Source organism: Scyliorhinus canicula, chromosome 4 (genome assembly GCF_902713615.1).
Source record: "Scyliorhinus canicula chromosome 4, sScyCan1.1, whole genome shotgun sequence".
Taxonomy (NCBI): Eukaryota; Metazoa; Chordata; class Chondrichthyes; order Carcharhiniformes; family Scyliorhinidae; genus Scyliorhinus; species Scyliorhinus canicula.
In genome coordinates, this window is record NC_052149.1 from 3,488,453 (window position 1) to 3,632,631 (window position 144,179).

Consider the following 144,179-nt stretch of genomic DNA (forward strand, 5'->3'; position numbering starts at 1 on the left):
CGGAGCCACAATTGGAACACGTCAGGTTGCTGACGTCAGGACGTTCCGTGCGCCACCGCGCATGCGCAGTGCGGTCGAACGATGTGCGCACTTGCGTGGGCTGGTCGTCGGTCGCACCATATCCTCGGTCGTGGCGCGCAGGCGCTGGGGCCCGGGAAAAGCGCGTGAAATGGCCACTCTCGTCCAGACTCAGGCCCTGCACTTGTTTGATGGCCTGCACCCGTTCTGCACCATGGGGGTTTTGCCGCGCCGTCTCTGCCGCCCTGATATGGGAGTACCGGTTGTTAGCGTGCTCGTGGAGGACGCAGGTCTCGATGGCGATGGTAAGGGTGAGCTGCTTAACTTTCAGGAGCTGCTGGCGAAGGGGATCGAAGTGGACCCCGAAAACAATCTGATCATGGAATCAGTTGTCGAGCCATAGTTACATGACTGCGCGAGGATGCGGAGATGGGTTAAGAAGGACTGAAAAGGTTCATCCTTACCCTGAAGCCTCTGCTGTAAAACGTACCGTTCAAAGCTCTCATTCACCTCAATGTCACAGTGGCTGTCGAACTTCAGCAGGACTGTTTTAAACTTCGTCTTGTCTTCGCCTTCAGCGAATGTGAGGGAGTTGTAGATGTGGATGGCGTGGTCCCCGGCTGTAGAAAGGAAGAGTGCGATCTTCCTGGCATCCGATGCGGCCTCGAGGTCGGTGGCTTCAATATTGGACGGCGTTTGATGCAGTGTAGAGAGAGACAGGCTTCCAACACTTGATGAAATGCAACACGATTTTATTGATCAACTAACTATAATACATACTTTAACTGTGGGTTGACACTATGCTGACTTGACTGGAGACCTGAGGCTAACCTGACCAGACTATCTTACTGCCACATGGTGTATGTTCTAGTTGCTGCTCACAGGCTCTGACTGTCTCAGAGGCTGGATCCCGAGAGAGCGGGAAACCTGGTGCCCTCTGGCTTTATAGTGGCCGTGTCCTGTCTGGTGATTGGCTGCTCTGTTCTGTGCGCTCACTGGTCATCCTGTGTGTCAATCACTGCCTGTCTGCGCTCCATCATATACCTGGATGTATGTTATGACAAAGTCTAGATTTTCTTTTATTTAGTTAATTAACTTAAAAGTTGCTGTTTGGTTGAGAAGAAGGTGAATTTTCAATCAACTTTAAACAAAGGTTCTACTTGTAGCTATTTTCAGCTGGAACTTAGTAATTGTTAATTGGATTAGGCCAGTTTTCAGAGGCTAGAGTCACAGTATAAATGTGAGCCAGCTACAGTGCAAACTTTGTTTGCACTGAGTGCTGAATTTGGGTGCATTTGAGTGCCATAGTGAGCATTTGGTGACTGAGGGAGTTAGGTGAGGGGGGGGGAGTAAGGTGCTCCTATCATTTCATTTCCTACATTTCCTCAAAGACAGTGAAGGGAGTTTACAGAGAGTACAGCTGACTGGGAGCAGAGTCAGAGGGCGGAGTTCCAGTTGGTCCACAGTGCAACTATATTGTGTAAGGTAAGAGGGGATGGAGGCTAGAGCAGTTGCATGCTCCTCCTGTAGGATGTGGGTAGTGAGGGATACCACTGGTGTCCCCGCTGACTACACCTGCGGGAAGTGCACCCAACTCCAGCTCCTCAGAGACCATGTTAGGGAACTGGAGCTGGAGCTGGATGAACTTTGGATCACCTGGGAGGCAGAGGGGGTAATAGAGAAGAGTTACAGGGAGGTAGCCACACACAAGGTACAGGATAAGAGTAGCTAGGTTACAGTCAGGGGAAAGAAAATGAACGGGCAGACAGTGCAGGGATCCCTCGTGGCCGTTCCCCTTCAAAACAAGTATACCGTTTTGGATGCTGTTGGGGGGGATGACCGACCGGGGGAAGGCCCTAGTGGCCAGGTCTCTTGCACTGAGTCTGACTCTGTGGCTCAGAAGGGAAGGGGGGAGAATAGAAAAGCAATAGTGATAGGAGACTCAATGGTTATGGGAATAGATAGGAGATTCTGTGTTTGTGACCAAGACTCCCGGAAGGTATGTTGCCTCCCGGGTGCCAGGGCCAGGGATGTCTCGGATCGAGTCCAAAGGATTCTGAAAGGGGAGGGGAGCAACCAGAAGTCGTTGTTTTTGAAAACTCACCACTATTCTTAGAATTCCACCTATACCAAAAAAGGGACCACATTCTAAATGGTGAACAGGGATTCTCACTCCCTGACTCCGATGCAGGCTTCGGTGGGTGCTATTCAGGTCAAACTATATTTTCAAGTTATCCCCCGGCATAACCCACACCTTCACCGAAGATTTTATCTACTTACCCCTTAGTAGCATCGATGTCCTGGGTCCTGTATTGCTAAGTAAGTAAAGTAGACTTTAGGAAAAAAACACTTTTTCAGGTTCAGTTAAGTTATTTTATTATTATATTTTTTCTTTTGAAAGCTGCAAACACTTTCTTTACAGAAAAGTAAAAAGATCTTGCTTCTGGATCCTGCTGGTTGGTTGTAGGGACCTTCAGTCCCACCTTGACAATCAATCTTCTTTAAATTCTGGTCTTTTTGAGATGTGTTCGCTGGTTAGCTCTGTTGCTGTGTCTTGTCGATCCCATGTACTGAGCTATAAGAGCTGGCTCTGCTAGCTATCTCTCAGCTGACTCTGACTCCTGTTTAAATTCTAGTCTTCCTTAGCTGTATAGCTGTTTAAACTTGGCTGCTTGTCATGTCTTTCCCATGACCGAGCTGTATATGCTTCTCTTCTCTCTCTGAGTTCTCCTCCCCTCCTGTTGCTGGTCTGCTTCTGCTCCCTGGGTTTATATTCTCTTTCTACCAATTATTAAGTTTTTAGAGCCTTATTGTAAATTAACTTGTTTCACTTTGATTGTTAAAAAAGTATCTTTGATGTAAACATTCTAATACAACTAATTATTCAATTTGGGCATAACCTCACCTCTCAGATCTGATTACATTGTACTTTGTGATGTTCAAAGTTCCTTTGTGATATTCAAAGATGCTTTGGTTTCAATAAGTGTTACTTTTAATTTCTGACATTTGAATAATTTAATTTTCCAATTGACCCCAGTTCATAACTTTGCCTTTGATTTTGACTTTAAATTATGTCTCTCATAGACTGGTTGTCTCCAATTTTCTTTTAATTGACTTGATGTTAGTCGAATTTCACACTTAGAATTGGCACCAAATTCGACTGATCCATCCTTTCCAGCTGTTTACTAAGAGAGTTTATTTCAATGAAGGTGTGAAACTTTGCTTTTAGCTGTATGCTAAAATTTAACTTGGTTATGACTTGAAAGACCTGCCTGTTTTAAACATTCGTCACTTAATTCAATTGAAACTCTCATCCATGCTTTTCCAGATGCTTCCTGAGATAGTTACATTCCATGAAGGTGTGAGCCATTGTTTTAGCTTACCACATGAAACCTGTGTGTCTGCTAAGCCTGCTTGTGAGCAAGAATCTGCATTTTATAATCTTGCTCTTTGCAGCTGCTATTAACCTTTTGTGGGATCTTTCCCTGTATCCTCTCAGACCAGATATTGCCAGACTTCCATGTTTCAAATGACACATTTTTCTGTATTTTCAAGAACACGGGCAGCAGGGTAGCATGGTGGTTAGCATAAATGCTTCACAGCTCCAGGGTCCCAGGTTCGATTCCCGGCTGGGTCACTGTCTGTGTGGAGTCTGCACGTTCTCCCCGTGTGTGCGTGGGTTTCCTCCGGGTGCTCCGGTTTCCTCCCACAGTCCAAAAGATGTGTGGGTTAGGTGGATTGGCCATGCTAAATTGCCCGTAGTGTCCTAAAAAGTAAGGTTAAGGAGGGGTTGTTGGGTTATGGGTATAGGGTGGATAGCTGGGTTTGAGTAGGGTGATCATTGCTCTGCACAACATCGAGGGCCGAAGGGCCTGTTCTGTACTGTTCTATGTTCTATGTTCTAACACGTGGTGCACATTAGCACCAATGACATAGCTAAGAAAAGGGACGAGGATCTAAAAAGTGATCTTAGGGAGTGAGGTTGGAAGCTAAAGAGAAGGACGAGCAGAGTACTGATCTCAGGATTGCTTCCAGTGCCACATGCAAGTGAGGCAAGGAACAGCGAGCAAGTGCAGCTGAACACGTGGCTACAGGGCTGGTGCAGGAGGGAAGGCTTCAGATATGTGGATCATTAGGATATCTTCTGGGGAAGGTGGGATCTGTACATGAAGGACGGATTGCACCTAAACTGGAGGGGCACCAATATCCTGGGTGGGAGGTTTGCTACAGCTCTTTGGGATGTTTAAAACTAGTTTGGCAGGGGGATGGGAACCAGAGCTATGGATCAGAGGATAGGGTAGCTGTTGAACAGGCAGAAATAGTATGCAGTTTCTAGGGCAAAGTTGCACTCAGTGGAATGGGTTAAAGTGTGTCTGTTTCAATGCAAGGAGTGTCAGGAATAAGGGAGATGAACTTAGAGCATGGATCAGGACTTGGAACTACGATGTTGTGGCCATTACAGAGACATGGATTTCACAGGGGCAGGAATGGTTGTTAGATGTTCCGGGGTTTAGATGATTTAAGAAGAATAGGGAGGGAGGTAAAGGAGGAGGGGGAGTGGCACTGTTAATTAGGGAGTGCATCACAGCTGCAGAAAAGGAGGTAGCTGAGGAGGGTTTGTCTCCTGAGTCAGTATGGGTGGAAGTCAGAAACAAGAAAGGAGCAGTCACTTTATTGGGAGTTTTCTATAGACTCCCCAATAGCAGCAGAGAGATAGAGGAACAGATTGGTCAGATCTTGGAAAGGTGCAGAAGTAACAGAGTTGTTGTCATGGGTGACTTCAACTTCCCTAATATTGACTGGAACCTCCTTAGTGCAAATGGTTTGGATGGAGCCGATTTTGTCAGGTGTTTACAGGAAGGATTCCTGACTCAATATGTAGATAGGCCGACTAGGGGGGAGGCCATATTGGACTTGGTGCTCGGCAACGAACCAGGCCAGGTGTCAGATGTCTCGGTGGGAGAGCAGTTCAGTGACAGTGACCACAACTCCTTGACCTTTACCATCGTCATGGAGAGGGATGGGAACAGACAGTATGGGAAGGTATTTAATTGGGGGAGGGAAAATCATACTGCTATTAGACAGGAGCTGAGGAGCATAAAGTGGGAACAGTGTTTCTTGGGGAAATGCACAACAGTAATGTGGGGATTGTTTAAGGAGCACTTGCTGCGAGTGCTGGATAGTTTTGTCCCACTGAGACGAGGAAGGAATGGTAAGGTGAAGGAGCCTTGGATGACAAGAGAAGTGGAGCTTCTAGTCAAGAGGAAGATGGAAGCTTACGGAAGGTTGAGGAAGCAAGGATCTGATATGTGTTATGGGAGCGGCGTTTTCAAAACCCCAAAATGTACCATGGAGTTCAACCAACCTCTCCCTTTAATGTATTGTTGCTTTAGAAGCACACGGCTTGTTCCCCAGGTGTGGTATTACAATTATGGACACGTAGGTTTTTAAACACAAAACAATGTTTATTCCATGAATTCAACTTAATCTTTTTAAATAAACATTGGATTCCTTAACACCCCTTACTTCAAAGATAACCCCGAAAATAATACAACAATTTTTAATAGTCTTTCCTGGCAGAGATCACAGCAGATCCAGCTCACTGCAAACACAGACACACCCAAGCTCTTTTCCTCAAAACTGAAACTAAACACTGCAAAATGGCTGAGCTAAAAACCCAGCTCCACCCACACTCTGACATCACTTCAGTAATATGAGCTGCTCCATTTCTTAAAGGTACATTGCTTAAACATCCATTTCTTAAAGGTACTCTCACATGACACATGGCTCTAGAGGGTTACAAGGTAGCCAGGAAGGAACTCAAAAATGGACTGAGGAGAGCTAGAAGGGGGCATGAAAAAGCCCTGGCAGGAAGGATTTGGGAAAACCCCAAGGCTTTCTACACTTATGTGAGAAATAAGAGGATGATCAGAATGAGAGTAGGGCCGATCAAGGATAGTGGAGGGAACTTGTGCCGAGACTCTGGGGAGATGGGGGAGGCCCAAAATGAATACTTTGCTTCAGTATTCGCTAGAGAGAGAGACCTTGTTGCTCATGAGAACAGCGTGAACCAGGTTAATAGACTTGAACAGGTTGATATTAAGAAGGAGGATGTGCTGGAGATTTTGAAAAGCATCAGGATAGATAAGTCCCCTGGGCCTGACGGGATATACCCAAGGTTACTACGGGAAGCGAGGGAGGAGATTGCTGCGCCATTGGCGATTATCTTTGCGTCCTCACTCTACACTGGAGTAGTACCAGATGATTGGAGGGAGGCGAATGTTGTTCCCCTGTTCAAGAAAGGGAATAGGGAAATCCCTGGGAATTACAGACCTGTCAGTCTTACGTCTGTGGTGAGCAAAATATTGGAAAGGATTCTGAGAGATAGGATTTATGTTTATTTAGAAAAACATAGTTTGATTAAAGATAGTCAGCATGGCTTTGTGAGAGGCAGGTCATGCCTCACAAGCCTCATTGAATTCTTTGAGGATATGACAAGGCACATTGATGAAGGTCGGGCAGTGGATGTGGTATATATGGATTTCAGTAAGGCATTTGATAAGGTTCCCCATGGTAGGCTCATTCAGAAAGTTAGGGGCATGGGATACAGGGAAATTTGGCTGTCTGGATACAGAATTGGCTGGCTGAAAGAAGACAGCGAGTGGTAGTGGATGGAAAGTATTCCGCCTGGAGGTCGGTGACCAGTGGTGTCCCGCAAGGATCTGTTCTGGGACCTCTGCTCTTTGTGGTTTTCATAAATGACTTGGATGAGGAAGTGGAAGGGTGGGTTAGTAGGTTTGCCGATGACATGAATGTTGGGGTAGTTGTAGATAATTTTGAGGGTTGTTGCAGGTTACAACAGGACATTGACAGGATGCAGAGCTGGGCTGAGAAGTGGGAGATGGAGTTCAACCTTGATAAATGTGAAGTGATTCATTTTGGAAGGTCGAATTTGAATGCTGAATACAGGGTTAAAGGCAGGATTCTTGAAAGTGTGGAGGAACAGAGGGATCTTGGGGTCCATGTACATAGATCCCTCAAAGTTGCCACCCAGGTTGATAGGGTTGTTAAGAAGGCGTATGGTATGTGGCTTTCATTAACAGGGGGGTTGAGTTTAAGAGCCGTGAGGTTTTGCTGCAGCTTTATAAAACTCTAGTTAGACCACACTTGGAATATTGTGTCCAATTCTGGTCGCCTCATTATAGGAAGGATGTGGATGCATTGGAGGGGGTACAGAGGAGATTTACCAGGATGCTGCCTGGACTGGAGGGCATGTCTTATGAAGAAAGGTTGAGGGAGTTAGGGCTTTTCTCACTGGAGCGAAGAAGGCAGAGAGGTGACTTGATAGAGGTGTACAAGGTGATGAGAGGCATGGATAGAGTGGATAGCCAGAGACTTTTCCCCAGGGCGGAAATGGCTGTCACAAGGGGACATAATTTTAAGGTGATTAGAGGAAGGTATAGGGGAGATGTCAGAGGGAGGTTCTTTACACAGAGAGTGGTGGGTGTGTGGAATGCACTGCCAGCAGAGGTGGTGGAGTCAGAGTCTTTAGGGACATTTAAGCGAATCTTAGACAAGCACATGGACAGCAGTAAATTGTAGGGGTGTAGGTTAGGTTGATCTTAGATTAGGATAAATGTTCGGCACAACATTGTGGGCCGAAGGGCCTGTTCTGTGCTGTACTGTTCTATGTTCACAATGAGGATACCCTCCATCCTGTTGTGTGGCATTACCACCGTGCTAAATGGGATGATGTGGGCCATCAGCAGCAGAGGAATTGTTTCAACCACAATCTGCAACCTCATGGCCCGGCATATCCCCCACTCTACCATTACCACCCAGCCAGGGGATCAACCCTGGTTCAATGAAGAGTGCAGGAGAGCACGTCAGGAGCAACATCAGGCAGACCGAAAAATGAGGTGTCGACCTTGTAAAGTTACGACACAGGAGTACTTGTGTGCCAAACTGCATTAGCAGCAAGTAATAGACAGAGCAAAGCAATTCCACAACCAATTGATCAGATCTAAGTCATGAATAGTGGTGAACATTTAAACAACTCACTGGAGGAGGAGGCTCCACAAATATCCCCATCCTCAGTGAAATGAAATTAATGAAATGAAAATCGCTTATTGTCACAAGTAGGCTTCAAATGAAGTTACTGTGAAAAGCCCCTAGTCGCCACATTCCAGCACCTGTTCGGGGAGGCTGGTACGGGAATTGAACCATGCTGCTGGCCTGCCTTGGTCTGCTTTCAAAGCCAGCGCTTTAGCCCAGTGTGCTAAACAGTGATGGAGGAGCCCAGGTCATCTGTGCAAAAGACACGGCTGAAGCATTCACAACAATCTTCAGCCAGAAGTGCCGAGTGGATGATCCATCTCGGTCTCCTCCGGAGGTCCCCAGCATCACAGCTGCCAGTCTTCAATTCAATGCACCCTGCGTGATATCAAGAAATGGCTGAAGGCACTGGATACGGCAAAGGCTCTGGGCCCTGACAATAGCTCTGAAGCCTTGTGCTCCAGAATTTACTACACCTCTAACCAAGCTGTTTCAGTACAGCTGCAACACTGGCATCTACCCAGCAATGTGGTATATTGCCCAGGTGTGTCCTGTACACAAAAAGGGCAAATCCAGCACGGCCAATTACCACCCCATCAGTCTATCCTCAATCATCAGTAAAGTGATGGAAGGGTGTCATCATCAAAAACAGTTAGAAGTCTTACAACACCAGGTTAAAGTCCAACAGGTTTGTTTCAAACACGAGCTTTCGGAGCGCTGCTCCTTCTTCAGGTGACTGGAGCGGTATCTGAAGAAGGAGCAGCGCTCCGAAAGCTCGTGTTTGAAACAAACCTGTTGGACTTTAACCTGGTGTTGTAAGACTTCTTACTGTGCTCACCCCAGACCAACGCCGGCATCTCCACATCATCATCAAACTCTCCGCTGGTTGGATTCATACCCGGCACAAAGGGAGATGGTTGTGGTGGTTGGAGGTCAATCATCTCAGCTCCAGGGCATCACTGCAGGAGTTCCTCAGGGTAGTGTCCTCGGCCCAACCATCTTCAGCTGCTTCATCGATGACCTGCCTTACATCAAGAGGTCAGAAGTGGGGATATTTGTGGATGACTACACAATGTTCAGCACCATTCATGACTCCTCAGATAATGAAGCAGTCCATGTCCAAATGCAGCAAGACCTGGACAATATCCAGGCTCGGGGCTGACAAGTGGCGAGTAACATTCACGCCACAGAGGTGCCAGGCAATGACCATCTCCAATAAGAGAGAATCAAACCATCACCCCTTGACATTCAATGGATCACTGAATCCCCCACAGTCAACAATTTGGGAATTACCATTGATCAGAAACTGAACTGGACCAGCCATATTAATACTGTGGCTAGCAGAGCAGATCAGAGTAACACACCTCCTTGGATTGGATTGGATTTGTTTATTGTCACGTGTACCGAGGTACAGTGAAAAGTATTTTTCTGCGAGCAGCTCAACAGATCATCAAGTACATGGGAAGAAAAGGGAATTTTAAAAATACATAATAGGGCAACACAAGGTATACAATGTAACTATATAAGCACTAGCAGCGGATGAAGCATACAGGGTGTAGTGTTAATGAGTCAATAAATAGGAGTCTGATGTAGGAGTCCTTGTTTTTGAGATGCTCTAGAGATGAGTGTAGGGCCAGGGAATGGCGTCTGATGTAGACCGGTTGCGACGGTATGCGAATGAATGAAAAATTAAATGAAAATCGCTTATTGTCACAAGTAGGCTTCAAATGAAGTTACTGTGACAAGCCCCTAGTCGCCACATTCCGGCGCCTGTTCGGGGAGGCTGGTACGGGAATTGAACCGTGTTGCTGGCCTGCCTTGCCCTGCTTTCAAGCCAGTGATTTAGCCCTGTGCTAAACATGCCCTTTTGCAGTGGATTGCAGAATTGCAGTGGATCAAGGCATTCTGAGAGTGGGTGACCTATAATGCAGGCAAGCATTCCGAGGAGTTTCACAGGAGTGTTGTATCGAACAAAGATGGACACAATTGGATACATGTACATTATTGTTGTCCAAGGTGCACACAGCACTTTCCGTGGAATATATACTTCACTGCAGTCCTGGTCAATAAATTGTTAATCATATTTGGTGAATTGAGAATCCAGATGTGGTTCATTGTACTTGTAATAAGTGCATAACAAATAAATATTAGGCACATTTGGTCACCTGATCTGAGCATTCATAGCGTGTCTGTGTGTGTGTGTCCCTATGTGTGTCTGTGCCTGTGTGTGTGTGTGTGTGTGTATGTATGTATGTGTGCCGGTTTGTGAATGTCTGTGTGTGTGTGTGTGTGTGTGTGTTTATATATTTGTCTGTGTGTGTGTGTGTGTATGTGTGTCTGTATGCCTGTGTCTGTGTGTGTGTGTGTCTGTGAGTGTCTGTCTGTGAGTGTCTGTGTGTGTGTGTCTGTCTGTGTGTGTGGATGTGTGTGTGTCTGTCTGTATATGTGTGTCTATGTTGTTATAAATTGTTAATCATATTTGGTGAATTGAGAATCCAGATGTGGTTCATTGTACTTGTAATAAGTGCATAACAAATAAATATTAGGCACATTTGGTCACCTGATCTGAGCATTCATCTGTCTGTCTGTGTGTGTGTTTGTGTGTCTGTGTGTGTCTGTGTGTGTGTGTGTCTGTGTGTGTGTCTGTGTCCATCTGTGTGTGTGTGTGTGTGTCTGTCTGTCTGTGTGTGTGTGGATGTCTGTGTGTGTGTGTCTGTGTGTGTGTGGATGTGTGTGTGTGAGTTTGTCTGTGTGTGTGTGTCTGCGTGTGTGTGTTTGTCTGAGTGTGTGTGTCTGTCTGTGTGTCTGTCTGTCTGTGTGTGTGTGTGGATGTGTGTGTGGATGTGTGTGTGTCTGTGTGGATGTGTCTGTGTGTGTCTGTGTGGGTATGTCTGTGTGTGTCTGTGTGTGTGTGTGTCTGTGTGGATGTGTCTGTGTGTGTCTGTGTGGATGTGTGTCTGTGTGGGTGTGCCTGCGTGGGTATGTGTGTGTCTGTCTGTGTGTGTGTGACTGTCTGTGTGTGCCTGTGTGGGTGTGTGTGTGTGTCTGTCTGTGTGTGTGGCTGTGTGTGTGTGTGTGTCTGTCTGTGTGTGTGTCTGTGTGTCTGTGTGTGTGTGTGTCTGTGTGTGTGTGTCTGTCTGTGTGTGTGTGTATGTCTGTCTGTGTCTGTGTGTGTGTGACTGTCTGTGTGTGCCTGTGTGGGTGTGTGTGTATGTGTGTCTGTGTCTGTCTGTGTGTGTGTGTGTCTGTCTGTGTGTGTGGCTGTGTGTGTGTGTGTGTGTGTCTGTCTGTGTGTGTGTCTGTGTGTGTGTGTGTCTGTGTGTGTGTGTCTGTCTGTGTGTGTGTGTGTGTCTGTGTGTGTGTGTTTATGTGTGTGTGTTTGTCTGTGTGTGTGTCTGTCTGTGTATGTGTGTGTCTGTGTGTGTATCTGTGTGTGTGCGCTTTATTGCTCAGTGAGATGAAAATCAGAAAGTGAAGTATTTTATTAATCACTGTGAATGTTTTACATCACTGGTTCCTGCTGCTGGCAATCTGCCAGTTTTCTATTCCACATAAGCACTGGCCAAGTTGTCGGGACAGAGGAGCTGTTACAGTTCCAGCGATCAGAGTAACCATTTCTGAGCTTCAGAATAATTACAGCCCAGCCTAACAACAGCTACCTGCAGAACCTACCACCGGGCGATGGGCAGCTCAAATTCTGTCTTTTAGTCTGTCAATAAACAGCGGCAGTTTAATCTGTACTCCAGAGTTACACTCGACCTCTGGAGCCGCAGGATTTTCACCCGATTCTCAGGCATGTTCATTGCAATTTACTCCCAACTTCCCCAGAAAATAAAACTCAAACTTGCTCAGAACAGCACAGCCGAGTTTTGGGAAGTGTCAGGCTCCGATTCGACAGTTTAACTACAGCGCAAACTACAGCGGATCGTTTTCTTCTGGATCTTACAGCAATGCGAACAATTGGAAGAATACTTATCAAAAATTCAACACCAACTAAATGTCTTTACAATAAGAGGGTCAGTACTGAGGGAGTGCTGCACTGTCAGAGGGTCAGTACTGAGGGAGTGCCGCACTGTCAGAGGGTCAGTACTGAGGGAGTGCTGCACTGTCAGAGGGTCAGTACTGAGGGAATGCTGCACTGTCAGAGGGTCAATACTGAGGGAGTGCTGCACTGTCAGAGGGTCAGTGCTGAGGGAGTGCTGCACTGTCAGAGGGTCAGTACTGAGGGAGTGCCGCACTGTCAGAGGGTCAGTACTGAGGGAGCGCTGCACTGTCAGAGGGTCAGTACTGAGGGAGTGCTGCACTGTCAGAGGGTCAGTACTGAGGGAGTGCTGCACTGTCAGAGGGTCAGTACTGAGGGAGCGCTGCACTGTCAGAGGGTCAGTGCTGAGGGAGTGCTGCACTGTCAGAGGGTCAGTACTGAGGGAGTGCCGCACTGTCAGAGGGTCAGTGCTGAGGGAGTGCTGCACTGTCAGAGAGTCAGTACTGAGGGAGTGCCGCACTGTCAGAGGGTCAGTACTGAGGGAGTGCCGCACTGTCAGAGGGTCAGTACTGAGGGAGTGCTGCACTGTCAGAGGGTCAGTACTGAGGGGGTGTCGCACTGTCAGAGGGTCAGTACTGAGGGAGTGCTGCACTGTCAGAGGGTCAGTACTGAGGGAGTGCCGCACTGTCAGAGGGTCAGTATTGAGGGAGTGTTGCACGTTTGGAGGTAAGTAAATTAAATGACAAAATCCAATGAAATGACAAATTCAGTGGCTGCCCATTAGAGGGTCTGCAGCTCAGCAGTGCCATCACTCATAGTGGCCATCGCTGGGACTGCACCTTGAGGCTGAGGGAGGATTGGTGGATGTTCACCCTTCAGGGCAGGTAAGTGGGATCAGGGGATATCTGGGCCAGGCAGCCAGATCAAACCTGGCAAGCAGGTGGGGAGGGGGTCTTTGAGCGCAGGTGTGCCCTTGCCCCAGGGTCATCCATTGTTGCCAAAGAGTGAGTACAAGCCCATTGGGAGGCCCTGGGAATTATTTGGTGGCCTCGCTACATGGTGAAGGGCCTCTCAACCACAGGTAAAGTACTAGCAGAGGCAGGAAGAGGCCCTTCATGGACCACACAAGCAGCTCATTGGGCCCAGGGCTGGCAACTGTCCCTGTACATCATCCCGTGGCCTGTCACCAGCCCTTCCACCTCCCAGTCTGCCCTCCTTAAAGAACATAGAACATAGAACAGTACAGCACAGAACAGGCCCTTCGGCCCTCAATGTTGTGCCGAGCCATGATCACCCTACTCAAACCCACGTATCCACCCTATACCTATATGGGCTGGTAAGATTCAGCCCAAAGTCCTTGACATACTTTGAAGAAAGGGAAGAGAGTCGCTTACGTTATCACAGATTGAATTAAATCTCTCAGCCCCGTTTGTACCAAAGGGCGATCAACAGGGTTAAAATAAAAAAATAGCTCACAGGCAAGTTTTCCCTTTTGCTTCAAATCGATTCCCTAAATGTCATCGCAATTGACACACAAAAAAATAATTTGTCAAGACGCAGTAGGTAGGAAAAGCCTTGATGATTGTTTTAAATGCCTCCCAATTGCCTGAACAGGAATACTTGGCTGATTGTGAAGTGGCAGACATTGTACAAAATGATGAAGCAATTTCTGGAGAGGCCTCTGATTTCTCCCAGCTATCAGCTGCTGTGCGGTATGGCGCTGCATGTAATCAAAAGTCTGTTGCAGCATGTGCGAGGCGGTGTAGTGTTTCATCGACAGACTGGATTCGGTACTGAAAGCTCAGGCTTGCAGTGAGGGGGGGGGGGGGGGGGGGGGGGGTGGTGGAGGGGTGGCGGGGGGCATGCTGGGTGGATGCAGTGAATGTTGGGGGGGGGGCGCAGGGGGCCTAGGATCTGCCTTTAACTCTTGCACAAAGGAGAGAGAGAGAGAAGTTCCTTGAAGGCACAAAGATTTACTGTCACACTGCATCAAAGGGGCTGGTTTAGCACACTGGGCTAAATCGCTGGCTTTTAAAGCAGACCAAGGCAGGCCAGCAGCACGGTTCAATTCCCGTACCAGCCTCCCCGAACAGGCGCCGGAATCTGGCGACTAGGGGCTTTTCACAGTAACTTCATTGAAGCCTACTCGTGACAATAAGCGATTTTCATTTCATTTCATTTCATCATCCAGCTCACTGAGTGTCTTAAAATGGGAGGTTGTTCTTCCAAAGATTGAACACCTTTGGACACATGACCCGGGGGTTGACCAGTTAGGGGTGCCGTCAGACATCTCAAAGTAGGGCTTATCTAATCAAGAAGGATAATAATAATAATAATCGCTTATTGTCACGAAGTAGGCTTCAATGAAGTTACTGTGAAAAGCCCCTAGTCGCCACATTCCGGCGCCTGTTCGGGGAGGCTGGTACGGGAATTGAACCCACGCTGCTGGTCTTGTTCTGCATTACAAGCCAGCTGTTTAGCTCACTGTGCTGATCTTGATATTTACAGACTTCTAGACATGATGTTTTGTTGCCAGTTCAATCTGGGGTGGTACAGAATAACAGCCATTCAGCCCCTCGAGTCTGCTCTGCTGTCCAACAAGGTCACGTCTGATCTTCTACCACAACCCCACTTTCCCACCCATCCCTGTGCCCCTCGATTCCCTTATTTACCAAAATCTATCAGTCGCAGTCTTGAATATACTCAATGACTGTGAACCCACTGGTCAACGAATAGGGAAATGCCAAGATTACCAACCCTCTCCCTCCCCAGAGCGAAGGGATCTCTCCTTGTCTCAGTCCGAAATGACCAATCCCTTACCTGAGACTGAGCTGGTTCTAACTCTAAACCCTACTGCCAGGGGAGTCAGCCGGCTTGTCATCAAACCTAAATGATTCCTTAAGTTGGTCATGTAGTCAGAGCAGAAAGCTGCGTGGAGCACTTAAAATGATCCTGGTTTTTGTTATAGCCTGTTTGTCACATCAAAACTCCTCAAAGAATCTCACACAACGAATTAGGTTTGAGGATTCTGTTTGTCTGTCATTCCCTCTTTAGATCTGTATGAATTCTTTACGTAATTTATGGTCTGGGTCCTGAGACTCTGAGCGGTTTGAACCTTCCTTCGTTAGATTAATGGGTAATTGACTATTTAACATGACTTTTGATCAGCCGGCCCACATGTCAAGTAACTGTGGTTCCTAAAGCACCACTGTCAGAGCTGTGACACTCACATCCATACCAACCAGGCCAAAAAAACAAACTCCTTCAAATCTGAAATATAAACAGAATTAAAAATGAGGAATCCTCGACAGGCCTGTCAACTTCTGGGGAAAAGACAGATTAATGGTCCTGCCCACAGTTCTCTGACTTGCTTATTAATCTTTGTCTGATCATCGCTTCTGTGAAGTGCGTTGAGCATTTGCAATCTCAACGCGTAAGTGCAAGTTCTTATTGTACCTGTGCACTTGTCCAGTTGGTTAGCAGCTACGGAGCCCGCAGGCTGTAGGTGGGTGATGTGAACAGCCATTTCCATGATCATTCTGTTTCAGTCTGTTTACTCACCGCCTGCCAGTACCAGTATTTTAAGCTTGTTTGGGGAGCACAACAAGAGAAGGAGGCCATTCTGTCCACTCAAGCCTGTTCTGTCATTCAGTCAAATCATGGCGGATTTACACGCCTTTGTTCCCTATATTTCGAAACCAAACAAAATTCCAGCATAGTTTCTCCGTATCTACACTATCAAATTAATTTTACATTTTAAACACCTCAATCAGATCACCGCTTAAAAGCTTCGGAAGGAATGTAAACCAAGTTGATGCAACCTGTCGCTGTACGGAACCCTCTAGACCCCAGTATTAGTCTGTCATTTATTTTTTTACTTGAATTTAATGAGTGGCTTTACTAAGACCAGAAGACCATAAGACATAGGAGCAGAATTAGGCCACTCGGCCCATCCAGTCTGCTCCACCATTCAATCATGGCTGATATTTTCCTCATCCCCATTCTCCTGCCTTCTCCCCATCACCCCTGATCCCCTTATTAATCAAGAACCTATCTATCTCTGTCTTAAAGACACTCAGTGATTTGGCCTCCACAGCCTTCTGCGGCAAAGAGTTCCACAGATTCACCACCCTCTGGCTGAAGAAATTCCTCCTCATCTCTGTTTTAAATGATCATCCCCTTAGTCTGGGATTGTGTCCTCTGCTTCTAGTTTTTCCTACTAGTGGAAACATCCTCTCCACGTCCACTCTATCCAGGCCTTGCAGTATCCTGTCAGTTTCAATAAGAGCCCCCCTCATCCTTCTAAACTCCAACGAGTACAGACCCAGAGTCCTAAACCGTTCCTCATACGACAAGCTCTTCATTCCAGGGATCATTCTTGTGATCCTCCTCTGGACCCTTTCCAAGGCCAGCACATCCTTCCTTAGATACGGGGCCCAAAACTGCTCATAATGCTCCAAATGGGGTCTGACCAGAGTCTTATACAGCCTCAAAAGTACATCTCTGGTCTTGTATTCTAGCCCTCTTGACATGAATGCTAACATTGCATTTGCTTTCTTAACTCCCGACTGAACTTGCACATTAACCTTAAGAGAATCATGAACAAGGACCCCCAAGTCCCTTTGTGCTTCTGCTTTCCGAAGCATTTCCCCATTTAGAAAATAGTCTTTGCCTCCATTCCTCCTTCCAAAGTGCATAACCTCACACTTTTCCACATTGCATTCCATCTGCCACTTCATTGCCCTCTCCTAGCCTGTCCAAATCCTTCTGCAGCCCACCCACTTTCTCAATACTACCTGTCCCTCTACAGATCTTTGTGGTAGAGCCCCAAGGTGATTCACAGTTTCATGCAGAACGAATGACCAATTTATACTGCACCTTCCACACAGTGAAACTTCACAAGGCACTTTACTGGAGTGTTATCAAACAGTATCAGGTGATCAAAGAGCTAGGTTTTGGGGAGAATCTTAAAGGAGAGATTTAGGAAGGATTTCCCGAGCTGAAGGCCCAGGAAGCTGAAGTCACAGCTGCCGATGGTGGGACAAAGGAACCTGTGGGCGGGGGGATGGCGGGTGGGGGGAGGGTCAGAACCAGAGGAGCTGAGATCTCCAACGCAGTTGGGAAGTGTTGTACAGTCGGGTGAGAAATTAAACGGAGGCTCCATCCGCCCTCTCAGCTGGACATTAGCGATCAAGTCACTTGTGGTCGGCTATATTAGGGGTATTGCGGTACCTAGGTGGGATGTACCTTATACTGTAGTATGAGTGGTAGAACCTGCCTGCTGGTTCCGCCCAGCAGGCGGAGCATAAGAGTCTGTGTTTCACCCACAGCAGCCATTCTGTACCGGAGCTGCTGGGGTAACTACTTGTTCATTAAAGACTTCAATTGGACTACAATCTTGCTTCAGTAGTGATTGATCGTGCATCAATTTAATGAACAAAATTGAAGAATGGCTGCTCTCCACATTAAGCCAGAGTGTCTACAAATCAACCCCCACGTGGCAAATGCAGCAGCACCGAAATGTCAGCTCCCTTCTCTCTCCACAGACGCTGTCAGACCTGCTGATATTGTCCTGTATTTTCTGTTACTGTTACAGATTCCAGCATCTACGGTAACTTGCTTTTATATTCACAATCCCACGGCACTATTTCAAAGAGCAGGGCAGCTCGCCCTTCTACTGAGCCCAGCATTACTAAAAGAGCAGACCGTGTGGTCATTATCACATTGCTGTCTGTGGGATCTTGCTGTGCGCACGTTAGCTGCTGTGATTACGATACCGCGACGTACTGTGAAACACCTTGGCCGGTATTCTCCCCTACTCCGCACCTTTAGGGGCTAGGCCCACGCCGGAGGGGTTGGCACCCCGCCGACCGCCGCAAACGGCCTTTCCACCCGCCAGCCGGCGCGAATGGCTGGCCAAAAGGCCTTCGCCGGCTGGCGTGAGGCCGCGCATGCGCCGGAGCATCAGCGGCCGCTAACGTCATCCCGGCGCATCCGTAGGGGGGTCTCTTCCGCCTCCGCCATGGTGGAGGAAGAAAAAGAGTGTGACGGCGGCGGAAGAAAAAGAGTGCACCCATGGCACTGGCCCGCCCGCTGATCGGTGAGCCCCGATCGCGGGCCAGACCACCGTGGGGGCACCCCCGGGGTCAGATCCCCCCCCCCCCCCAGGACCCCGGGGGCCGCTCCCGCCGTCTGCTCCCGTCGGCACCAGAGGTGCCGTACGGGCGAATGGGCAGCACGGTAGCATGGTGGTTAGCATAAATGCTTCACAGCTCCAGGGTCCCAGGTTCGATTCCGGCTTGGGTCACTGTCAGTGCGGAGTCTGCACGTTCTCTCCCCGTGTCTGCGTGGGTTTCCTCTGGGTGCTCCGGTTTCCTCCCACAGTCCAAAGATGTGCAGGTTAGGTGGATTGGCCATGATAAATTGCCCTTAGTGTCCTAAAAGTAAGGTGAAGGGGGGGGGGTTGTTGGGTTATGGGTATAGGGTGGATACGTGGGTTTGAGTAGGGTGATCATTGCTCGGCACAACATCGAGGGCTGAAGGGCCTGTTCTATGCTGTACTGTTCTATTCTATTCTAAACCATGTCAGCGGGAGAGGCCTTACAGCGGCGGGACTTCGGCCAATCGCGGGTCAGAGAATCGCCGCCGGGGACCCGCCAACTGACGCGGTGTGTTTCCCGCCCCCTCCGATTCCCGGGTGGCGGAGAATTCCGGCCACGGCGGGGGCGGGATTTACGAAGGCCCCGGGCGATTCCTCGACCCTGCGGGGGGGCGGAGAATTCCGCGTGAACGTACGGCAGTCGTGGGATGTGCTGCATGAAGCCGAGTTCATTCTTTTTTCAGATACAACTTCAAGCTGAAATGCAGAGTAGAATAGATATTGGTTTTCCAATGATTTCTGCAGCTTTAACCTCAAGCATGGCAAACGCTTTGACAAATCTGATACAACTGGTGAGGTTCTGCATTTCACTCAGCTGCGATGGTTCTGATTATGGGTCTGCATATTACATTACATTTCCTCAATATATCGTGAATGCCGGAAAAACAGAATTAAGGTGATTTGCCCCTCTGAATGACTCCTCCTGACACACAATGGATGTCGAGTTTCACCCTGTTTCCTTTCACCAGAGCCAGACTTGACATGGATCATGTTTAACAATTCAACCGTTTTGTCTTTGTGCGAATCACCCAGGCTCTCTGTGCCTGGCACCCGGTCCGCACAGAGCGGAGACCACTCTGTCCTCCGCCTGCTGGATCTTATTACTGAAGTACTGGAGTTGCAGAGTAAATAAGTCTTATTACATTATACAGACCCTCGGTGGGAGCACACTCGGGCCAAGGTGGGGAATCGTGGGTCTTGGTGAGGCCTCTTCCCGCAACCCCCTTCCCCCCCCCCCCCTCCTCACCGACAGCTTCCCTTGAGCACCTTTGCAAGGCATTTTGCGTCCTATAGAATAGAAATTCGACTCATTGAGTCTACCCGTGAGTTTTTTCACACACAAATCCGTTCAGTCCTGTCACATCCCCCGCCCATTCCTTCCTTATCATTTCTTTCTCCAGTATCTCTCTAATTTCCTTTTGAACACTACGTTGAACCTGTATCCACCGCAATATCAGGGAGGGAGTGCGTGCCAAATCCTAACCGCTCTGTTTCCCCGTGTGGCCTCTGATTCTTTTCCAAACCAACGTAAATGAAGTTAAATCTGGGACGTCCGATTATCGATCCTTCAGCCATTTTGGAAACAATTTCCGTTTATCCGATCAAAACACTTAATAATTGTATTCACGTCGATCGAATCCCCTTCGGCTGCTTGGCCTGAGGGAGAACGACCCCATCTTCTCTGTAATCCCTCATGACTGGAACCATGCTGGTGAATCGCTCCTGAACTCTCCTGAACTCTCTACAACGCCTCCACATCCTGCCATTGGGAACCATAGTCAATGTGGGGTTGAACATTTTAATCTAGGTTCGGCAAAACCTCTTGTCATTTGTACTCTATACATAAAGCCCATTGAAAGCTCAGGTTTCAGTATGATACACTTTATAGGGCAGCACGGTAGCATGGTGGTTAGCATAAATGCTTCACAGCTCCAGGGTCCCAGGTTCGATTCCCGGCTGGGTCACTGTCTGTGCGGAGTCTGCACGTCCTCCCCGTGTGTGCGTGGGTTTCCTCCGGGTGCTCCGGTTTCCTCCCACAGTCCAAAGATGTGCGGGTTAGGTGGATTGGCCATGCTAAATTGCCCGTAGTGTCCTAAAAAGTAAGGTTAAGGGGGGGGGGGTTGTTGGGTTACGGGTATAGGGTGGATATGTGGATTTGAGTAGGGTGATCATTGCTCGGCACAACATTGAGGGCCGAAGGGCCTGTTCTGTGCTGTACTGTTCTATGTTCTATAACCACGGCCTTGTCAGCAATAACACATAATTTGGTCATTCGCATCATGCAACCAGTCATCTTTAAACCTGGTGGGCTGAATTCTGCGCCGGCGGGATCTGCCATTTTGCCGGCAGCCCGGGGGGGGTTTCCGACGGCGTGGGGCTGCTCCACAATGGGAAACCCCATTGACCAGCCGGCGGAACGGACCATCCCGCCAGTGTGCTGAACCAGAAATCTGACGTGGCTAGGACAGAGAAACCCACCTGCCGCTTCTTTAAACCTGGCCCCATGCAATGTGCAGACAGCAGTACCAAAAACAGTTGAAGCTCACAAGCACCGCAAACAACAATCCTGTGTACAAATGAGAATATCTTGAACTCATAGTGACATGTTCTTTGGTGCATGACTCCTGGTTTTACATCCAAGCTTAAAAACAGTGAAAAAACTAGAACCAACCAAATTAATTAGCTGCAATAATCTCTACCTATACAATTGGGTTTTGCTAACAGAAAATTTACACCTTGCACTGAATGATGAATATTTTCTCATTTTAAATTCAAACTAACCACACTGACAAATTCGCAACATAAAATAAATAAAAATAACCTTTATTGTCACAAGTCGACTGACATTAACACTGCAGTGAAGTTACTGTGAAAAGCTGCTAGTCGCCACACTCCGGCGCCTGTTCAGATACACAGAGGGAGAATTCAGAATTCTCAGCTGCTACGGGAATTGAACCTGCGCTGCTGGCCTCGCTCTGCATCCCAAACCAGCTGTCTAGCCCACTGAGCTAAACCAAACATGCAAAGTGCAGCAGACATGAAATGAAAAATGAAAATCGCTTATTGTCATGAATAGGCTTCAATGAAGTTACTGTGAAAAGCCCCTAGTCACCACATTCCGGCGCCTGTCCGGGGAGGCTGGTACGGGAATCGAACCGTGCTGCTGGCCAGCGATTTAGCCCAGTGAGCTAAACCAGCCCCACGGCGGATCAGACACATGGGCGGCATGGTAGCACAGTGGTTAGCACTGTTGCTTCACAGCTCCAGGGTCCCAGGTTCAATTCCCGGTTTGGGTCACTGCCTGCGCGGAGTCTGCATGTTCTCCCCGTGTCTGCGTAGGTGAATTGGACATTCTGAATTCTCCCTCTGTGTACCCGAACAGGTGCCGGAATGTGGCGACTAGGGGATTTTCACAGTAACTTCATTGCAGTGTTAATGTAAGCCTACTTGTGACACTAATACAGATTAGGTTAGATTACTGGAGATCTGGAACCCAAGCAGAAAACGGTGGAAATACTCAGCAGGCTGGGCAGCATCTGTGGAAGAGAGAAAGAATGAGTCAATGCTTCAGCTCCCCCATCTCACTCCTCTGACCCTGGTTCCGGTCTGCACGGATCCTTGCACACAGGCTGCGAATTTCCGGCACTCCCCGTTTCCACTGAAATAAAAATAACTCTGTTTGCCAGCTCTTCAAAAACAATCAGATTGTGGAGAGCCTCCCATTCTCCTTCAGTCAGAAACCCAACAGCAGCTGCACCAGATCAGGTTTGGCATAACATTAAACACAAATATCAAAAATAAAAGTCAACCTCTGAAGTAAACATAAACAACTTGCTGAGCGGAAAAAAATACATGTGCCAATGTCGAAGGAGTAAATCGGTCATTATTCTCCCCACTTCTCCTGTCCCTTGACCATACCTGGAGAAGTGTATGCCATTTTACTCACTTTACCTACATAAGGACATAGTTACATATAGAGAGACTCGCATCCAAAGTATTGTCTGGCATCTTTGACTTTGTCCATTTATATATTTCTGGAACATACCTCTTCATTCACCTGAGGAAGGAGCAGTGCTCCGAAAGCTAGTGTTTGAAACAAACCTGTTGGACTTTAACCTGGTGTTGTCAGACTTCTAACTGTGCTCACCCCAGTCCAACGCCGGCATCTCCACATCACTGTTAAAGGGAGTGTGACAAAGGTTCACCGTGAATGATTCCTGTATGATGACAGTATCGAATGAGGAGAGATCAAATAGATTCGGCCTGTATCAGATTTCCAGAATGATAGATCTCACTGTGACATGAAATTCTTAAGGGGCTTGACAGAGATGTCGATAGCCCCGAGTGGGAAATCTAAAACACGGGGCCACAGGTTCAGAATAAAGAGTAGACTGAGGTGAGCAGAAATGTCTTCACTCCAAGGATCTTTGTGATTCTCAATCCAGAGTGCAGTGGTCGCTCAATCGTTGAGTATGCTCAAGGCGGAGGTCGATAGATTGTTGTGTACCAAGGTGGCCAAGTGTTAAGGAGGGGATGGGGGGGGGGGGGGGTGGGGGGCAGACAGAGTAAAGATGGAAGCTTAGTTCCTGTATTAATCCTGTGAAGCTGAATGATACCTCGAGAAGCAGTGCCTCATCTTTCAATTCAGGGGCTGGTTTAGCACAGTGGGCTAAACAGCTGGCTTGTAATACGGAACAATGCCAGCAGTGCGGGTTCAATTCCCGTACCAGCCTCCCCGAACAGGCGCCGGAATGTGGCGACTAGGGGCTTTTCACAGTAACTTCATTGAAGCCTACTCGTGACAATAAGCGATTATTATTATTATTGATTAGGTGTTATACAGCCTTCTGGAAATGAGATTGATTTCAAAAACACTTTTCTCAATTCTTGGACAATGGGAACTCATCATGATTCTGCTGATGCTGACTCCAATTCCTCAACAACCATCATTTCCTTTATTTGTCCCACAGCGGAATGGTGTGACAGTGGTTAGCACTGCTGCCTCACAGCGACAGGGCCCCGGGTTAGCACTGCTGCCTCACAGCGACAGGGCCCCGGGTTAGCACTGCTGCCTCACAGCGGCAGGGCCCCGGGTTAGCACTGCTGCCTCACAGCGGCAGGGCCCCGGGTTAGCACTGCTGCGTCACAGCTCCAGGGCCCCGGGTTAGCACTGCTGCCTCACAGAGGCAGTGCCCCGGGTTAGCACTACTGCCTCACAGCGGCAGTGCCCCGGGTTAGCACTGCTGCCTCACAGCGACAGGGCCCCGGGTTAGCACTACTGCCTCACAGCGACAGGGCCCCGGGTTAGCACTACTGCCTCACAGCGGCAGGGCCCCGGGTTAGCACTGCTGCCTCACAGCGGCAGGGCCCCGGGTTAGCACTACTGCCTCACAGCGACAGGGCCCCGGGTTAGCACTACTGCCTCACAGAGGCAGGGCCCCAGGTTAGCACTACTGCCTCACAGCGGCAGGGCCCCAGGTTAGCACTACTGCCTCACAGAGGCAGGGCCCCGGGTTAGCACTGCTGCGTCACAGCTCCAGGGCCCTGGGTTAGCACTGCTGCCTCACAGCACCAGGGACCCGGGTTAGCACTGCTGCCTCACAGAGGCAGGGCCCCGGGTTAGCACTGCTGCCTCACAGCTCCAGGGCCCCGGGTTAGCACTACTGCCTCACAGAGGCAGTGCCCCGGGTTAGCACTACTGCCTCACAACGGCAGGGCCCCGGGTTAGCACTGCTGCGTCACAGCGACAGGGCCCCGGGTTAGCACTGCTGTCTCACAGCGGCAGGGGCCCATGGTCGGTTCCGGCCTTAGGTGACTGTCTGTGTAGAGTCTGTACTTCCTCCCTGTGTCTGTGTGGGTTTCCTCCGGGTGCTCCCACAGTCCAGGGATGTGCAGGTTAGGTGGATTGGCTGTGATATATTGCCGCTTGGTGTCCAAAGGCGTGCTGGTGAAGTGGGGTGACAGGGATAGAGCATGGGGAGGGGATTGTGCCTAGGTGGGATGCTCATTTGGAGGGTTGGTGTAGGCATGATGGGCCGAATGGCCTCCTTCTGCACTGTAGGGATTCTATGACCACATTCCCTTTTGGCATTGAAAGGCTCTTGCCTTCCATCCTGCTACCGACCTCCACACAATGTTCTCTTCTCCTTCCCATTTCCCCAACTCTATATTTCAAACCTGTTGCATCTGTGATGATATGAACAAGGCAGGTTTGTACAAAATGCTATACATGACCTCTGACCACTAGGGGGCAGAGTAAACACATCACATGACCCTGTGGTTTCGGAGTTGGGAGTAGGTCGTGCTGGAGGATAGATGTATTTTGCAGCAGCGTTAAAATAGTTAATTATTGCTAGTAGTTTATTAATCCTAGTTATCCTATCACGCAGTTGATCTACAATAAATGTATTATTTAAAAATGTTTCACTTTTCATCATTCACTTTGGCCAGTCTACAGAACATGACAGCATCTTCATTTAATTTCCAGTTTTGGTACAAGGTCATTGACCTGAAACGTTAACGCTGTTTCTCGCTCCACAGATGCTGCCTGGCCGACTGAGTATTTCTGGCATTTTCTGTTTTATTTAATTTCAGATTTCCAGTGCGCGCACTGTTTTTGCTTCAGACATTTGTGTACACCCTCTGATCAGTAATCTGATAAGGTCTATTGAATGCCAAAGGCTGGAACGAGACACACGGTTATATACGCACGACATTCCCTTTGTGTTAGAGATGTGTCTGTGTGTTAGCAACCAAAGCCTGGAGGGAAAGATATCCATCATGTCGGTGCAAGCCAGGACTGTGAAACTGTTCACCAACATCACCTCCCACCAGCCCTGGACAATGCCAACATGTTCCTCCGAGCTCACACAGTGTGTACTTTTATCATTAACCCCTCAACAGCAGATGTAATTTGAGTGGATGAAATTGTTCCTCAATTTAATTTTAAACTTAGGTTTTTAAAAAAATTAATTAATGGGCTGTGATTGTCGCTGGTCAGGTCAGCATTTATAGCCCATCCCTAATTGCTCTTCAGAAGGTGGTGGTGAGCTGCCTTCTTGAACCACTGCAGTCCCTGAGGTGTAGATACTCCCACTGTGCTGTTAGGGAGGGAGTTCCAGGATTTTGCCCCAGTGATGGTGAAGGAACGGCCAATATAATCCCAAGTCAGGATGGCCAGTGACTTGGAGGGGAACCTCCAGGTGGTGGGGTTCCCAGGTATCTGCTGCCCTTGTCCCTCTAGGTGGTAGCGGTCATGGGTTTGGAAGGTGCTGTCTAAGAAACCTTGGTGAGTTACTGCAGTGCATCTTGTAGATGGGACACACGGCTGCCACTGTTCCTCGGTGTGTGGAGGGTTTGAATGTTTAAGGTGGTAGATGGGGCGTTAATCAAGCGGGGCCGCTTAGTCCTGGATGGTGTCGAGCTTGAGTGTTGTTGAAGCTGCACTCATCCAGGCAAGTGGGGAATATTCCATCATACTCCTGACTTGAGCATCATTGATGATATACAGGCTTTCCAGAAGCAAAATTTTTAAAAATTCATTTATGGGATGTGGGCATCGCTAATTTCTCCCCAACTGAGTGGTGTGTGAGGCCATTTCACCACATTACTCTGGGCCTGGAGTCACGTGTAGGCTGGACCAGGTAAGGACGGCATATCTCCTTCCCTGAAGGACATTCGCGAGCAAGGTGGGTTTTTTCGGATAATCAACAATCTTTGGACCTTTTAATTCCAGATTTCTTCTGGTTGGATTCAAACCTGAATCCCCCAAAGCATTGCCCCAGGTCGTGAATTACCAGTCCAGTGACAATCCTACCACCTGTCCAAAGGTATTCACTATTGAATTCCCAACCACTGATGTGCTCTTGTAGCCTTAGTTTTAGTTCTTTAGCTCTTTAGGTGAAACTGTCTCTTGGCATCTACCACGTCAAGTCTGCTAAGAATATTAAACATTTTAATGGGATTGTATCTAATTCTGCTAAATCCCAGAGAGTATGGACCCATTCTACTCAATCCCACCTCGTAGGCCAACCCTTTCTTCCCCGAAATCTGTCTGTTATATCACCTTTGGTGGTAATATGTCGTTGTTCTTTGCCTTTTGATCCAGAATGGTCTATTGAGTTGATGGCAAAGGGACCACCAATCTTTAGATTGAATTGAAACTATTTTATTGGATAATGATTAATTAAATGGCGTTCGCACACTCTACAGGGCTATAACTATTAATAAAGTAAGACTGAGGCTGTAACCTATAATTAAGTATTAACTAATGATGTCCTTGTGCTACTTCTTTACAATCCAAACTAGCCCTTGAGCTGTGATCAATCTCGCTCCTCTGCTAACACTACCCAAGATTCCCGAGCTCTAATATTTATACGGGGAACTGGTGGTGCCCTCTAGTGTTTGAGTTACACTGAGATGTAATAATTAACCCTTCACTGGCATACCTATATACTTATCATTACACACTCTGCCTAACCTTACTGCACCTATATCAAGCAAGTATGTCATTTTTCAGATAAGGAGAACAAAATTGCATACAGTCTTAACGGACTTCTATATAAATGGAATGTGTCAAACCCCTACAATAAAATCTCCATATCACACATGGGGCACTGTGCACTGTTCTGATCTCCATATCACACATGGGGCACTGTGCACTGTTCTGATCTCCATATCACACATGGGGCACTGTGCACTGTTCTGATCTCCATATCACACATGGGGCACTGTGCACTGTGCTGATCTCCATATCACACATGGGGCACTGTGCACTGTTCTGATCTCCATATCACACATGGGGCACTGTGCACTGTTCTGATCTCCATATCACACATGGGGCACTGTGCACTGTGCTGATCCCCATATCACACATGGGGCACTGTGCACTGTTCTGATCTCCATATCACACATGGGGCACTGTGCACTGTGCTGATCTCCATATCACACATGGGGCACTGTGCACTGTGCTGATCTCCATATCACACATGGGGCACTGTGCACTGTGCTGATCTCCATATCACACATGGGGCACTGTGCTGATCTCCATATCACACATGGAGCACTGTGCACTGTGCTGATCTCCATATCACACATGGGGCACTGTGCTGATCTCCATATCACACATGGGGCACTGTGCACTGTGCTGATCTCCATATCACACATGGGGCACTGTGCACTGTGCTGTTCTCCATATCACACATGGGGCACTGTGCACTGTTCTGATCTCCATATCACACATGGAGCACTATGAACTGCTGATCTCCATATCACACATGGGGCACTGTGACTGTGCTGATCCCCATATCACACATGGAGCACTGTGCACTGTTCTGATCCCCATATCGCACATGGGGCACTGTGCACTGTGCTGATCCCCATATCACACATGGGGCACTGTGCACTGTGCTGTTCTCCATATCACACATGGGGCACTGTGCACAGTTCTGATCTCCATATCACACATGGGGCACTGTGCACTGTTCTGATCTCCATATCACACATGGAGCACTGTGCACTGTGCTGATCTCCATATCACACATGGGGCACTGTGCACTGTGCTGATCTCCATATCACACATGGGGCACTGTGCACTGTGCTGATCTCCATATCACACATGGGGCACTGTGCACTGTGCTGATCTCCATATCACACATGGGGCACTGTGCACTGTGCTGATCTCCATATCACACATGGGGCACTGTGCACTGTGCTGATCTCCATATCACACATGGGGCACTGTGCACTGTTCTGATCCCCATATCACACATGGGCAATGTGCACTGTTCTGATCCCCATATCACACATGGGGCAATGTGCACTGTTCTGATCCCCATATCACACATGGGCAATGTGCACTGTTCTGATCCCCATATCACACATGGGGCAATGTGCACTGTTCTGATCCCCATATCACACATGGGCAATGTGCACTGTTCTGATCCACATATCACACATGGGCAATGTGCACTGTGCTGATCCCCATATCATACATAGGGCACTGTGAACTGTTCTGATGTCCATGTTATAAAATTGATATAGAAGCACATTAGCAGGTTAATAAAGTTTAATTTACAAGGATTGTACTAGATCTGAGAGTTTAGATCCATCAAGAAAGATGAAACAGGCTGGTGCTCTTTCTTCTCGGTAACAGAAAGTTGTCAGATGACCTCATTGGCGTGGCTGAGATTTAAACAACTTTGAGAAGGTAGCAATGCTTCGATTTGTGAGCAACACCGGGATAAGTGGGCGATAAATTCACGATGATCACTAATAAATGCATTAAGGATTTCTGTACAATGCTCTTTACCCAGCGAGTATTGACGTTCCGTGGACGTTTCCGGCAGAAAAACCGTCGCCAAACCTCGCCGTTGGGAACTCGGCCCCGCCTAGGCGGAGAATCACAGAGGCCCCTGGAGAATACCGGGTCTGGCCCGTTAATGATATGATCAGGAACGCATTGACACCTCTGTCGTGGCGTCAAATTGGCGTCGGCTAACGGAGAATCCCAACCAGGAGATTGAATGAAGTGGAGTTTGAGGAAGGTTTGTGGAGCAGAAAGGCCAGCGGGGGCGGGGGGGGGGGGGGGGGGGGGGGGGGGGGGGGGGATGACTGGCTTGTTCCTGGAGATGCCGGTTCTGTGTAAATTCCTGCAACAGACTTTGTTGAACTAAATCCCTCAGCAATCTCCTTGCACAGGGGTAAATAACTGTGATTAATCTGGAAGTTGATGCAGTAATATTAACCAGCTGTGGACCAAACAACTCAAATTCACCAAGGTTTAGACTTGCCTCCAGGCAATGACCAGCAACAAGATACCCAGCAGAAATATTACACTGGCAAGTAATATAATTGGCTTGTTTGCCCCTTAACCTCCCTCCTTGGGGAATGTCTCCTTCTTTTCTGTGACTATCCATATTGGACGCTTTGGGTGGGAGAGGTTAGAGTTTATTGGGGGTCGGAGGTTATGCATTAGGCTGATTAAAAGTCTCCTCCAATTTAGTTTGATTTGCGAACATGTTATTTTTCCTGGGATTGGGACAGCTGGGTTGAGTATGGGAGGAGTGGGGTAGGGCAATGCAGGGGAACCTCGACAATGACAGGATGTCTGAAATAGCCTGGAGTTAACGTCTTTCCAGAATATACAGAGGCTGCCGCACTGGTGGAATAAAACTTGCAAAAGGAAGTGGGAACATCTCAAAGGACACACTACTGAGACTGCATAATGGTGAACATAATGGTAAACACACACTACTGGACCTGCATGATGGTAAACATAATGGTCAACACACATTACTGAGCCTATTCAATGGTGAATACAACCATGAACACACACTACCTGGCCGATACAATGGTCAACACACACTACTAGGCCTGCACATTGGTGAATATAATAGTGGCTACACACTACTGGGCCTGCACAATGGTAAGCACAAGGCGAACACACACTGCTGAACCTACACAATAGTGAACATAATACAAAGAACAAAGAAAAGTACAGGACAGGAACAGGCCCTTCGGCCCTCCAAGCCCTCCATGGTCGCCCTTTAACCGACCATGTTGTCCGTCTAAACTAAAATCTTCTATACTTCCGGGGTCCGTATCCCTCTATTCCCATCCTATTCATGTATTTGTCAAGATGCCCCTTAAACATCACTATCGTCCCTGCTTCCACCACCTCCTCCGGCAGCGAGTCCCAGGCACCCACTACCCTCTGTGTAAAAAACTTGCCTCATACATCTCTAAACCTTGCCCCTCGCACCTTAAACCTGTGCCCCCTAGTAATTGATCCCTCTACCCTGGGAAAAAGTCTCTGACTATCCACTCTGTCCATGCCCCTCATAATTTTGTAGACCTCTATCAGGTCGCCCCACAACCCCCGTCGTTCCAGTGAGAACAAACCGAGTTTATTCAACCCCTCCTCATAGCTAATGCCCTCCATACCAGGAAACATCCTGGTAAATCTCTTCTGCACCCTCTCTAAAGCCTCCACATCCTTCTGGTAGTGTGGCGACCAGAATTGAACACTAAAGTCCAAGTGTGGCCTAACTAAGGTTCTATACAGCTGCAACTTGCCAATTCTTATACTCAATGCCCCGGCCAATGAAGGCAAGCATGCCGTATGCCTTCTTGACCACCTTCTCCACCTGTGTTGCCCCTTTCAGTGACCTGTGGACCTGTACACCTAGATCTCACTGACTTTCAGTACTCTTGAGGGTTCTACCATTCACTGTATATTCCCTACCTGCATTAGACCTTCCAAAATGCATTACCTCACATTTGTCCGGATTAATCTCCATCTGCCATCTCTCCGCCCAAGTCTCCAAACGATCTAAATCCTGCAGTATCCTCTGACAGTCCTCTTCACTATCTGTAATTCCACCAACCTTTGTGTCGTTTGCAAACTTACTAATCAGACTGATGGAACCATCAATTCACCAGACACGTGTTTCCAATATGAATATAGGCTTTAATCGACTTACTACAGAGCCAGCCTGTTACCCGTTGATGAACTCTCAGTGAACTGCAGGCTGACTCTGGACAAGGGTATTTATACAGCAGCACTAGGGGGAGGAGTCATGGGCGGAGCCAAGGGTGGAGCCCTGTACAAGCTCCTGAGCATTCCCAGAGCTGCTCCCCCTAGTGGTCGGATAATGCTACTGCACTTACAAAGATATAGTGTGAATTACCATGTTACATTCACCACACAGACCAGTTAAATTTTCCTCCAAATCATTTATATATACTACGAACAGCAAAGATCCCAGCACTGATCCCTGCGGAACACCACTAGTCACAGCCCTCCAATTAGAAAAGCACCCTTCCATTGCTAATCTCTGCCTTCTATGACCTAGCCAGTTCTGTATCCATCTTGCCAGCTCACCCCTGATCCCATGTGACTTCACCTTTTGTACCAGTCTGCCATGAGGGACCTTGTCAAAGGCCTTACTGAAGTCCATATAGCCAACATCCACTGCCCTACCTGCATCAATCATCTTTGTGACCTCTTTGAAAAACTCTATCAAGTTAGTGAGACACGACCTCCCCTTCACAAAGCCATGCTGTCTCTCACTAATACGTTCATTTGCTTCCAAAAGGGAGTAGGTCCTGTCTCGAAGAATTCTCTCCAGTAATTTCCCTACCACTGACGTAAGGCTCACCGGCCTGTAGTTCCCTGGATTATCCTTGCTACCCTTCTTAAACAAAGGAACAGCATTGGCTATTCTCCAGTCCTCCAGGCCATCACCTGAAGACAGTGAGGATTCAAAGATTTCCGTCAAGGCCTCAGCAATTTCCTCTCTAGCCTCCTTCAGTATTCTGGGGTAGATCCCATTTGGCCCTGGGGACTTATCTACCTTAATATTTTTCAAGACGCCCAACACCTCGTCTTTTTGGATCTCAATGTGACCCAGGCTATCTACATACCCTTCTCCAGACTCAACATCCACCAATTCCTTCTCTTTTGTGACTACTGATGCAAAGTATTCATTTAGTACCTCGCCCATTTCCTCTGGCTCCACACATAGATTCCCTCCTCTATCCTCTATCCTTCAGTGGGCCAACTCTTTTCCTGGCTACCCTCTTGCTTTTATGTACATGAAGAAAGCCTTGGGATTTTCCTTAACCCTAAAGGGGGAGGGCAAACAGGCAGAGGCCGTTGTACATATTGGTACTAACGACATAGGCAGGAAGGGGCATGAGGTCCTGCAGCAGGAGTTCAGGGAGATAGGCAGAAAGTTAAAAGACAGGACCTCTCGGGTTGCAATCTCAGGATTACTCCCTGTGCCATGGGCCAGTGAGGCTAGAAATAGGGAGATAGAGCAGCTAAACACGTGGCTAAACAGCTGGTGTAGGAGGGAGGGTTTCCGTTATCTGGACCACTGGGAGCTCTTCTGGGGCAGGTGTGACCTGTATAAGGACGGGTTGCATCTAAACTGGAGAGGCATAAATATCCTGGCCGCGAGGTTTGCTAGTGTCACACGGGAGGGTTTAAACTAGTATGGCAGGGGGGTGGGTACCGGAGCAATAGGTCAGAAGGTACCAGGGAGGCAACATACCATCCTGGAGTCTCTTTCACGTCCACAGAAGCACCTATCTGTGACCCTGACTATAGTGTCCCCTATGACTATTGCTCTTCTGCGCTTTGACCCTCCCTGCTGAACATCAGAGCCAGCCGAGTTGCCACTGCTCTGGCTGCTGCTGTTTTCCCCGATAAGCTATTCCCCCGACAGTATCCAAAGGGTTCGAGAGGGGGAACAACCACAGGGGATTCCTGCACTGACTGCCTGCCCCTTTCTTGTGGTCATCCATTTCTCTGCCTGCACCTTGGGTGTGACCACATTTATATAGCTGCTATCTATGACGCTTTCCGCCACCTGCGATGCTCCTGAGTGCATCCAACTGCTGCTCCAACCGAACCACATGGTCTGTGAGGAGCTCCAGTTGGGGGCTTTCTGCAGATGAAGCCATCCGGGACACTGGAAGCCTCCCAGACCTGCCACGTCTCACAGTCAGAGCATTGCACCCCTCTAATTGACACTGCGTTGATTACGTAGTAAATTAAATTTTAAAAAATGTTTTTTAAAAAGTTACTGTTAACTGTATGTTTCCTGGCACTAGATTTCTACTATAAATGTGAAAGCTGAATACAGTACTCTCCGATCTCTGGCTTAGATACCCCTCTAAATTATAATTAAGTAATTATGTTTAATTAGTTTAACAATTTTTAATGGTGAACACACACTGCAGAACCTACTCCATGTGAACATAATGGTGTACACACATTACTGAGTCAACACAATCGTGAACATCATGCTGAGAAAACTACTTTACTGAGCCTACAGAACAGTGAACACTATCATGAACACACACTGCTGAGCCTACATAATGGTGACATACCGATGAGCATACACTATTGTGCCTGCACAATGGTAAATGTAATGGTGAACACACAATACCAGGCCTACACATTGGTGAACATAAGAGTAAACACACACTACTAGGCCTACGCAATGGTGAGCACAAGGTGAAAGCACACTGCTGAGTCTGCACAATGGTGAACATGCACTACTGAGCCTGCACAATGGTGAACACAATGGTGACTACACACTACTGGACCTGCACAATGGCGAACACAATGGTGAACACATACTACCAGGCCTACACAATGGTGAACACACACTGTCGAGACTGCCAAAGGGGAACACAATGGCAAACACACGCTACTGAGTTTACACAATGGTGAACACACACTGCTGATATGACACAATGGTGAACACAATGATGAGCATGCACTACTGGGCCTACACATTGGTGAACATAATGGTGAACGCACATGACTGAATTTTCACAATTGTGAACAGAACCATCAACAATTATTGGGGCAATGATCAGTCTTGGCACAGGGGCCCCACCACTGGCCACAGAGACTCTGCCTTGACGAGCAATAGATCTTTAGAATGGTGCAGGCTAATTGTATAGGTCTTGGGAAAATACCCGGAGGTCGTCTAGGAAGGCCGAGGGAAGATAAAGGAAATGACGGCTAAACTTTACGTTGACCAGGATGCCCAACCCAAATATTTCAGTTCCCACCCAGTCCCATACGCCCTGCTGTCAAAGGTGGACGGTGAGCTGAGCTGGCGAGAGAACTTGGGGGTTATTCGCATACCTCCAGCTAGAATTGGACATGCCGTCCACAAAATATGTGACAATAAATACCCACAGGGGATTGCATGAGCACACAATAATAATAATCTTTATTGTCACAACTAGGCTTACATTAACACCACAATGAAGTTACTGTGAAAAGCCCCTAGTCGCCACACTCCGGCGCCTGTTCGGGTACACGGAGGGAGAATTCAGAATGTTCAAATTACAGAACAAGCACGTCTTTCGGGACTTGTGGGGGGAAACCGGAGCACCCGGAGGAAACCCACGCAGACACGGGGAGAACGTGCTGATGCCGCACAGACAGTGACAATCAAACCCGAAACCCTGGTGCTGTGAAGCAACAGTGCTAACCACTGTGTTACCGTGCTGCACCCAATCCTCCCATTTGGTGTATTGTCCACATGCGTCATTTCCAGCGGGTTATGTAAAGCATTCTTCAAGGGCTCCCTGGGTTGCTGTCTTCATGAATGATGTGTTGATTACAGGAATCTCCGAGGAGGAACATCTTGACAACCTTGAAGAACTCCTCCGCCGATTCTCGGAAGTAGGTGGCCGCCTGAATCACAACAAGTGCGTCTTCCACGCAAGAGAAGTTATAAAACTGGGGTACGGGGTTGGCAAAGACGGGCTGCAGCCGGTAGAAGAGAAAGTCCAAGCCATCAAACAGGCCCCAGTGCCAGAGACCATGACGGGGCTAAGGTCATTGCTAGGGCTCATCAGCTATTATGGAAAATGTATTCCAAACCTGACCTTCATTGTCAAAACTCCCCCTGCTCCCTCCAGTAGCGGACGGCGTTGTGTTGGCATTAGTGTTTATGTTCATGTTGGCTGTCACAACCTCATATATCCGTGTATGGATTCAAAAGGACCCAAATTGGCAGAATTATGCCACGACGTCCTACATGGGGGATCTGATTAGATTTGATTTGTTGTCACATGTACCGAGGTACAGTGAAAAGTATTGTTCTGCGTACAGTCCAAGCAGATCGATCCATACATGAAAACATAGGACATACGTAAGCACACAATATAAATACATAGGCACAGGCAGCGGGTGAAGCATACAGAGTGTAGTACTACACAGGAGACGATGTGTGAAGAGATCAGGGGCGGCATTCTCCCCTACCCGGCGTGACGGGGAGTGGGGCCCACCACTCAGGGGTCGCGCCTCCCCAAAGGTGGGGAATTCTCCCCACCTTTGGGGGCCAGCCCCGCGCCAGAGCGGTTGGAACCAGAAGACCGGCGCAAAAAACCGGCGCCCCCGGCAGCGGGGCTGGCCGAAAGGCTTTCGCCGGTCCACGCATGCGCGATGTGGGGTTCTCTTCCGCTTCCGCCATGGCGGAGGCCGTGGCGGACGCAGAGGAAAATAGTGCAGCCAGAGCACTGGCCCGGAGTCTGAGTCGGGGGCCCCGATCGCAGGCCAAGCCACCGTGGGGGCACCCCCCGGGGTCCGATCGCCCCCCGCCCCCCCAGGACCCCGGGGGCCCGCTCGCGCCGCTGATCCCGCCGTTCCAGAGGTGGTTTAAACCTCGGCGGCGGGAGAGGCCTCCCAGCGGCGGGACTTCGGCCCATCGCGGGCCGGAGAATCGCCGCAGGGGCCTCTCCGTTCGGAGTGGCGAGATTCCGCCGCCGCCACTTCCCGGGTGGCGGAGAATCTCTGCCACGGCGGGGGCAGGATTTTAGGCGCCCCCAGGCGATTCTCCGACCCTGCTGGGGGTCGGAGAATTTCGCCCCAGTTCAGTCCATAAGAGGGTCGTTTCAGAGTCCGGTAACAGTGGGGAAGCTGTTTTTGAGTCTGTTCGTGCGTGTTCTCAGACTTCTGTATCTCCTGCCCGATGGAGGAAGTTGGAAGAGTGAGTAAGCCGGGTGGGAGGGGTCTTTGATTATGCTGCCCGCTTTCCCCAGGCAGTGGGAGGTGTAGATGGAATCAATGGATGGGAGGCAGGTTCGTGTGATGGACTGGGCTGTGTTCACGACTCTCAAGTTTCTTGCGATCTTGGGCCGAGCAGTTGCCATACCAGGCTGTGATGCAGCCCGATAGGATGCTTTCTATGGTGCATCTGTAAAAGTTGGTAAGGGTTAATGTGGACATGCCGAATTTCCTTAGTTTCCTGAGGAAGTATAGGCGCTGTTGTGCTTTCTTGGTGGTAGCATCGACGTGGGTGGACCAGGACAGATTTTTGGAGATGTGCACACCTAGGAATTTGAAGCTGCTCACCATCTCCACCTCGGCCCCGTTGATGCTGACAGCGGTGTGTACAGTACTTTGCTTCCTGAAGTCAATGACCAGATCTTTAGTTTTGCTGATGTTGAGGGAGAGATTGTTGTCGTTACACCACTCCATCTCCCTCCTGTACGCTGAGGGAAACTCAGGGGAAACTTGCAGAAGAATTGCGAGCGTTTGCAACCAAGATACAAGAGCTGGGTGTAGAGGGCGGCTTTCTCCTATAGAGGGCGGCTTTCTCCTATGGAAGGCGGCTTTCTCATATGGAGGGCTCACTTGGTTGTCCTGAGGCGAAGCCAAAAAGCCATCTTGCAGATCTTGCACAGTGGACATCTGGGGTATCTCCAGGAGCTAGGTATGGTGGCCAGAGCTCAATGACGATATTGAGAGGTTGGTGCAGCACTGTGCGGCGGACCAAGAACATCAAAAGTGCCTTCCATCAGCTTCGCTCCATAGAATGCTTGCAATGCTTAAGGAGGCCATTCAGTCCACGGGTCTGCACTGACCCTCTGAAAGAGCATCCTACCTAAGCCCTTAGCTGCCACACTCCGGTGCCTGTTCGAGGGAGAATTCAGAATGTGTGATTCACCGGGAATCGAACCTGGGACCCTGGCGCTGTGAAGCAACAGTGCTAACCACTGTGCTACCAGCCAAACCTTCTTCTCAATTTGGGCATAGTTCCTCTTCGTCGCAGCCAGTGATCTGGAGATCAATGCAATTGGCCGCTCTCTCACTTCCTACAATTACACATGATGACCAACGATTTGGTGGGATCACAGTGCGTCAGCAGGCCGGATGAAGTTAGATTTGTCTTCCCTTGAGTAAAGGTCTCTTCCTGTCACGCTCTCCAGTCCGTGGGTTTTTTCCCCAGCAGGATGTGCCGTGGGATGACCAAGGCAGCAAGTCCAGAGATGAATTTTCCGTAATAATTCATGGGCCCTAGAAACGAGCGCAGCTCGGTCATGTTCTCCGGCGTCGGAACCTGTTGAATTCCTTACACTTTCTCTTCAACCGAGCGTAGTCCATCCCAGTCTACGCGGTAGTTTAAGTAAATGACCTCCCTGGCGGCAGAAACGGACGTCTCTCTTTTCAACAGGTCCCATCTGTAAAAGGGCGGACTCCCTCGTCCAAGTTGCTCAAGTCTTCTCGCTCCGCCGTATCCACGAACAATACATCATCCAAATAAACCGCCACATGTGGTAGGCCCCTTAGAATGTTTTCCAAGACGCACTGGAAAATGGTGCAGGCTGCCGATACACCAAAGGGCAATCTAGTGTCCTCATAAAGGCCCCTGTGGGTATGTATGGTCACTGTCTGGACTCAGGGTCTAACTCCAGCTGAAGATGGACATGGCTCATGTCGAGCTTCAGCCAATTTCATAGTCTTCGATATGTGACATCAGATACCTGTCCAATCGGAAGGCTCTATTTACTGTTAATTTATAGTCACAGCAAAGTCAGACAGTTTTGTTCGGTTTAAGGACGGGGACTACTGGTCCTGCCCCATCGGCGAATTTTACCGGCCGAATGATCCGAGACCCTCTAGTCAGCTGAGCTCTGCCTCGATCTTTTCCAGGTACACACTGAGGGCCAGGCGGGCCCGGAAATATTGAGGCTGTGCCTCGGGTCAACATGAATATTTTTTGCCACGGGTCCCTTGATTTTTCCCCAGCCTGGTTTGGAAAACTTTGGGGTTTTTCCCCAACATCTCGTAGAGGCCTCCAGCACCCATCTGAAAAATCCGTAGCCAATCTAAGCGAAGGCGATGTAGCCAATTGCGACCTAACAGACCAGGGCCTTGAACTTTCTCCACAATCAACGGAGGTCTGACAGATTGCTGCAGGTCAATCACCGGGGTCATCGTGGTCCCAGCTATGGCAAGTGGCCCCTCCGTGTAGGCTGCCATCTTGCCTCCGTGTCATGTAAACTCAACTGTTGTGCTCCTGACTGAATTTTTTCAAACGTTTGTTTCCCTATGACCCAGACCACAGCTCCGGTGTCCAATTCCATTGCGAGAGGGTGACCGTTTACCTGAGCGGTGATCAGAATGGGGGGAACTTTGAGAGCCGCAATGCAGTTCAGCTGCATGCAATCATCACCGGGCTGTTCCAGGTGGAGAGTCCAGGTGGAGAGTACAGGTGGAGAGTCCAGGCCCTGGCTGATGCCTACCCAGGATGGGATGGTGGATTTCTCAGCCCCCCTGTGGCTTTCACTCCCTGCGATTTCTCAAGCTGCACGTCCCACATGGCCTGGGGACTCCCTCTATGGATTTGGGAGATGTATCCTGCTGGTCAATTTGGTTCCAGATCTGTGGCCCTGGCCTCAGCAGTCTTCACCCCGATCCGGGAATTCCTATTCTGGAAAATGGATGAATGCCAGCGGGGGTACGTGCCAGACCGTTCACATTCCTCCCTCGGAGTTCCTGCACTCCCTTTCTGCACCCTCCCTTGAAAAGTTAATTTTGACGGTTTTCTTAAAGTCTAACAGTGGCTCGGGCAGTAACTTGCGTTGGGTCGAGGCAGCAAGGTGGGACAATGGTTAGCACTGCTGCCTCACGGCACTGAGGTCCCAGGTTCGATCCCGGCTCTGGGTCACTGTAATGCCGTGTGCAGTTTGCACATTCTCCCCGTGTCTGCGTGGGTTTCGCCCCCAAAACCCACTGATGTGCAGGGTAGGTGGATTGGCCACACTAAATTGCCCCTTAATTGGAAAAATTAATTGGGTACTCTAAAATTTGAAAAGAAAACCTTCCGTTGGGTCGGCAAATGTCCGCCGCAAACCAAATGTTCCTGCAGCATCTTGGGAAGGCAAGGCCATAATCACAAAATCCAGCTGGTCTTCTCAAACACATTAAGAACTTGGTAACAGACTCCCCTGGGGTCCTCTCAACCGCGTTAAACCAATAATATTGTGCGATGACGAGTTCTTCAAAGGTCTTAGAGTCAAGGGCTGCGGGTTACGTGGGGCTTGTTATTAGGCTGAAGATGGAGGCTCCACAGGCAGTCGGCATTACTGTCCGTCGCTCATTGCCACTCATAGCGTTCGCCCTGAAAAGGCAGCGTCTACGCTCTGCGTATTGCATCCAATCCTCCACGCCGGCATCAAACACATCAAGTCTCCCAAAGAACGGCATTTTGAAATCAGCGCAAACCTTATTCTGCTGGTGCGAAAGGGGAATGATGATGTTCTTCCAACAGTTAGAGCGCCCACGACTGCTCCACATTTACCCTCATCGCCAATTTTGTGGCCACAGAGGAGTCCAAACAAGAGGCATAGAAAGATTTATTTTATTGCAAAGTAAACTATATGCGCAGCAACCTCCAGTTCCCAGCCGTGAGTGTTCCTGCTCGATTCCCGTCTGGGCTGGCTTGCCCCACCCCTTAACGGGAAAGCTGCGATTCTACGAGGCAGATGTTGATGTTCTTATGAATCCCCCCCCCCCCGCCCCACCCCCACCTCGCTAAGGACACTGAGGGGTGACCTGATCGGGGTGGATAAGGAGCAGCTGTTCCCCTGAGTTGAAGGGTCAGTTACACGGGGACACAAGCTCAAGGTACCTGGATGGGCACCTGGCGCATCTTAACCTTCAAGGCGATGGTCCAAGTGCTGGCAAGTGGGTCTTGGTGGGCAGATCAGGTGCCTTTCATGGGGCAGTGCAGACTCGATGGGCTGAAGGGCCTTTCCTGCATTTCTCTGTGATTCTGAGGTGCGATGCCCACAGCTGAATACAGCTGCAGCAGACGTGGTCGAGCCAGAGCAGTAGCGTAGCCGTACCCTCTCGTCTGTTACTCCAGCCTTTGCTTTCCTTATCTTGTGTCTGTGAAACTTTGGCCTGAGTGTTCACGCCCTCAAAATCCTGCACTTAGGATCAAAATTGTCGGAAGTGGTTGGATAAAAGGTGCTAATTGACAGGCTATGTTAGCCGGGATGGGAGATAGAAATTAAAGGCAGTTCAATAGCTTCATGCCTAATCGGTTGGGAAAATATTTTGTACCGGTGGTTGTGAGCGGACAAAGGCAGTGGGTGGACTGGATCTTTGAACTAAACCCACACGACGCTTTGAAGTTTCAAGCAACCTTTTTTTTAAAGCAACGTATTCAACATCTTGAAAAATAACCGGATTCTGTCCTCCAACCACAGGAAATATCCCTTCTGCCTTTGTGCCAACCACTGCTGTCAGCTCTTGGCCAATGGGTAGTGACCTTATCTCTGAGTCAGCAGGTTCAGAGAACTCTGACAGTGCAGAAGGAGGCCATTTGGCCCATCGTGACTGCACCAACCCTCCGAAAGAGCACCCTATCTTGGTCCACTCCCCTGCCCTATACCTGTAACTCCACCGAACCTGCACATCTTTGGACTGTGGGAGGAAAACAGAGCACCCGGAGGAAACCCACACAGACACGGGGAGAACGTGCAGACTCCGCACAGACAGTGACCCAAGCCGAGAATCGAACCTGGGACCCTGGAGCTGCGAAGCAACTGTGCTAACCACGCTGCCATCATGCCGCCCTCATAACTGCCCTCTGAAATGGCCCAGCAAGCCATTCGATTCGAGAGTATTTAGGAATGGACAACAGATACTGGACTTGCCATTGACGCTCACATCTGTCAGCTCTATCAAAGTCCCTCATGATTTTGAGCACCTCGATCATATCTGCTCTGTATCCACCTATGGTCATTGTCCCTTTAATGGCAAGACGGCAGATTAAGAGTTACCTGGTCTGAGGAACCAATTGGGACTCAGACTGGGTAATCACCCCAAAGGGTAGAGGCTTCTTGGGCAAAGGATATGTAGGTAGCCAACTGCAACATGAGGCTGCTGTACAATTCTTTTTAATAAACACCTTTTTATGTTCATTAATGCAGTCTGTGAAAGTGCATCTTTGCATCTGATGATGAGGATAAATTATCCTGACACTTCCTCTGGCCTGACACCTGTGAGCATCCTGTTTTCATGGAAGCACAGGGAAAACAAAACACTTACCAGAACACCTCTCTTTGGGCAAAGAGACCCATTTGAGAAACTGGGACATTGCCTGGCTACGAGGAACAGACGCAGAGGAAACCTGAACTGGCAGGCGGAGACAAATGTTTAGAAAGAAACACATGGAGAAAAAAACCAAGGGAAGATATCCCTGTGAAGCAAGAGCTGTGGCTGTAAGTTATAAAAAAATAGAATTTAAGTTTTAAAAAAGCCAATAGAGCTGCAAAGCTTTTAATATAGAGCACACAGAAAGAAGTGTTTGAAGTTAAAAAAAAATAGGCATAGTCAACTGCTCAAGCAGAAACGTTCCCTGCCTTTTATCCAAATTCCATCCATTTTTTAAAGGTTAAGAATTGCTGCGGTTAGAAAGGTTTAAAAACTGAAACAAAAGCTGATATTAGGAAGCGGTTCTGTAACTTTAAGAGTAAACAAAAAAGAAACAGCTTGGAACACTGTATCTGCAAAGGGAAGCCAATGGTGTCCGAACAATTACAGCCTGTGTGGGGGAAAAAAGATTACTTTACAGTATTAAAGCAGCCATTCCACAAAAGAGGAATAACATTTAAAATGGCAATGCACGTACAGCGGCAACCACAAGAAGTAACAGACAGCTCTGGTCAGGAAAACCCCAGGTCGAGGGCAACTCTAAAATAAGGTCCAGCACTCCCTCAGCACTGACCCTCTGACAGTGCAGCATTCCCTCAGCACTGACCTTCTGACAGTGCGGCACTCCCTCAGCACTGACCCTCTGACAGTGCAGCATTCCCTCAGCACTGACCCTCTGACAGTGCGGCACTCCCTCAGTACTGACCCTCTGACAGTGCAGCACTCCCTCAGTACTGACCCTCAGTACTGACCCTCTGACAGTGCGGCGCTCCCTCAGTACTGACCCTCTGACAGTGCGACACTCCCTCAGTACTGACCCTCTGACAGTGCGGCACTCCCTCAGTACTGACCCTCTGACAGTGCGGCACTCCCTCAGTACTGACCCTCTGACAGTGCGGCACTCCCTCAGTACTGACCCTCTGACAGTGCCGCACTGTCAGAGGGTCAGTACTGAGGGAGTGCTGCACTGTCAGAGGGTCAGTACTGAGGGAGTGCCGCACTGTCAGAGGGTCAGTACTGAGGGAGTGCCGCACTGTCAGAGGGTCAGTACTGAGGGAGTGCTGCAGTCAGAGGGTCAGTACTGAGGGACTGCTGCACTGCCAGAGGGTCAGTACTGAGGGAGTGCTGCACTGTCAGAGGGTCAGTACTGAGGGAGCGCTGCACTGTCAGAGGGTCCAAATGGTACTTTAATTTGAGGTCCCATTAACTCTCTTAGCTGTAAGTAAACAATACTTTCGCAATATTTCAAAGAAACATTTTCCCTATCTGGGGAGGGGGGTCAAGTATTCTTCATACTTGGAGCATTAAAAGCAGAAATTTGTCATTATCGCATTGCTGTCTGCGGGATCTTGCTATCCACAATTTGGCTTCTACATTACAATAGTGACTAATCTTCAACACTTACTTCATTTGTTGCAAAGTGATTTTGGACATCCTGAGGTTGTGAAAGGTGCTGCAGAAATGTGAGTCCGTTCTTCTTCTTTCTGAATGAAAAAACACGACATCAAAAAACAGACACAACCATCAGAAACCAGAACATATTCCCTGACCAAGAAATGATTTTAAATGTTACATCCTAATCCTCCGTTTATGGGTTTCCTTGAACAGCTCCTGTCGGGGAAGAACAGCTTTGATTGCAGGAGACATATTGAACAGGCTGCTCAGCTCAGCCACAAACTCACTGACATTCTGGCAAGAGTTCCATCAAAAGGACTAATGATTGTGCACTTGACAATCACTGAATGCCTTTTCCCCTGCGGTAGTCACGGTTCCTCATGGTCATTACGGGGAAGGTGGCTGTCAAAGTTGTACGGCCTAATGGTCTGGGATACATTCCGGCATTCGAGAATTCTCGATTTGAAATGCATTTACCTCCCCATGTGGCCAAGTCTCTTTACACTGGAGCCTTTACATTGGGCCTAAGAGCCATATTCACATGATTATCAGTATGGATAGGGTAAAAGGCCACTTACCATTTCACTCATCTACTGTCGCTGCCTCGCTGAGTGACACGGTGAATGTAAGAAGGTTCCAGGCCGTAGAGGTTTCAATTTGGCTCTATTTCCATTCAGTGTAAATGAATTGCATGAAAGAGAGATCTTGCACTTTTATCATTTTGTTTGCAGCACCTCGGGAGGTCCCAACGGGTTGAATGATCAATGGTGTACGTCTTTTGAAGTGTTGCAATTTGGAGTATTGCGTACAGTTCTGGTCGCCTCATTATAGGAAGGATGTGGAAGCTTTGGAACAGGTGCAGAGGAGATTTACCAGGATGTTGCCTGGTATGGTGGGAAAATCTTATGAGGAAAGGCTGATGGACTTGAGGTTGTTTTCGTTAGAGAGAAGAAGGTTAAGAGGTGACTTAATAGAGGCATACAAAATGATCAGGGGGTTAGATAGGGTGGCCAGCGAGAGCCTTCTCCCGCGGATGGAGGTGGCTAGCACGAGGGGACATAGCTTTAAATTGAGGGGTAATAGATATAGGACAGAGGTCAGAGGTGGGTTTTTTACACAAAGAGTGGTGAGGCCGTGGAATGCCCTACCTGCAACAGTAGTGAACTCGCCAACATTGAGGGCATTTAAAAGTTTATTGGATAAGCATATGGATGATAAGGGCATAGTGTAGGTTAGATGGCCTTTATTTTTTGACTTCACATGTCGGTGCAACATCGTGGGCCGAAGGGCCTGTACTGCGCTGTATCGTTCTATGTTCTATGGTGTTTCTGGATATGTGCGTTCCCTCCCCTGATCTCCCGACGGGTGGAAAACTCCGGGATTGGGCCACTCGAGTTTTTCCCGAACCCTGCTGCCAATGGAAGAGTTCAACTGGAGGATATACACCTGAGGAAGGTTGTGTTTGAGGGACGGTGCAGACGGGAGCCTTCACCGGGAATAAGGCTACATACCGGGACACCAACAGCAATAATATAAATCATCAATATTTTCAAGCAGTGCTGACTCAGGAATTATATCTGCCACTGAGGAGAACTCGTCTGTTTTTCTTTGAAATGGGGCACTGTCGGAGGTGCCATCTTCTGAACGGGCTGGATGCAAGACACCTCACAGTCACTCACAGAGCAGGAGATTTCGATCCAGTGTCCTGGTTAACATTTGTACTTTGAACAGCGTACCTCAAGCAGATTATCTGGTCTTATCACATCGGCAGTGGGTGCTTGCTGTGCACAAATTGGCTGCCATGTTTATTACATTATGCAAGAACACAAGAGATGGAAGCAGGTGTTAGACCAGACGGCCTGTGAAACATTATTAAATATTCAACATGCTCATGGCCCATCTTGGGCTCCAAATGCACTTTCCCATGTCTGCTTCATCTTGGGTTCAGGCTGTACATGCTGTTGCTTCAGGGTCTGCCTATTACCTAACGAATTCTACAATAAACCAAGATTCATCAAAAGTTTATTTAAAGATCTGTATAAATCTCCAATATTCTGTACCAGGTTGTATTTCTGCTTCTCACCAGATCTCAGTTTCTTAGACATGTAACATTGCATCATAGTTACACCATTAGCTACATAAAAATGGGCAGCACGGTAGCACAGTGGTTAGCACAGTTGCTTCACAGCGCCAGGGTCCCGGGTTCGATTCCTGGCTTGTGTCACTGTCTGTGCAGAGTCTGCACGTTCTCCCCGTGTCTGCATAGGTTTCCTCCGGGTGCTCCATTTTCCTCCCGCATGTCTCAAAAGACGTGCTGTTAGGTGAATTGGACATGCTGAATTTTCCCTCTGTGTACCCAAACAGGCGTAGGAATGTGGCGACTAGGAGATTTTCACAGTAACTTTATTGCAGTGTGAATGTAAACCTACTTGTGACACTAATAAAGATTATTATTTTTATGTGATCCTGATGTTAACCCTTTACTTTACATCTCCCAAGTCTTTACCCCAACTATATACACCCGCCTACATCTCCTCCCAAAGTCTGTGCGGTGCCGTGACCAATCTCCCTTGCCTTGTCCTGGTTTTGGTTCAAGGTTGAGGATGAACTGCAGTCTCTTGTCGTTCAAGAGGAACGTCTTCCACCCGGGTGGTTGTAGAGTTTCTATTTGGTTTTGGTTTCTTGTCTCCATCCGAATCTGAATATTATATCCAAGGTCCCATTTGTTCCCTCCCCATGATATCGAGTCTCTTTGGTTGCTGCTGATATTTCCCTGATGTGGAGATGCCGGCGTTGGACTGGGGTGAGCACAGTAAGAAGTCTTACAACACCAGGTTAAAGTTCAACAGGTTTGATTCAAACACTAGCTTTCGGAGCTCTGCTCCTTCCTCATGTGAATGGAGAGGTATGATCCAGAAACATTTATATAGACAAAGTCAGAGATGCCAGACAATGCTTAGAATGTGAGCATTTGCGGGTAATCAATTCATTACAGATCCAGAGATGAGGGTAACCCCAGGTTAAAGAGGTGTGAATTGTCTCAAGCCAGGACAGTTGGTAGGATTTTGCAAGCCCAGGCCAGATGGTGAGGGGTGGATGTAATGCGACATGAATCCCAGGTCCTGGTTGAGGTCACACTCATGTGTGCGGAACGTGGCTATAAGTTTCTGCTCGGTAATTCTGCGTTGTCGCGCGTCCTGAAGGCCGCCTTGGAGAACGCTTACCCGGAGATCAGAGGCTGAATGCCCTTGACTGCTGAAGTGTTCCCCGACTGGAAGGGAACATTCCTGCCTGGTGATTGTCGCACGATGCCCGTTCATTCGTTGTCGCAGTGTCTGCATGGTCTCCCCAATTTACCACGCTTCGGGACATCCTTTCCTGCAGCGTAAGAGGTAGACTACATTGGTTGAGTCGCACGAGTATGTGCCGCGTACCTGGTGGGTGGTGTTTCCACGTGTAATGGTGGTATTCGAGTTGATGATCTGGCATGTCTTGCAGAGATTGCCCTGGCAGGGTTGTGTGGTGTCGTGGTCGCTGTTCTGAAGGCTGGGTAATTTGCTGCAAATTGTTTGAGGTTGCGCGGTTGTTTGAAGGCCAGTAGTGGGGGTGTGGGGATGACCTTGGCAAGATGTTCATCTTCATTGATGATGTGTTGAAGGCTGCGAAGAAGATGTCGTAGTTTCTCCGCCCCAGGAAAGTACTGGACGACGAAGGGTACTCTGTCAGTGGTGTCCTGTGTTTGTCTTCTGAGAAGGTCGGTGGGGTTTTTTGCTGTGGTGCGTTGGAACACGTTGACACGATCGATGAGTCGAGCGCCATATCCCGTTCGTACGAGGGCATCTTTCAACACCTGTAGGTGTCTGTTACGCTCCTCCTCGTCTGAGCAGATCCTGTGTATACGGAGGGCTTGTCCATAGGGGATGGCTTCTTTAATGTGTTTTGTGTGAAAGCTGGAGAAGTGGAGATATTTCCCTGTTCTATCTAAATTCTACAAGCTCTCTGAAGGAGGGTCATAAAGACTTGTTTTTCTCTCTCTATCAGTACACCAGGGACCAAAGATCCTGCAAATTTTATCCAGATTATTGGTTAATTCACTTGTGTTGGGACTCTGGTGTCTAGAACAAAGAACAAAGAAAAGTACAGCACAGGAACAGGCCCTTCGGCCTTCCAAGCCTGCGCCGACCATGCTGCCCATCTTAACTAAAATCGTCTACACTTCCAGGGTCCGTATCCCTCTATTCCCATCCTATTCATGTATTTGTCAAGATGCCCCTTAAATGTCACTATCGTCCCTGCTTCCACCACCTCCTCCGGCAGCGAGTTCCAGGCACCCACTACCTTCTGTGTAAAAAACCTGACTCGTACATCTCCTCTAAACCTTATGTTATGGGCTAGGGTTTAGAGAACCCTAAAATGTATCATGGAGTTCACCTGACCCACAACTTTTACTAGATTGTGGTACGGGGAGCACACGGCCCACTCTACAGGTGTGGTACAGCAGAAATCGAAAAGTATTTTTTAAAGTAAAACAACGTTTATTCTATAAACTCAAGTTAACCTTTTAAAAACATACAGTGAACATCTTAGCAACCATTAATTCAAATACAACCCCCAAAGAATACAACACTAAGTAATCCTTAATAAATTCCCAAACAACATCCAGAAGACAAAAGACCCTTTTAACACATAGATCAGGTTTAAATTCTCTAATGAGAGCAGTTATCCCTTTGAAATCACCCAAATGAACACTCTTTAGCTTGCAGAGAGATCCATTCACATCTGCTGGCTTTCACTGCAGTTCTTCTCTCTGAAAACTAAACTAAAACCTCACTCTATAGCAGCCTGCTCAAAAACGAAAGTAAAGCAGACAGACAGCCCAGCTCCACCCACTCTCTGACACCACCGCCATAATAAACACCCATGTCTTAAAGGTACACTGTATGGGGTGTGGGTATGAGGTATGGGGTCTATGTTCATAGATCTTTGAAAATTGCCACTCAAGTGGATAGAGCTGTGAAGAAGGCCTATGGTGTGCTAGCGTTCATTAGCAGAGGGATTGAATTTAAGAGCCGTGAGGTGATTATGCAGCTGTACAAAACCTTGGTAAGGCCACATTTGGAGTACTGTGTGTAGTTCTGGTCACCTCATTTTAGGAAGGATGTGGAAGCTTTGGAAAAGGTGCAAAAGAGATTTACCAGGATGTTGCCTGGAATGGAAAGTAGGTCTTACGAGGAAAGGTTGAGGGTGCTAGGCCTTTTCTCATTAGAATGGAGAAGGATGAGGGGCGACTTGATATAGGTTTATAAGATGATCAGGGGAATAGATAGAGCAGACAGTCAGAGACTTTTTCCCCGGGTGGAACAAACCATTACAAGGGGCCATAAATTTAAGGTGAATGGTGGAAGATATAGGGGGAATGTCAGAGGTAGGTTCTTTACCGAGAGAGTAGTGGGGGCATGGAATGCACTGCCTGTGGAAGTAGTTGAGTCAGAAACATTAGGGACCTTCAAGCGGCTATTGGATAGGTACATGGATTACGGTAGAATGATGGGGTGTAGATTAATTTTTTCTTAATCTAAGACAAAAGTTCGGCACAGCATCATAGGCCAAAGGGCCTGTTCTGTGCTGTATTTTTCTATGTTCTATGTACACCCACTACAGTTATTCTATAAAAACACCCATTTCTTAAAGGTACTCTCACATGACACTTGCACCTCGAACCTTAAACCTATGCACCCCAGTAATTGACCCCTCTACCCTGGGAAAATGCCTCTGACTATCCACTCTGTCTATGCCCCTCATAATTTTGTAGAACTGTATCAGGTCGCCCCTCAACCTCTGTCATTCCAGTGAGAACAAACTGAGTTTATTCAATCTCTCCTCGTAGCTAATGCCCTCCATACCAGGCAACATCCTGGTAAATCTCCTCTGCACCCTCTCTAAAGCCTCCACATCCTTCTGGTAGTGTGGTGACCAGAATTGAACACTATACTCCAAGTGTGGCCTAACTAAGGTTCTATACAGCTGCAACATGACTTGCCAATTCTTATACTCAATGCCCCGGCCAATGAAGGCAAGCATGCCGTATGCCTTCTTTACACTTTTTTCCACTTTATTTACACTTGTCCCACTGACTGCACTTAAAACAATTCATTGGTTGTGACTTCCTGATGTTGTGAAAGGTGCTACAGAAATGCAAATATTCTCTTTTCTTTCTTCGTAAATTCAAATAATTTCAAATAAATTAACATTCCCCAAAAATGGTCGAGTGGTGGCTTTGAATTGCTCACTTCAGCTATCTTCTGAAGAGAAAAGAGTTATTCCAAATCAGACCAAACTAAGGATAATATATCAATGGACTCAATCCGGGACTGCCACAGTCGGGGGAGGGCCGCTCGGCGGGCAAGGGCGGGGCTTCATTCGGGGCTGGGGGCAATGTGTGCGGGCAGTCTGGGGCACGCAGGCAGCCGATGCAGGACACTATTTTGCCGGTCCAGGTCCACGGGCTGAGTCCGCCATGGAGCACAGCGCAGCCGCTGCAGGCCGCCACTGCGCGCATACATGGCCTCTGACCCGGAAGTGCTGGGGGCCGTATCGACAGCTGGAGCTACGTGTCCTTTGCCGGCTCCCTGCTAGCTCCCAGCACAACGGGGAATCGGAGGCCTTTTGATGCCAGTTTTCCTGGCGTAACAGTTTTCCCAACGGCGTGGGCACTTACTCCCAGAAACCAGGGAATCCAGCCCATGGTTTTGAATCACAGGTACCCTGCCTTCTCATACTGAGAGACCCATACCTTCCATATAATCATTCCCTTCCATCCTACGCAATCATAGAATCATAGATTGTTATTATCTTATTATTGGAAAAAAATCATGAAATTTACAATGCAGAAGGAGGCCATTCGGCCCATCGATTCTACACCAGCCCTTGGAATGAGCACCCTGCTGAAGCCCACACCCTATCCCCATAAACCAGTAACCCCACTTATCTTACAATGTTTTAAAGCAGGGGTGGGCAAACTTTTCCGTGCAAGGGCCGCATTCAGAAATTCACAATTCACAAAGGGCCGCATAGTATATTAAGTAAAATAATTACTTCACCCGGTTATGATTCTGGGCGCCTCATATAGAACATAGAACAGTACAGCACAGAACAGGCCCTTTGGCCCTCGACGTTGTGCCAAGCAATGATCACCCTACTCAAGTCAACGTATCCACCCTATGCCAGTAAGTAATCCAACAGCCCCCCCACCCATTAACCTTTAAAAAAAAAATTAAAAAAAAAAAAAAATTTTTTTTTAGAAAATTTTTTTTTTTTTTTTTTTTTAATGACTTGGTGGGCCGCAGAAATACCTTTGGCGGGCCGCATGCGGCCCGCGGGCCGTAGTTTGCCCACCCCTGTTTTAAAGAAATAAGAGCCAGCCTAATCTTATAGATGAAATGAAATGAAAATCGCTTATTCATAGAATTTACAGTTCAGAAGAAGGCCATTCAGCCCATCGAGTCTGCACCGGCTCTTGGAAAGAGCACCCTACCCAAGATCAACAACTCCACCCTATCCCCATAACCCAGTAACCCCACCCAACACTAAGGGCAATTTTGGACACTAAGGGCAATTTTTCATTGGCCAATCCACCTAACCCGCACATCTTTGGACTGTAGGAGGAAACCGGAGCACCCGGAGGAAACCCACGCAGACACAGGGAGAACGTGCAGACTCCGCACAGACAGTGACCCAAGCCGGAATCGAACCTGGGACCCTGGAGCAGTGAAGCGATTGTGCTATCAACATATATATATGTTGGTAAGAACGTTGCAGGTTTCCGATCCATGGCATGAAGACATTCCCCGCTTCCTACCTCCTCCCCCCCCCCTACCCTATTCTTTTTCTGAGGTTCCAGTCTAAGTCCCATCTGGCCCCATGGCCCCATGGTTAGAGGAGGGGTCAAACTGCAGCCCCAGGACAGCTCCATTAGATCGAGGACTCAGAATCCGACAGGAGATAGCAGCAGCAAGGTGGCCTCCTGCACATCCTCATTATTTCCAATCAGCTTTTGTCAAAGGACCTTATGAACTCTACAATTCGCATTTACTAAAATCTCTTCTCCCCAATATCCAAACTCGTACCGAAACCCATGACCATTCCCATCACTTTTCTATCCTCACCAACCAATACTGGCTCCCAATTAGGTAATGCCTCAATTAAAAAATCCCCATCCTTGTGTTCAAATCCCTCATGGCCTTGACCCCTCTCTATCGATATAACCTTCAGACCCCAACCCTCCAAGAAGTCTATACTCCGCCAATTCTGCTATCATGTACAGCCCCAATTTTAATGACTTCACCACTAGGATCTGTGTCTTCAGTTCCCTGGACCCTGAGCTCTGGAATTCCCTGTCTAAATTTCGCTGTGTGACTTTTCTTCTGCACACCCCAAGCTCTCCTGCTCCAGCGGAAGATAGATATTGGGTGGGATTCTTCATCGGCCGACGCCAGAATTGGGAAACGAGATTGGGCGGAGAATCGGTTCCGACTCCGAAATCATGGCGGGTGCCGATCTCACGCCAAATCGCAATTCTCCGTCGTCTCGACAGCAGCGTCAATGCGCTCCACACAGCACTTACAGTAAATACCCTTGGCATATCATTAGGCAGCTCCACCTGGTATTCTCCGGGGCCTCCGCGATTCTCCGCCTCCACCGGGCGAATTCCCAACGGCGAGGTTCACTTGTGCTTTTAAAAATAGTGAAACTGGTGCCGTGGCTGATGAGGGAGAGAGAGGGGGTCGGACACGGAGAGGCGCGACTGTGGGCTGCCGGTACGGACACTGGCCGGGATGACTGGGGGGGGGGGGGGGGGGGGGGGGGGGCCTGCCAGGGCCAAGAGGGTTGGGGGGGAAACGGGGGAACGGGGCGTATGGCTGGGGTGCCCCCCCCCCCCACAACACTGGGTCGGTGCCCCGGCACGGACCACCACAACCAGCTTTCTATCCATCTCAACACCATCCCCCGAATCCTATGCGCTTTAATTTTACACGCTAATCTCTTATGTGGGACTTTGTCAAAAGTCTTCTGACAGCCCAAATAAACCACATCCATTGGCTTCCCCTCAACAACTCTATTAGTTACATCCTGACAGAAATTCAGAAGATTTGTCAAGCGTGATTTATCCTTTAGAAATCCACGCCGACTCTATCTGAACCCGCCTATTTCTCAAGTGCTCTGTTGTAACATCTTTGATAATAGATTCCAGAACTTTCACCACTCCCAATGTCAGGCTGAATGGTCTATAATTCCCTGTTTCCTCTCTACCTCCCTATTTAACCATGGAGTTACATTAGTCCAATCTGTAGGAACTGTTCTAGAGTCTGTAGAATCCTGGTGGAAGGTGATCACCAATGCATCCACTATTTCTGGAGCCAATTCCTTTAGTACTCTGGGAATAGAGTATCAGGCCCTGGAGATTTATCCTCCAGATTTACCGATTGGTGTGTCCCAGCTCTACCCACACAGATTCCACATTGTCAGAGCTAAAGGGTGGGGTACTCCATCCCGCCAGTCCCGTTTTCCGGTGCGGCACGCCACTACCGCAAGCGGGATCCTCCCTTCCGGCAGCCGGCCAATGGGGTTTCCCATTGTGGCTATCCCATGGACATGGATGCGCTGCCGGCGAAGTGGAGAATCCCGCCGAGGGGGAATCGCGCAGAATATCTTTCCTCACTATTGCATCAATTTCCTCTTTAACCAGCAACGCAACTCCACTGTCTGTTCCTTTTAGTCTGTCCTTCTAAATACTGAATATCCTGGATGTTCAGTTCCAATACTTGGTCACCCTGCAGCCATGTCTCTGTACTCCCAAATATATCATATCCATTTACATCTATTTGTGTGATTAATTCATCTGAATGCTCCACGCGTTAAGACACAAAGTCTTTAAGCTTGTCTTTAGCACACGAGGCTAAATCACTGGCTTTTGAAGCAGACCAAGGCAGGCCAGCAGCACGGTTCAATTCCCGAACAGGCGCGGAATGTGGCGACTAGGGGCTTTTCACAGTAGCTTCATTTGAAGCCTACTCGTGACAATAAGCGATTTTCATTTCATTTCATTTCATTTTTTTTTTATAAATGTTTTTTATTGAGTTTTCATATTTTATATATGACAAATTACAAATTATTAGAGAGAAAAAAAGAAAACACAAAAATTTAACATGAATATTTACAGGTAAGCATCTTCATAACAACAATTGTGGCCGCCCCCTTTAGCCAGCATACATATTTTACATTCCCCAATATGGCCGAGGCACATGTTTATAGGCATTTATTTATAGTTTGGTTTTGGGCCTTGGCTTGCCATCAAACCCCCATAACGAGCCCGTAACCCCCCCCCCCCCCCCCCCCCCCCCCCGGCTACCTTCCCCCGGTTCCCGTCCATTTTCCCCTGGTTCTTGGCCACCCGACAATTCTTCCTCTTGTACGTTGGCCACAAACAGGTCCCGGAACAGTTGCATGAATGGCTCCCACGTTCTGTGGAAGCCGTCGTCTGACCCTCGGATGGCGAATTTGATTTTCTCCATTTGGAGAGATTCCGAGAGGTCGGACAGCCAGTCTGCAGCTCTGGGCGGTGCTGCTGACCGCCAGCCAAACAGGATTCTACGGCGGGCGATCAGGGAGGCAAAGGCAAGGGCGTCCGCCCTCCTCCCCAGGAATAGATCTGGCTGGTCTGAAACCCCGAAGACCGCCACTATCGGGCATGGCTCCACCCTCACCCCCACCACTTTGGACATAGCCTCGAAGAAGGCTGTCCAGTACTCCACAAGTCTGGGGCAAGACCAGAACATGTGGGCGTGGTTGGCCGGGCCTCTTTGGCACAGCTCACATCTGTCCTCCACCTCCGGGAAGAACCTACTCATACGGTTTCTCGTTAAGTGGGCTCTATGTACCACTTTTAGTTGCGTCAGGCTGAGCCTTGCGCACGTGGAGGTGGAGTTGACCCTATGCAGTGCTTCGCTCCAGAGTCCCCACCCTATCTCCATCCCCAGGTCGTCCTCCCATTTCCTTCTTGTTGCGTCCAGTACGGTGTCGGCCCTTTCTACCAGTCGGTCATACATGTCACTACAGTTCCCTTTCTCTAGGAAACTTGCGTCCAGTAGGTCTTCCAGTAGTGTCTGTCGTGGCGGTTGTGGGTACGTCCTTGTCTCCTTTCGTAGGAAGTTTTTGAGCTGCAGGTACCGTAGCTCGTTCCCCCCAGCTAGCTGAAATTTCTCTGTCAGTTCGTCCAGTGTTGCGATCCTGTCGTCCGTGTATAGGTCCCTGACTGTCAGTGTCCCCCCGTCCTGCCTCCACCTTTTGAAGGTGGCGTCAGTCAGTGCTGGTTTGAACCTATGGTTGTTGCAGATGGCAGCCTTGTCCGACATTTTGTACAGGCCAAATTGCTGCCGCAGTTGGTTCCAGGATTGGAGGGTGGCTGTCACCACTGGGCTGCTGGAGTGTTTTTTGGGTGGGGATGGGAGTGCTGCCGTGGCGAGGGCCCGGAGGGAGGTTCCCATGCAGGAGGCCTCCTCCGCACGCACCCACTCGGCGTCTGGCTCCTGGATCCATCCCCTTACTCGCTCGGCTGTTGCCGCCCAGTGGTAGAATTGTAGATTCGGGAGGGCTAGCCCCCCCCCTGGATTTTGTTTTTTGTAGGACCTTCTTTGGGATCCTAACATTTTTACCCCCCCCCCCCCCCATACGAACGCCATGATAAGTTTGTCCAGCGCTTTGAAAATTCATTTCATTTTTAACATTCCTTGTCCCATTCTAATTATATTTCACTGTGGCCCTGATTGATGTTAGACGTTTAGCTGCTGTTGTATAAAGAGTCAACGGTTCTGCTCCTTTTCACCAACACCTTTATTTCACTTTAACAGACTCTGCACAAAACTCTAACACCACAAAACCTGACACAAAGGCCATTTGAAGCCCCTTTACATATCAGTGTCAATTATTGGATACTTAACATAAATGAGACAACTAATTGGAATGTCTCTTAACCCATTACTTAACAATTGATTCTGGCCCCTGGTTTCTCTGCCTATCACTTTTCTTATTCCCCTTTCTGTTTTTGGTTCTTGTCCGTGTTTCCTGTTCCTCTGACTCCTTGCATAGGTTTCCATTCCCCCTGTCTGTTTAATTTAAACCCTCCCCAGCCACTCTAGCAAATGCTCCCTCTCAGACCGCAGCCCCGGTTCTGCCCAGGTGTAACCCGTCCAGTTTGTACTGGTCCCACCTTCCCCAGAACCAGTCCCAAAGTCGCAGGCAGCTAAAACACTCCTCCTCTCACCATCTCTTCAGCCACGTATTCATCCAATACATCCTGCGTTTTCTACCCTGACCTGAATGTGGCTCTGATGGCAATGCTGAGATCACGACCTTTGAAGTCTGACTTCTCAACTTTCTTCCTAACGCCCTGGGTGGGATTCTCCTTCTGGTGTGGCGCGCCCCTGGGATTCCCCGACCCCTAGCCGGCCGACCAGGGCTGGTTTAGCTTCAATTTCAATGGAGTTTCCTATAGTGGGTAGACGCACGCCGTCAGGAAATCCCCGGGCTGTGGACGCAATGGAGACTCCCGACAGCGGAGAATCCAACCCCCTCTATTCTGCATTTAGGATTTCAGCCCTTTTTTAAAAAATATTTTTATTAGGGTATTTGCAAGTTTTTATAATAACAACAATAACAGCGACATAAACATGGTACAATAAACATTTCCACCCCATCACAATCTTCACACACCCCAACCATATCACAACAATTCGGCCCTCTCCCCCCACCTCCCCCTCCCCCCTTTGGAATTCTGCTGCTGCTGACATTTTAATTTTCCCCGAGAAAGTCGACAAACGGCTGCCACCTCCGGGTGAACCCAACCATTGACCCTCTTAAGGCAAACCTTATCTTCTCGAGACTGAGAAAGCCAGCCATGTCACTAACCCAGGTCTCTACACTCGGGGGCTTCGAGTCCCTCCACATTAACAAGATCCGTCTCCAGGCTACCAGGGAGGCAAAGGCCAAGACGTCAGCCTCTTTCACCCCCCCGAACTCCCGGATCTTCCGACACTCCAAAGATCGCGACCTCCGGACTCGGCACTACCCGTGTTTTTAGCACCGTGGACATTGCTAAACCCTGCCAAAACCCTCCAAGCTTCGGGCATGCCCAAAACATGTGGACAGGATTTGCTGGGCTTCCGGCCCACCTCGCAAACCTGTCCTCTATCCCGAAAAACCTGCTCATCCGGGCCACCATCGTGTGTGCCCTATGGACTACCTTAAACTGTATCAGGCTAAGCCTGGCACATGATGAGGATGTATTAACCTTCCTTAGGGCATCCGCCCACTGACCCGCCTCTATCTCTCCTCCTAGCTCGTCCTCCCACTTGCCCTTAAGCTCCTCCACCGGAGTTTCCTCCATCTCCGAAAGCTCCTGGTAAATATCCGATACCTTCCCCTCTCCCACCCAGGTACTGGAGGCTACTCCATCCTGTATCCCCCGTGGCGGCAGCAGCGGAAAGGCCGGAACCGGCCTTCTCAGGAAGTGTCGCACCTGCAAATATCTAAACCCATTTCCTGCTGGCAATTCAAATTTATCCTCCAAGGCTTTCAAGCTGGGGAAGCTCCCGTCTATAAATAAATCCCCCATCCTTCTAATTCCTGCCCTTTGCAATCTCCGGAACCCACCATCCAGCCTACACGGTACAAACTGATGATTATTATAAATCGGGGTCCGAACCAATGCTCTCTCCACTCTCTTATATCTCCTCCACCAGGGGCTGGTTTAGCTCACTCAGCTAAATCGCTGGCTTTTAAAGCAGACCAAGCAGGCCAGCAGCACGGTTCGATTCCCGTACCAGCCTCCCCGGACAGGCGCCGGAATGTGGCGACTAGGGGCTTTTCACAGTAACTTCATTGAAGCCTACTCGTGACAATAAGCGATTTTCATTTTCACTGCCCCCAGATTCTCAGAGCCGCCACCACCACCGGACTCGTGGAGTATCGGGCCGGTGAGAACGGAAGGGGTGCCATTATCAGTGCTCCCAAACTGGTGTCTTTACATGACGCCGCCTCCATCTTCAGCCCTTTTTTTTAGGCTGTGTTGTTTGTAGCAATGTGCACCATGTGCACCTCCAGAATGTCCTGTAGACGCTCTGAGACATCCTTGATTCTAGCAGCAGGGAGGCAACATACCATCCTAGATTCTCATCTGCGGCCACAGAAACGCCTGTCTATTCCCCTTACAATTGAGTCCTCTTTTACTATTGCATTCCCATATTTTTTACTCCTTGGCAGCAAAGCCAACGATGGTGCAACAAATTTGGCTGTTGTTGCTTTTCTCTGACAGTATCTAAACCGGCATATCTGCATTGCAGGGAAATGGCAACAGAACTCTCCTGCACAGCTGGCCTAGTTCTCTTGGTCCACCTGGTGGCCATCCATTCCCTTCCTGCCTGTAGAATCTTGGCCTGCAGTGTGGCCAGCTCTCAATTCATGCTACCCACAATACTCGCTGCCTCGTGGGCTCCCTGGAGCTGCAGCTGGAGAGATTACCCCCGCGCGCTGGTCCTGGGCACTGAAGGGGCACACTATGGCTTTGAACTCTCCTGCCATGGCATACCCATTTTGTTAGGAAAATATTTATATTAGTGTTGGGAAACTTTCGAAATAAGGTATGGTTATAGGTGGGTTTAATTTAATGTTCCTGTGTCTGGAAAGGACCTTTCGTTAGATTCATGCTGGACAAAGGTGTTTGTGTGTGTGAGTGGGGCGGGGGTGGGTGGGTGGGTGGGTGGGTGGCTGATGAGGTTCCAAATGTAATAGAGAGAGCTGTGATGTGAAGGTAAATATAGTTGTTTGGCAACTAGAAACCCTTGCAAGGGAAAATATTCCTTTGTTCTTCAGTTTTAAATGGAAGCCAGGTCAGTTCATGCAAATTGACAGCCGGAGAGGGAGCATCTCCCACAGCTCTTCCAACAGCAGCAGGGAGTGAGTGAGAACATAGAACATAGAACATAGAACATAGAACGATACAGCGCAGTACAGGCCCTTCGGCCCTCGATGTTGCACCGACATGGAAAAAATCTAAAGGCCATCTAACCTACACTATGCCCTTATCATCCATATACTTATCCAATAAATTTTTTTATGCCCTCAATGTTGGCGTGTTCACTACTGTTGCAGGTAGGGCATTCCACGGCCTCACCACTCTTTGCGTAAAAAACCCACCTCTGCCCTCTGTCCTATATCTATTACCCCTCAATTTAAGGCTATGTCCCCTCGTGCTAGCCACCTCCATCCGCGGGAGAAGGCTCTCGCTGTCCACCCTATCTAACCCTCTGATCATTTTGTATGCCTCTATTAAGTCACCTCTTAACCTTCTTCTCTCTAACGAAAACAACCTCAAGTCCATCAGCCTTTCCTCATGAGATTTTCCCTCCATACCAGGCAACATCCTGGTAAATCTCCTCTGCACCCGTTCCAAAGCTTCCACGTCCTTCCTATAATGAGGCGACCAGAACTGTACGCAATACTCCAAATGCGGCCGTACTAGAGTTTTTACAACTTCAACATGACCTCATGGCTCCGGAACTCAATCCCTCTACCAATAAAGGCCAACACACCATAGGCCTTCTTCACAACCCTATCAACCTGGGTGGCAACTTTCAGGGATCTATGTACATGGACACCGAGATCCCTCTGCTCATCCACACTACCAAGAATTTTACCATTAGCCAAATATTCCGCATTTCTGTTATTCTTTCCAAAGTGAATCCAAAGAAGGCAGATCCCATTGCTCTGTTCAAAGCAGTAATATACAAGACATCGAGATCCAGAGGAATTAAAGGGTGGTTGGTTCTAGAAACCTGGAAACAGAACAGGATAATGTTCATTGGCAGAACAGACAAAGCTGGTGAAGGAATTGGCAAATGAGAAGCTAAGTTTCTAAATGTTTCTAAAATAATCCTAAAGTTTGAAATGTCTTACTGCAGTCTGTAAAATAGATTTTTAAATAAATTGGGAAGACAGTATTGCCTGGATCTCAAAGTTTGTGTGAACAGTGGAAGTCAGTCAAGACAATGAAATCCTAAAGGGGTTGGTGTAAAACGCGGAATGGATTCACTGGTAGAAGTGGTGCGGACACTCTGTTCAAAAGAGTCCTTTGGAAAAGGTGGAGTGGATTTTGGGATGTAACTTGCTAATGGAAAGCTTTATTGCAACAGAAGGTTTTAAAATGTGTTTTTGGGAGTGGAGTTTGAAAACCCTCATGTACCAATCATCTGGGGGGATTCTGAGGGGAAATCAATAGACACTAAATTGGGTTAGAGTGGAATGTGTATTTGACCACTGTTACGATGCCCTGGGTTAGCATGTGGTCAATTCCAGCCCCACATGACCCACAGTCAGAACATGATTGAAATTAATAAATATTTATCAGAAAAATACCCAAAGTCTTTGGCGCTTAGCTGTCAAATAATTACAGTCACAAGGTTTGTAAATTTATACGCAATTAAATTTATTAATAACAATACTGATAATTAAATATGTAGCAAATACAACAGGTTGACTATTATCTAATTCCTACCCCCTCCCCTCCCACAAAACTCACCATACTCTTGTCATGGGAGTGTCCCTTTAAGAGATGTGTGTCTTATCAAATGGCTTCAGTGGTGTCATTGTGTGGGTGGAGTTGGGCTGTGGCTCTGGGTTTTACTTTCATTTTGAGCTGTGAGCTGGCTGTGGCTCTGAGTTTTACTTTCGTTTTGCACAGTTGAAAGCTGGATTCGGACAAAGAAGGTTTATCTTGTCTCTCTCTGCATGTTAAAAGATGTCCAGATCCCTCGATAATTTAAAAGTGATAACTGTTTTCTGGAAAGAATTCGACTCTACTGTTTTGGTAAAAGGATTTGTCTGGTTTAGTGGATGTTGTTATCAAAATGAAACTGTTGAAAGGGAAGTTATTAAGGGTTTTATATATATATATATAGAGAGAGTGTCCAATTGCCTTTTCCCTGGCTCTCTGAATATCATCCCACTCAGGCAGGACCCAATCACTGTCTGTTACTGGGCAAAATACGGCCTTTTGGCCAATTCATTGACGACCAGCCAACCAATTGAATCGAGTCCCGCCCATCTCTTGTGTGCCAAAAAAATCTGAGTTCTGCTGTCCGAAAAGTATGTGGTAACTTTTGAGTTCCTCATTTCCCCTGCTCGATTTAAAGATACCTGCCCATTAAGCATCCATGGATCAAAATGATAACGGCAAAAAATAACTAAAGGGGAAAAAGAGGAATCAACAGGAAGGATGTTTACACCACAGCCAGTCTGTGTGCGGAAAGGGATTGTGTGTCAATAAGACCATTGTAGTTCAAATGCACTTTGTAATCCGCGTCGATCTTAAAATCAGTCTGTAATTATTCAGCTAAGGGAGGAGTAAATTGTATAATAATCCCTTTTTTCATGTTTAATAAATGTTTTTTTCTTGTTGTTCAAACTAATTAGCGGTCCTGTAACTGTTACTCCGCATTTGATTACAAAAAAGTAAACGTTACAGTCTTTTAAGCCGGGATTCCATTCTGTAATCTTCCCTGTCCAGTTTTAACACCAACCAGGATCTGATCACCTTTAAATTGAACCTTTGGGAGGATATTTAAAATCAAATAGGATCAGTTACTCTCGGGCCCATCTTCCCTGGCCCTCGTTACTTCAAATATTTACCCTTATAAACGATAGACCACAAAATATAGACCTTACAAACCACAGACTGCAGAATAAACAACTTACAAACTATATGCAATGAAAGTAGTCAATAATTACTCGATCGTACTCAGCCAATCAGCTGCTTCCACTGGTCCTATGTCACCTTGGAATCCAGACATCAGGTCAGGAGCTCCAAACTCCAAACCAGCAGTGCACTCCCAACCTCGCTCTTTGTCGCTCTTTTATCCTCATGGCTCCACTCTCGGTCTCCCTCTCTCTCAGACTTTCTTATCGTCTCGGCTCCACCCCCAATCTCACACCTTCTCGCACTCCAATCCTCCCAACTTCATTTTCAGTCTCGCTCTACCTCGTGCTCTTTTATCCTCCCAGCTGCTTATCCAACTCAATAACAGCCTCCACTGCTATCTGTGGAAGTGAATTCCAAAGGCTAACCGGCCACTGAGAGAAACGTTCCCCCTCTTCCTCAGAAAGCATGTTCAACTGTGTCTATTGATGCAGAAACCACAGGCCAACTCTGCTGGTGTCAATCTGATTCCATGTTTGGCTCCAGTAGCCCGGTGGTCAGGTAGCTTGATTAGTAATCCAAAGGCTTTGCATCAGGAAGGAGAAGTACTGAGGGAGTTCTGCACATTCTCAATCTTTCTGCTATCTCCCGGATAAAACATTAAACCCAAGGCCTTGCCTGCCCACTAGGTGGATGTGAAGGATCCAATGTCACTATTTCAAAGGCGAGGGTCGGGATTCACTGACCCGAGTTGGGTCGGAGAAACGGCGGGGGAGGGGGGTGGCGCAATTCACGCGACGCCGCTCCGACGCTGGTCTGCCGATTCTCCGGTGACCGGAGAATTGGTGCTGGCACGGTCGGCGTGGCGCCGGTCGGCCCCCGGCAATTCTCCGCGCGCGATGGGCCGAGTCCCGCCGGCGCCGTTCACGTCTGGTCCTATCCGGCGGGACCTCGGCGTTCATCCTGCAAGGGGGGGGGGGCGTCAGAATAGACACCGCGCATGCACAGACCCGCGGTGTCTATTCTGACGCCGCTATCGGCAGCTGGAGCAGAGTGAAGCTCTTCAGTGTCGTGCTGGCTCCCTGTGCGCCACAGGATCCCTGAGCCTGGGGCCAGTTGACGCTGTTAGTGGGCAGCATGGTAGCATGGTGGTTAGCATAAATGCTTCACAGCTCCAGGGTCCCAGGTTCGATTCCCGGCTGGGTCACTGTCTGTGCGGAGTCTGCACGTCCTCCCCGTGTGTACGTGGGTTTCCTCCGGGTGCTCCGGTTTCCTCCCACAGTCCAAAGATGTACGGGTTAGGTGGATTGGCCATGCTAAATTGCCCGTAGTGTCCTAAAAAGTAAGGTTAAGGGGGCGGTTGTTGGGTTACGGGTATAGGGTGGATACGTGGGTTTGAGTAGGGTGATCATTGCTCGGCACAACATCGAGGGCCGAAGGGCCTGTTCTGTGCTGTACTGTTCTATGTTCTATGTTCTAAAACGCGACGGCATTTACGACAACGTCAACACTTAGCCTCAGGATCAGGAAATCCAGCCCGAGGAGTTATTTAGTGCGTCCTGGACAATATATATCCTTCAGTCCGCATTATAAAAATCTGATGATCTGGTCATTAATGCACTGCTGTGCGTAAGAGCTGCTACACTGAAATCAGCTGCTCCATTTTAAAAATAATAATCTTTCTATAATAATCTTTATTAGCGTCACAAGTAGGCTTACATTTACACTGCAATGAGGTTACTGTGAAAATCCCCTAGTCGCCACATTCCGCCGCCTGTTCGGGTACGAGGGAGAATTCAGAATGTCCAATTCACCTCACAAGCACGTCATTCGGGACTTGTGGGACGAAACCGGAGCACCCGGAGGGAACCCACGCAGACACGGGGAGAACGGAGTCTGCACGTTCTCCCCGTGTCTGCGAGGGTTTCCTCCAGGTGCTCCGGTTTCATCCCACAGTCCAAAGATGTGAAGGTTAGGTGGATTAGCGACGCTAAATTGCCCTTAGTGTCCAAAAAGGGTTCGGTGGGGTTACGGAGATAGGGTGGAGGTGTGGGGTGTTCTTTCCAAGGGTCAGTGCAGACTTGATGGGCCGAATGGCCTCCTTCTGCACTGTAAATTCTATGTCTAACTTGCAGAGTCCGCACAGACAGTGATCCAAGCCGGGAATCGAACCTGGGACCCTGGAGCTGTGAAGCAACTGGGCTAACCACTGTGCTACCATGCTGCCCATAAATGAGATGTGACTGTCACTGACAAGGCCGGCATTTAATGTCCATTCCTAATCGCTCACGACAAGGTTCTGGTGAACCTGCATGAATTCCTACATCATAGCATGACGACACTTTCAAAATTATTTCATTTGCTGTTAAATGCTTTGCGGCCTCCTGAGTTTGCAAAGGGTTGTTTCACAAATACAACTTATTCTTTCAACTCCTGTTTCGCTTGCCAAAGGAACGTAATCACCCTGTCGCTTCCCTAACCACCCTCCACCCCCCCAAAATGTAAATGACTAGTACTTGCACATGGCGAGCAGATTGCTTATAAAAGCAAGCTAGTGCATGAGTCACAGAAGGTTGGTTTACAAGTGCAACAGGTGATTAAGAAGGCAAATGGAATTTTGTCCTTCATTGCTAGAGGGATGGAGTTTAAGACTAGGGAGGTTATGTTGCAATTGTATAAGGTGTTAGTGCGGCCACACCTGGAGTATTGTGTTCAGATTTGGTCTCCTTACTTGAGAAAGGACGTACTGGCGCTGGAGGGTGTGCAGAGGAGATTCACTAGGTTAATCCCAGAGCTGAAGGGGTTGGATTATGAGGAGAGGTTGAGTAGACTGGGACTGTACTCGTTGGAATTTAGAAGGATGAGGGGGGATCTTATAGAAACATTTAAAATTATGAAGGGAATAGATAGGATAGATGCGGGCAGGTTGTTTCCACTGGCGGGTGACAGCAGAACTAGGGGGCATAGCCTCAAAATAAGGGGAAGTAGATTTAGAACTGAGTTTAGGAGGAACTTCTTCACCCAAAGGGTTGTGAATCTATGGAATTCCTTGCCCAGTGAAGCAGTTGAGGCTCCTTCATTACATGTTTTTAAGGTAAAGATAGATAGTTTTTTGAAGAATAAAGGGATTAAGGGTTATGGTGTTCGGGCCGGAAAGTGGAACTGAGTCCACAAAAGATCAGCCATGATCTAATTGAATGGCGGAGCAGGCTCGAGGGGCCAGATGGCCTACTCCTGCTCCTAGTTCTTATGTTCTTATGTTAAAAGTGGTGGGCAGTTGAATCCTCACAGGAGAACCCAAAATTCCATCGAGTCACCTCACAATCTTCCTCACCCATCTGCCCTTCCCCCTATGGGCAGCACGGTAGCACAGTGGTTAACACTGTTGCTTCACAGCTCCAGGGTCCCAGGTTCAATTCCCGGCTTGGGTCAGTGTCTGTGCGGAGTCTGCACTTTCTCCCCGTGTCTGCGTGGGTTTCCTCCGGGTGCTCCGGTTTCCTCCCACAGTCCAAAGACGTGCTGTTAGGGTCATTTGGACATTCTGAATTCTCCCTCTGTGTACCCGAACAGGCGCCGGAATGTGGTGACTAGGGGCTTTTCACCGTCACTTCATTGCAGTGTTAATGTCAGCCTACTTGTGACACTAATAAAAATTATTATTTTTATTAACCCTCGCCCACCCCTGCTCTTCCAGTGGAAGCCTTGCTTCTCTGCGTGATTGTTGGTCTCGGTGCTCGCGAACTGCGGAACTCCGGAATAGTGTGAAGAAATTCAATTTTTTCTTCCAGGTGTTGGATTCACAGTGGGGATCCATCCTAAATTACCACGGCAATCTCCAGGGGGGACAGAAATCTCTCACATTGAGAGGTTTGGAATCAAAAACAGACAGATTAGCATTTTTAAAATACTTATTATGAAAATGGGAGCCTGGGTGCTTGAGTCAGTAAACTCTGTTGGAAAGCCAACCATGCGCAGGGTAAGCTGTGCTGCAGGGATTCACGGCAACATCGAGTGTCGGGGGTTCAAGAAGCTTCTGCTCAACCACTACAAAGACTGTCACTCACTGCTGCTGCAGATTCGCTATCCGTGGGGGAATTACTAACATGAACATAAAGGTGTTTACCATTTTAACACTAATTTTAAAAAAAATAATTTTCATTGGGGTATTCGCAATTTTTATAATAATAATAACAGCGACATAAACATGGTACAATAAACATTTCCAGCCCATCACAATCTTCTCACAACAATCCGGCCCTCTCCCCCCCCCCCCCCCCCCCCCCCCACCCCCCCCCCCACTCCCCTTCTGCTGACATTTTAATTTTCCCCGAGAAAGTCGACGAGCGGCTGCCTCCTCCGGGTGAACCCAACCATTGACCCTCTTAAGGGGAACTTTATCTTCTCGAGACTGAGAAACCCAGCCATGTCACTAACCCAGGTCTCTACACTCGGGAGCTTCGAGTCCCTCCACGTTAACACGATCCGTCTCTGAGCTACCAGGGAGGCAAAGGCCAAGACGTCAGCCTCTTTCACCCCATGGACTCCCAGCTCATGTGGACATGATTTGCTCAGCTTCCCGCGTACCTTGCACACCTGTCCTCTACCCCAAAAAACTTGCTCATCCAAGCCACCGTCATGTGTGCCCGGTGGACTACCTTAAACTGTATCAGGCTAAGCCTGGCACAGATCCGCCTCTATCTATTCCCCTAGCTCGTCTTCCCAGTTGCCCTTGAGCTCCTCCACCGGAGTTTCCTCCGATTCTAAAAGTTCCTTGTAAATATCCGAAACCTTCCCCTCTCCCACTCAGGTACTGGAGACTACTCCATCCTGTATCCCCCATGGCGGCAGCAGCAAGAAGGCCGGAACCTGCCTTCTCAGGAAGTCCCGTACCTGCAGATACCTAAATTTATCCTCCAAGGCTTTCAAGCTGGGGAAGCTCCCATCTATAAATAGATCCCCCATCCTTCTAATTCCTACCCTTTGCCATCTCCGGAACCCACCATCCACCCTACCTGGTACAAAATGATGAATATTATAAATTGGGGTCCAAACCGATGCTCCCTCCACTCTCTTATATCTCCTCCACTGCTCCCAGATTCTCAGAGTAGCCACCACCACAGGAACTGTGGAGTATCGGGCCGGCGAGAACGGCAGAGGTACCGATATCAGTGTTCCCAAACTTGTGTCTTTGCTTGACGCCGCCTCCATCCGCTCCCACACCGACCCCTCCCCCGCTACCCACTTCCTAATCATGGCTGTGTTAGCCGCCCAGTAGTAATTGCAAAAGTTCAGCAGCACCAACCCACCCCCCCCCCCCCCCCCCCCCCCCCCCCCCCGACTGCGCTCCAGCAACACTTTCTTCATTTGCGGGGTTTTACCCGCCCACACAAAGCCCAAAATAACCTTATTCACCCGCTTGAAAAAGGCCTTTGGGATGAAGATGGGGAGGCACTGAAAGACAAACAGAAATCTGGGGAGACAGTCATTTTCACGGTCTGTACCCTCCCCGCCAGTGATAGCGGAAGCATGTCCCATATCTTAAGGTCCTCTTCCATTTGTTTTATGAGCCGGGATAGGTGCCGAACCAGCACTTTCCAGTTCCGAGAGGCTCTGAACATCATGGCCAACGGCTCTATGGCCAGTGCAAACAGTAACGGGGAGAGGGGGCACCCTCATGCGCTAACATTCAGCTTGCCTTTTCCCCGTACTCATAGGTCGCCCCCTTGCCTTCCTCAGCTGTTCCACTGTCTTTCCTGAGGTAAACAGCCCAAACTCCGCCTGTAACCTCCGCCGCTGCCTCAGTCACCCCGCATCCGGGGCCTCCGAGTATCTCCTGTCCACCTGGAGTATCTCCTCAACTGACCTGTCCCTCTCAGCCCGTTCCACCTTTTCTCTGTGGGCCCGTATCGAGATTAATTCCCCTCTGACTACTGCCTTCCGAGCTTCCCAGATCATTGCTGCAGAGACCTCCCCCGTATCATTTGTTTCCAGGTAGTTCTGGATGGAGTTGTTCACCCGCTCACAGATCGCTTCATTTGCTAACAACCCCATGTCCAGCCTCCATCGCGGGCATTGTCCTCTCTCCAAACTGACCCTTAGATCCACCCAGTGTGGGGCATGATCCGGCACTGTGATTGCCGAGTACTCAGTATCCACCACCTCCAGTATTAGAGCCCTGCTCAGAACAAAAACGTTGATGCGAGAGTATACCTTGTGGATCTGTGAGAAAAAAGAAAACTCCTTTGTCCTCGGCCATGCAAACCTCCATGGGTCTCCTCCCCCCCATCTGTTCCATAAACCCCTTCAATTCCTTTGCCTCAGCTGGCACCCTACCAGTCCTGGATTTTGATCGGTCCAATTCTGGATCAATGACTGTGTCGAAGTCCCCTCTCATGATCAGTTATATGACTCTAAGTCTGGGAACTCACCTAACACCTGCCTCATAAATTCCACATCGTCCCAATTTGGAGCATATATGTTCACGAGTACTACCTGAGTGGAATACTTGGCCAACCCACCCCTTCCTCAATCTAGTCTGGTCTGTAACCTTCAGGTGTGTCTCTTGTAGCATTGCCACGTCCGCCTTCAGCCCCCTCAAATGCTTGAACACGCAAGCCCTCTTGACCGGCCCATTCAACCCTCTAACGTTCCATGTAAGCAGCCTGGTTGGGGGGGCTTCCCACGCCCCCCCCACCGCCATCGCCACCCCTTCCCCTACCAGCCCCCACCCCCCCACCCCCGGCCGCTGACTCGCCATCACCCTATTTAGGCCAGCCTCCAGCTTGCGTCCCTGGCCTCCTCAAACCCCCCCTTGGCCATCCTCTGTCCCGAACCTCCCATTTGTCCCCGAATAACAGTTCACCCCATGTCAGTAAAGCAGCTCCCTCCCCCCCCCCCCCCTCTCCCTCCGCCCTGGTAACAGCACCAGAAACACAACGCCCCCATATCAAGTTCCAGCTTAACACCTGCTCACCCCCCACTGTGCTTCCGTGAGTCAGCTGACCCAAGCTGACCTGATAGCTCCCACTCATGGCACCAAACAGTCTGTCTCCCTATTGTTCTCTCCCATCTCCCCCCACTTGGACAAACATATTCAAAGCATCACATTCCCCAGTGAACAAACAGCAGAGAAAATAGTGGGAAAAACAACTACAGAACCCCCCACCCCCCCCCCCCCACCACTCCACCCAGCTCCCAGTAAGACAAAGTTAACTTTAGCCATCAAAACAGCCCCTTATTACACAAAACACTACTTATTCAAACTAGCACAAAACTGATTGTCAGCAAATCGCCATTGCAATACTCTCCCCAAGGATCCAGTGTCTTTCATTCACATCCAGTCTTTTTTCCCTGATGAAAGTCAATGCATCGTCCGGTGTTTCGAAGTAAAATTCCCGGTCCTCATATGTGACCCACAGACGGGCTGGGTACAACATCCCGAACTTCACCCCCTTCTTAAAGAGGGCTGATTTTGCCCGGTTAAACCCGATTCGTCTCTTGGCCAAATCAACGCCCAGATCTTGATCAATGCACAGCTCACAATTCTCCCACCAGCTGCTCCGTTCTTTCTTGGCCCACCGCAGAACGTGTTGCTTGTCTAGGAATCGGAGCAGATGAACCACCATCGCCCTCGGCGGCTCGTTCGCTCAGGGCTTCTTTGCGAGGGCTCTGTGTTGTTATGGGCCAGGGTTTAGAGAACCCCAAAGTGTATCATGGAGTTCACCTGACCCATAACTTTTAATAGATTGTGGTATGGGGAGCACACGGCCCACTCTACAGGTGTGGTACAGCAGAAATGGAAAAGACTTTGTTAAAGCAAAACAATATTTATTCCATGAACTCAAGTTCACCTTTTTTAAAACATACAGTAAACATTAATTCAAATACAACCCCCAAAGACTACAACACTAAGTAATCATTTAAGCTTTCCTCTTAACATCCATAAGACTTAAAACAAAACCTTTTACAGAAACACCTCAGGTTTAACTTCACTGCTGAGATCAGTTACCATGTTGAAATCAGCAAATGACCATTCATAAGCTTACAGAGATTCACACACATCCTGCTGTGACTGCAGCTTCTCCAAAACTTAAATGAAACCAAACCAACCCTGCAGCAAAAAGCCTAAAGAGAAAGTAAAAAGCTGACAGCAGCCTGACTCCACCCACTCTCTGACATCACTGCAGTAATAAACACCCATTTTTAAAGGTACTCCCACAATAGATATTTATACACACACCCATTTCTTAAAGGTACTCTCACATGACACCTCCCCCCCCCAAAAAAAATAAAACCATCAACTTCAAGACAGTTTAATTTTTCACCTTTTCACTATCCTTTAAGAAATGCACACAGTAAATATACATTTTCATTTCAAAAAACAACACAGGCAAACAGGTATAATAATAAATACAGTAGTCCCCCGTTATACCGCGCTCCGCAATACCGCGGTTCGCGATATACCGCGGGGGAGCTTATGGACCCCAACTGTCAGTTGTGTCAATTTCAGCGGCCGGCTCACTTTGATCCGGAGAAGGTAGCTGCTCTCACTGAAATAATCAGCCGGCCGCTGAAATTGACACTGCCGGCTGCTCTCTCCCTCCAATCCAACTTTTAAGTTTTAATGTTTCTGATTGGAGGGAGAGAGCAGCGGGCAGTGTCAATTTCAGCGGCCAGCTGATTGTTTCAGTGAGAGAGCAGCTTCCCTCTCCGGTTCAAAGTGAGACGGCCTCTGAAATTGACACTGCCCGCTGCTCTCTCCCTCCAATCAGAAACATTAAAACTTAAAAGTTGGATTGGAGGGAGAGAGCAGCCGGCAGTGTCAATTTCAGCGGCCGGCTCACTTTGAACCGGAGAGGGAAGCTGCTCTCTCACTGAAACAATAAGCTGGCCGCTCAAATTGACACTGCCGAGGGGGGGCGGGTGTTGGGGGGGGTGGGAGAAGAGGGGGGGCGGGTGTTGGGGGGGAGAGAAGAGGGGGGGCGGGTGTTGGGGGGGGAGAAGAGGGGGGGGCGGGTGTTGGGGGGGAGAAGAGGGGGGGGGGTGTTGGGGGGGAGAAGAGGGGTGGGGAGAAGAGGGGGGGCGGGTGTTGGGGGGGAGAAGAGGGGGGAGAAGAGGGGGGGCGGGTGTTGGGGGGGAGAAGAGGGGGGGCGGTGTGTTGGGGGGGAGAAGAGGGGGAGAAGAGGGGGGGGAGAAGAGGGGGGGAGAAGAGGGGGGCGGGTGTTGGGGGGGAGAAGAGGGGGGGGCGGGTGTGGGGGGGGGAGAAGAGGGGGGCGGGGTGTTGGAGGGGGGAGAAGAGGGGGGGGGTGTTGGGGGGAGAAGAGGGGGGGGCGGGTAGTTGGGGGGGAGAAGAGGGGGGGGGGTGTTGGGGGGGAGAAGAGGGGGGCAGGTGTTGGGGGGGCGGAAGAGGGGGGGGGGTGGTGTTGGGGGGAGAAGAGGGGGGGCGGGTGTTGGGGGGGGAGAAGAGGGGGGGGCGGGTGTTGGGGGGGAGAAGAGGGGGGGCGGGGTGTTGGGGGGGGAGAAGAGGGGGGGCGGTGGTTGGGGGGAGAAGAGGGGGCGGGGTGTTGGGGGGAGAGAGGGGGGAGGGTGTTGGGGGGGGAGACGAGGGGGGGCGGGTTTGTTGGGGAGAGGAGGGGGGGCGGGTGTGTGGGAGGAGAAGAGGGGGGGCGGGTATGGGGGAGAGGAGGGGGGTGGGGTGTGGGGGGGAGAGGAGGGGGGGGCGGGTTGTGGGGGGGTAGAGGAGGGGGCGGGTGTGTGGGGGAGAGGAGGGGGGGCAGGTGTGGGGGGGGAGAGGAGGGGGGCGGGTGTGGGGGGGACCCCCCTGCGGGTGTGGGGGAGACCCCCTGCGGGTGTGGGGGAGACCCCCCTGCGGGTGTGGGGGAGACCCCCCTGCGGGTGTGGGGGAGACCCCCCTGCGGGTGTTGGGGAGAGAGGAGGGCCCTGCGGGTGTTGGGGGACGGGGGAGGAGAGGGGGGGGAGCGGGCGAGCCGGAGGGTGTGGGGAGGGGGCGAGCCGGAGGGTGTGGGGGGAGAGGGGGCGAGCTGGACGCTGTGGGGGAGAGCAGGAGGGTGTGGGGAGAGGGGGCGAGCCGGAGGGTGTGGGGGGGGGGAGAGGGGGGCGAGCAGGAGGGTGTGGGGGGGAGAGGGGCTAGTTGGAGATTGTGGGGGGAGAGGGGGCTAGCCGGAGGGTGTGAGGTGGGTGGGGTGGGGGGGGAGGGGAGAGGAGGAGACAGAGCCCAGTGGGTGTTTGGGGGAGAGGAGGAGACAGAGCCCAGTGGGTGTTGGGGAGAGGAGGAGACAGAGCCCAGTGGGTGTTGGGAGAGAGGGGGCGAGCCGGAGGGTGTGGGAGGAGAGGGGTCTAGTTGGAGGATGTGGGGGGAGAGGGGGCGAACCGGAGGCTTGGGGGGGCGATGGGGGCGAGCCGGAGGGTGTTGGGGGGGAGAGGGGGCGAGCCGGAGGGTGTTGGGGGGAGAGGGGGCGAGCCGGAGGGTGTTGGGGGGAGAGGGGGCGAGCCGGAGGGTGTGGGGGGGGGAGGGGTCTAGTTGGAGGATGTGGGGGGAGAGGGGGCGAGCCAGAGGGTGTGGGGAGGGGCGAGCAGGAGGGTGTTGGGGGGGAGAGGGGGCGAGCCGGAGGGTGTGAGGGGGAGAGGGGTCTAGTTGGAGGATGTGGGGGGAGAGGGGGCGAGCTGGACGCTGTGGGGGAGAGCAGGAGGGTGTGGGGGAGAGGGGGGCGAGCGGAGGGTGTGGGGGGGGGGGAGAGGGGGCGAGCAGGAGGGTGTGTGGGGGGAGAGGGGGCTAGTTGGAGATTGTGGGGGGAGAGGGGGCTAGCCGGAGGGTGTGAGGTGGGTGGGGTGGGGGGGAGGGGAGAGGGGAGACAGAGCCCAGTGGGTGTTGGGGGAGAGGAAGGAGACAGAGCCCAGTGGGTGTTGGGGGAGAGGAGGAGACAGAGCCCAGTGGGTGTTGGGAGAGAGGGGGCGAGCCGGAGGGTGTGGGGAGGAGAGGGTCTAGTTGGAGGATGTGGGGGGAGAGGGGGCGAACCGGAGGGTGTGGGGGGCGAGGGGGCGAGCCGGAGGGTGTTGGGGGGGAGAGGGGGCGAGCGGAGGGTGTTGGGGGGAGAGGGGGGCGAGCCGTAGGGTGTTGGGGGGATGAGGGGCGAGCCGGAGGGTGTGGGGGGGAGAGGGGTCTAGTTGGAGGATGTGGGGGAGAGAGGGGGCGAGCCCGAGGGTGTGGGGAGGGGGCGAGCAGGAGGGTGTTGGGGGGGAGAGGGGGCGAGCCGGAGGGTGTGGGGGGAGAGGGGTCTAGTTGGAGGATGTGGGGGGAGAGGGGGCGAGCCGGAGGAAAAAAAAAAGAAATTGACACTGCGGCTGCTCTCTCCCTCCAATCAGAAACATTAAAACTTAAAAGTTGGATTGGAGGGAGAGAGCAGTGGGCAGTATCAATTTCAGCGGCCGGCTGATTATTTCAGTGAGAGAGCAGCTTCCCTCTCCGGATCAAAGTGAGCCGGCCGCTGAAATTTTAATTGGATCCACGATGGGGGTTTTAAATTTATTTAAAAATCTATGCTAGCGCTTCCCATTGAGAGTCTACGGGGGTCTGACCTCTCCCCACGCCCCCCGTAGACTCACAATGGGAAGCGCTAGCATAGATTTTTAAATAAATTTAAAACCCCCATCATGGATATCCGCGGCTCGGATACAACGCGGGTTGGGGTCTTGGACCCCAACACCCGCGTTATAAAGGGGGACTACTGTAGTCCATTTTTGTCCTTCTTCCTCCAACTGAAATCCTTCTCGATTGACAGTCTCTTTGAACAAGAATGTCCTTGCACGATCCGTCCATTTCTCTACCCCTCGGCATGTCTCTTTAAAGTCAGATACTTCAGTTCAATCTGATCTCAGAGTCCCTTGTAGTCTCCAACACATGAGCATTGGTTATCACAGCTTTCAGGCCATCAAATGCCTGTTGACACTCCGCTGTCCACTGAAATTTTCGACGTTTCTTCAGCAAGTCCATCAGTGGAGCATTCACGCTACAAAACTTTTGCACAATGTTCGATCAAATCCACTCATGCCAAGAAATCGCATTATTACCCTTCATGTCAAGGGGGTCGGAAACTCGTCAAGGAAAGTGACTTGGGCTTTTCCAAATTCACTTTTGGCTAGGTTTACCACCAAACCTACCTCCTGAAGTCGATTGAATAACTCCATCAGATGTTTTAAATGTTCTTTCCATGTCTGGCTGAAAATTACCAGATTGTCGATGTATACCGCACATTTGGGTAATCCTGAAACAACTTTGTTAGTTAACCGTTGAAATGTGGCTGGGGCGTTTTTCATGCCAAATGGCATAACTTTGAATTGGTATAGACCATCTGGAGTCACAAAAGCTGAAATCTCCTTCGCCCTTTCGGAGAAAGGTACCTGCCATTAACCTTTAAATAAATCCAGTTTGGAAATAAAAGCTGATTGTCCCACTTTCTCAATGCAATCCTCCAACGTGGGATAGGATAAAAGTCCGTTCTTGTAACTGTATTAAGCGTTCTATAGTCCACACACAACCGTTGGGTACCATCCAGTTTGGGTACCATCTCTGTGGGTGAGCTCCATTGGCTGCAACCCACTTCAATCATGCCACTTTTAAGCAAACTCTCAATCTCTTTGTTAACCTGTACCAATTTTAAAGGATTAAGTCGATATGGATGTTGTTTGATTAGAACAGCATTTCCCACATCTACATCATGTATAGCCATTTAGTACTTCCCAATTTATCTCTACAAACTTGCCACGTGATATCAATAACTATTTCAGGCCAGTTTGTTTTTCCTCTGGAAGGTAACTCAACAATTTATCCCAATTCTTAAGAACATCCTCATTTTCCAATTTAATTTGAGGTATGTCAAATTCACAGTCACCTGGATTTGGTTCGTCACTTTGAGTTAGAATCATTAAAACCCCCTCCTTTTTCTCTCCTTCTCTTTCAAAGTACCTTGTAAGCAGATTCACATGACACACTCGGTGCGTCTTCCTTCTATCTGGCATTTTGACCACATAATTCACCTCACTTAATTTCCTTTCAATCTGATACGGTCCACAAAACCTAGCTTTTAAAGGCTCACATACCACTGGTAACAATACTAAAACTTTATCTCAACTGGCCAATCTGCAAACTTTGGATTTCTTGTCCGCTACCTGTTTCATCACATCAAACACTTCAGGTGTCTGATTTTCCACTGGCTTATCAACCACAGGAGGGCATCACCCCCACCTGCGATCCAGCTATATCATTACCCAAGATAAACTGTATTCCTGGACAAGATAGTTTCTCTATTACTCCTACTACCACTTCACCACTCTTCACTGGACTTCCAACCTTATCTTATATATGGAACACTACTCTCTCACCCTGAATTCCACACATTACCACCTTTTCTGGCAATATTCTTCCCAAACTACATAACTCCTCATCTCTTACCATTAAAGATTGACTAACTCTTAAAATTGTGACTTGTTTACCTGCTCCTCCTGATACACATGAGTTAACTTTACCCACACAAGTAAATTCTTTAAAGAGATTCTGGCACCTTCTTATCAATCACCTCTGATCAGGCTGTACAATCTTTTGCACCTCCTTGCTTCACTTGGGCTTTCCTTTACCACTTTAACAAATCCCACTGTCTTATCCTGTTTTACCACATCAGCCTTCCCAGTTCTTTTCTTCAACCACCAACACTGTGACTTTACATGGCTTAGTTTATTACAGTGAAAACATTTGAAATTTTTCATGTCTCTTCCACACTCCTGGATTTCATTTTTAATCTGAGGTACACTCTCCTTATTGTCTCCCATCAGATCACGTTACCTTTACGACTTGAGTATTTCTCATGTCTCCAGTTTCTATCCCTCACAGGCTGAAACTGATGTTGGAAACCAAGCTTTGATTATGAACTAATTCATAATCATCTCACATTTCTGCTGCTAACCTCGCAGCTTTAACCCTCTGCTCTTCCACATGAGTTCTCACTACATCAGGAATTGAATTTTTAAACTCGTCCAAAAGTATAATTTCTCTGAGAGCTTCATACATTTGGTCTATTTTCAAAGCCCTTATCCACCTATGAAAATTACTCTGCTTGAGCCTTTCAAACTCCATGTATGTTTGACCACATTCTTTCCTTAAATCTCTGAACCTTTGTCTGTAAGCTTCAGGCACTAGTTCATGTGCACCTAAGATAGATTTTTTCACCTCCTCATACGTCCTAGATACCTCCTCGTGTAGTGATGCAAATACTTCACTAGCCCTACCTATCAGCTTTGTTTGAATCAGTAATACCCACATGTCCTGTGACCATTTCATTTGTTTAGCTACTTTCTCAAATGAAATGAAAAAGGTTTCTACCTCCTTCTCATCAAACCTTGGCAATGCTTGGACATATTTAAATAGATCCCCACCAAGCCTTCGACTTTGACGCTCTTTCTCACTATCCTCATCACTATCATCCAACTGTACGTTTCCGCTTATATCCCGTAATAGCCTCCCCGAACTGGCGCCGGAATGTGGCGACTGGAGCTTTTTACAGTAACTTCATTGAGCCTACTCGTGACATAAGCGATTTTCATTTCATTTTCATATCCGCCAATTTTAACTGACTGTCATGTTTCATGGCCATTTTCTGAAGTACAAACTCTTTCTCTTTATCTTTTTCCCTGATCTGTATCTCCCTTTCTCTTTCTTTTTCTTTTCTCTCTTCCTCTTTCTTTTTCCTCTCTTTCTCTTTCGTATTCAAGCTGCCTTAATTCTTTATCATGTTCCATTTGTAACTGAACTTGTGCCATTTCCAATGAGTCAAACTGTATCTAAGGCAATTTTAAATACTTAGCTACCACCATAATTACCTCACCTTTTCGCATTTTGTCAGGCAATGTTAACTGCAATGTTTTTGCCAAATCTAACAGTCTGCTTTTAGTCTCTGTCCGTAAGGTATTGCGTGTGACCGTCTCCACCCCCAAAAGCCTCAGAGCCTCTGAAAGAGGCATTGTCCACAACACACTCCCTACTTAAACTAGAATACCACCAGCTTCTCCTGCATTCTTTTCTTGCGGTCATTCATCATCTCCATCTTGGTCTCCATCACGGTTAGGTACTCCTCGTGCTCGGACACCTTTTTCTCCACCTCCTGGATCGCACGACCGTGGGTTTCTTGATTCTGCACCACCTGATCAATCGAAGCCTTAATGGGGTCCAGCGTGTCCTTCTTCAGCTTGGCGAAGCAATCTTCAAAAAACTTCACCAGCTGCTCCGTCGACCACTGTGCCGTCTCCCCGCGGCCCTTGCTCTCCGCCATGCTGTCCCACATTGCCGACTCTGCTTGCGTCTTTCTTGTGGAACTTTGTCTTCCCACACGGCCACTTCTGGTCCAATTCTCCATACACCGGAGGGGGATTTTCTCCTCACTGTCTCACTCTTAACCGATTCATCCAATAAAATCCAGGAAAAAATGCAGAAAAAGGTCCAAAAGTCCGCAAAAGAGCTATCAAATGTGCGACTTAGCCCTCCATGGTCGCCACCTGAAGTCCCCATTTTGCCACTAATACTGAACAGCGGAAACCTATCTAGTCCTGGCCTCAAATGAATATTGGGTAAAACCGATTAAACATTATCCAGAGTCACTGCAGTTAGTGGGAAACACATATCCATTGTCACAGGACATAGTCAGTCAGTCAGAGGTGGATAGACAGATGGACAGATAGATAAAGATCAGTTAGTTAAGAAGATAGATAGAGAGAGATACAGACAGATAGATACTTCAAGTGGTGTATTGTTGTAACTGGACTGGTAACCAGAGACCCAGCCGACTGCTCTGGTGACATGGGTGGATATAAAATCAATTAATTTTGAAAATCTGGAATTGAAAGATAGTCTCAGTAACAGTCATAAAGGAGGCTGCCAAGGTGCAGTCGCATAGACACACTTCACTCCCCACACACGTCATCTCGGCCAACAAGATGGCAATGAGAAGAGCAGCACCAAGGTCCATGAACCCTCCAGGACGCCATGGAGGAGAGGTGGGTGACCCTGTACCCCGGTCCAGGATGGAGGCCGCCAACCTCCTCCGTTCGCTGGGCCTGGGTGCAGGTGGCAGAGGCGGTTAGCGCTGTGGGCAATGTCATCCGGACCGGCCAATAGTGCCGCAAAGACTGCACAACCTCCTCCGGGCGGCCAGGGTTAGTAGGCAGCGCGGTGCCCCTGGTACTAATCCCCATCCAACACACCTGTAACCCTATCCCCTCCCAACCTGGAGGGCGAGCGAACCCCCACCCTGCCCCACATGCTGGCACCCATACCGGCCGCCATGGCTGGGTGCCCTGGCCACTGAGGCTACCCACCCCCTGGGCTGCATTCACCAGACTGTCTAACACTGTCCTTCTCAACTGGCAGGAAGGAGTCCACACCAAGTAGTTCAAAGAAACTTAGTTTATTTACAATAACTATTATATATAGTGGGCAGCACGGTAGCATGGTGGTTAGCATAAATGCTTCACAGCTCCAGGGTCCCAGGTTCGATTCCCGGCTGGGTGACTGTCTGTGTGGAGTCTGCACGTCCTCCCCCTGTGTGCGTGGGTTTCCTCCGGGTGCTCCGGTTTCCTCCCACAGTCCAAAGATGTGCGGGTTAGGTGGATTGGCCATGCTAAATTTCCCGTAGTGTCCTAAAAAGTAAGGTTAAGGGGGGAGTTGTTGGGGGTATAGGGTGGATACGTGGGTTTGAGTAGGGTGATCATTGCTCGGCACAACATCGAGGGCCGAAGGGCCTGTTCTGTGCTGTACTGTTCTATGTTCTATATGTCACACGGTAGATCCCAACTGGCCCTGAATTGCCGGTGCCAAACTGGCCGGCTTTATACACCCCACAACTATACATTTTTTAGGGGTTCCCCACTCCCTTACTGGCAGGTGCTCAGGTCACCTATTTCACATCCTTAACCTTTTCACCATAGGAACAACCCAGCTGGCGAGTGTCCCCATATCAGATTCAGGCCGATAGCGTTTGAGGAAGCAGGGTTTCATAAAGCTGCAGCGTAACCTCAGTGTCTTTATATTCCAATCCTCCAGGCATAAAGGCCAGCATCCCATTCGCCTTTTTGATTATTTTCTGCACTTGTTCCTGGCATTTTAAGGATCTATGCACCTGAACCCACCCCCCCCCCCCCACCCCCAAGTCCCTTTGGACATCCACTGTACACAACCTCTTTCCATTTACAAAATATTCTGCACAACCCTTTTTTTTGGTCCAAAATGGATAACCTCACATGTGCTGACATTGAGGGGGCGATTCTCCGATATTGAAGCCAAGGGCGAGATTCTCCACATGCTGTTCCGACGCCCTCCCGCTATTCTCACTCCCCCCCCCCCCCCACGCCCAACTCCCGACACGAATCGCTGCCGCCGTTTTTTTACGGCCGGCAGCGATTCACAGCTGTTAGATGGGCCGAGTTCCCAGCCCTTTACGGCTGTTTTTACGAACGGCAAACACACCTGGTCTGGCCGTTCGTAAAAACAGCCGTAAACACTCGCATTTTATAACCATGGCACCGATTGGCACGGCAGTACCATGGCCGTGCCAAGGGTGCCATGGGCCCGCGATCGGTGGGCACCGATCGCGGGCAGCGGGCCCGATGCCCGCGCACTATTTGTCCTTCCCGCCGCCCCGCAGTATCCATTCGCGGGGGCGGCTGAGGGCATCCCGGCCCCGCGCATGCGCGGGTTTCGCGCAAATACGCGATGACGTCATCCGCGCATGCGCGGGTGGAGTCTTCCAATCCGCGCATGCGCGGCTGACGTCATATGACGCGTCAGCCGGCGCTAACTGGGCAAGCGGGCTTAACGAAATTCGGTTAAGCCCGCGATGCCGGAGCTTACGGCGTCGGGCTGCTAGCCCCGACCGGGGACCAGAATCGGTTCCCGGTCGGGAAGGGGGGAGCTGGCGTCAAAACCCGCCGGATTTGACGCCAGCCTTACGATTTCTCCCATATGGGAGAATCGCGCCCCAAGTGTTTGCATCATCGTGAACACCATCGCGCTTCACGATGGCGCGATCAGGGCCCGGGCACGACCTATTCTGGCCCCCAGCATGGCGCTGGAGCGGTTCACGCCGCTCCAGCCTCCTTACATGGTGCCAAATAGGTGCCACGCCAACCCGCGCATGCGCACTTGGCCCAGCTCAATCCTGCGCATGCCCAGTTGGACTAGCTCAATCCTGCGCATGTGCAGTTGGGCCGCGCCATCCTGCAGAGTGCAGTTGGGCCATGCAATCCTGCGCATGCGCGGGAACCTCTTACGTGATCCGGCCCCGGCCCAACATGGGGTCGGTGTTCAGGGGCCGGCCGCGGCAGGAAGTAATCCCGTGGGGGGAGAGGCTGGCCCGCTGATTGGTTGGCCCCGATCGCGGCCAGACCCCTTGAGAGTCCTTCCCCCGGTGAAGGAGCCCCGCTCCCCTCCCCCCGCCCAATAGGCCACCCCCCCCCCCCCCAAAGCCTTCGTGACGAGTACCCGCCGGCACCGGCCAGGTGTTGACGGCGCCATCGGGACTGTCATTTTTTTCGCCGACTGCTCGGCCCATCCGGGCCAGAGAATCGCTGCTCGCCGTTTGCGGCGATTCTTCGAGCGGCCCGGTGCGATTCACGCGGCGCTGGTTTCGGGGGGGGGGGGGGAGAATTGCGTGCGGGTGTCGGGGCGGCGTGGCGTGATTCGTGCGGTGCCCCGGCGATTCTCCCACCCGGCGTGGGAGTGGGGGGGAGAATACCGCCCTGAATTCCTTCTGCCACAACTGAAATGAAATGAAATGAAAATCGTTTATTGTCACGAGTAGGCTTCAATGAAGTTACTGTGAAAAGCCCCTAGTCGCCACATTCCGGCGCCTGTTCGGGGAGGCTGGTCCGGGAATTGAACCGTCCTGCTGGCCTGCCTTGGTCTGCTTTAAAAGCCAGCTATTTAGCCCAGTGTGCTAAACCAGCCCATTTACCTAGTCTGTCAATGTCTCCTTGCAATTTTATGCAATCATCTCGACTGTCCATAATGCCATCTTCTCCCCGAATCAGGAGTGCCATGTGATTCACGTGTATGTGCCATCGAGTGGTTGGATGCAGTTACAGAAATTATTAACCCTTCATTCTCCTTATAGTATATATATTGTCATGTAGATTGATTCTATGATTCTATAAGGCCAATATTCATTAGCCTTATACATTTTTTGGTACCTGTCCATAAGGTTACAGTGATTTTGGATTCCTAAATCTCTCCTCTTCGACAGTTCTAACCATTTTGCCATTTTAGAAAATAATCACCACACATTTCACTGGACATAATACAATATAGACTAACGGGAAAGTATTCACTCATTGATCTCATAAAGCATTTTCAGCACAGAGGCAGATCATTGAACCCAAAATGTCTGGCCTGATCTGATGTTTCTGCTCCACGTGAGCCTCCTCCCACCCCCTCTCCATCTCTGGTGATTATCAGGAACTTGCTGAATCCTGGTCTGTTCCATGTTTATCATTTAATGCGTGTCCTGTTGGCTGGTTTAATATCACAAATGTTTGGTTTGCAACTGACCACCCCCCCCCCCCTCCACCCCCAAGCTGTTATGTGGACTGCTCCAGCAGGTCCCTTGGATTCAGTATGCTTCGTGGCATACTCTGTGATGTCATGCTGATGGACTTGGCAAGCAGCCAATCAGCTCAATTGAAATCCGGGTCTTGGACCGATTCTCATGTGGGATTGGTGGGGCTTTTCAGAAACTGCTGGAACACGAGAAGCAAGTCCCGTTTTGTCACTTTGGTGAAAGATCCAAGTATGAAGCAGCTTTAAGGCTCTCCCTCTCGGCGATTTTAGAAGCTCCCAGCCAGACCTGCGAATGGCACTCCATATTTAAAGACGACTGGCAGTAGTCAGACCTATGAAGGGGACTGCTGGTTTGAAAGGCGTGGCCAGGTTCTCCCAACAGGTCTGTAACAGTTTAATCCTCCATCTAAATGGCTGGGAAAAGCCCATTATGAGAACTCTCTTCACGATAACAGTCATAATCTTTGCACAGAGATCAGACAAGCAGTTGAAAGACAGAGTGGATGTAAAACTTCAGTAATATATCAGAGAGACAGAGAATCCATCTGGTGATTGCATGACAGAATGGCACAGATCTGAATCTCCTGTGTGAAAGTGATTCGCAGAGGAAGACTTACCGTCTCGGAGTTCTATAGCAATGTTCTTCAAACTTTGTTTCTGGGGACCCATTTTTACTAAGCGGCCAATCTTCGCGACCCACGCCGGCCGACCTGCGCGACCCACGCCGGCCGACCTGCGCGACCCACCATTTTCTCTTACCTTGTTTGCTGATGAGAAAAATGGAGGAAATGGTTTTGGGTCCCTTTGGCCCTCGTACACGCTCCTCCAATGGAACCTGTTGGATGAAGGTGAAGCCTTCTGGTGTCGGAAAGTATGGAGTCTCCATCTGTCCAAAGTTCTGCATTTTTTTCCTGTTAAATTTTAACAAATAAACCCCCGCCCCGAACTTGTAAAAAAAAGTAAATGAATAAAATAAATGAATAACCCCCTGAACTTGTAAACAGAAAGCTGCGACTGTTTAAAAAAACACTGACGCACTGCGCATGCGTGCCAGATCATAGGTGCGCATGTGCCAAACTATGCGTATGTGCGCTGATGATCTGGCAAACATGCGCAGTGCGGCTGCATTTTTTTTACATGTTCGCGGCCATTTTGAAGGCCGCTTGCAGCCGGGGTTATTAACAGCCGGCTGCTGCGGCTGCTGCGGCTGTGTCGCGCAGATATGCGCGATCGGGAACGCCGCGACGGACAGCTCCGCGACCCTCCCGACACCCGCCCGTGAGCCACCCGCGGGTCACGCCCCCCGAGGTTGACAATGCCTGTTCTAATGGATGGTAGTCCTTAAAAGATCCAAACTCACCGAGAATTCCAACACTTTGCACTCTGGAGTGATCATCGCCTACAAGGACATCAACCCCAGCAGTGAAGATCCTTAAATCTCTCATATCCATTTAATTAATCCCTGTTATTCATAATCCTTTCCATACCCCACACCATAGGTTTGCCTTGTATGTGTATGGTGGAGAGTGCAACAGAGTGTTGGGAGTAGTTTGACCATTGTTCTATTATTTCCATTATATGTTCATCTTCTACTCTTCTTATAAAGTCTATTATTAATAATAATAATAATCTTTATTATTGTCACAAGTAGTCTCACATTAACACTGCAATGAAGTTACTGTGAAAAGCCCCTAGTCCCCACATTCCGGCGCCTGCTCGGGGACACAGAGGGAGAATTCAGAATGTCCAAATCACCTAACAGCATGACTTTCGGGGCTTGTGGGAGGAAACCGGAGCATCCGGAGGAAACCCACGCAGACACGGGGAGAACGTGCAGACCCCACACAGACAGTGACCCAAGCCGGGAATCGAACCTGGGACCCTGGCGTGTGAAGCAACAGTGCTAACCAATGTTAATGTTTTACTGAAAAGTCTGGGGCCTGTAACTCATTGGAGCAGTCAAGGGATCTCAGGAAAATACACAAATTATTGGTTAATTAAATTATGTTAGGACTTTGTGGCAATGGAACTGACCGTGCACTTGCCCAGGGTGTCGTAACCATATCAACATTTCCTTCTATTCCTCTTTCCCTTATGTGTTTGTCCAGCTTCCCCTTCAATGTATCGACACTTTTCACCTCGACCACTCCCTGTGGGAGCAAGTCCCACATTCTCCCCACTCCCTGTGGGAGCGAGTCCCACATTCTCCCCACTCCCTGTGGGAGCGAGTTCCGCATTCTCCCCACTCCCTGTGGGAGCGAGTCCCACATTCTCCCCACTCCCTGTGGGAGCGAGTCCCACATTCTTCCCACTCCCTGTGGGAGCGAGTCCCACATTCTCCCCACTCCCTGTGGGAGCGAGTTCCACATTCTCCCCATTCTCTGTGGGAGCGAATTCCACATTCTCCCCACTTCCTGTGGGAGCGAGCCCCACATTCTCCCCCACTCCCTGTGGGAGTGAGTCCCACATTCTCCCCACTCCCTGTGGGAGCGAGTTCCACATTCTCCACACTCCCTGTGGCAGCGAGTTCCACGTTCTCCCGACTCTCTGTTGGAGCGAGTTCCACATTCTCCCCACTCCCTGTTGGAGCGAGTCCCACATTCTCCCCACTCCCTGTGGGAGCGAGTCCCACATTCCCCCCACTCCCTGTGGGAGCGGGTTCCACATTCTCCCCACTCCCTGTGGGAGGGAGTCCCACATTCTCCCCACTCCCTGTGGGAGCGAGTTCCACATTCTCCCCCCCCCCCCCCCCCCCCCCCCCGGCCTACCTCCTTCCGCGGCCACCCCCAGAACCCCGACGCCATGTTGGTGAGGGGCCGGTGTGCGTAAGAAGTTCCCCGCGCATGCGTGGGTTGGCGCGGCTGGAGCGGCGTGAACCACTCCAGACCCGTGCTGGCCCCCTGTGGGCACCAGAATAGGTTGTGCCCAGGCCCTGTTCGCACCGTCGTGAAATGCCACGGCGTTCACGATGGCGCGGGCACTTAGTCCCGGGAGCGGAGAATACCGCTCGATGTGTTTGCACCGGAGGGAATCGGAGAACTGGAAGCTCAGTGTTAACTGGGTAGCGCAGTAAATGGAATGCAAGGCAGTTCTTCGTGCTTTATGTATTGTTCCTCTGCCCCTTCCAAACCAGGGTGTGTGAGTTTGCTGTCATCGCTTTCATGGTCTCTCACTCTCTCTCTCTTGCTCTACCTCTCTCTGAGCTGTTATCCAACTTGCACAAATATTTACTCTGTGTCTTTGGTGTCTCTTGAAGTAGCCTGTCTGCTGTCTGCAGTTCACCCAGCAAAATGCAAAAGGGATTGCTGATGTTAAATTTCCTTTCTTTGAAATCTTGCGGCAGAAAGCAATTGTACAAATTCTTAATCCCACCTCACCTCCTCCTGCTAGTTTGGCAGTTGTGATTGGGGAACTGCTAATCAATTTCTAACTCCAGGAATCCTCCACCCACCTTCTCTGATGAGAATTAGCTCAGCTCAGCTGCCCAGCGCGTGGGAGAGAGGAGAATTCAGCAAAAGTCCCAATCTGGTCCGTCCTGTGGGTTGGAAATGAGCCTCAAGGGATTGAAGGCAGTTTATGACGCCCCTTGCAGTCAAATAACCTGTGATCTCCCGTCAACAAAGCCTCATACTGCAAGAACTTGCATTTATGTCGCATCTTTAATGCTGCAAGGCACTTTACAGTGTTGCTCATTATGCTTTCCCTTAATTTGCTCTGTTTTAATTACCTTTGCTCTAGTGTCAGGTATCTTTCTGATACCACCACAAGGTTCAAAGCCGAACACTGATCAATGACTCGATACACCAGTTAGTAAGTTTGAAATCAATACACGTTTATTTACACACACAGTCAATTATTACTCATGCACAAACTCTACTCGCTAAACTACAACTACTACTAAAAGCCTATACTTAGCTTCGGGCGCCCACTCAGTCAGAGGAACAATGGCCGTTGTCCGGTTCTGATACTGCTGGCTTCGAACTGGTATAAAATAGTAGAGGAGCGCCTATCACGGAGCGTGCATTGACCTTAGACTTACTTGGCTGGTGTTTGGCGGCCTCTCGTCGCTGAGAGCCAAAGGCCAAGGTGAAGATGAAGAGTTCACGAGTTCTTAAGAGAGCGCTCTGACCTTGGGGACTCTGTTTTATACCCCAAGGGGTTTCGCACCCTTCTGGGCGGACCCTGGACTTGGTCCCAATTAATTGGACCATGTTTCACTCGTTTGTATCGATTCTCTCCAATAACGGGGCCGTTTCTCGATCACTGGGCGGGCTCTTGGTAACCGTTGGCCTGCCTTTGTTTTAGCTTCCACTGGCGCCGGGGAGTCTGCCCTGGTACCGATTGTTTCAATGTTTCTTGTCCCCGGAGATAGCTCATTACTATGCTAATGGTTGTAGTATCAGTTCTGTCTGGGATCTGCAAGTTCCAATCCACAGGCAAACCTTGCACCTGCTTGTTTTTCTAGCGCTGTCCATTTTTCCCTGCACTGTTTGCGAGTCTCCATTTTGGAATCGGAACGTGGCCACCCCAGGTGGCTACACCAGCAACACAATCAGACAGAACTTCACACTGAGCCTCGAGAAGGAGGTTTAGGACAGGTAACCAGTGGGCAGCATGATAGCACAGTGGTTAGCACAGTTGCTTCACAGCTTCAGGGTCCCAGGTTCGATTCCAGGCTTGGGCCACTGTCTGTGTGGAGTCTGCACGCTCTCCCTGTGTCTGCCTGTGTCTGTTTCCTCCGGGTGCTCCGGTTTCCTCCCACAGTCCAAAGATGTGCGGGTTAGGTGGATTGGCCAGGATAAATTGTCCTTGGTGTCCAAAGGGGTTGGGTGGGGTTACTGGGTTACAGGGATATGGTGTAGGGCTGAAGTGGGGAGCTCTTTCCAAGAGTTGGTGCCAACTTGATGGACTGAATGGCCTCTTTCTGCACTGTAAATTCTATGATATGATTCCAGAACCAAACATTTAAAGGGAAGTTTTAAGGAGCATCTTAAAGGAAGAGAAAGAGGGATATTTGTTTGGATTTATTTATTGTCACGGGTACTGGGGTACAGTGAAAAGTATTTTTCTGCGAGCAGCTCAAACAGATCATTTAGTACATGAAAATAAAATAAAAGAGAAGACATAATAGGGCAACACAAGGCCCACAATGTAAATACATAGACACCGGCATCAGGTGAAGCATACAGGGTGTAGTGTTAATGAGGTCAGTCCATAAGAGGGTCATTTCGGAGTCTGGTGACAGTGGGGAAGAAGCTGTTTTTGAGTCTGTTCGTCCGTGTTCTCAGACTTCTGTATCTCCTGCCTGATGGAAGAAGTTGGAAGAGTGAGTAAGCCGGGTGGGAGGGGTCTTTGATTATGCTGCCCGCTTTCCCCAGGCAGCGGGAGGTGTAGACGGAATCCATGGATGGGAGGCAGGTTCGTGTGATGGACTGGGCTGTGTTCACGACTCTCTGAAGTTTCTTGCGGTCCTGGGCGGAGCAGTTGCCATACCAGGTTGTGATGCAGCCCGATAGGATGCTTTCTATGGTGCATCTGTAAAAGTTGGTAAGAGTTAATGTGGACATGCCGAATTTCCTTAGTTTCCTGAGGAAGTATAGGCGCTGTTGTGCTTTCTTGGTGATAGCGTCGATGTGGGTGGACCAAGACAGATTTTTGGTGATGTGCACACCTAGGAATTTGTGGTTTATGGGGAGAATTCCAGAGCTTCGGCCCAGGCACCTGAAGAGGCAGCTGCCAATGATGGGGTGATGAGAATCGGGAAGAAGCAAGAGGCTATATCTGGAAGAGAAGAGTGCAGAGAGGGGGGGCTGGAGGCGATGACAGGGACAGGGAGGGGCAAGGAAGAGTGCAGAGAGGAGGGTTGGAGGCGATGACAGGGACAGGGCAGGGCAAGGAAGAGTGCAGAGAGGGGGGCTGGAGGCGATGACAGGGACAGGGAGGGGCAAGGAAGAGTGCAGAGAGGAGGGTTGGAGGCGATGACAGGGATAGGGAGGGGCAAGGAAGAGTGCAGAGCGGGGGGCTGGAGGTGACGACAGGGACAGGGAGGGGCAAGGAAGAGTGCAGAGCGGGGGGCTGGAGGAAGTTACAGGGACAGGGAGGGGCAAGGAAGAGTGCAGAGCGGGGGGCTGGAGGCGATGACAGGGACAGGGAGGGGCAAGGAAGAGTGCAGAGCGGGGGCTGGAGGAGGTTACAGGGACAGGGAGGGGCAAGGAAGAGTGCAGAGCGGGGGCTGGAGGAGGTTACAGGGACAGGGAGGGGCAAGGAAGAGTGCAGAGCGGGGGGCTGGAGGAGGTTACAGGGACAGGGAGGGGCAAGGAAGAGTGCAGAGCGGGGGGCTGGAGGAGGTTACAGGGACAGGGAGGGGCAAGGAAGAGTGCAGAGCGGGGGGCTGGAGGAGGTTACAGGGAGGGGCAAGGAAGAGTGCAGAGCGGGGGGCTGGAGGAGGTTACAGGGAGGGGCAAGGAAGAGTGCAGAGCGGGGGCTGGAGGAGATGACAGGGACAGGGAGGGGCAAGGAAGAGTGCAGAGCGGGGGGCTGGAGGAGGTTACAGGGACAGGGACAGGGAGGGGCAAGGAAGAGTGCAGAGTGGGGGGCTGGAGGAGGTTACAGGGACAGGGAGGGGCAAGGAAGAGTGCAGAGCGGGGGCTGGAGGAGGTTACAGGGATAGGGAGGGGCAAGAAAGAGTGCAGAGCGGGGGGGCTGGAGGAGGTTACAGGGACAGGGAGGGGCGAGGAAGAGTGCAGAGCGGGGGCTGGAGGCGATGACAGGGACAGGGAGGGGCAAGGAAGAGTGCAGAGCGGGGGGGCTGGAGGAGGTTACAGGGACAGGGAGGGGCGAGGAAGAGTGCAGAGCGGGGGCTGGAGGCGATGACAGGGACAGGGAGGGGCAAGGAAGAGTGCAGAGCGGGGGGGCTGGAGGAGGTTACAGGGACAGGGCAGGGCAAGGAAGAGTGCAGAGCGGGGGGCTGGAGGAGGTTACAGGGACAGGGAGGGGCGAGGAAGAGTGCAGAGCGGGGGCTGGAGGCGATGACAGGGACAGGGAGGGGCAAGGAAGAGTGCAGAGCGGGGGGCTGGAGGAGGTTACAGGGACAGGGAGGGGCAAGGAAGAGTGCAGAGCGGGGGCTGGAGGAGGTTACAGGGAGGGGCAAGGAAGAGTGCAGGGCGGGGGGCTGGAGGAGGTTACAGGGACAGGGACAGGGAGGGGCAAGGAAGAGTGCAGGGCGGGGGGCTGGAGGAGGTTACAGGGACAGGGAGGGGCAAGGAAGAGTGCAGAGCGGGGGCTGGAGGAGGTTACAGGGAGGGGCAAGGAAGAGTGCAGGGCGGGGGGCTGGAGGAGGTTACAGGGACAGGGAGGGGCAAGGAAGAGTGCAGAGCGGGGGCTGGAGGAGGTTACAGGGATAGGGAGGGGCAAGGAAGAGTGCAGAGCGGGGGGGCTGGAGGAGGTTACAGGGACAGGGAGGGGCGAGGAAGAGTGCAGAGCGGGGGCTGGAGGCGATGACAGGGACAGGGAGGGCAAGGAAGAGTGCAGAGCGGGGGGCTGGAGGAGGTTACAGGGACAGGGAGGGGCAAGGCCATGGCAATGGAGGGATTTCAACACAAGGCTGAGAATCTTGAAACTGAGGAGTGGCCAGACTCGGAGTTAATGTTGATCTGAGAGTAAAAAGGTGACGGGAATGGGGCTTGCTGTAATTTAGAATACAGACAGAAAGGTTTTGAATGAACTGAAGTTTATGGAGAAGGTGAATAATGATGATTGGGATGTATCACAGCGTGAATGGGTTTGTGGAACTATTATCCAGAATAGAATCAATGACTTCACAACGGGAGAGGGGAAACTTAACAAAAAATGCTATCAGAAAGCAGGACAATCATAGATTAGCATCGGTACAGAACTGCTAAATGATAAAATCCACCAGTAACATGTTAAAAAGCAGGCTTAACAGAACAGTGCTTGGTACTTTTGATGAGACCATCAGTTCACAAGACACGTGGTTGGAAGTGAACAGTGGTTTTAATAGTCTTACAACTGAGCCTGCCTGCGACGCAGTGAACTGGCAGCAGGCTCACGACTGCAGAGCATTATACTTCTGGTTAGTGGGAGGAGCCATGGGCGGAGCCAAGGGTGGAGCCCAGTACAAAGTCCTCATCTCCCCCTCTGGGCAGAGCCGCTCAACGGCTCGTATACAGAGCCCACAAGGACACAATACATATAATAGAACACAGTGTGAATTACTAGGTTTATAATTCACCACAACTTTGAAAAATTCAACCTCTCTCTCTTGATCCCCACTTCCCTTATTTGTAATCTTCATGAAGACAAGGGGCCGACAGTGTTTGATAATCATATACTTAACAAGCCCTGGTGAAAGTGACATTCATGGAGAATTAGTGTCTTGTGTACACAGCCTCAGCAAATATATGGCAAAACTATTTGGAGGGAGTGGGGGGTGAGATCCTGAGGTGGGGGCTCTTTCAGAGAGTTGGTGCGGTGAGTTCATGGCCACTAGTTTTTCTTAACAAGTGTCAACATCTTCTCTCTGCCCTGTCAAACCCTTTCATAAATTTAAGGACCTCTGTCAGGTCACCCTGCAGACTGCTCTCTTCTGGGCAATCCAGCCTCTTCCATGTTTCCTGATAGTTCTAGGTTCTCAGTGGTGGTATTGCGCGTGTAAATATTTTTTGTGCCCTGGCTGCACACATTTATTTTCAATTCATAATTTTGGGACTAGAATTAAGCTTCATTCTCCATTCCTGGTCTAAGTAAGAGTTTTGTTTCCATGTCCGTAGCCTTGTACACTGTGGCGTTTCAAAGGCTCCTCTAAATGCTTCTTAAATGTTGTTAGAGTTCCCGCCTCCACCACCCTTTCAGGCAGCGAGTTCCAGACTCCCACCCCCCCCTCTGGGTACAAACATTTTTCCTCAAATCCCCTCCAAACTGTTGCTTGTTCTGGGTGAGTGTGCTTAACACTCAATTTGGCTCTGTTTCGTTACTTAGCTCTGGAGTCGCCAGGTATCGTTAAGATACCGCCACAAGTTTCAAGGTCAAGTTCAAAGCAATAAAACCATACACCAATTAGTAAGTTCAAACAACTGAGTTTATTATAATACAATGATAATACTACCTATGCACATGCTAAGATGATTAAAACTATTCCTACCACTAAATAAACCAATACTCGGGGCAGCAGGGTAGCATGGTGGTTAGCATAAATGCTTCACAGCTCCAGGGTCCCAGTTTTGATTCCTGGCTGGGTCACTGTCTGTGTGGAGTCTGCACGTTCTCCCCCTGTGTGCGTGGGTTTCCTCCGGGTGCTCCGGTTTCCTCCCACAGTCCAAAGATGTGCGGGTTAGGTGGATTGGCCATGCTCAATTGCCCGTAGTGTCCTAATAGAAGTAAGGTTAAGGGGGGGGTTGTTGGGTTACGGGTATAGGGTGGATACGTGGGTTTGAGTAGGGTGATCATGGCTCGGCACAACATTGAGGGCCGAAGGGCCTGTTCTGTGCTGTACTGTTCTAAAAAGACTTATCTCAAAGGGAACTACCGGATCAGGGGACAAGGCCTCTTGCTCTGCTCTGGTCTGCAGACTTCAGGTTGGTACAGGTTAAAAGGGGGTCAGGAGTGTCTATCTCTGGTACCGATCGTTGTGAGACACTTACTTGCTGGCGGCTGCTGTCCCAAACCTCTCCTCTCTCTCGTTCAAGGTCTTCTTTGGCAAAAGTTGGTCGAGATGCTGGTCCAGAGAGGAGGGCTGGTTAAGAAGAACGAACTAAGTTTGGGACCTGTCTTTTATAGGTCCCAGGGCTTCGCGCCCTTCTGGGCGGACTCTCTACCTGCTGGGAATCAATTGGGTCTCTTCGCAATCGATTTGTTTGAATCCCCCCCCAATACTGAGGCTGTCCCTCGGCTACAGGGCGGGCCTTCAGGTGCTTTGTTTTCGAACCCCGCTGGTGCCGGGGTGTCTGGTTTCCCATACACTGTTGCAATTACTTCTCTATTTGTGTCCATTGTCCCTGGGATTGTTCCATTACTATGTTAACTATCCCGGAGATTGCCTCATTAGTATGCGGAATGTTCGTGTCGGTGCTGTCTGCTCTCTTAGCAGACAGAATATACATTGGCTTGGTGCAGCCTGCTGGTGCTGTAAACATTGTCCATTTTACCCTGTATGCTTTGCGTTCCTCCATTTTGTATTGAGGGAATGGCCAACTTCAGTGGCTGCAAAACCTCCTGCCCCTCACCTTAAATCTAGACCCCCTGGTTATTGACCTCTCCAATAATGGGAAAACGCTCTTCCAGTCTACATGGGTGATCTGCACCTGAACTTCATGTATCCCCCCTTTCTCCAAATCCTGTCAGAGGGTCAGTGCTGAGGGAGTGCCGCACTGTCAGAGGGTCAGTACTGAGGGAGTGCTGCACTGTCAGAGGGTCAGTACTGAGGGAGTGCCGCACTGTCAGAGGGTCAGTACTGAGGGAGTGCTGCACTGTCAGAGGGTCAGTACTGAGGGAGCCTCACTGTCAGAGGGTCAGTACTGAGGGAGTGCTGCACTGTCAGAGGGTCAGTACTGAGGGAGTGCTGCACTGTCAGAGGGTCAGTGCTGAGGGAGTGCCGCACTGTCAGAGGGTCAGTACTGAGTGCTGCACTGTCAGAGGGTCAGTACTGAGGGAGTGCAGCACTGTCAGAGGGTCAGTACTGAGGGAGTGCTGCACTGTCAGAATGTCAGTACTGAGGGAGTGCTGCACTGTCAGAGGGTCAGTACTGAGGGAGTGCTGCACTGTCAGAGGGTCAGTACTGAGGGACTGCTGCACTGTCAGAGGGTCAGTACTGAGGGAGTGCTGCACTGTCAGAGGGTCAGTACTGAGGGAGTGCTGCACTGTCAGAGGGTCAGTACTGAGGGAGTGCTGCACTGTCAGAGGGTCAGTGCTGAGGGAGTGCCGCACTGTCAGAGAGTCAGTACTGAGGGAGCGCCGCACTGTCAGAGGGTCAGTACTGAGGGAGTGATGCACTGTCAGAGGGTCAGTACTGAGGGAGTGCCGCACTGTCAGAGGGTCAGTACTGAGGGAGTGCCGCACTGTCAGAGGTCAGTACTGAGGGAGTGCCGCACTGTCAGAATGTCAGTACTGAGGGAGTGCTGCACTGTCAGAATGTCAGTACTGAGGGAGTGCCGCACTGTCAGAATGTCAGTACTGAGGGAGTGCTGCACTGTCAGAGGGTCAGTACTGAGGGAGTGCCGCACTGTCAGAGGGTCAGTACTGAGGGAGTGCTGCACTGTCAGAGGGTCAGTACTGAGGAAGTGCTGCACTGTCAGAGGGTCAGTACTGAGGGAGTGCTGCACTGTCAGAGGGTCAGTACTGAGGGAGTGCTGCACTGTCAGAGGGTCAGTACAGAGGGAGTGCTGCACTGTCAGAGGGTCAGTACTGAGGGAGTGCTGCACTGTCAGAGGGTCAGTACTGAGGGAGTGCTGCACTGTCAGAGGGTCAGTACTGAGGGAGTGCTGCACTGTCAGAGGGTCAGTGCTGAGGGAGTGCCGCACTGTCAGAGAGTCAGTACTGAGGGAGCGCCGCACTGTCAGAGGGTCAGTACTGAGGGAGTGCTGCACTGTCAGAGGGTCAGTACTGAGGGAGTGCCGCACTGTCAGAGGGTCAGTACTGAGGGAGTGCTGAGGGTGGTGGTGGGGCTGGGGGGGAGAGGAGAGTAAGCACATTCCTGACACGCCACCGATCAAACAAAAAGGGGGGTGGGGGGGATGATGGACAATGTGGAATATTGCTCAAGGGGTGGTGGGTGGGTGGTGAGGGTGTGTGGGGGTGGGGTGGGTGGGGGTGTGGTGGGTGTGGGTGAGGGAATGGGGGGATGTGGGGGGGGTGGTGGTGGGGCTGGTGGGGGAGAGGAGAGTAAACACATTCCTGACACGCCACCGATCAAAACAAAAAGGGGGGAGGGGAGGATGGTGGACAATGTGGAATATTCCTCAGGGGGACAAAATATTGCAGCGGCTATCGGGACAAAAATAATTTTAAAAACAGGTGAAGTACTTGGGCGTGATTTTGGACAACTTTTCCCAGAGGGTAGAACAGGCAGGACGGGCCGAATGGCCTCTTGCCACACTGTATGGTTGTGGGATCCTGTGATCAGGGACTTCAGGTCATATCCTTATCCTCCCCCCCCCCCCCCCCCCCCCCCCCCCCCCACGCACACACAAAAGAATTGGCCAAGATGAAGTGAACACTTCAAAGCGGTGACTGCCTGGACCACATCTCCCTGTTCCCAGCACATTGCCTTTGTCTCCATTCCCGACTCCACCAGGGGGACTGTCAAACCTCATTGAATCTCCAGCCACATCCCTGACCATTTCATTCTTGCAGAGAGCCTGGAAATCCCATCGACCAAACCCATTAGGGCTGGCGGAGGAATGTCTCAGCCTGTGGGGGGGTTACACGTTAATGGAGTTATTGGCATCAAAGTGGACACTTTGATGTTTGCCTCTCAGGAAAGGGAAAGAGTGCCCGGCACTGGAGCAGGTTTCCTCTGGGTGATTCTAATGGGCTGCCGGATTTCCAAAGTAGCGATATCACAACACGATACACTACTGCTGAACGCTGATTTAAAATAACCCACTCCCTCTCTCTAGCCCTCTCAGACTTGCCTTTAAGGAACACTGAGGTAATTGGACTGAGAGGGGGAGGGGGCAATTGATTACATGATCATCATGATTTCCTTTATTTATTCCAGCAAATTATGTTAATTTGTATGACATCAGCAAAATCCACTCCTGAAAATCATGCAAATTCTAAAAAGGAAGATTTACGTTTAGACAGTACCAGACATCACAAAGCACCTTATAGCCAATAAGGTACTTTGAACTGTCATCAACGTTGTGATGTGGGAAATAAATAGGCAGCCAATTTGTCCACAGCGAGCTGCCACATACGGCTTTGCAATACTAATAATCTAATAATCTTTATTAGTGTCACAAGTAGGCTTATATTAACACAGCAATGAAGTTACTGTGAAAATCCCCTCGTCGCCACTCTCCAGCGCCTGTTTGGGTACACAGAGGGAGAATTCAGAATATTCAATTCACCTAACAGCACGTCTTTCGGGACTTGTGGGAGGAAACCGGAGCACCCGGAGGAAACCCACACAGACACGGGGGGAACGTGCAGACAGGTCACAGACAGTGACCCAAGCCGGGAATCGAACCTGGGACCCTGGTGCTGTGAAGCAACGGTGCTAACCACTGTGCTGCCGTGCTGCCCCCTGGATGAAGACAGAGTAATGGAATTTGGGATTGGCAGGGCCAGTCAGACAAGCTCTGACAATCAGTGGGAGGGGGGGTGTGAGTTGGTGAAGGTGTGGGCTCAGGGGATGCCGCAGTGATGGTCATTGCTGTAGGAGAACCCCTTTTGAGCCACAGATTTAGTACTGAATTGAAAAATATTTTGCAGAAGATTTTGGAAATAAAGATGAGTCATTCGTCTGAAACAAGAGTACAGGTCATTTTTGAGTCAGAAAAATGTTTGGATTTATATTATTTGCAGCACCAAAGCAGACCATTCGGCCCAGCTGCTGCTGTTTCTGCTCCACACAAGCCTCCTCCCTCCCCCTCACCCTATCAGCATCTCCTTCTATTCCTTTCTCCCTCATGTGTTTATCCACTTTCCCCTTAAAGGGGAGTGAGTTCCACATTCTCCCCACTCCCTGTGGGAGCGAGCCCCACATTCTCCCCACTCCCTGTGGGAGCGAGTTCCACATTCTCCCCACTCCCTGTGGGAGCGAGTTCCACATTCTCCCCACTCTCTGTGGGGGCAAGAGTTATAGCTGGGGGAAGGGCAATTATGATGCCATTAGACATGACTTAGGATGTGTAGGTTGGAGAAGTAGGCTGCAAGGGTTGGGCACACAGGATATGTGGAGCTTGTTCAAGGAACAGCTATTGCGTGTTCTTGATAAGTACGTACCAGTCAGGCAGGGAGGAAGGGGTAGAGCGAGTGGAATCTCTTGTTAAGAGGAAGAAGGAGGCCTATGTGAAGATGAGGCATGAAGTTTCAGTTGGGGCGCTTGATAGTTACAAGGAAGCGAGGAAGGATCTAAAGAGAGAGCTAAGACAAGCAAGGAGGGGACATGAGAAGTATTTGGCAGGTAGGATCAAGGAAAACCCAAAAGCTTTCTATAGGTATGTCAGGAATAAAAGAATGACTAGGGTAAGAGTAGGGCCTGTCAAGGACAGTGGTGGGAAGTTGTGTGTGGAGGCTGAGGAGATAAGCGAGATACTAAATGAATACTTTTCGTCATTATTCACTCAGGAAAAAGATAATGTTGTGGAGGAGAATGCTGAGACCCAGGCTATTAGAATAGATGGCATTGAGGTGCGTAGGGAAGAAGTGTTGGCAATTCTGGACAAGGTGAAAATAGATAAGTCCCCGGGGCCTGATGGGATTTATCCTAGGATTCTCTGGGAAGCCAGGGAAGAGATTGCTGAGCCTTTGGCTTTGATTTTCATGTCATCATTGGCTACAGGAATAGTGCCAGAGGACTGGAGGGTAGCAAATGTGGTCCCTTTGTTCAAGAAGGGGAATAGAGATAACCCCGGTAACTATAGGCCGGTGAGCCTCACGTCTGTTGTGGGTAAAGTCTTGGAGAGGATTATAAGAGATACGATTTATAATCATCTAGATAGGAATAATATGATTAGGGATAGTCAGCATGGTTTTGTGAAGGGTAGGTCATGCCTCACAAACCTTATCGAGTTCTTTGAGAAGGTGACTAAACAGGTAGATGAGGGTAGAGCAGTTGATGTGGTGTATATGGATTTCAGTAAAGCTTTTGATAAGGTTCCCCACGGTCGGCTATTGCAGAAAATACGGAGGCTGGGGATTGAGGGTGATTTAGAGATGTGGATCAGAAATTGGCTAGTTGAAAGAAGACAGAGGGTGGTGGTTGGTGGCAAATGTTCAGAATGGAGTTCAGTTACGAGTGGCGTACCACAAGGATCTGTTCTGGGGCCGTTGCTGTTTGTCATTTTTATAAATGACCTAGAGGAGGGCACAGAAGGTTGGGTGAGTAAATTTGCAGACGACATTAAAACGGTGGAGTTGTAGACAGTGTGGAAGGATGTTGCAGGTTACAGAGGGACATAGATAAGCTGCAGAGCTGGGCTGAGAGGTGGTAAATGGAGTTTAATGTAGAGAAGTGTGAGGTGATTCACTTTGGAAAGAATAACAGGAATGCGGACTATTTGGCTAATGGTAAAATTCTTGGTAGTGTGGATGAGCAGAGGGATCTCGGTGTCCATGTACATAGATCCCTGAAAGTTGCCACCCAGGTTGATAGGGTTGTGAAGAAGGCCTATGGTGTGTTGGCCTTTATTGGTCGAGGGATTGAGTTCCGGAGCCATGAGGTCATGTAGCAGCTGTACAAAACTCTGGTACGGCTGCATTTGGAGTATTGCGTACAGTTCTGGTCGCCTCATTATAGGAAGGACGTGGAAGCTTTGGAACGGGTGCAGAGGAGATTTACAAGGATGTTGCCTAGTATGGAGGGAAAATCTTATGAGGAAAGGCTGATGGACTTGAGGTTGTTTTCGTTAGAGAGAAGAAGGTTAAGAAGTGACTTAATAGAGGCATACAAAATGATCAGAGGGTTAGATAGGGTGGACAGTGAGAGCCTTCTCCCGCGTATGGAGGTGGCTAGCATGAGGGGACATAGCCTTAAATTGAGCGGTAATAGATATAGGACAGAGGTCAGAGGTAGGTTTTTTACGCAAAGAGTGGTGAGGCCGTAGAATGCCCTACCTGCAACAGTAGTGCACTCGCCAACATTGAGGGCATTTAAAAGTTTATTGGATAAGCATATGGATGATAATAGCATAGTGTAGGTTAGATGGCCTTTAGTTTTTGACTTCCCATGTCGGTGCAACATTGTGGGCCGAAGGGCCTGTACTGCGCTGTATCATTCTATTATTCTATGATTCTATGATTCTCCCCACTCCCTGTGGGGGCGAGTCCCACATTCTCCACACTCCGTGTGGGAGCAAGTTCCACATTCTCCCCATTCCCTGTGGGAGCGAGTTCCACATTCTCCCCACTCCCTGTGGGAACGAGTCCCACATTCTCCCCACTCCCTGTGGGAGCGAGTTCCACATTTTCCCCACTCCCCGTGGGAACGAGTTCTATATTCTCCCTACTCCCTGTGGGAACGAGTTCCACATTCTCCCCACTCCCTGTGGGAGCGAATCCCACATTCTCCCCACTCCCTGTGGGAACGAGTTCCACATTCTCCCCACTCCCTGTGGGAGCGAGTTCCACATTCTCCCCCAGGGAACTCACTAAGGTTCCTTTGACAGCACCTTCCAAACCCATTACCATGACTATCTAAAAGGACAAGAGCAACAGATAGCTGGGAATCCCACCACCTGGAGGTTCCCCTCCAAGTCACTCCCATCCTGACTTGGAAATATATCATCGTTCCTTCACTGTCGCTGGGTCAAAATCCTGGAACGTCCTCCCTAACAGCACTGTGGGTGTACCTACACCTCGGGGACTGCTGCTGTTCAAGAAGGCCGCTCACCTCCACCTTCTGAAGGGTAACTAGGGATGGGCAATAAATGCTGGCCTAACCAGCGATGACCACATCCTGTAAACGAATATTTTTAACAAGTCAGTGAGCTCCGATGCAGTGATATGTGGAAATAAAGAACATTAAGATCCCATGGGACTATTTTGAAGAAAAGGTCAGCTCTCCCCACTTGGCCAATACTTATCCCTCAACCTACATCCCCAAAGATACGTTATCTGGTCATTATGTAATTGAAGTTTGTGAGAGCTGGCTGCACACAACTTGATTGCTGTATTTCCCTCTCATAGTAACTACTCTTCAACAGGTACTTCATTGGCTCGGCAAACCATTTGGGATGTCTTGACATCACAAAAGGCGTCATGCCAGTGCAATTTCTGTTTTTCTTTCATGAAAACTTAAGAACTGGCGAAGGAGTAGACCATCCTGTCCCTTTTCCTGTTCTTTCATTCAGTCAGGTCATCGTCAATCCTTACATCAACTTCACTTTCCGAGCCACTCCCAATACTCTTGATTTGCTTAGATTCCAAATATCTGTTGCTTTCAGTCTTGGATATACTCAGTGACTGAGCATTTGTAGCCCCGTGAGAGTGTATGGGGAATGAAGCGCTGATCAGCAACTCCAACTTGTCAGGCTCTTTAGCACGGGTTCTGGCCCCAGCGAATCTGATGCCAGCGAGGGGGGGAATCGCTTACAATTCACATCAGCCGAGTGCTGGCCCATTTGCATCTCCTGGATTTTGCTTGAACTGCGCCCCAACGGGAACACGAAATGCTCGCGATTCAGTTCCGGCAGGAACACCGAACAGAGAATCCAGCCCCTTATTCTTCTAAACTCTATAGAACATAAGCCGATTCCATCAATCTCTCCTTATAGGAGAACTCTTTCATCCCAGGAATCTATTGACTGAACCTTTGGTACACATCCTTCCTTGAGTACAGAGACAGAAACTGTGCACAGTACTCCATATTTAGTCTCAACAGAGTCTTGTACAATTATGACAAGACTTCTTCACTCTTGTATTCCAATCCTCTCGCAATAAAGGCCAACATACCATTAGCCTTTCTAATCGCTGGCTGGTCTTTCCTCGCATCTTAAACTTGCCGTTTCTTGTACAAGGACATCCAAATCCCTCTGAACTCTGACAATAAATAGTTTCTCGCTGTCCGAGACATATTCTGATTTTATTTCCCACCTACCAATGTGAATAATCTCTCATTTTCCCAGTTCATTCTCCTTTTGCCACCTTTGTGCCCACATCATTAACAGATCACTATCTGCCAGTTCCTTCGTGCCCACATCATTAACAGGTCACTATCCCTTCGCAGGGACATTGCAGTGAACCTTCCTGACCAGCTTTGTACTGTCAGCAAGTTTGGCTGCATTCTTTATTCCTCTCTTCCTCAGTTCATCCAAATACTGATGCTTTCCGAGACATTTTTCCAAACAATTCCAGCAGCAATTTCTGGTTTCTCAAATTAAACCCAAGCTCAAGTACAGGGATTTTAGGGCCAAGGTGTCTCCCCACTCAAAGGGACTGACTTTTGAAGACTATACGAAAGAGGTGTTGAAAATCAGGATTGGTTTTGATACTTTTTTTTACACTTAAGAGTATCCAATTCATTTTCTTTTCAGGGGCAATTTTAGCGTGGCACACCTTTGGGTTGTGGGGGTGGAGACGCACGCAGATACGGTGAGAATGTGCAAACTCCACACGGACAGTGAGCCGTGGCCGGGATCGAATCCTGGTCCTCAGCGCTGTGAGGCAGCAGTGCTAACCACTGCACCACTGTGACACTCCTGGTTTTGATAAATATTGAGAAACGTTTTTCAGTGACAAATGGTGATTTCAGACAATGGGCAAAGGAACCAGGAGGGAAGATGAGGAAACTTGTTTTACACAGAAGTTTGTCATGAACTGGACCACACTGCCCGAAGAGGCAGTATAAATACATTCAATAGCACCGTTGAAAAGAGAATTTTAAATATTTGAAGGGAAGACATTTTCTGGGCCATGCAGAAAGAGCAGAGTGAGACTAAGTACATAACTCTTTTGAAAAGCTGACACCAGGTGTTAGAGATGGGGAGAGGTAATAGGATAAACTTTGCCCCCTTTTGACCGCAACAAGATATATTTTGAGGAGGAGTTTTTTGAAGCTTTTGGTGTTGTGACATTTAAAGAATAGATACAAAACAGGCTTTCTGGTAAGTTTAAATAAAAATAAAGGAAAAATGTTTATTTGTGCAACACCCGAAATGTAAATGCTATGAAACACTTACTCCCTCAAACACACAGACACAGACATACAAGAGGAGTTCTAGAGACAAAGTATGTACTTAGATAATTAACAGAATAACAAAAAACAAATCATGCGTTCTAAACCAATCCTTTTGGATGGAACAATGTTGCAGGCTTGAAATGGTTCTCTTTCCTGGCTCGTTGAAGACAATGGAGGTTGGACGTTTTTGGATTTTTCATGCAGAATTGCGGCTGAGCCTCTGTTGAGACGAAGCGATAATCATGCTGGTGGAAATAAATGAGTCCCTCTTTTCACCGTCTGAGATATTTGTCCATTTTAGTCCGTCTTCTCGCTCGATGATGATCCCTTTTTCCACTTGGTCCCAGACCACATTTCTAGGTTCTGTTGTAGAGCAGTAAGGTCTCAACTCCCCTCCAACTGGTTTCAATCATGTGACGGCCAGTATCAGTGTCTCCCATTATCCACATGCTTTGGAGCCGAGGTGATTGAAACAGAATGGGGGGAATGATTGATAATCCATTGAATGAGAATGGGGAGAATGATTGATACTCCATTGAAATAGAAAGGGGGGAATGATTGATAATCCATTGAAATAGAATGGGGGGAATGATTGATAATCCATTGAAATAGAATGGGGGGAATCATTGATAATCCGTTGAAATAGAATGGGGGGAATGATTGATAATCCATTGAAATAGAATGGGGGGAATGATTGATAATCAATTGAAATAGAATGGGGGGAATGATTGATAATCCATTGAAATAGAATGGGGGGAATGATTGATAATCCATTGAAATAGAATGGGGGGAATGATTGATAATCCATTGAAATAGTATGGGGGGAATGATTGATAATCCATTGAAATAGAATGGGGGGAATGATTGATAATCCATTGAAACAAAAAGGGGGGAATGATTGATAATCCATTGAAACAAAAAGGGGGAATGATTGATAATCCATTGAAACAGAAAGGGGGGAATGATTGATAATCCATTGAAATAGAATGGGGGTATGATTGATAATCCATTGAAACAGAAAGGGGGGAATGATTGATAATCCATTGAAACAGAAAGGGGAGAATTATTGATAATCCATTGAAATAGAATGGGGGGAATGATTGATAATCCATTGAAACAGAAAGGGGGAATGATTGATAATCCATTGAAATAGAATGGGGGGAATGATTGATAATCCATTGAAACAGAAAGGGGGCAATAATTGACAATCCATTGAAATAGAATGGGGGGAATGATTGATAATCCATTGAAACAGAAAGGGGGGAATGATTGACAATTCATTGAAATAGAATGGGGGTAATGATTGATAATCCATTGAAATAGAATGGGGAATGATTGATAATCCATTGAAATAGAATGGGGGGAATGATTGATAATCCATTGAAATAGAATGGGGGGAATGATTGATAATCAATTGAAACAAAAAGGGGGAAATGATTGATAATCCATTGAAATAGAATGGGGGAATGATTGATAATTCATTGAAACAGAAAGGGGGGGAATGATTGATAATCCATTGAAACAAAAAGGGGGGAATGATTGATAATTCATTGAAACAGAAAGGGGGGAATGATTGATAATCCATTGAAACAAAAAGGGGGGAATGATTGATAATCCATTGAAACAAAAAGGGGGAATGATTGATAATCCATTGAAACAGAAAGGGGGGAATGATTGATAATCCATTGAAATAGAATGGGGGTATGATTGATAATCCATTGAAATAGAATGGGGGGAATGATTGATAATCCATTGAAATAGAATGGGGGGAATGATTGATAATCCATTGAAATAGTATGGGGGGAATGATTGATAATCCATTGAAATAGAATGGAGGGAATGATTGATAATCCATTGAAATAGAATGGGGGGAATGATTGATAATCAATTGAAACAAAAAGGGGGGAATGATTGATAATCCATTGAAATAGAATGGGGGAATGGTTGATAAGTCATTGAAACAGAAAGGGGGGAATGATTGATAATCCATTGAAACAAAAAGGGGGGAATGATTGATAATCCATTGAAACAAAAAGGGGGAATGATTGATAATCCATTGAAACAGAAAGGGGGGAATGATTGATAATCCATTGAAATAGAATGGGGGTATGATTGATAATCCATTGAAACAGAAAGGGGGGAATGATTGATAATCCATTGAAACAGAAAGGGGAGAATGATTGATAATCCATTGAAATAGAATGGGGAGAATGATTGATAATCCATTGAAACAGAAAGGGGGGAATGATTGATAATCCATTGAAATAGAATGGGGAATGATTGATAATCCATTGAAATAGAATGGGGGGAATTATTGATAATCCATTGAAATAGAATGGGGGGAATGATTGATAATCCATTGAAATAGAATGGGGGGAATGATTGATAATCCATTGAAATAGAATGGGGGGAATGATTGATAATCCATTGAAACAGTATGGGGGGAATGATTGATAATCCATTGAAATAGAATGGGGGAATGATTGATAATCCATTGAAATAGAATGGGGGGAATGATTGATAATCAATTGAAACAAAAAGGGGGGAATGATTGATAATCCATTGAAACAGAAAGGGGAGAATTATTGATAATCCATTGAAATAGAATGGGGGTATGATTGATAATCCATTGAAACAGAAAGGGGGGAATGATTGATAATCCATTGAAACAGAAAGGGGAGAATTATTGATAATCCATTGAAATAGAATGGGGAGAATGATTGATAATCCATTGAAACAGAAAGGGGGGAATGATTGATAATCCATTGAAATAGAATGGGGAATGATTGATAATCCATTGAAATAGAATGGGGGGAATTATTGATAATCCATTGAAATAGAATGGGGGGAATGATTGATAATCCATTGAAATAGAATGGGGGGAATGATTGATAATCCATTGAAACAAAAAGGGGGGAATGATTGATAATCCATTGAAACAAAAAAGGGGAATGATTGATAATCCATTGAAACAGAAAGGGGGGAATGATTGATAATCCATTGAAATAGAATGGGGGTATGATTGATAATCCATTGAAACAGAAAGGGGGGAATGATTGATAATCCATTGAAATAGAATGGGGGGAATGATTGATAATCCATTGAAATAGAATGGGGGGAATGATTGATAATCCATTGAAATAGTATGGGGGGAATGATTGATAATCCATTGAAATAGAATGGGGGGAATGATTGATAATCAATTGAAACAAAAAGGGGGGAATGATTGATAATCCATTGAAATAGAATGGGGGAATGATTGATAATTCATTGAAACAGAAAGGGGGGAATGATTGATAATCCATTGAAACAAAAAGGGGGGAATGATTGATAATCCATTGAAACAAAAAAGGGGAACGATTGATAATCCATTGAAACAGAAAGGGGGGAATGATTGATAATCCATTGAAATAGAATGGGGGTATGATTGATAATCCATTGAAACAGAAAGGGGGGAATGATTGATAATCCATTGAAACAGAAAGGGGAAAATTATTGATAATCCATTGAAATAGAATGGGGAGAATGATTGATAATCCATTGAAACAGAAAGGGGGGAATGATTGATAATCCATTGAAATAGAATGGGTGACTGATTGATAATCCATTGAAACAGAAAGGGGGCAATAATTGACAATCCATTGAAATAGAATGGGGGGAATGATTGATAATCCATTGAAACAGAAAGGGGGGAATGATTGACAATTCATTGAAATAGAATGGGGGTAATGATTGATAATCCATTGAAATAGAATGGGGAATGATTGATAATCCATTGAAATAGAATGGGGAATGATTGATAATCCATTGAAATAGAATGGGGGGAATTATTGATAATCCATTGAAATAGAATGGGGGGAATGATTGATAATCCATTGAAATAGAATGGGGGGAATGATTGATAATCCATTGAAACAGGATGGGGGAATGATTGATAATCCATTGAATTGAATGGGGGGAATGATTGATAATCCATTGAAACAGAAAGGGGGCAATGATTGATAATCCATTGAAATAGAATGGGGGGAATGATTGATAATCCATTGAAACAGAAATGGGGGAATGATTGATAATCCATTGAAATAGAATGGGGGGAATGATTGATAATCCATTGAAATAGAATGGGGAATGATTGATAATCCATTGAAATAGAATGGGGGATTGATTCATAATCCATTGAAACTGGATGGGGGAATGATTGATAATCCATTGAAATAGAATGGGGGGAATGATTGATAATCCATTGAAATAGAATGGGGGGAATGATTGATAATCCATTGAAACAGAAAGGGGGAATGATTGATAATCCATTGAAACAGAAAGGGGGCACTGATTGATAATCCATTTAAACAGAAAGGGGGGTATGATTGATAATCCATTTAAAGATAATGGGGGAATGATTGATAATCCATTGAAACAGAATGGGGGGAATGGTTGATAAACCATTGAAACAGAAAGGGGGGGAATGATTGATAATCCATTGAAACAGAATGGGGAATGATTGATAATCCATTGAAATAGAATGGGGAATGATTGATAATCCATTGAAACAGAAAGGGGGCAATGATTGATAATTCATTGAAATAGAATGTGTGGGATGATTGATAATCCATTGAAACAGAATGGGGGAAATGATTGATAATCAATTGAAATAGAATGGGGGGAATGATTGATAATCCACTGAAATAGAATGGGGAATGATTGATAATCCATTGAAATAGAATGGGGGGAATGATTAATAATCCATTGAAATAGAATGGGGGGAATGATTGATAATCCATTGAAACAGAAAGGGGGGAATGATTGATAATCCATTGAAACAGAAAGGGGCAATGATTGATAATCCATTGAAACAGAAAGGGGGGAATGATTGATAATCCATTGAAACAGAAAGGGGCAATGATTGATAATCCATTGAAATAGAATGGGGGGAATGATTGATAAGACATTGAAACAGAATGGGGGGAATTATTGATAATCCATTGAAATAGAATGGGGGGAATGATTGATAAGACATTGAAACAGAATGGGGGGAATGATTGATTATCCATTGAAACAGAATGGGGGAATGATTGATAATCCATTGAAACAGAAAGGGGCAATGATTGATAATCCATTGAAATAGAATGGGGGGAATGATTGATAAGACATTGAAACAGAATGGGGGGAATGATTGATAATCCATTGAAATAGAATGGGGGGAATGATTGATAAGACATTGAAACAGAATGGGGGGAATGATTGATAATCCATTGAAACAGACTGGGGGGAATGATTGATAATCCATTGAAACAGAATGGGGAATGATTGATAAGCCATTGAAACAGGATGGGGGGAATGATTGATAAGCCATTGAAATAGAATGGGGAATGATTGATAAGACATTGAAACAGAATGGGTGGAATGATGGATAATCTATTGAAATAGAATGGGGGGAATGATTGATAATCCATTGAATTAGAATGGGGGGAATGATTGATAATCCATTGAAATAGTATGGGGGAATGATTGATAATCCATTGAAATAGAATGGGGGGAATGATTGATAATCCATTGAAATAGAATGGGGGGAATGATTGATAATCAATTGAAACAAAAAGGGGGGAATGATTGATAATCCATTGAAATAGAATGGGGGAATGATTGATAATTCATTGAAACAGAAAGGGGGGAATGATTGATAATCCATTGAAACAAAAAGGGGGGAATGATTGATAATCCATTGAAACAAAAAAGGGGAATGATTGATAATCCATTGAAACAGAAAGGGGGGAATGATTGATAATCCATTGAAATAGAATGGGGGTATGATTGATAATCCATTGAAACAGAAAGGGGGGAATGATTGATAATCCATTGAAATAGAATGGGGAATGATTGATAATCCATTGAAATAGAATGGGGGGAATTATTGATAATCCATTGAAATAGAATGGGGGGAATGATTGATAATCCATTGAAATAGAATGGGGGGAATGATTGATAATCCATTGAAACAAAAAGGGGGGAATGATTGATAATCCATTGAAACAAAAAAGGGGAATGATTGATAATCCATTGAAACAGAAAGGGGGGAATGATTGATAATCCATTGAAATAGAATGGGGGTATGATTGATAATCCATTGAAACAGAAAGGGGGGAATGATTGATAATCCATTGAAATAGAATGGGGGGAATGATTGATAATCCATTGAAATAGAATGGGGGGAATGATTGATAATCCATTGAAATAGTATGGGGGGAATGATTGATAATCCATTGAAATAGAATGGGGGGAATGATTGATAATCAATTGAAACAAAAAGGGGGGAATGATTGATAATCCATTGAAATAGAATGGGGGAATGATTGATAATTCATTGAAACAGAAAGGGGGGAATGATTGATAATCCATTGAAACAAAAAGGGGGGAATGATTGATAATCCATTGAAACAAAAAAGGGGAACGATTGATAATCCATTGAAACAGAAAGGGGGGAATGATTGATAATCCATTGAAATAGAATGGGGGTATGATTGATAATCCATTGAAACAGAAAGGGGGGAATGATTGATAATCCATTGAAACAGAAAGGGGAAAATTATTGATAATCCATTGAAATAGAATGGGGAGAATGATTGATAATCCATTGAAACAGAAAGGGGGGAATGATTGATAATCCATTGAAATAGAATGGGTGACTGATTGATAATCCATTGAAACAGAAAGGGGGCAATAATTGACAATCCATTGAAATAGAATGGGGGGAATGATTGATAATCCATTGAAACAGAAAGGGGGGAATGATTGACAATTCATTGAAATAGAATGGGGGTAATGATTGATAATCCATTGAAATAGAATGGGGAATGATTGATAATCCATTGAAATAGAATGGGGAATGATTGATAATCCATTGAAATAGAATGGGGGGAATTATTGATAATCCATTGAAATAGAATGGGGGGAATGATTGATAATCCATTGAAATAGAATGGGGGGAATGATTGATAATCCATTGAAACAGGATGGGGGAATGATTGATAATCCATTGAATTGAATGGGGGGAATGATTGATAATCCATTGAAACAGAAAGGGGGCAATGATTGATAATCCATTGAAATAGAATGGGGGGAATGATTGATAATCCATTGAAACAGAAATGGGGGAATGATTGATAATCCATTGAAATAGAATGGGGGGAATGATTGATAATCCATTGAAATAGAATGGGGAATGATTGATAATCCATTGAAATAGAATGGGGGATTGATTCATAATCCATTGAAACTGGATGGGGGAATGATTGATAATCCATTGAAATAGAATGGGGGGAATGATTGATAATCCATTGAAATAGAATGGGGGGAATGATTGATAATCCATTGAAACAGAAAGGGGGAATGATTGATAATCCATTGAAACAGAAAGGGGGCACTGATTGATAATCCATTTAAACAGAAAGGGGGGTATGATTGATAATCCATTTAAAGATAATGGGGGAATGATTGATAATCCATTGAAACAGAATGGGGGGAATGGTTGATAAACCATTGAAACAGAAAGGGGGGAATGATTGATAATCCATTGAAACAGAATGGGGAATGATTGATAATCCATTGAAATAGAATGGGGAATGATTGATAATCCATTGAAACAGAAAGGGGGCAATGATTGATAATTCATTGAAATAGAATGTGTGGGATGATTGATAATCCATTGAAACAGAATGGGGGAAATGATTGATAATCAATTGAAATAGAATGGGGGGAATGATTGATAATCCACTGAAATAGAATGGGGAATGATTGATAATCCATTGAAATAGAATGGGGGGAATGATTAATAATCCATTGAAATAGAATGGGGGGAATGATTGATAATCCATTGAAACAGAAAGGGGGGAATGATTGATAATCCATTGAAACAGAAAGGGGCAATGATTGATAATCCATTGAAACAGAAAGGGGGGAATGATTGATAATCCATTGAAACAGAAAGGGGCAATGATTGATAATCCATTGAAATAGAATGGGGGGAATGATTGATAAGACATTGAAACAGAATGGGGGGAATTATTGATAATCCATTGAAATAGAATGGGGGGAATGATTGATAAGACATTGAAACAGAATGGGGGGAATGATTGATTATCCATTGAAACAGAATGGGGGGAATGATTGATAATCCATTGAAACAGAAAGGGGCAATGATTGATAATCCATTGAAATAGAATGGGGGGAATGATTGATAAGACATTGAAACAGAATGGGGGGAATGATTGATAATCCATTGAAATAGAATGGGGGGAATGATTGATAAGACATTGAAACAGAATGGGGGGAATGATTGATAATCCATTGAAACAGACTGGGGGGAATGATTGATAATCCATTGAAACAGAATGGGGAATGATTGATAAGCCATTGAAACAGGATGGGGGGAATGATTGATAAGCCATTGAAATAGAATGAGGAATGATTGATAAGACATTGAAACAGAATGGGTGGAATGATGGATAATCTATTGAAATAGAATGGGGGGAATGATTGATAATCCATTGAATTAGAATGGGGGGAATGATTGATAATCCATTGAAATAGTATGGGGGGAATGATTGATAATCCATTGAAATAGAATGGGGGGAATGATTGATAATCCATTGAAATAGAATGGGGGGAATGATTGATAATCAATTGAAACAAAAAGGGGGGAATGATTGATAATCCATTGAAATAGAATGGGGGAATGATTGATAATTCATTGAAACAGAAAGGGGGGAATGATTGATAATCCATTGAAACAAAAAGGGGGGAATGATTGATAATCCATTGAAACAAAAAAGGGGAATGATTGATAATCCATTGAAACAGAAAGGGGGGAATGATTGATAATCCATTGAAATAGAATGGGGGTATGATTGATAATCCATTGAAACAGAAAGGGGGGAATGATTGATAATCCATTGAAACAGAAAGGGGAAAATTATTGATAATCCATTGAAATAGAATGGGGAGAATGATTGATAATCCATTGAAACAGAAAGGGGGGAATGATTGATAATCCATTGAAATAGAATGGGGGGACTGATTGATAATCCATTGAAACAGAAAGGGGGCAATAATTGACAATCCATTGAAATAGAATGGGGGGAATGATTGATAATCCATTGAAACAGAAAGGGGGGAATGATTGACAATTCATTGAAATAGAATGGGGGTAATGATTGATAATCCATTGAAATAGAATGGGGAATGATTGATAATCCATTGAAATAGAATGGGGAATGATTGATAATCCATTGAAATAGAATGGGGGGAATTATTGATAATCCATTGAAATAGAATGGGGGGAATGATTGATAATCCATTGAAATAGAATGGGGGGAATGATTGATAATCCATTGAAACAGGATGGGGGAATGATTGATAATCCATTGAATTGAATGGGGGGAATGATTGATAATCCATTGAAACAGAAAGGGGGCAATGATTGATAATCCATTGAAATAGAATGGGGGGAATGATTGATAATCCATTGAAACAGAAATGGGGGAATGATTGATAATCCATTGAAATAGAATGGGGAATGATTGATAATCCATTGAAATAGAATGGGGGGATTGATTCATAATCCATTGAAACTGGATGGGGGAATGATTGATAATCCATTGAAATAGAATGGGGGGAATGATTGATAATCCATTGAAATAGAATGGGGGGAATGATTGATAATCCATTGAAACAGAAAGGGGGAATGATTGATAATCCATTGAAACAGAAAGGGGGCACTGATTGATAATCCATTTAAACAGAAAGGGGGGTATGATTGATAATCCATTTAAAGATAATGGGGGAATGATTGATAATCCATTGAAACAGAATGGGGGGAATGGTTGATAAACCATTGAAACAGAAAGGGGGGAATGATTGATAATCCATTGAAACAGAATGGGGAATGATTGATAATCCATTGAAATAGAATGGGGAATGATTGATAATCCATTGAAACAGAAAGGGGGCAATGATTGATAATTCATTGAAATAGAATGGGTGGGATGATTGATAATCCATTGAAACAGAATGGGGGAAATGATTGATAATCAATTGAAATAGAATGGGGGGAATGATTGATAATCCACTGAAATAGAATGGGGAATGATTGATAATCCATTGAAATAGAATGGGGGGAATGATTAATAATCCATTGAAATAGAATGGGGGGAATGATTGATAATCCATTGAAACAGAAAGGGGGGAATGATTGATAATCCATTGAAACAGAAAGGGGCAATGATTGATAATCCATTGAAACAGAAAGGGGGGAATGATTGATAATCCATTGAAACAGAAAGGGGCAATGATTGATAATCCATTGAAATAGAATGGGGGGAATGATTGATAAGACATTGAAACAGAATGGGGGGAATTATTGATAATCCATTGAAATAGAATGGGGGGAATGATTGATAAGACATTGAAACAGAATGGGGGGATTGATTGATTATCCATTGAAACAGAATGGGGGGAATGATTGATAATCCATTGAAACAGAAAGGGGCAATGATTGATAATCCATTGAAATAGAATGGGGGGAATGATTGATAAGACATTGAAACAGAATGGGGGGAATGATTGATAATCCATTGAAATAGAATGGGGGGAATGATTGATAAGACATTGAAACAGAATGGGGGGAATGATTGATAATCCATTGAAACAGAATGGGGGGAATGATTGATAATCCATTGAAACAGAATGGGGAATGATTGATAAGCCATTGAAACAGGATGGGGGGAATGATTGATAAGCCATTGAAATAGAATGGGGAATGATTGATAAGACATTGAAACAGAATGGGTGGAATGATGGATAATCTATTGAAACAGAATGGGGGAATGATTGATAATCCATTGAAACAGAATGGGGGGAATGATTGATAATCCATTGAAACAGGATGGGGGAATGATTGATAATCCATTGAATTGAATGGGGGGAATGATTGATAATCCATTGAAACAGAAAGGGGGCAATGATTGATAATCCATTGAAATAGAATGGGGGGAATGATTGATAATCCATTGAAACAGAAATGGGGGAATGATTGATAATCCATTGAAATAGAATGGGGAATGATTGATAATCCATTGAAATAGAATGGGGGGATTGATTCATAATCCATTGAAACTGGATGGGGGAATGATTGATAATCCATTGAAATAGAATGGGGGGAATGATTGATAATCCATTGAAATAGAATGGGGGGAATGATTGATAATCCATTGAAACAGAAAGGGGGAATGATTGATAATCCATTGAAACAGAAAGGGGGCACTGATTGATAATCCATTTAAACAGAAAGGGGGGTATGATTGATAATCCATTTAAAGATAATGGGGGAATGATTGATAATCCATTGAAACAGAATGGGGGGAATGGTTGATAAACCATTGAAACAGAAAGGGGGGAATGATTGATAATCCATTGAAACAGAATGGGGAATGATTGATAATCCATTGAAATAGAATGGGGAATGATTGATAATCCATTGAAACAGAAAGGGGGCAATGATTGATAATTCATTGAAATAGAATGGGTGGGATGATTGATAATCCATTGAAACAGAATGGGGGAAATGATTGATAATCAATTGAAATAGAATGGGGGGAATGATTGATAATCCACTGAAATAGAATGGGGAATGATTGATAATCCATTGAAATAGAATGGGGGGAATGATTAATAATCCATTGAAATAGAATGGGGGGAATGATTGATAATCCATTGAAACAGAAAGGGGGGAATGATTGATAATCCATTGAAACAGAAAGGGGCAATGATTGATAATCCATTGAAACAGAAAGGGGGGAATGATTGATAATCCATTGAAACAGAAAGGGGCAATGATTGATAATCCATTGAAATAGAATGGGGGGAATGATTGATAAGACATTGAAACAGAATGGGGGGAATTATTGATAATCCATTGAAATAGAATGGGGGGAATGATTGATAAGACATTGAAACAGAATGGGGGGATTGATTGATTATCCATTGAAACAGAATGGGGGGAATGATTGATAATCCATTGAAACAGAAAGGGGCAATGATTGATAATCCATTGAAATAGAATGGGGGGAATGATTGATAAGACATTGAAACAGAATGGGGGGAATGATTGATAATCCATTGAAATAGAATGGGGGGAATGATTGATAAGACATTGAAACAGAATGGGGGGAATGATTGATAATCCATTGAAACAGAATGGGGGGAATGATTGATAATCCATTGAAACAGAATGGGGAATGATTGATAAGCCATTGAAACAGGATGGGGGGAATGATTGATAAGCCATTGAAATAGAATGGGGAATGATTGATAAGACATTGAAACAGAATGGGTGGAATGATGGATAATCTATTGAAACAGAATGGGGGGATTGATTGATAATCCATTGAAACAGAATGGGTGGAATGATTGATAAGCCATTGAAACAGAATGGGGGGAATGATTGATAAGACGTTGAAACGGAATGGGGGGAATGATTGATAATCCATTGAAACAGAATGGGGGGAATGACTGATAAGCCGTTGAAACAGAATTGGGGAATGATTGATAAGCCATTGAAACAGAATGGGGGGAATGATTGATAAGCCATTGAAACAGAATGGGGGAATGATTGATAAGCCATTGAAACAGGATGGGGGGAATGATTGATAAGCCATTGAAATAGAATGGGGAATGATTGATAAGACATTGAAACAGAATGGGTGGAATGATGGATAATCTATTGAAACAGAATGGGGGGATTGATTGATAATCCATTGAAACAGAATGGGTGGAATGATTGATAAGCCATTGAAACAGAATGGGGGGAATGATTGATAAGACGTTGAAACGGAATGGGGGGAATGATTGATAATCCATTGAAACAGAATGGGGGGAATGACTGATAAGCCGTTGAAACAGAATTGGGGAATGATTGATAAGCCATTGAAACAGAATGGGGGGAATGATTGATAAGCCATTGAAACAGAATGGGGGAATGATTGATAATCCATTGAAACAGAATGGGGGAATGATTGATAACCTATGCCAAACAGGCATGAGGCCATTTAAATTTTTTAAACTTGTATATCTGTTTCGCAAAAGGACATTTCTGATCTTTAAAAAGGCTTCATATGAAAATGAAATGAAAATCTCTTATTGTCACAAGTAGGCTTCAAATGAAGTTACTGTGAAAAGCCCTAGTCGCCACATTCCGGCGCCTGTTCGGAGAGGCTGGCACGGGAATTGAACCGTGCTGCTGGCCTGCCTTGGTCTGCTTTAAAAACCAGCGATTTAGCCTCGTGTGCTAAACCAGCCCCGCATATTGGGGCTGGTTTAGCACAGTGGACTAAACAACTGGCTTGTTGTGCAGAACAAGGCAGCAACGCGGGTGCAATTCCCATACCAGCCTCCCTGAACAGGCGCCGGAATGTGGCGACTAGGGGCTTTTCACAGTAACTTAACTGAAGCCTACTCATGACAATAAGTGATTATTATTATTATTAGATCACCTCAATTTTGGAACTGTAGGTTGTCCAAGCTCCTGGTAGCTTCTAAGAGGTGGATTACAATGAACATGGCTGGACCACATCCTTGTGGAATGTTGCACCTGCCTTTGTCAGGGCTTACCCTAAAACAGTGAGGACAACAAGGCCCAAGACTCTGTCTCCAGAAGCACCAGGTAACAAACACAAGCTCACAAAACTGATGCACAAGGACCCCATTCTGCCTCTATTTCATGTTGATGGTTTTGCCCAGGGGAGGTGAAAGCTCCTTTGTTAATATGGATAGATTATCGATTGCTTTCCATTTTGCATCACTAGTCATCGCATGACCGAAACTCTTTAATTTTGGGAATTTAATTTTGGTCTTCCCCTTCTAGAATTACCTAGGCTGTCGACACTACCAGCAGCGTAGGTATTCTGCGGAGGCTCTTATTCCGCGGAGGCTCTTATTCCGCGGAAATGCCACAAAATCCAGTCTTCAGCTATCTGGGCTTCTCTGAGCTTCAACTCAAGGGTGGAAAAGTTCACCCTCATACTAGACTTCGACAAACACGTGAGCTGTGAACTATTTTGTTTTAATATCTGTAGTAGCAAAACTCCTTTATTTCACTGCATCATTCTTGGGGGTATGTGGCGTGTGTGAATTAGTAATAAACCTCTTCTGGAAAAATTTTCTCTAACTTCAAGAATTTGACCAGGCCTCCCAGCCATGCCGAAAACCCCGGTAGCACGGGCGATCTCCAACTCAATATTATTTATCGCCGTGTAATCAGTGAGGTGAAGGCCACCACATCACCCACCCCCTCCCTCCCTACTCTCCCACTCTCCCCTTCAACAGCTCCGGCAACTCTGAAACCACAAAGATTGCCACCAAAGGGCACGGTGCCACCTTGACTCCCAAAATCTCTGCACCTGCATTTTTAAGTAACTTCCCAGTCATGTTGCCTCTGTCTGTCGTGAAATCTCAAACAGACTTTCTGGCCAACATATCGAGAGGCCACAGTAGGCATTGGCCATGTTTTTACCTTAAAAACAAGTTCCACGGTCCAACTATCTTTGCAGGCATGACGTGACAACTATTGTAGCACAACTTTATGAATGTGAGTCTGCCTCTTTATACAAGACGAGAAGGGAAATGATGCAAGATAACGTTAGCGACCTCATTTCCTCCAAAATTATGCAAGTATTGTGTTCCAGTTTAACTGTTGCTTTGAGCAGCAGAGCAAACAATATCTCCGAGCTTTACAGCAATGTCAGATTGTTTTCATGTGCCTAATCTTAATAAATTAACCCACAATGTATTTTACATTGGATATACCCGATGTATTTACCCAATCCCTAATGAGTGATTGGTGGCTTGTATCTTATACAGAAAATAAGGTCAAGGACAATGGGCAGAATGACCTCCTTTTATATCTGAATGATTCCACAATTTGATCCACCCCCCAATCCCAGTATTAGATCTTTGACTGAGTTATAACCACAACAAATACTGGCATTTACACATTATTTATTTATTTATTCATAAAATCATAGAATTTACAGTGCAGAAGGAGGCCATTCAGCCCATCGAGTTTGCATCGGCCCTTGGAAAGAGCACCCTACCTAAGCCCACATATCCACCCTATCCCCGTAACCCCACCAACCTTTTTTGGACACTAAGGACAATTTAACGTGGCCAATCCACCTAACCTGCACATCTTTGGACTGTGGGAGGAAACCGGAGCACCCGGAGGAAACCCACGCACACACGGGGAGGATGTGCAGACTCCGCACAGACAGTGACCCAAGCCGGGAATCGAACCTGGGACCCTGGTGCTGTGAAGCAACAGTGCTAACCACTGTGCGACCGTGTCCTCCATATTCTTTGAATGTGAACATTGCTAGCTGTAGAATCCAACAAAGTGGCCAGATGGGAACTCACAGTTGGATGTAAAATGAGCACAATTTATTTCACATACAGCAATCTGTCCATTCCCCAAGGGGTCTCACTCCCCGACCTGTACCCAGGTCAGGGTTTATATACCGAGAGGCTCCCCTTGTTAACCGGGGAGCCCCGCCCCATTCATCAGGGAAGTTCACATTCTGGGGTGGTCATGGGTAATGCAGACCCTTGACCTCCGAGGGGGGGGGGGGGGGAGGGAGGGGGGGCCATAACACTAGCCAAGCCAATATTGATTTCCCTTCACACTGAGTGGCTTGCGAGGCCAATTCAAAAGTCTTTTTGCTCTGAGCCCAGAATCACTTTTAAGCAGATTCCCACTCCTGAAGTCTCTTTGTGAACCACATGGATTTTTTAAGACAATTCAGTAGGTTTGTGAATTTATATTTGAATTTATTTATTAAATTAATGGAATTCAAATTTCCCCCAGTTCCCACGGTGGGATTTTCAACTCATTTCCGGGCCCCCAGGTTAGGAATCCACAACTATGCTACTGTCTTCATTGTGCCTTGAACATAGTAGAACATCCCAAAGTGGTTCCCTGAAGTGGAACCAGACAAAAAGATTGACATCAAGGCAGAGATTTTTGGAGATGATCAAAAGCTTGGTGAAAGACGTTTTATGGAATGTCTTGCAGAAGGTTAGAGATTGATTTCAAAACTGCAAGGACTAGATTTTTTTTTGAGGGCGTAGAAATATAGAAGATAGGAGCAGGAGGAGGCCTTTTGGCCCTTTGAGCCTGCTCCACAATTCATCACGATCATTGCTGGTCATCCAACTCAATCGCCTAATCCTGCTTTCTCCCCATAACCCTTGATCGCAATTGCCTCATGTGTCATGTCTAGCTGTCTCTTGAATGTATTCAATATCTTAGCATCAACCACCTCCTGTGGTAATGGATTCCACAGGCTCACCTCTCTTTGGGTGAAGAAATGTCTCCTCATCTCTACCATGAATCCTCAGACTTTCAGCCCTTGTTCTGGACACACCCACTATCGGAAACGTCTTCCCTGCTTCTACCCTGTCTCGTCCTGTTAGAATTTTATAAATCTCTATGAGATCCCCCCGCATTCTTCTGAACTCCAGCAAGAACAATCCCAACCTAGTCAATCTCTCCTCATGTGACAGTCCCGCCATCCCTGGAATCAGTCTGGCAAACCTTCGCTGCACTCCCTCAAGATCAAAAACATCTTATAGAAGCAAAGGGGAAGACGGCGTTAAGATACAGATTGGACATTGTTCCATTAAATGGTGAAACAGGCTCTAGGATCTGGATGGCACCCTCTTGTTCCTCCGTTCCAACAAGTGGCAGAAAAGTTTCAGGATGAAATCTCTGACCTTAGCGCCTGATCAGTTGAAGTTATGGCCACGATTGTTGGAGTGCAGAGACCTCAGCAGGTTGCAGGGCTGGTGGAGGTTACAGGCATAGGGAAGGGTGGGGCCATGGAGGGGTTTGAACATGACTTTGGAAATTTTTTAATCAAGCCGTTACTAAAACGGGAGCTATGCTGTCTCCTCAAACCACATTTCCCCTCTCTTTCTCCACAGCCTTTCATATTCTTCCATTTCAAATGCAATTTAATAATAATAATCTTTTATTATTGTCACAAATAGGATTATGTAAACACTGCAATGAAGTTACTGTGAAAATCCCCTAGTTGCCACATTCCGGCACCTGTTCGGGTACACAGAGGGAGAATTCAGAATGTCCAATTCACCTAACAAGCACTTCTTTCGAGACTTGTGGGAGGAAACCGGAGCACCCGGAGGAAACCCACGCAGACACGGGGAGAACGTGCAGACTCCGCACAGACAGTGAGCCAAGCCGGGAATCGAACCTGGGACCCTGGAGCTGTGAAGCCACAGTGCTATCCACTGTGCTACTGTACTGCCCATATATAGTTGATCTCAATAGCCACTGGGGGTGAAGTATTCCATGATACTAAATCTCCCCCACAACCACTCCCCCACCCCCACCGCCTTCATTCCTTGTGTGATAATCCATGATAGTTTATGTTGCTTGTGCTACCAACCAGAAGTACATGTTTGTTTGAAAACCATCATGTACATTCAATACTGAGAAAGCTTGATCTGTTTCTTTTTGGAGGTTATCATTATATCTTGGCCTTCGGTGAACCCAGTGCCCCACTCTCAGATCTTTTGTTGAAGAGAAAAGGATGGTTCAACACTTTGTTAAAAAACAAAACAGGATCCATTAGCTTTCAGGAAATGAAAACCCGGCAACGTATGTTTTGAACATTATTTCCATGTTCAACCAATGTTATGAATTCTGTTTCCCGTTTGATACTGACTGTCAATAAGTTGGGTAATTACATCCCTTCCATTCCTGTCATCAGCCCTCTTGAAGCTTCCTTGCGATCGCATGAGTTGTACCTGAGCAAGCTCTGAGTGAGACACGCAAAGGCCGTGCTCGTTTTTCCAATTTCCGAGTCACAGGATACATTTCTCTGTTCTTCCAAGTTTGTTTGCCGGTATGCTTTGCAAATATAATGGAGTGCAAAGGAAAGGGCAGGATGCCCCTCGCACGCGGCACCCATTCTCTAGAGTTCAGAAGAATGGTAGATAATCTCATTGAAATGTATAAAATTCTGAAGAGGACATGACGGGGTAGATGGTGAGAGACAGTTTCCCTCTGGCTGGAGAATCTATGATGTGGAGATGTCAGCGTTGGACTGGGGTTGGCACAGTAAGAAGTCTTTCGGAGTACAGCTAGTGGTTCCAAAAAAACCTGTTAGACTTTAACCTGCTGTTGTAAGACTTCTTACTGTGGAGAATCTAGAACTAGGAAGCAATGTCTCAGCATGAGGGGTCAATCATTTAGAACTGAATGAGGAAAAAGGCTTTCATTGGGAGGTTCAACTCCAATTCAATCTATGAATTTGCAGATGATATGACTGTGGTGGGTCATATCTCAAACATCAATGAATCAGACTACGGGGGGAGATAGATCACTTGGTTGCATGGTGTACCGAAAACAACCTCTCTCAAAATGTTGGAAAGACCAAGGAACTGATCATCGACTTCAGGAAGCGTAGCACGACACACACTCCCGTCTGCATCAATGGCTCCGAAGTGGAGATGGTCGATAGCTTTAAGTTCCTGGGGGGTCGCTATCACCAACAGTCTGTCCTGGTCCACTCACGTTGATGCAACAGTCAAGAAAGCCCAACAAAGTCTCTACTTCCTACGGAAGCTAAAGAAATTCAGCATGTCTGCATCGACTCTCACAAACCTCGAGCCTGCTCCGCCATTCAATGCGATCATGGCTGATCTTTTGTGGACTCAGCTCCACTTTCTGGCCCGAACACCATAACCTTTAATCCCTTTATTCTTCAAAAAACTATTTATCTTTATCTTAAAAACATTTAATGAAGGAGCCTCAACTGCTTCACTGGGCAAGGAATTCCATAGATTCACAACCCTTTGGGTGAAGAAGTTCCTCCTAAACTCAGTCCTAAAAATGTAAGGTTGAGGAAGCAAGGATCTGACTCGCCTCTAGAGGTTACAAGGTAGCCAGGAAGGAACTCAAAAATGGATTTAGGAGAGCTAGAAGGGGGCATGAAAAAGCCCTGGTGGGAAGGATTTGGGAAAACCCCAAGGCGTTCGACACTTATGAGAAACAAGAGGATGATCAGAATGAGAGTAGAGCCGATCAGGGATAGTGGAGGGAACTTGTGCCGAGAGTCTGAGGAGATAGAGGAGGCCCTAAAATGAACACTTTGCTTCAGAATTCACTGGAGAGAGAGACCTTGTTGTTCATGAGAACAGTGTGAACTAGGTTAATAGGCTCGAACAGGTTGATATTAAGAACGAGGATGTGCTGGAAATTTTGAAAAGCATCAGGATAGATAAGTTCCCTGGGCCTGACGGGATATACCCAAGGTTACTACGGGAAGCGAGGGAGGAGAGTGCTGCGCCGTTGGCGATGATTTTTGCATCCTCACTCTCCACTGGAGTAGTACCGAATGATTGGAGGGAGGCGAATGTTGTTCCCCCGTTCAAGAAAGGGAATAGGGAAATCCTTGGGAATTACAGACCAGTCAGTCTTACGTCTGTGGTGAGCAAAATATTGGAAAGGATTCTGTGAGATAGGATTTATGATTATTTAGAAAAACATAGTTTGATTAAAGATAGTCAGCATGGCTTTGTGAGGGGCAGGTCGTGCCTCACAGGCCTCATTGAATTCTTTGAGGATGTGACGAGACACATTGATGAAGGTCGGGCAGTGGATGTGGTGTATATGGGTTTCAGTAAGGCATTTGATAAGGTTCCCCATGGTAGGCTCATTCAGAAAGTTAGGGAGCATGGGATACAGGGAAATTTGGCTGTCTGGATACAGAATTGGCTAGCTGAAAGAAGACAGCGAGTGGTAGTGGATGGAAAGTATTCCGTCTGGAGGTCGGTGACCACTGGTGTCCCTCAGGGATCTGTTCTGGGACCTCTGCTCTTTGTGGTTTTTATAAATGACTTGGATGAGGAAGTGGAAGGGTGGGTTAGTAAGTTTGCCAATTACACGAAGGTTGGTGGAGTTGGAGATAGAGTCGAGGGCTGTTGTAGGTTACAACAGAATGCAGAGCTGGGCTGAGAAATGGCAGATGGAGCTCAACCTAGGTAAATGTGAAGTGATTCATTTTGGAAGGTCAAATTTGAATGCTGAATACAGGATAAATGGGCAGGATTCTTGGAAGTGTGGAGGAACAGAGGGATCTTGGGGTCCACGTACATAGATCCCTCAAAGTTGTCACCCAGGTTGATAGAGTTGTTAAGAAGGCATATGGTGTGTTGGCTTTCATTAACAGGGGGATTGAGTTTAAAAGCCGCAAAGTTTTCCTGCAGCTTTATAAAACACTGGTTCGACCACACTTGGAATATTGTGTCCAGTTCTGGTTGCCTCATTATAGGAAGGATGTGGATGCTTTGGAGAGGTGTAGATGCTGCCTGGACTGGAGGGCATGTCTTATGAAGAAAGGTTGAGGGAGCTAGGGCTTTTCTCACTGGAGCAAAGAAGGAAACGAGGTGACTTGGTAGAGGTGGTTTAGCACACTGAGCTAAATCGCTGGCTTATAAAGCAGACCAAGGCAGGCTAGCAGCACGGTTCAATTCCCGTACCAGCCTCCCCAAACAGGTGCCGGAATGTGGCGACTAGGGGCTTTTCACAGTAACTTCATTGAAGCCTACTCATGACAATAAGCGATTTTCATTTTCATTTTTCATTTCACAAGGTGATGTGAGGCATGGATAGAGTGGATAGCCAGAGACTTTTCCCCAGGGTGGAAATGGCTGTCACGAGGGGACATAATTTTAAGGTGATTGGAGGAAGGTATAGGGGAGATGTCAGAGGCAGGTTCTTTACACAGAGAGTGGTGGGTGTGTGGAATGCACTGCCAGCAGAGGTGGTGGAGTCAGAGTCATTAGGGACATTTAAGCGACTCTTGGACAGGCACATGGACAGCAGTAAATTGAAGGGGTGTAGGTTCGGTTGATCTTAGATTAGGATAAATGATCGGCACAGCATTGTGGGCTGAAGGGCCTGTACTGCGCTGAACTGTTCTATGTTCGAAACCCTGGCCAAATGGGTTGAATAGTCAGTCGCCTGTCAGCCCTTCCAATACGGCAATCGCAGGAGGCAAGAGTGTCCTGGTCAATCATCCTTTGTGTGGAGTGACGCCCCTCAAGCTATTACCCCTGGCATAGGTCATAGCTTATGAACTAGGCAGTCACGTGTGTGGGGGGGGGGGTTGCAAAAAAACTGTCTGCTTGTAAAGAAAACAAACTGAAAACTGGCTGGACTTGTATAGATGGGCAAATAAGAAATTTGTTTCCACTTTCACAGCAGTTAGGTTATTAATTTTGAAAGGAAAGGGATTATGTTCATTATTCCAGCTGTGTTTTCCTTTTAGAAATAGTGGTGAAATTTCATCTTGGTCACGGTTTTAAAAAAGCCTTTTAAACTGACTTGTGTTAGCGGCCAGGCCACCTAGCATTGCTATTGTGACAATCCACATTCTTTCATTTGGTGTGAATCGAGGCGTCTTTTAGTTAACGTCAATGCACTACTGAAAATCAATTAATGTGATACAGATTGCGCACAATTCTCTGATAAACAAAGACTTAAACTATCCTGAATGTTATTTCAGTGTCTCTGCTGTTAGACTCAATCAAGCGTTTGAGATTTATTTCTGTTAACAAAGTATGATTTGGACATTCTGAATTCTCCCTCCGTGTACCCAAACAGGAGCCGGAATGTGGCGGCTAGGGGCTTTTCACAGCAACTTCATTGCAGTGTTAATGTAAGCCTACTTATGACAATAATAAAGATTATTATTATGTAGTATGGGGTGGGAGGGGGAGAGTTACAAGAAATTAGCAAATGCTGCTGGATTTAGTAACACACACAGAAATGAAATGCAAATATTTTTAATTAAGCTTTTGACAAGAAAGCAAAGTCTAGCAGCCGAATGGCAATATTGTTTAAAATTCTGACATTAGAAATAGCTTTTCAATTTTGGGTGGTTATTGTCTGGCTGCAGGCTTGTCCAATCTTTTCGATTGGGGGTGGGGGCACTTTCAAAATTTTCCTTACTCAAGGGACCGATGGGAAAATGTCAGAAAGATAAGTTTTGGCACATCATTAAACATGATTTTTTTCCAAAAACGGAGGTCTCCTCCCTCCTCAGCAATCACCCGTTAACGAGTGTGATTGTCCGCCTAAGAAACTCTGTGTGGCTGGCCACGGGTTCTGTGGGTTCTTGTGAGGTTGATCAGCAAGGACCGAGAGCTGCATCTCCAACCGCACACTTTGCCGGTGTTTCCAGGGGGTGGGATCGGTCCTTGGACTCCAGATCGCTGTCATTCCTTTCTCAGGCTCCTTTGCTGGGCCTCCTCTTGCCGTCGGCTGACCTTGAAGAAGAATTCATCATCATAGAATCTCTACAGTGGAGAAGGAGGCCACTCGACACATCAAGTCTGCACTGACTCTGCGAAAGAACAGGCTACTGTCTTGTTATGCTCTAAGCGTAGCATAAGCAGCTTCCTTGTGGTGGGTGCACTTGACAAAGGAAGGTTCAGACGTGGACATAACTTCAACACGTTTATTAAGCTATTTACACTTCTATTATTCGGGTTCGACACTACTGTTAATCCTTCTATAGCTACTCAGACTGACTAACCAGTCTGCTACAATCCACGTGGTGGGAGTGATATTGAATCAACCCTGTGTCTCTACTCACTGACTGTCTCCACTGGAAAGAGGAAGATCATGTGTGTTATGTCCTTTATATATGGGTTGGTGTAATGCCCCTCTGTGGTAGTGTCACCTCTGTGTGTATCGTGAATGCCCATTGGTCGTGTCCGATCTAACTGTTCTATTGGTTGAGTGTCTGTGTGTCATGTCTCTGGTGCTCCCTCTAGTGTCTAACTAGTCTACATGTATTTACATTAACCCCTTGTGTATTTACAGTGATGCACATCATCACAGCTACCAAGGCCCATTTCCCCGCCAACCCAGCCCTATCCCCGCCTAATCTAACCTGCAGGCCCCTGGACACGAAGGGGCAATTTAGCATGGCCAATCCCCCTGATCTGCACATCTTTGGACTGTGGGAGGAAACTGGAGCACCCGGAGGAAACCCACGCAGACACAGGGTGAATGTGCAGACTCCACACAGACAGTCACCCGAGGTTGGAATTGAACTCGGGTCCCTGGCGCTGTGAGGCAACAGTGCTAACCACTAAGCCACTTTTGTGCCCCATCAATCAGGAGGTTCCTCCAAGTAGGCCTCTTCTGAGCAAGGGTCTCCCAGACATTGACGTCTATGTTGCATTTCACTTTCACCTGAGGAAGGAGCTGCGCTCCGAAAGCTCTTGTTTGAAACAAACCTGTTGGACTTTAATCTGGTGTTGTAAGACTTCTTACTGTTCTCACCCCAGTCCAACACTGGCATCTCCACATCATGGCATTTCATTAGGTAAGCCTTCAAGGTTTCTTCCTTAGTCCTCCCCTTGTTCGGGAGCCTTCCTTCAGCTGGACAAGGATTCACTTTGGCAGTCAGGACTCTAACATCCTAAGCACGTGGCCGGACCAGCAATCGAATTGGATTGGATTGGATTGGATTGGATTGGATTTGTTTATTGTCACGTGTACCGAGGTACAGTGAAAAGTATTTTTCTGCGAGGAGCTCAAACAGATCATTTAGTACATGAAAAGAAATGAAAATACATAATAAGGCAACACAAGGTACACAATTTAATTACATAACAACGGCATCGGATGAAGCATACAGGGTGTAGTGTTAATGAGGTCAGTCCATAAGAGGGTCGTTTAGGAGTCTGGTGACAGTGGGGAAGAAGCTGTTTCTGAATCTGTTCATGCGTGTTCTCAGACTTTTGTATATCCTGCCTGATGGAAGAAGTTGGAAGAGTGAGTAAGCCGGGTGGGAGGGATCCTTGATCTTGACCTCGATGCTGGTGCTCTTGACTCCTTCAAGGACATTGATGTCAGTATACTTGTCCTCCCAGCTGATGCAGAGAATCTGTCTCAGACAGTGTAGATAGTGGACCTTAAGGTGGCATCTGTACAGAGTCCATGTTTACGAGCCACATAAAAGAGTTGGGAGGACAACATCCTTGTACACAAGGACTTTCATGTCAGCATGGATGTCACGGTTGCCAAATACTCCTGTCCTTAGTTGACTGAAGGATGTGCTGACGGATTGGATACAATGTTGGATCTCTGCATCAGTATCCGCCTTAGAAGAGGCATGGCTCCCCAGGTGCGGGAAATGTTCCACGTTTGGTCAGGTTTCCCCATTGTTCGTTCCCTGGGGCGGGTTGGTAAAGGACTTGAGTCATCTTGAGGCTGAGACCGAATCTTTGATATGCTACCATGAAAGAGTCAAGCTTGTCGATTCTCTCCTGAGAGAATGGAGATGGCGATGTCATCCACAAACACGAGCGATGTCAATGTAGTTTTCTTCTTGGATTTACAATTCTTTTCCAAGTAAGATAGTTTACAAAGTGATACTATTTTAAAGGCAGAGCAGTCTTGTCTGGAGACAAGGGAAAGACTGAAACAAATCAAGTGAAGCAGCCATTGGAAGATCTTCAGATAGAGTAAGGAAGGGTTCTCATAAGAGCCGGTATCTGCTTTGTAATACATGTAGCACAGTGGTTAGCACTGTTGCTTCACAGCATCAGAGTCCCAGGTTCGATTCCCGGCTTGGGTCACTGTCTGTGCGGAGTCTGCACGTTCTCCCCGTGTCTGCGTGGGTTTCCTCCGGGTGCTCCGGTTTCCTCCCACAAGTCCCAAAAGACGTGCTGTTAGGTAATTTGGACATTCTGAATTCTCCCTCCGTGTACCCAAACAGGCGCCGGATTGTGGCGACTAGGGGCTTTTCACAGTAACATCATTGAAGTGTTAATGTCAGCCTACTTGTGACACTAATAAAGATTATGATTATTATTATGTGGGGCATTCGAATTTCCAATTCACAAACACTTGTATTATCAGTGAGCACGACAAAATAGAGCTGTTGTCACAAGACAGTTTTGGGAATCCTGATTCGAAACGTTAACTCTGTTCTCTTTACAGATGCTGCCAGACGTGTTGAGATTGTCTGGCATTTTTTTGTTTTTTGTGTCTTAAGACAATGTCTGGTTGTTTTGGAGCAATCTTTGAGACAATTCTAGTTTCTCTGGTGATGATTCATCAAGCATCATCTTCTTATCCTGTACAACTCTAATTAAATCTGTTATAACACCCTGGGCTAGTGCGCGGTCAATTCCAGCCCCACAGTCCCCCGAGTCCCAACATTAGTGAATTGTATGGTTTCCTGAGACCTTTGACCCTCGGCTGCTCCAATGACTGACAGGGACCAGATTTGTAAGTAAAATATTAACAAACTGTTTATTTATAACAAGAGGTGAGATAAAAATGTAACGGTAATAATAGAACAACAGTCTGCTAATGGCTCCCCAAAGCCCATCCCACCCTCCACCCAGACACGTACAAGACATTCACACGGAGGAGGGAGGGAAAGGATCAAAAATAATAGGGATTAAAAGAACATGAGCTGAATCTTTGCTGCTGATGTTGTAGTCTTTGCAGTCTTGAAATCATTAGTTAGTTTGGATTTTTTAGGATTTACCTTCAGTTGGACAATGTGGGCTATACGAATTCCTCCAGAGAGTCACTTTCACTTGCCTGATCTCCACCAGCTTGACTCTCAGTCTCACTGAGAAAATCTTAGAATCACCTGCATGAGAGTTTAAAAGAGGGTTTTCCGTCCACTCTAACCCACGAATGCTTGTCTGCCTTTTCTCTGTGCAGGGTGCTGGCTGTGGTATGGAGAGAGAAAAGGGCCTGGACTTCAGGACCCATTTTGGGGTTCTCAGTAGAGATATCAGCCTGGGCTTTTCCCAGCCTTCACAGAGGTTGAACATGCACAGGCTTGATTGTAAAGACTTCTTGCAGCATTCAAATCAGGAGTTAAACCTTCACAGGCCTGGCTGGGCAGAGCCAGTGTTTCAAACCTTCCTCTGGCAGCTCTCAATGTCTAAGCAGGACCTGTTCTTCCCAAGGTATAAGCAATACTGAATAAAAATGGAGTCGGCGCTTCTTTTCCCAGCAACCTCTGGGCTCCACTAATCACAATCGAGTATAGAGTATGTTCCGGAATCCCAGAAGAGTCAATTGGCTGCTAGCCAAGTCCATCAGAGTGATATCATGGGGCTCTGGATTGAGCGGTGTGCCTGGGCCAGTTTAGAGAGCAGCTTGCAGTGGGGAGGGAGTGGTGGGTTGGGTTCAAACGTTTCTAGTTTAAAACCCCAAATCAGCAATGTTGCAGCAGCCAGCAAGACAGTAATTAACAGGGACACAAGGATCAGACAGGGACTTAAAAGGGGTTCCTCATAAATCACATTGCTAAACACACTGACTGCCCCAAGGTGTCCCAAACATTGTTGTTAAACATGTAAATTAATATTTCATAGAATCATAGAATTTTACAGCACAGAAGGAGGCCATTCGGCCCCCTGCATCTGTACCGGCTCCCGAAAGAGCTACCTAGCTTGTCCCATTCCCCAGCCCGTTCTCCTTAGCCCTCTGAATTCTATATTATCTGAAACTATACCCCAGTACATTCACTTGTAAATTTTCCTTAGTGACGCCTAATCATAGCGGAGATTATCTGGTTGTGTACTTCTGATTCAAAATATTTGAACATGCCTAAAAAAAAAGCTATTTCTTGGACTGTGACGTATTCAGAATTATAATTTGAAGCTATTGAGTTTGTGGTTTCAAATGTGAACCATCCTGTTTCCCTTACTCCTGATGACGAATCCTGGCTGCTTGCCCTCTCCGTGTTTATGTCTCCAACTCAATAATATCACATTGTGCCGGGATCCTCAAAACCCTTTGCAATCACGTGGAACAAAATATCCACATGGGAAATCAATCCGAGTGCAAGTAATAAGTTAAACAAGATCCTGAAGTTTTTGTAAATTCCGCCTGACTGGTTGTAGTGGGAATTGTGATAGCAAAGAATCTTGTGGCTGGAATATCCATAAAGAAAAATGGTGCACTGTATGCAGAATGTAAATATATACTGGCAACTATGTATGCCAGAAATGTTAATACAACGGTTAACGCAGATAATGGCACCATTACAATCTCTGACCAGACTCCAGCAGTGGCTAGGTTACTGGACCGAAAACCCCAATATTTTATTTTTCTAAGACTGCATGGAAAGGTCGATTCACTCCAGAAGCAATTGCAAGAGAAATAGGGTTTTATTATAACTACAACTTTTTAACTTCAAACCCAAAAAGGAGTGTTTACTCGCTGTCATGTGAGAGTACCTTTAAGAATTGGGTGTTTTTTATAGGATAACTGTAGTGGGTGTACCTTTAAAAAATGGGTGTTTATTACGGCAGTGATGTCAGAGAGTGGATGGAGCTGGGCTGTCTGTCAGCTTTTAATTTCACTTTGAGAAAAGCTTGGGTGTGTCTATGTTTTTTTAGTTTTGTTTCAGTGTTGGAGCTGCAGTCAGCCAGAGAAGGTGTAACGTTGTTCTCTCTGCCATGTAAAGACTATCTCTTGATCATTTGGTGATTTCAGAGTGATAACTGTTCTCAGTAGTGAATTTAAACCTGATGTGCTTCTGTCAAAAGGTTTTTTTAAGTCTTATGGATGTTAAAAGGAAATTTAAGGATTACTTCGTGTTGTATTCTTTGGGAGTTACTAAGATGTTCACGGTATGTTTTAAAAGGGTTAACTTGAGTTCATAGAATATACATTGTTTTGCTTTAAAAAATACTGTTAGATGTCTGCTGCACCACACCTGTAGAGTGGGCCGTGTGCTCCCCATACCACAATCTATTAAAAGTTTTGGGTCAGGTGAACTCCCTGATAAACTTTGGGGTTCTCTAAACCCTGGCCCATAACATATGGGGGGCTCGTCCGGAATAAAAGTGTATCTATTGGATTGGCTTAGTGAACTTAAAGACAGTGAGGGGTGAGCATATTGTGGTTGCTTTTCAGGTGTGGTATTCCAGTTTAAGTGGGGAGTGTGTCATGGACAATGGCTCTTTCAGAGGCTCTGAAGTTTTTGGGGGTGGAGACGGTCACACGCAGTACCTGACGGACAGAGACAAAAGCAGACTGTTAGATTTGGCACAAACATTGCAGTTAACATTACCTGACAAAATGCGAAAAGTTGAGGTAATTATGGTGGTGGCTAAGCATTTAAAGTTGCCTGAGATACAGTTTGACTCATTGGAAATGACAAAAATTCAGTTACAAATTAAACAAATGGAACATGATAAAGAATTAAAGCAGCTTGAATACTAAAGAGATAGAGAGGAAAAAGAGAGAAAGAGGAAAAAGAAAGGGAGAGAGTTTGAACTTCGGAAAATGGCCATGAAACATGACAGCCCGTTAAAATTGGCGGATATAAAGGGAAATCTACGGTTTGAGGGCAGTGATGAAGATAGTGAGAAAGAGCGTCAACGTTGAAGGCTTGGTAGGGATCTATTTAAATATGTCCATGCATTGCCAAGGTTTGACAAGAATGTGGTAGAAGCCTTTTTCATTTCATTTGAGACAGTTGTTAAACAAATGAAATGGCCACAGGACATGTGGGTGTTACTGATTCAAACAAAGCTGGTAGGTAGGGCTAGTGAAGTGTTTGCATCACTACCGGAGGAGGTATTTGGGACATATGAGGAGGTGAAAAAATCCATCTTAGGTGCATACGAACTAGTGCCTGAAGCTGACAGACAGGAAACAATTTGGTCAAACATACATGGAGTTTGAAAGGATCAAACAGAGTAATTTTGATAAAGAACAAAGAACAAAGAACAAAGAAAATTACAGCACAGGAACAGGCCCTTCGGCCCTCCCAGCCTGCGCCGTTCCAGATCCTTTATCTAAACCTGTCTCCTATTTTCCAAGGTCTACTTCCCTCTGTTCCCGCCCAGATGCTTCTTAAATGATGCTATCGTGCCCGCCTCTACCACCTCCGCTGGTAAAGCGTTCCAGGCACCCACCACCCTCTGTGTAAAAAACTTTCCACGCACATCTCCCTTAAACGTTCCCCCTCTCACTTTGAAATCGTGACCCCTTGTAACTGACACCCCCACTCTTGGGAAAAGCTTGTTGCTATCCACCCTGTCCATACCTCTCATAATTTTGTAGACCTCAATCAGGTCCCCCCTCAACCTCCACCTTTCCAACGAAAACAATCCTAATCTACTCAACCTTTCTTCATAGCTAGCACCCTCCATACCAGGCAACATCCTGGTCAACCTCCTCTGCACCCTCTCCAAGGCATCCACATCCTTCTGGTAATGTGGCGACCAGAACTTCACGCAGTATTCCAAATGTGGCCGAACCAAAGTCCTATACAACTGTAACATGACCTGCCAACTCTTGTACTCAATACCCCGGCCGATGAAGGCAAGCATGCTGTATGCCTTCTTGACCACTCTATCAACCTGCGTTGCCACCTTCAGGGTACAATGGACCTGAACTCCCAGATCTCTCTGCACATCAATTTTCCCCAAGACCCTTCCATTGACCATATAGACCGCTCTTGAATTTGATCTTCCAAAATGCATCACCTCACATTTGCCTGGATTGAACTCCATCTGCCATTTCTCTGCCCAACTCTCCAATCTATCTATATTTTGTTGTATTCTCTGACAGTCCTCCTCGATATCTGCAACTCCACCAATCTTAGTATCATCTGCAAACTTGCTAATCAGACCACCTATACCGTCCTCCAGGTCATTTATGTAGATCACAAACAACAGTGGTCCGAGCACGGATCCCTGTGAAACACCACTAGTCACCCTTCTCCATTTTGAGACACTCCCTTCCACCACTACTCTCTGTCTCCTGTTGCCCAGCCAGTTCTTTATCCATCTAGCTAGTACACCCTGAACCCCATACGACTTCACTTTTTTATTAACCTGCCATGGGAAACCTTATCAAATGCCTTACTAAAGTCCATGTATACGACATCTACAGCCCTTCCCTCATCAATTAACTTTGTCACTTCCTCAAAGAATTCTATTAGGTATGTAAGACATGACCTTCCCTGCACAGAACCATGCTGCCTATCACTGATAAGTCTATTTTCTTACAGATGTGAATAGATCCTATCCCTCAGTATTTTCTCCAACAGTTTGCCTACCAGTGACGTCAAGCTCACAGGTCTATAATTCCCTGGATTATCTCTGCTACCCTTCTTAAACAAAGGGACAACATTAGCAATTCTCCAGTCCTCCGGGACCTCACCCATGCTCAAGGATGCTGCAAAGATACCTGTTAAGGCCCCAGCTATTTCGACCCTCGCTTCCCTCAGTAACCTGGGATATATCCCATCCGGTCCTGGGGACTTGTCCACCTTAATGTCTTTTAGAATACCCAAAACTTCCCCCTTCTGTATGACAACTTGACCGAGAGTATTTAAACATCCATCCCTAGCCTCAACATCCGTCTTGTCCCTCTCCTTTGTGAATACCGATGCAAAGTACTCATTAAGAATCTCACCCATTTCCTCTGAGTCCAAGCATAAATTCCCTCTTTTGTCTTTGAGTGGGCCAATACTTTCTCTACTTACCCTCTTGCTCCTTACATACGAATAAAATGCTTTGGGATAGCAACAAGCTTTTCCCAAGAGTGGGGGTGTCAGTTACAAGGGGTCACGATTTCAAGGTGAGAGGGGGAAAGTTTAAGGGAGATATGCGTGGAAAGTTTTTTACGCAGAGGGTGGTGGGTGCCTGGAACGCTTTCCCAGCGGAGGTGGTAGAGGCGGGCACGATAGCATCATTTAAGAGGCATCTAGACAGGTATATGAATGGGCGGGAACAGAGGGAAGTAGACCTTGGAAAATAGGAGACAGGCTTAGATAAAGGATCTGGATCGGCGCAGGCTGGGAGGGCCGAAGGGCCTGTTTCTGTGCTGTAATTTTCTTTGTTCTTTGTTCTTAAAACAAAAAGTGGGAATCAATATCTTTTGACTATAATGGATGTGTCTACTAGGTTTCTAGAGGCCATTCCAGTATGTAATATTACAGCTAAACGAATTGTGGAGGAGTTTCATAAATTCTTTACTAGATATGGACTACACACAGAAATTCAGTCGGATCAAGGATCAAATTTTACCTCAAGGATATTCAAAGAAGTTATGAATAGTTTAGGAATAAAACAATTTAAATCAACTGCGTACCATCCAGAATCGCAGGGAGCATTAGAAAGGTGGAATCGGACATTGAAGACAATGTTGAGGGCTTATTGGCACGATTATCCAGAGAATTGGGTTCAATGAATTCCATTCATACTGTTTGATACTTCATACTGACATGAGTCAACCAAATTCAGTCCTTTGAACTAATTTTTGGTCATGAGGTAAGAGGACCACTTAAATTGATTAAGGAAAACTTGGTGAGTGAGAAATCGGAAATTACATTATTGGATTACGTGTCAAATTTTAGGGAACGATTAAATAGAGCAGGTGAATTGGCGAGACAGCATTTAAAAGTTGCACAAAATGTGATGAAATGGGTAGCTGACAAGAAATCTAAAGTTTGTAGTTTTGCCAGTGGAGATAAAGTTTTAGTGCTGTTACCAGTGGTGGGTGAGCCTTTAAAAGCTAGGTTTTGTGGACCGTATCAGATTGAAAGGAAATTAAGTAAGGTGAATTATGTGGTAAAAACGCCGGATAGATAGAAGGAAGACTCACCGAGTGTGTCATGTGAATATGCTTAAAAGGTACTTTGAAAGGGAAGGAGAGCAGAAGTCGGAGGTTTTAATGATTCTAACTCAAAGTGACATGCCTCAAATTAAATTAGAAAATGAGGATGTTCTTAAAAATTGGGATAAATTGTTGAGTTACCTTCCAGAGGAAAAACAAACTGACCTGAAAGAGTTATTGACATCACATGGGCAAGTTTGTAGAGATAAATTGGGAAGTACTAAAATGGCTATACATGATGTAGATGTGGAAAATGCTGTTCCAATCAAACAACATCCATATAGACTTAACCCTTTAAAATTGGCACAGGTTATCAGAGAGATTGAGAGTTTGCTTAAAAATGGCATAATTGAAGTGGGTTACAGCCAATGGAGCTCACCCATGGTGATGGTACCTAAACCAGATGGTACCCAATGGTTGTGGGTGGACAAGAGAACGGTTAATGCAGTTACAAGAACGGACTTTTATCCTATCCCACGTTTGGAGGATTGAAATGAAATGAAATGAAAATCGCTTATTGATACAAGTAGGCTTCAAATGAAATTAATGTCAAAAGCCCCTAGTCGCCACATTCCGGTGCCTGTTCGGGGAGGCTGGAACGGGATTTGAACTGTGCTGCTGGCCTGCCTTGGTCTACTTTAAAAGCCAGCTATTTAGCCCTGTGCTAAACCAGCCCCTGCATTGCATTGCGAAAATGGGACAATCAGCTTTTCTTTCCAAACTGGATTTACTTAAAGGTTACTGGCAGGTACCTTTATCCGAAAGGGCAGAGGAGATTTCAGCTTTTCTGACTCCAGATGGTATATACCTATTCAAAGTTATGCCTTTTGGCATGAAAAACGCCCCAGCCACAGTTCAACAATTAACTAACAAAGTTGTTTCAGGATTACCCAATTGTGCGGTACACATCGACGATCTGGTAACTTTCAGCCAGACATAGAAAGAACATTTAAAACATCTGATGGAGTTATTCGATCGACTTCAGGAGGCGGGTTTGGTGATAAACCGAGCCAAAAGTGAATTTGGAAAAGCCCAAGTCACTTTCCTTGGCCATACAATCGGATAGCGTCGAATGGTCCCACGGGATGTGAAACCAAAGGTTATTGGGGAGTTTCCAATATCCTCGACACGAAGGGTAATAATGCGATTTCTTGGCATGAGTGGATTTGATCGAACATTTGTGCAAAATTTTTGTAGTGTGGTTGCTCCACTGATGGACTGTTGAAGATACGTCGAAAATTTCAGTGGACAGCGGAGTTTCAACAGGCATTTGACGGCCTGAAAGCTGTGATAACCAATGCTCCTGTGTTGGAGAATTACAAGGGACTCTGTGATCAGATTGAACTAAAGTATCTGACTTTAAAGAGACATGCCGAGGGGTAGAGAAATGGATGGATCGTGCAGAGACCTTCTATTTCAAAGAGACAGTCAATCAAGAGTGATCCCAGTTGGAGGAAGAAGAACAAAATTATTATACCTGTTTGCGTGTTGTTTTTTTGAAACAAAGTATATTCACTGTGTGCATTTCTTAAAGGATAGTGAAAAGGTGAAAAATGAAACCATCTTGAAGTTGATGGTTTATGTTTTTTGCGGGGGGGAGGTGTCATGTGAGAGTACCTTTAAGAAATTGGTGTTTTTTTATAGATTAACTTTAGTGGGTGTACCTTTAAGAAATGAGTCTTTATTACTGCAGTGATGACAGAGTGTGGGTGGAGCTGGGCTGTCTGTCAGCTTTTAGTTTCACTTTGAGAAAAGCTTGAGAGTGTCTGTGTTTTTTTGGTTTCGTTTCAGTGTTGGAGCTGCAGCCAGCCACAGAAGGTGTAATGTTGTTCTCTCTGCCATGTGAAGACTATCTCTTGATCATTTGGTGAATTCAGAGTGATAATTGTTCTCAGTAGTAAATTTAAACCTGATGTGCTTCTGTTAAAAGTTTTTTTTTAAGTCTTATGGATGTTAAAAGGTAAGTTTAAGGATTACTTAGTTTTGTATTCTTTGGGGGTTGTACTTGAATTTATGGTTGCTGAGATGTTCACTGTATGTTTCAAAAAGGTTAACTTGAGTTCCTAGAATAAACATTGTTTTGCTTTAAAAAGTACTGTTAGATGTCTGCTGTACCACACCTGTAGAGTGGGCCGTGTGCTCCCCATACCACAATCTATTAAAAGTTGTGGGTCAGGTGAACTCCATGATACACTTTAGGGTTCTCTAAACCCTGGCCCATAACATCGCACACCTTAAAACTATTCACTTTCCCATGAAACAACAAGAAAATACACAGACAGCTCTCAATGCAGCTTAAACAAGTAAGGCTTCTTCTGACGCAACCTCTGCATCACCACAAAACCTTTTTCTACTGATTGGTTGAGAATGTGGTATTTTAATTAACTAGCATGGACAAACAACTTTTATACGTTTTATGATTTTACGTATTACATGATTTTAATACTAGAAATTTAGACTTTGGGAGAGACTGAATCTTTGATTCATGTGATTCATGAGCGGCACAGTGGTTAGCACTGTTGGTTCACAGCACCGGGGTCCCAGGTTCGATTCCCGGCTTGGGTCACTGTCGGTGCGGAGTCTGCACGTTCTCCCCGTGTCTGCGTGGGTTTCCTCCGGGTGCTCCGGTTTCCTCCCACAACCCAAAGATTGCCCTTAGTGTCCAAAAAGGTTAGGTGGGGTTACTGGGTTATGGGGAGAAGGTGGAGGTGTGGGCTTAAGAAGGGTGCTCTTTCCAAGGGCCGGTGCAGACTCGATGGGCCGGATGGCCTCCTTCTGCACTGTAAATTCTATGATTCTATGATTTCTAGCATCTGCATTTATTTGTTTTATTAATGGATCTGGAACCCAAGTGGGAAGATTTAGGTCAGCCAAGATCAATTTGAATGGCAGAATAGACTTGAGGGACTGAATGGTTTCCTCTGGTTCTTAAGTAAACCTTAACCTGTCACTACTTCCTATAATGGACTAGGGAGAGAAGCATAAAAATTCTATTTTGCTTTCACACCTAGCCCATTGATAGTATTATCAATTCCAGCCACACAGAGCACATTTTCATTGAAAATAAAATGTTTTCCCAGAATGTGACACTGATTATTGTTGGGAATGGATTGTTTTCATGTGACAGTCTTCACTGTGTCTGTTTACATGTTGCCTTTCCAAACAGGTATGAAAGTTCCTCTTTGAACCTGATGCTCCTGATTGAGAGAGGTTCCCAAATGAGTCATGATTGACACCTTAAAAGTGACCGTCTCGTGGCAGTCAATGATTCAGATTGGAATTGATCAAGAGAGTGACATCAAAACACTGCTGTGACAGAGAGACTTTGCTGCTGCTCAGGAAAGGATAAAACATGGGCTGCAGACAAGGCAGCTGAGATTGGGGAGATAGCATGGACATGGCACGCAGACATTGCATTCCAGCATGGCTTGTTGCTGACTGCCTGCTTCCAGGAGCAGCTGGCAACAAGTGTTGACACTAGCACATTGCACACTGCATTCAAAGTCGCACCAACAAAAGGCAAGGCAGCTCGGCCAACAACTAAACGGATCTGACAAACTGTTAATGTCCCCCACCCCCTCAGCAATGTTATCTTTGCCAAATATCGGGAGAAACTTACACCATCAAAAGATGTTTGACTTGAGAAAGGAATGAGGGCTGGAGACACATTCTCTCACAAAGACAGACCAACACGGTAAGGTACTGGAAAGAGATGCAGAATTTTTTCAAACAACATTAAGAGTCTCTCATTTTTAACAGGCCTTACTGTTAAAACTTTTAGCTTTTTGATAGGGGTGCCATCTTGACAGTTCACATTAACATCGCTCCAATGGATGAACACTGATATGTATTTTGTTCTGCTCCCAACTTTGTTGCTTCTTATTTCCTGCAAAGGTATAGTCTATTGTTCATCTGAACTAACCAATGCTGCATTGCAATGTTGATTACACAGCAAACTGATTGCTGAGAATTTACAATGCAAAATGAGCCATTCACCTCTGCTGGCTCATGCTGGCTGTTTGCACTCCTTGGATTCATTAGTTAATATCTGATATTTATGGCTGCTGGCTCTGGTCAGCGATGTAAGTGGAAACATCTTCTCAAAGATATTTTTTGAAAAATTCCCAATTAAGGGCAAATTAGCGTGGCCAATCCACCTACCCTGCACATCTTTGGGTTGTGGGGGTGAGACCCACACAGACACGGGGAGAATGTGCAAACTCCACACGGACAGTGACCCGGGGCCGGGATCGAACCCGGGTCCTCGGTGCTGTGAGGCAGCAGTGCTAACCACTGCGCCACCGCGCCTGCCGCCTGAAACATTTTCTCAATGTCTGCCCTGTCAAATTCTGACGTGGCCAAGCCGGCATTGGACTGGGCTGAGCCCAGTAAGAAGTCTTACAACACCAGGTTGAAGTCCAACAGGTTTGTTCAGAATCACTAGCTTTTGGAGCGTAGTGTGACTCACCTGATGAAGGAGCAGTGCTCCAAAAGCTAGTGATTCCAAAACAAACCTGTTGGACTTTAATCTGGTGTTGGAAGACTTCTTACTATCAAATCCTGTTATAATTTTATAAAGCTCTCTGTTAGGTCTTTTCTGAAGACAGGGCCCAGCATGTTCAATCTTTTTGATAGTTGCAACCTCTCAGTGCCATTCCTGCTCAAGCCCTCTCCATCTACTCTTGTGCCTCTGCAGCCTCATCGTGAAATTCAATTAAACAGTGGGAATTAAACAAAAGAAAAACACGGCAGATCTGGAAATCTAAAATAAATGCAGAAAATGCAGTCAGCACTCTCTGGGCAGAGGGAAACAAGAGTTCATGTTTCAGGTCAATGACCCCTTGTCAGAACTGATTTTACACTCTGAGGTCAGTGGGGAAGAAAATTAGCTGATTTGTAAATGTGAAACAAACTTCCGATTCGATGGGCTTTGGGCCAGTGAACAAGGAACAAAGAAAAGTACAGCACAGGAACAGGCCCTTCGGCCCTCCAAGCCCGTGCCGAACATGCTGCCCGTTTGAACTAAAATCTTCTGCACTTCCTGGGTCCGTATCCCTCTATTCCCATCCTATTCATGTATTTGCCAAGATGCCCCTTAAATGTCACTATCGTCCCTGCTTCCACCACCTCCTCTGGCAGCGAGTTCCAGGCACCCACTACCCTCTGCGTAAAAAACTTGCCTCGTACATCTCCTCTAAACCTTGCCCCTCGCACCTTAAACCTATGCCCCCTAGTAATTGGCCTCTCTACCCTGGGAAAAAGTCTCTGACTATCCACTCTGTCTATGCCCCTCATAATTCTGTAGACCTCTGTCAGGTCGCCCCTCAACCTCTGTCGTTCCAGTGAGAAACAAACGAGTTTATTCAACCCCTCCTCATAGCTAATGCCCTCCATACCAGGCAACATCCTGGTAAATCTCTTCTGCACCCTTTCCACATCCTTCTGGTAGTATGGCGACCAGAATTGAACACTATACTCCAAGTGTGGCCTAACTAAGGTTCTATACAGCTGCAACATGACTTGCCAATTTTTATACTCAATGCCCCGGCCAATGAAGGCAAGTATGCCGTATGCCTTCCCCACCTGTGTTGTCCCTTTCTGTGACCTGTGGACCTGTACACCTAGATCTCTCTGACTGTCAATACTCTTGAGGGTTCTACCATTGACTGTATGTTCCCGACCTGTATTAGACCTTCCAAAATGCATTACCTCACATTTGATGACCAATATCCCACCCCCTCCCCTACAATGTTCCTTCGGTGATGTTTCTTGTGTATCACTGATTCGAATCGCTCCACCATTGGAGCTGTGTCTTCAGTCACCTGGGCCCTAACTGGAATTCCATCTCTAAACCTCTCTTTTCTCCTTCCAAATGCTCCTTAAAATCTAGCTCTTTAACCATGATTTTGGTCACCTGTCCTGCTATCTCATGTGACAGTGTCATTGTTTTTTGATAATGATCCTGTTGAAGCACCTTGGGCTGGTGAGGAGGGAGGTGTTAGATGAATGGTGATGTTCTTTCAGGTCTACTTTTTCTATTCTTTTCCAACACAGTTGTTCAATCGCCTGTGTCTTCTTTGGCTGAGATATGACCATCAGCAACACTTTCGGACGTGAAGGGGAGAATGAGGAGCTTCCTCAATGGGGAACCTGTCTCCAGCGACTCCCGGTTAGACACTCCATCATTACTGACACCTGCCAATTTAAATCCCCTCCAAACTGCACTCCACCTGGCCGTCAATCCCTGTGGGAGGCATCGCTGAGCCGGATGATATCACGGACAGAAGGAAGGGTTGTCCTGTGTTGGGAAATTTCAATAATTTCTCTCCCGGGCAGAGCTCCAGCCGGCGCGGCTCCAATCCTGGGAACCATCTGGTCAATCCAGGAGGACAGCGACCCCCACCTTTCTGTGAAGAAATGCTCCTTGAGATCACCTCTGTAAAGCTTGGCCCTAATTTTAATTTTTTCCCCCCTTTATTCTGGGCTCGCTCCCACCCCCAAACGAAGCAGTTTCTTTTCTTTTGAATTTAGAGTACCCAATTATTATTTTTGTTTTCAATTAAGGGGCAATTTAGTGTGGCCAATCCACCTACCCTGCACATCTTTGGGTTGTGGGGGTGAAACCCACGCAGACACGGGGAGAATGTGCAAACTCCACACAGACAGTGACCCAGAGCCGGGATTCGAGCCCAGGTCCTCAGCACCGCAGTCCCAATGCTATCCACTGCAATCAGTTTCTATCTATTGGTGGCACAGTGGTCAGCACCGCTGCCTCACAGTCCCAGGGTCCCAGGTTCGATTCCCAGCTTGGGTCGCTGTCTGTGCGGAGTTTGCACATTCTCCCCGTGTCTGCGTGGGTTTCCTCCGGGTGCTCCGGTTTCCTCCCACAGTCCAAAGATGGGCAGGTTGAGTGGATTGGCCATGATAAATTGCCCACAAGTGTTCAAAGATGTCCAGGGTAGATGCCGGGAATTTTACCGGGATAGGGTGGGAGCGTGGACCTAGGTACGGTGCTCTTTCAGAGGGTCAGTGCAAACTCAATGGGCCGAATTACCTCCTTCTGCACTGTAGTGATTCTATGGAACTCTTTTTTAAAAAATATTTTTATTCGCCATTTTCACATTTTCTTCAGAATTTACACCACACCAACAAACAGTAAACGGTAACAAATACAATGTCAATCCCCTTATTAACAACAACGATCCCATCCTCCCACTACCCCGAACAACGGTCCACCTGACAATATAAGCATCAAATAAAACAAAACCTCCCAAGGTGGAAAAAAAGGAAAAAAGAAAAATGAATCAGGAATCGCCCATGGTTACCATTAACATATATAGTCCACCCACCCCCCCCCCCCCCAACCCCCCCCCCCTAATATTCAACGACATCCAATCCCCGAAAGAGTACCGTGAATGACACCCATGAATTGTGGACACCACCCCTCCCAGACTCCACCTCCCCCCCCCCTCCAATTCCTCTTGTAAACTCCTCCACCCAGCTTCGGTTCCTTCCCCCAACTTTTCACCCCGGCTGGACTCACTGAAACCTGTTCAACCAGGCTCCGATGGCTGCCGCCCCTCCCCCCACCTCCCTCCCGTTCACTGGGCCGGCTTAAACCGGCTAGCGTGGAGACCCCCGACCGGGTCTCCTTCCTCCTTGCCCGGTTCCAGGAAAACAAAGAAATCCCCTTCAGCACACCCAAGCCCCAAAGAACCATCATTGCAAATGAAAGTCCCAACTCGTCCCTTGTCCAAATATACAGTGTCGACTCATTTAGTACATACACCAACACGCAATGAAAAATCAGTTACATGAGGCTACATCAGTACACGACCCGTTCTCAGTCCCATTTCTCAATTCTGCCACAGTCCTGCCTTTGCAATCCACTGTCCCAAAATAAAAGTCCTTGGATTTGTAGGTCACCCTCAACTTAGCTGGATCCACTATGCCGCGCTGCACCTTGCTGATGTACTGTGCCTTCTTCACCCGGCTGAAGGCAGCCCGCCTCCTCGCCAGCTCCACCGTAAAGTCCTGGTATACACGCATACCAGCTCCAGCCCACTGCACCACCCGCTTCTGCTTTGCCCAGCACAGGACTTTCTCCTTCACACTGTACCTACGGAAACACACAGTTACTACTCTTGGCGGCTCACCCGCCTTTAGTATAGGCCTCCACGACCGATGAGCCCAATCCAGTTCATATCGAGAGGGATTGTCCCCCTTCCCCAATAGCTTCGCCAACATCGTGGCAAAATACTCCGTCGGCCTTGGGCCTTCCACCCCTTCGGGTAAAACCACGATCCTCAGATTCTGCCGCCTGGATCTGTTTTCCAGGTCTTCCATTTTGGCTCGCAGACCCTTGTTGGTCTCCTACACCCTCCACAACTGCTTCCCCATCGAGGTGAGTTGATCACTGTGCTGTGATACTGCCTCTTCCACTTCCTTCAGTGTCTCACCTTGCTCCCGCACCTCCACCACTGCGCTTGATACCGCCGCCCTCATCGGGGCAATCGCCTCCTCCACCAGCACTTTCAATACCACCCCCATCTCCTTCCTCATCGCTTCCATGTGCTTTGTGAACTCAAGCTCCACAACCATCACCTTGGTCATTTCTTCTGCTGTGAGCGATGCGGCCTCCCCCTGGTGCTCCAGCCTCCGCTTTCCTTACAGTTCCTGCGCTGACTTTTCCACTCACCGGCGGACTTTCATTAACCCCCTTTTTCACGGCCGTTTTTTCCCAAGCTTGGACATTTCTCCTCCCTGCGCCTTCTTACAGCTTTTTCAGCCTCCGTTGCCCCCGGGACTGAGCGGGAGCCCTCCAGTGTGCGGTTGCCTCCCGCCCGCCATCACCTGAAGTGATTCTATGGAACTCTATCTACCCTTTTAATATCAAAAAAATCCCTCCAATCTTCGAAACTCAGGGGGATATAAGCCAAAATTTACACAACCTGTCTTCATAATCTAATCCTTTACACCTCTATTTTGCTGTTTCAAATATTTTATACAATTTCAATCCTTCTGTAAACATCCTAGTCCTTGGCGTACCGTTATCCTAATGTCTTCATGAGGAGTACGTCTGAACCAATTTTCATGAACAAAACCACTGTGAACAGATGAATATCACGCACGTAAAGGATTTGCTTTATATACGTCTCAGGACAATTTTTAAACACTCCCACAGCAAAGACCTACAGGAAGCGTGGATGACAAATAACCTGATTGCTCGTGATGTTTGTTGAGGGGTGAATGTGACGCTGGGAGAATTCTCTTGCTCTTTTTTGAATAGTGCCCTGACATCTTTAACATCCATCCTCTTTAACATACATATCCTGAGAACCACCAGCCCAACTAAGATTTTCAGCACTATATATCATTTCCCGTACCAGCCTCCCCGAACAGGCGCTGGAATGTGGCGACTAGGGGCTTTTCACAGAAACTTCATTGAAGCCTACTCGTGACAATAAGCGATTTTCATTTCATTTTAATATTATCAATTGATAAGCCGTAACTTGTAGTGACTGGAATTTATTTGAGAGTCCATGATGCATGAGGCCGAGGATGTGGGGGGGGTGTTACAGTGAGGGTGGGGGGTGTGTTACAGTGAGGGTGGGGGGGTGTTACAGTGAGGGTGGGGGTGTGTTACAGTGAGGGTGGGGGTGTGTTACAGTGAGGGTGGGGGTGTGTTACAGTGAGGGTGGGGCTGTGTGATACAGTGAGGGTGGGGCTGTGTTACAGTGAGAGTGGGGCTGTGTTACAGTGAGGGTGGGGCTGTGTGATACAGTGAGGGTGGGGCTGTGTTACAGTGAGGGTGGGGCTGTGTGATACAGTGAGGGTGGGGCTGTGTTACAGTGAGGGTGGGGCTGTGTTACAGTGAGGGTGAGGCTGGGTGATACAGTGAGGGTGAAGCTGTGTTACAGTGAGGGTGGGGCTGGGTTACAGTGAGGGTGGGGGGTGTTACAGTGAGGGTGGGGCTGGGTTACAGTGAGGGTGGGGGGTGTTACAGTGAGGGTGGGGCTGTGTTACAGTGAGGGTGGGGATGTGTTACAGTGAGGGTGGGGGGTGTTACAGTGAGGGTGGGGCTGTGTTACAGTGAGGGTGGGGGGTGTTACAGTGAGGGTGGGGCTGTGTTACAGTGAGGGTGGCGGGTGTTACAGTGAGGGTGGGGCTGTGTGATCCAGTGAGGGTGAATCTGTGTTACAGTGAGGGTGGGGCTGTGTGATACAGTGAGGGTGGGGCTGTGTGATACAGTGAGGGTGGGGCTGTGTTGCAGTGAGGGTGGGGCTGTGTTGCAGTGAGGGTGGGGCTGTGTTACAGTGAGGGTGGAGCTGTGTTACAGTGAGGGTGGGGGGAGTTACAGTGAGGGTGGGGGGTGTTACAGTGAGGGTGGGACTGTGTTACAGTGAGGGTGGGGGGAGTTACAGTGAGGGTGGGGGGTGTTACAGTGAGGGTGGGGGGTGTTACAGTGAAGGTGGGGCTGTGTTACAGTGAGGGTGGGGGGTGTTACAGTGAGGGTGGGGGGTGTTACAGTGAAGGTGGGGCTGTGTTACAGTGGGGGTGGGGCTGTGTTACAGTGAGGGTGGGGCTGTGTTACAGTGAGGGTGGGGCTGCGTTTCAGTGAGGGTGGGGGGAGTTACAGTGAGGGTTGGGCTGTGTTACAGTGAGGGTGGGGCTGTGTTACAGTGAGGGTGGGGCTGTGTTTCAGTGAGGGTGGGGGAGTTATAGTGAGGGTGGGGCTGTGTAACAGTGAGGGTGGGGGGTGTTACAGTGAGGGTGGCGGGTGTTACAGTGAGGGTGGCGGGTGTTACAGTGAGGGTGGGGCTGTGTTACAGTGAGGGTGGGGGGTGTTACAGTGAGGGTGGGGGGTGTTACAGTGAGGGTGGGGGGTGTTACAGTGAGGGTGGGGGGAGTTACAGTGAGGGTGGCGGGTGTTACAGTGAGGGTGGGGGGTGTTACAGTGAGGGTGGGGCTGTGTTACAGTGAGGGTGGGGCTGTGTTACAGTGAGGGTGGGGGGTGTTACAGTGAGGGTGGGGGGAGTTACAGTGAGGGTGGGGGGTGTTACAGTGAGGGTGGGGCTGTGTTACAGTGAGGGTGGGGTTGTGTTACAGTGAGGGTGGGGCTGTGTTCCAGTGAGGGTGGGGCTGTGTTACAGTGAGGGTGGGGGGAGTTACAGTGAGGGTGGGACTGTGTTACAGTGAGGGTGGGGCTGTGTTACAGTGAGGGTGGGGCTGTGTTACAGTGAGGGTGGGGCTGTGTTACAGTGAGGGTGGGGCTGTGTTACAGTGAGGGTGGGGCTGTGTTACAGTGAGGGTGGGGCTGTGTTACAGTCAGGGTGGGGGCGTGTTACAGTGAGGGTGGGGCTGTGTTACAGTGAGGGTGGGGCTGTGTTACAGTGAGGGTGAGGCTGTGTTACAGTGAGGGTGGGGGTGTGTTACAGTGAGGGTGGGGGGGGTGTTACAGTGAGGGTGGGGCTGTGTTACAGTGAGGGTGGGGGGCATTACAGTGAGGGTGGGGGGGTGTTACAATGAGGGTGGGGGTGTTACAGTGAGGGTGGGGGGTGTTACAGTGAGGGTGGGGGGTGTTACAGTGAGGGTGGGGGGTGTTACAGTGAGGGTGGGGCTGTGTTACAGTGAGGGTGGTGCTGTGTTACAGTCAGGGTGGGGGCGTGTTACAGTGAGGGTGGGGCTGTGTTACAGTGAGGGTGGGGCTGTGTTACAGTGAGGGTGAGGCTGTGTTGCAGTGAGGGTGGGGGTGTGTTACAGTGAGGGTGGGGAGGGTGTTACAGTGAGGGTGGGGCTGTGTTACAGTGAGGGTGGGGGGCATTACAGTGAGGGTGGGGGGGGTGTTACAATGAGGGTGGGGGTGTTACAGTGAGGGTGGGGGGTGTTACAGTGAGGGTGGGGCTGTGTTACAGTGAGGGTGGGGCTGTGTTACAGTCAGGGTGGGGCTGTGTTACAGTGAGGGTGAGGCTGTGTTACAGTGAGGGTGGGGCTGTGTTATTGTGAGGGTGGGGGGTGTTACAGTGAGGGTAGGGGTGTGTTACAGTGAGGGTGGGGGGGTGTTACAGTGAGGGTGGGGCTGTGTTACAGTGAGGGTGGGGGGCATTACAGTGAGGGTGGGGGGTGTTACAATGAGGGTGGGGGTGTTACAGTGAGGGTGGGGGGTGTTACAGTGAGGGTGGGGCTGTGTTTCAGTGAGGGTGGGGGTGTGTTACAGTGAGGCTGTGTTACAGTGAGGGTGGGGCTGCGTTACAGTGAGGGTGGGGCTGTGTTACAGTGAGGGTGGGGGCTGTGTTACAGTGAGGGTGGGGCTGTATTACAGTGAGGGTGGGGCTGTGTTACAGTGAGGGTGGGGGGTGTTACGGTGAGGGTGGGGCTGTGTTACAGGGATGGTGGGGGGAGTTACAGTGAGGGTGAGGCTGTCTTACAGTGAGGGTGGGGCTGTGTTACAGTGAGGGTGGGGGTGTTACAGTGGGGGTGGGGGAGTTACAGTGAGGGTGGGGCTGTGTTACAGTGAGGGTGGGGGTGTGTTACAGTGAGGGTGAGGCTGTGTTACAGTGAGGGTGGGGGTGTGTTACAGTGAGGGTGGGGCTGTGTTACAGTGAGGGTGGGGGTGTGTTACAGTGAGGGTGGGGCTGCGTGATACAGTGAGGGTGGGGCTGTGTTACAGTGAGGGTGGGGGTGTTACAGTGAGGGTGGGGGTGTGTTACAGTGAGATTGGGGCTGTGTTTCAGTGAGGGTGGGGCTGTGTTACAGTGAGGGTGGGGCTGTGTTACAGTGAGGGTGGGGGGAGTTACAGTGAGGGTGGGGCTGTGTTTCAGTGAGGGTGGGGCTGTGTTACAGTGAGGGTGGGGGGAGTTACAGTGAGGCTGTGTTACAGTGAGGGTGGGGGGAGTTACAGTGAGGGTGGGGGTGTTACAGTGAGGGTGGGGGGTGTTACAGTGAGGGTGAGGCTGTGTTACAGTGAGGGTGGGGCTGTGTTACAGTGAGGGTGGGGGGAGTTACAGTGAGGGTGGGGCTGTGTTGCAGTGAGGGTGGGGCTGTGTTACAGTGAGGGTGGGGGGGAGTTACAGTGAGGGTGGGGGTGTGTTACAGTGAGGGCGAGGCTGTGTTATTGTGAGGGTGGGGCTGTGTTACAGTGAGGGTGGGGGTGTTACAGTGAGGGTGGGGCTGTGTTACAGTGAGAATGGGGCTGTGTTACAGTGAGGGTGGGGCTGTGTTACAGTGAGAATGGGGCTGTGTTACAGTGAGGGTGAGGCTGTGTTACAGTGAGGGTGAGGCTGTGTTACAGTGAGGGTGGGGCTGTGTTACAGTGAGGGTGGGGCTGTGTTACAGTGAGGGTGGGGGTGTGTTACAGTGAGGGTGAGGCTGTGTTACAGTGAGGGTGGGGGTGTTACAGTGAGGGTGGGGCTGTGTTACAGTAAGGGTGGGGCTGTGTTACAATGAGGGTGGGGCTGTGTAACAGTGAGGGTGAAGCTGTGTTACAGTGAGGGTGAGGCTGTGTTATTGTGAGGGTGGGGGGTGTTACAGTGAGGGTGGGGCTGTGTTACAGTGAGGGTAGGGGGAGTTACAGTGAGGGTGGGGGGAGTTACAGTGAGGGTGGGGGGAGTTACAG